Genomic DNA, 140,711 nt, shown 5'->3' on the forward strand with positions numbered 1-140,711 from the left:
TCAACAAAATACAGTCAAATGTCAGTCGTGCAAATCAAGGGAACCCGGATGCTATTGAAGGAGAACCCACGGGGAAAGCAAGCAATCACTAGTGGTCACGGAGGTACGGTTAGGAACTCAGAACTTGATCTGATTTCCTCCATTTTTGGAATAATGACGGCTGCATTTGAAAATTATGATACAAGCTTATTATAAGGACTTAAGAAAAAGAGAAAGGTATAAAGAAAATTAAAATATCAGCCCTAAAAAAAATAAAAAATAAATAAAATATCAGCCCTGATTGTACCACCAAGAGGAACCATTGTTTGATTTAGACGCTCAGGTAACTGAGTGTGGGGAGGGGCGGGGAGGAGGAGGGAGCACAGAGAATCCCTAGACTGTGTGCCCGCATGGCGCCCCACCTCTGTCTGGATGTTAGGTCCAGTCGGAAAAGGTGGGATCCCAGCATCCCAGGGTATGCAGCCTGCCGCTCAAGTCCTCTCATGCACTCAGTCTCAAACGCAGCAGAAGGGAAGGGGCCGGGGTGCCAGCCATTGTCCCGTTGAGACGGGACTGGTAAAAGGCTTTCCAGGTGGTGAATCCCTCGCTATCCGTGGCGACCCAGGGTCTGCTCGGACCCACAACTTTGTGGGACCCGGGGAGGTGGCTGGTGACTAGAGGGTTGGTGGTGAGGTTAGCTTGGGGTTCCGGGGGGAAGTGGGAGGTGGCAGCTACAGGCTGGACTCGGGCGGCGTGGCCTGGTGTCCTCACCGAGACATCCTGGAGCTCGGCTCTCAGAGCCCTGAAGGGGGCCGGGGGTGTCCCCACTGCGCATCCCCCCGTGACCTTGGGGGTCCCGGGTATCTCTCACTTCTGGGTCGCTGCTGATTTCCAGCAGAGGAAGGTGGCTGGGTGCCCAGGGCCAGCTGGGGCCTCATTCCTCCAGGTGGCCCTCGAGCCCTCATCTCCTCTTGGGGCCTGCTTGGTTCCGGAGGAGGAGGTCTTGGGCTCTGCTGGCTTCTCAGTCGGCTGGGAGCATCTGGTGGCCAGGGCAGCCACGGGCGCACTGGTCAGGAAGGGCAGGCACCCAGGTCCGCGCTCCCCCTAGCCTGCTGCGCTGGGTCCCAGGGCCGTGTGGTGCCAGAGCTTGCTTTTGGGTGAGAACAAGGCCACGGAGGAACCCGCGAAGGGAAGACAGACTTGCTGTACAGAGCTGGACCGGGAGGGTTCTGGGTGAGACGAGGCCTGTCTTCGGGTGTCTAACGGCTGCCTGCCTGGAGGTGCTGTGCTAAGTGGCTGGCACCCGGGACGAGGGCGAGTGGGGAGCCGGGTGGCCACCGCCCCTGGGAAGCATGATGGGGCCAGAAAGGCTTCCAGGGCAGGAAGCAGAGGAGGCGCGGCAGCTGGGGGGGCTCCCTGGCCTCTGGGCCGCGCGGTCCACGTGGACCCAGCAGCTGCAGGTGCCTGTGAGCGGGCGTGTGCGGGCGAGGGGGGCGCGTGGCACGTGCAGCCCACACAGCACGCCTCAAGGCTCCTGCAAAAGCGTCTCATTCCTGGTGACTTTAATGCGGCTGCAGTGACGCTACTACGCAGAGAGGAGCTGAAAGGAATCACACGATCGCAATAAATTTCACCCGTTTCTTTTTACTACCAGGAGATGTGAAGTGTGGCGCGTGTGCCAGGGTGTGCAGCTCACGGTGCAATGCAGTGGCTGGAGCTGCCGGGGGCCTGGGCTTGGCAGCTAAGAAGCGGGGGTGGGGGCTCGACTTCGCCGCCCCGAGAGCTCCCGTGGAGGGGGTGCCTCCGCAGGGTGCGCTCCCCATCCCCGGCGCTCAGGGACATTGGCGGTGGCTGAGGGACCTCGGGTGGACCCAGGCGTGCCTCCCGCCCCCCGCCTGGTGGAGCCCAGCAGGCCCCTGAGCTGCCCCTGGCCTCAGGCGGGAGCCCGGGCCAGGGCCGCCACCCTCCTGGTGTGTCGCCGGGAGGTCCCGGGCGCCCTGGGGCTCCGCCGGGCTCTGCGTGCGGGGTGCTGCAGCGCCTCCTTGGCCCTGGCGAGCGCTGCGTCAGCAGACACGGCCACGTCGGGCACGACGCCCACCCCCTCCCAGGAGCCGCCGTCCGCAGCCCCCACCGAGCGGGCCGTGGGGATGGTGATGTACAGGTGGGTGTCGTCCACGTGGTAGGTCTGCGGTGGCTGGCAGCCCCCGCTGGTCACCTCCCCGACGACCAGCGCCCGGCCCAGTCTCTTCATGATGTAGGTGAACTCCTCGGCGGCGCCAGCCGTCAGCGCACTCGTCAGAATGGCCATGCTCTTCTTGGAGCCATAGCGCTCACCTGCAAGACACAGGACAGGGCCCTTCAAGCCGGCTGGCAGTCCCCGGGGCCCCTGCGTCCCCGTGCTGCCCGGACCCGCGCAGAGGAAGGGCCTGCGACTCCGTCCTGTGGCCCCGCGTCCGCAGGCAGCTGCCCCTCCAAGCCCCTGGCCCACGGCCGTGAAGTGAGGACATGGATGCGAGCCCAGGGAGGGGACGTGCTTCCTCCACGGGGAATGAGAGTGCCTGCCCTGGCCGTGCACATTGCACAAATGCGGCACTAGCTGGAGCCGGGGCCACAGAGGTCACCAGAGGTGTTCTCGCCGTCGTGTCAAACAAGTGAAAAGAAACAGGAGATGAACTCTAATAAAGTTCTACGTAACTCAATATATCCAAAAAAAAGTCTATCTGAAAAATATAATCAATAAAATCTTTGAGATATTTTATATCTTTACTTTTCCGTGGAAAAGTCTTCAAAGTCTGGTGTGCACGTTCCACGTGTCACATCTCCGTTTGCAGGAGCCGCGTCTCAGCGCTCAGTGGCCACGCGTGGCTCGCAAGGTAGACCTCGCCGTCCTAGGGCCCCGTGGTCCACAGGCTTGGGTCTGTTTGTAACTCTGCGTTTTGAGTGTGTGTTTGAATTTACAATTCACCTGGTCCTGATTTTTATTTGCATTTTGCGATAGTTCTGAACGAATGTCTTGGAAGCTCCCCTCCAATCCTCACGCAGGAGGGACGCGCACAAGTGATTTTCTGGTCACATGCACCCCCCGCTGTTGGTCCCCTGGCCCTAGTCTCATGCAAGTGTGGGTTCCTTGGCTCATCAGGCAGGGCAAGGGCGTCGGAGAGAGCCCGTCGCCCACATCGGGCCGTGAGAGTGCGGGGTTGCACCTGCCCCTCTGGCCGCTGCCCTGGCCCACGGCACACGCCATCAGTGCCCAAACTTCCTTGCTGCGGGGACCTCAGGCAGGATGCGTGTTAGAAGCCCTGTGGGGTGTGCGATGGGCGGGGGTCCTTCTGGTTCCCCATTTGTCCCCTAGGCTGAGGGTTGCAGGGCGAGAATGGAGGGCACTTTGGTTTTAGACAAACCAGTGTTCAAATTCCGGCTCCTTCACGTATCCGTCGGGCGATGTTAGCTAAGATCCTCAACCTAATTAAGACTCCCTTTTCTCTAGAAAGTAAGCGTAACGGTAGCACTTTGCAGGGATTTGGGATCGTATGCAAAGTGCACAGCGTCGGACGGGCGCTTGATGTTCCACTTACCAGATTTTTCCCTGCACCCAAGCTATCATTCATTCCTCTCCCCGATATTCCAGAAGCTTCTAGAATAAGAACAGGAAAGGGGAAGGCTTCTGCACATACCTGCGAGCCGGGAGTGGGTCCAGAGCTCACTGACAGAGTCATTGGGCCGGCTGTAGATCTTGTCCAGCAGAACTGGGGGCCCTTCATCGAAGAAGTAGGAGCATAGGGCAGAGATGGAGGAGGTGGGGCCGCCGATGTTGAACCTGCGGGGAGAGAAGTGGGACCGCTGGGGGCAGGGGCTGATGGGGCGGCCCCACGTTCCCCCCGGGAGCCTGGAGCTTTGCCCGCAGTGCCCCGTCCTAATGCCCCGTTGCCCTCCCGCAGGTTCCCTTGTTGGCATTTCCCAGAGTTCAAGTCTCCTTGCGGTCATGTTTGTGTAGAAAATGTCGAGGGTCATACATGCCCCCCCTTTTTTTTAAGATTTTTATTTATTTATTCATGATAGACAGAGAGAGGGAGAGAGAGAGAGGCAGAGACACAGGCAGAGGGAGCAGCAGGCTCCATACAGGAGCAATGCGGGACTCGATCCCGTGACCCCGGGGTCACGCCCTGGGCCGAAGGCAGCGCTAACCGCTGAGCCACCCAGGCATCCCCAATACCTGCCCCTTCTGATCGCGGTTAATACATTATGCGATGCCCACTGTTATGCATTACACTGGGGGCTCTGACCGGCCCTGCGGTCCCGACACTGGCGATGGATTTCCCTCGCCTACAACCGTGGCTGCTGTCCTGCCCCCTGTCGCCTTCCCCAGCTGCATTCTCCATGATCCCACAAACCACTGGGCGTGTTCCCCAGGGCAACCCAGAGCCTCAGGCCTGGGGAACCACGTTGGGCAGGAGCAGAGGGCAGGGGACAGCCCCGCTCGGGGGACGCCGTGCCCGTCTCATCTGGGAACAAGAAGCGGGCTGGTGATATGTTAGGAGTGTCTTCTGGTTGGTGGCCCAGGGTGGCCCCGCAGGGTGTAAGGCCTGCGGCCTCAGCCTCTGAACCCTCAAACCTCAGGTTGGAAGGGTTTTTTAAGCAAAGCCCACCTGAAGGCTGGGCCACTTCCTCTTTTACCAGGACGGCCACACAGTCAACAGAAGGGCACTGAGCATGAGCATCGTCGGCACGTCCAGTAAAAGTGTTTGAAGGATAAAGCCTTCAGGGGTTCCTGCAGGAGCCCACAAACACGGGCCCTGGACACGCACATGGCCACGTGCACATGCGCGCACACGCACACGCAGAGCACCCCAAGGTCCCTCTTCAGGGAGAACAAGCCTCTGAGATCTGGGGCCCCTGGTCCCGACAAGAACCGTGGCTGAGCAACCTCGCTCCTGCAGCTGGCTTGGGGTTCCACCCCGTGCCCTGGCGCATGCCCCGGGAACATCACGGAGGCCTGGGCCTGGTCCCCGCGGGGCAGACGTGGTGGGGAACCTGCTTCCACTCCCTCTAGGAGGAAGCATCCCTCCAACAGTCATTTTGTGATACAAAGAATTCTCTTTGCAACAATTGTGGCTGATTTGGAGATTGTGCCTGGGACTCGGGCTTTGTGCTTCTCCTGACCCAGGCGGTCCCGGGCTGATTTTGTGTGACGTGAGGGGCACAACTGGATGTGGTGGCCTGGCTGTCCCAGCCACGGTGGGTCATCGGAATCACCCGGATGAGGCCTCAAGGGCACAGGTGACTAGGTGTCCCTCCTCCCCCGGCTCTGGGTTCAGTGGATGGTGTGGGGGCCCAGGCTCTGCTCTCGAGGTCTCCCCTTCCCCATCGCTCTCCTGGGTCCTCTGTCTAGGCAAGTCTGGGAGTCAATAAGTAGCCCAGTGATGGAGGTAACCCTGCGATCATCAGAGGAGCTTGGGAAGCCCCCCTGCAGGGACTCCCTCCTCCGGCGAAGCCAGACCCCAGGCCCAGACACCTCCGTCCCCCTGACTCTGACCTCATGTCGATAATCATGGCATCTGTGTGCACGATCTTCTTCCAAACGTGCTCCACCAGCAGCTCTGACACCTGGGTGAGCAGCTCGCAGTCCCCAAACATGTCGAACCTCAGGTAGCCGACGTTGTCCTCAAACACGTTAGTGTGAAAGGAGAACTTGATGAGGTCCTCGAAGACTTCAGGGGAGGGAATCTGCAAGAGCAGGGCAGGGGCTGCGGGGCTCCACTCAGCCCGGGCACAGGTTCACCCCGCGTCCTCTACCTGAGAGACACTGGGGAGTGAGGCCCGGCAGGGGCCCGGGTGGGCGGGCGGCTTCTGGGAGGTCACCTGGGATATGGCTCGAGGTTGGTAGGCTTCGGCTGGCTGGCCCCCGCAGAGGGTGCCCACACGCGAGGCCCAGGTGCAGCCTCCACTCTGACCCCCACCCCACCCCCGCCCCCGGCAGGTGCTTCCTGGTGTCTCTGTGTTCGTCCTCCTCTCCTCCCGGGGCAGCGGGGCCCCAGGGTCTTCCGCAGGGCTTCGGCCGTGAGCTGCTCACCTGCAGCCCCAAGCATCTCCGCAGGGCATCCCCTCAGTGAGGAGACCAGAGAGACCGGGTCCCTTCCCAGCGTCGCACAGCCGGGAAGTGGCGGCGCCAGAAGCCAAATCCGCAGGTGACTCCGGGGCGTGGGCCTGACCACACGGGGAAGGGACGAGGCCTGGCTCGGAAGCCGGGCCCTGTGAGCTTGGCACGGTGCTGGCACGAACAGGGCTCCGCGTCCCCGGGGCCTCCTCCTGGCTGCGCCAGACACGGGGGGACGCGGGCGGACCCGGGCTCTGCAGGCGGTGTGCGGGGAGCCCGGCCTCCAGGGCCTGCCACCCACACCCCGAGTCTCTCTGTGTCAGGGTCCACGTCCCCATGAGGCCAGCAGCTGCTCGGTCCCATCCGCGGGTGGCGGCTCTGGGTCCTTCCCCACGCATTAGGGCCCCACGGGCTCCGTGGGGGCAGCGGCCTCCGTAATGCAGCCGCCTGCCCGCTCCCCTCCTGCCCTAACCCTCTCCCTGCTCCCTCTCTCCCCTACTGGGGAGGCCACAGCTCCCCCAGCCCCCCAGCGTGAGATGCCTGCACCCAGACCCGCCCTGCCACTCCTGCTCCTGACCGGGCAGTGACCTGCTAGACGGCAGACTGCGCGCCAAGATGCCCTGGATGCTGCTTTTCGATGAAGCTTGGGGCTTGTAGCTGGTGGGGTGCTCAGGGCACCCTCAGCTTGTCTGGCCACTGGTCTGGGTGCTCTGGGTGGTCAACCTCCCAGCCACAAACCCCTCAACCTCGGTTTACCCTCTCAATGCCCCCCGAGGGCTCTGCTGCTTCAAACGCGTGGCCCTCAGCACATCACTCAGCTTCCCGCCCAGCTGGGCCTCGCTCAGACGGTGCCCACGGGGCCCCAGACACGGAGGGCCTGGAACTACCTGCGCTGCGGGGTTCTGGGGACTGCGCCCTCATGCCCCTGGGCATGTCCGAGTTGGGCTCCACGCCCGCGAGGCCACCCCTGGGGCGGGCGGGGGCTGGTGGGAACGCTAGCTGGGGTGGGAATGCAAGGCCGGGGTGACAGGATGACAGGAGGGAAAGATGCATCAGGGAGAACTGGGACCCTGCACAGGTCCGGCACCGTGCTCAGGGCCCTGCCCGCGTGGACGGGACCAGCCACCCCGGGACCGCGTGTCTCACCTGCATGGGCACGATCCCGGGGATGCGGTCCTTGGCATCCTCGGGGATGTGGGCCGTCTTCAGGTGCGGGTCTCCGGACAGCATCTGCAGGTCGGCCGCCAGCATCTCCGCCAGCGCGCCCTCGGAGGTCACCCGGGAATAGCGGCTCTGCAGGCGGCTCAGCTTAGCCGCCACCTTGGCCCCCAGCTCCGGGGAGGCGTAGTTGTCGGCCACCAGCTTGCCCGTGGTCTGTAGCACGGTGGGCACCTTGGCTCGCAGGGCCACTATGTCCCGGGCAGTGGACAGGGCCTCACTCATGGGCACGGCGATGTCGGGCTCCACCCCGGCCAGGTCCCAGGCCTCGCCCGTGCTGGCGCTCAGGGCCATCTGCGTGGGCATGGAGGCGTACAGGGGGCTGCTGCCCACCTGGTAGATGCCCACCGAGAGCGCGCCCCCGGCCGTGGGCTCCCCGATGACTGTGGCCCGCTGCAGGTCCTGCATGGTGTGGGCAAAAGCCTCGGCCGCCGACCCGCTGATGTGGCTCATGAGGATGTAGACGTCCTTGTGGGGGCCGTAGCGTCGACCCTGCCACCTGCGGCAGGGTCCACACTTCCGTGACCCTCGAGGTGGCCCGGTCGAAGACGGAGTAGAGGTGCTGGCGGGGCTCCGCCTCGAAGAAGTAGGAGCAGAGCAGCGGCACCGCCGTGGAGTAGCTCCCGGGGTTGAAGCGCAGGTCGACGACCAGTGCGGCCGTGTCCACTAGCCCCTGCCACACCAGCTGCACCAGCTGCGGCCCGATGGCCTTGACCGTCTCCAGCTCCGCCATGGCGTCGAAGCGCAGGTAGCCCAGCCGGCCGGGCAGCACCTCGGTTTTGAACAGGGCTTCGATGAGGTAGGACACCTCCTCCGGGGATGGCACGACGGGGGGCGGGGGGGGCGCCTCCTCGGCCACCATCTCCCCGGGGCTGTGGAACACGAGCAGGCGGTGGTCCCCCGACATCTCCTGCAGGTCGGCCGTGAGCTGCGAGGCCAGGGACTCCAGGTCCACCGCCGTGCGGTAGGCCCCCCGCGCCAGCTTGGCCCGCAGCAGGGCGCTGGTCTGTCCAACCACCTCGGGCCGCGCGTAGTGAGCCTCCACCAGGTGCCCTGTGCCCTCCACCAAGGCCTCCAGGCTGCGGTGGAACTCCAGCACTTCCTGGGCCCTGTCCAGGGCCTCCTCCGCCAGCACGATGGCGTCGGGCACCACACCGCCCCCCAGCCAGCACTCGCCGTGGTTGTCGATGAAGGTGAGCACGGGCACGGTGAGCACCAGGTCGCCCTCTGGCGTCTCCAGCAGTGGCACCGTGCGCGTGTGTAGCAGGCTGCCCGCCGTGATCTCGCCCACCAGCGTGGCCCAGCCCAGCGACTGCAGGAGGAAGGCCAGCTCCTCGGCGGCCGTGGCCGTGCGGTGGCTGGTGAGCAGATACACCCCGCGCTGGGTGGGGTAGCGCCGGCCCGGCAGCTCCACGCGGCTGAAGTGCTCCTGCGTGACGTTGGTGCGCCGGTCGTAGGTGGTGAAGAGGCGCACGGCGCCGCTGTCGGGGCCCTGGAAGTAGGAGAGGAGCAGGGGCACGGCCGAGGACGGCCCCCCGGGGTTCTGGCGCAGGTCCACGATGAGGTGCTCTGTGTCCTGCAGCGGCTCCCACACCTGGCGCGCCACATACGGGCTCAGCACCTCCAGCACTGGGGCGGCCGCGAAGCTGTCGAAGCGGAGGTAGCCCACATTGCCCGGCAGCACGGACGTTTGGAACATGGAGTCCACCAGGGCCCGGCGGCCAGCCTCGTCGTCCGGCACCGTGGGCACCGCCTCCGGCGGGTCGTCGTCCCCCGCCTCGGGCCCCAAAGGGCCCTCCCTGGGCCTCACGGCCCGCACCAGGAGCCTGGGGTCCTCAGACACGGTCTGCAGACCAGCATTGAGCTTGGTGACCAGGTCCTCCCTGGAGACCACGGCGGAGAAGTCCATACTGGCCAGGTGGTGCAGCAGGGCGGGCACGCGGTCCACCAGTGTGTAGTAAGCCTGCAGGGCCTCCTGCAGGCGCTGCACTATGCTGGGCAGGGCGCGGCGCAGGGTCAGGATGGCCAGGGCTTTCTCCAGGGCCTGCTCGGCTGGCGTCCCCACACAGGGCAGTACCCCGCTGCCCTCCCACGTCTCGCTGCCCCCTCCCAGGGGCCCCAGGGACCTGGACACGGGCACGGTGAGGAAGAAATCGGACTGGCCTATCCTCAGCTTCTGGAGGTCCAGGGCCCCCCCGACAGTCCGCTCGCCCACCACGATGGCCCGGCGCATCTGCTTGAGGATGTAAGTGACGTCCTCCGCCACGCCGCCCGTGTGGCCGCTGGTGAGGACCACCACGTCCTTGTCAGCGCTGTACCTTTCCCCCAGGACCTGGGGCAGGGTCCAGATCTCAGTGGTGGTGTTGGAGGGGCGGTCGTAGATGGTATCCACATGCAGAACCGTGTTCCCTGGGTGCAGGTAGGAGACGACGTAGGGGATGCCAGAAATGTGGCCGCCCGTGCAGTGCCGGAGGTCCAGCACCAGGGCAGAGGTGCCCATGAGCTTCCTCCAGACGCTGGCCACCAGGAAGCTGCCCAGCTTGTCCACCACCTCCTGGCCGGGGATGTCGTCCACGCGCAGGTAGCCCACGTTGCCCTCCAGCACCTCGTGGCGGATGCCCTTCTGCAGGCGGGCAAGCAGTTCCTCCCGGGTGAGGTTGGTGAGGGCCGGGACTTGCCGGGGAGCCTCGAGGGTGCTGGGCTCGTACGAGATGACCAGGCGAGGGTCGTTCAAGGAGTTCTGCACCCCAGTGGTCAGCACGTGGGCCAGAGTCTGGGGGTCCGAGACGGCTAGGATCTCACGGCTCTTGATGGCCTGCTCGATGGCATCCTGCATCCCCATCAGGTTCTCTGGGAAGCAGTAGTTGTCCAGGAGGACCTTGGCCATGTCCAGCACCAGGCCGGGCTGGAACAAGTGCGTGGGGCCAGCCAGGCTGCAGAGCAGCGTGCACAAGATCAGGGCCCATTCCCTCGTCATGGGGACCCACAAGGAGAGCTGGCTCCTGCACGGGTGCTCCCTTGACTGTGCGCAAGGCCACGGCGCTGCCCGTGTGGCCGCCTTCCTCCCTCGTCCTTCTCAGCGGGTGGACAGAAGGTCTGGGGCTAAACTCGGGAGTTGGGGTGCGGCTTGCAGCTCCAGTAAGCCTTTAATCCCGTCTAATTCAAGCGCGTCAGCCCCGGGGACCGGGGAGCAGGGGCCGCGGCGGTTTGACCCAGAAGGCGCGTGGATCTCACCGAGCTGTGCCACCTCGGTGCGCGGCCACCTGGAAAACTGCTGTGGACTCGGAGTTTCCGCCCCATGCCAGGCACTGGGCTCCGCGCTTCACAGGGTGACAGTGTACACCAGAGCCTTGCAGATAGAGCTGCTGACCTGCCGCAAATAGCGTTTTCCCCACCGTGCGGGGTGAGCCACATCCCTGGAAGGAGCTAGAACTCGCTGGGGGCCCGGCTCTGTGACCCTCGGCTCTGGGGCCTTAGGGACGTGTCCCACTATCGTGTGGATTGCTGGGAAGTTCTCCATGGTGGATGATCTCTGCCGAGTAGCTGGGGGAGGAGAGCTCAGGAGCTAGCAGGTGGGGGCGGGGGACAGGGGACGGAGGAGCAGCTGGGGGTTGGCAGGCTGCAGTCCGCTCAGGCAGTGCCGAGGCTGAGGGTGCGGGGCCACCCACTTCAGGGCTTGAGATTGCTTTCTGGGTGTTGCTGAATCCGGGGAACTGTTGTGCACCCTCTCCCCGCCCCCCGCCCCCAGCTTTCAAACAGCAGGAATACAATGTCTGGACCTCGGCGCCATATACGGTGAGTGGGAGGGATGCCCGCCTTCCCGACACCACGGGGTCAGGGCTTCCGGGTCCCCTGAGGTTGTCCCTGCCACCTAACCTAGGGTCCCTGCTCCTGGCTACGGAGGAGGCCCGTGGCCCATGGCTTACAGGGGAGCGGCTGCGGGCCCGGCACCCAGGCCGGCACAGGTGAACGGCTGGACTCTCAGGCTCCCTCCAGCTCCTGCTCCCTCGCGTGGAAGTGCGGTGGGTTCTGCTTGCCGTGGACTTGCGCAGAGCCCCAGAAAACCTGCCACGGAGCCCAGGGTCCAGGACCCCTGCGGGGGCGGGAGGTGTTCCCGGGGTCGGGGGCCGTCTGGGCAGCCGGGAGAACCACAATCCGCTCTCTGGGAATCATTATCTGGGGATGTTTACCAAGTGGTTTATGAAGGCCAAAGAGGTCAATTAGCTAAAACAAACATATTTTTAGCTCATTAGGATTTGTTTAATGCCCAAGTGACATATGGTCCCATCACTCCACTGTTTGCAGCCAATGAGGTGAGCCTGATTTATCACAGCAAGAAGGCCTCCTTAGTCCTCACTGGGAAGACCAGGCCTCTGCCCTGCCTTTCCTGGGGAGTCACACGTCGGATTTGCCGCCCTGGGCCTTCTCTGTCATGGCCTGGGCTCAGGCAAAGCCTCCCGACCAGGAAGGCCAGAGGATAAAGATGACCAGGAAAAAGTCCTTCTTTGGGGAAAGCGCTTCTCCTGGACTTGTCTTAAAATGTGGTGTCAGGATGGGCTGCCTGGAGCCATTGCTGGGCCCCGATTTGTGGGGTTGGTTGGCCCAGAGCCCCGAGGAGGACGTGGAAGACAGAATGGGGTCTGTCGTAAGTCACCCGGGGGGGGCAGACTCCATGCCTGCAAGGAGACGTGATGTGTCCTCCTGTGGGTGTGGCCAGAGGCCTGTGGGAGAAAATTCTGTCCCAGAGTTCTCCAAACTGTCCAGGAGCCAGGGATATTTTGGTCCCCACGTGAGGGGGAGCGTAAGCACTGGGCAGTGGCTAAGGAGAGCATGCCCCAGGTAGGTCCACAGTGCAAGCCGGGAGGGGAGGAGCTCTACCCCTTCCCATCCAGCCCCTGCTAGCTGGGGGCCGAGGGGGTCACAGAGCACTCCCTGTGATCTCCGGGTGGATTTTGGAGTTGGGATGAAGTCAGAGGCCCTGTGTTCCCACCATTGGCACAAACAGCTACGTGAGCAGATGTCAAGAGTGCAGGCTTGGGAGCCTCCCACCTCCCTGGTATCCTGCTGCTTCCTGGGTAGAGACCCGGATGAAGTAACATGACTGCTCTGTGCCTTGGCTTCCTCAGAAGGGAAATGGGAAAAGGGAAAGCGTCACAGTGTTGTTGCAACAGTGTTGGCAGGTGTAACGAAGAAGCTGACGACGGAGCAGGAGTTGGTGAAAGGCAGCCTGTGATCAGAACTCCCCTGTGGGGGTGGGGAGAGATCCCCCGGCAGGCAGGGTTGCCCTCGAGGCCCTGGTATAGGGAGCGCTGCTGAGGCCCCAAACCTTCCATGGGCTTCTCTGTGTCTGGAGAGTTTGTATACCCGAGGGAAGCCCCGGCCTGGTGTTCACTCCAGAGCACAACCTGCAGAGAACCAAGCATCAGATTAAAAGGGGGACCAAGCATGGAAGGTGTGCTACTGGAACGATCTGCGGAACATGCCTGGGGCCCGGGCAACCCAGGAAGGAGCCAGTCACCTGCTGCAATACAGACTCACTTTTTTGCTGTGGGCAGAGACCTTGTCTCTCTAGCCATCCATCCATCCATCATCCATCCATCCATCCATCCATCCACCATCCATCCATCTCTCCATCCATCCATCCATCCTCCATCCATCCACCATCCATCCATCCATCCATCCATCCATCTCTCCATCCATCCATCCATCCATCCATCCATTCACCATCCATCCATCCATCCATCCATCCACCATCCATCCATCTATCCATCCATCCATCCATCCATCCATCCACCATCTATATCCATCCATCCACCATCCATCCATCCATCCACCATCCATCCACCATCCATCCATCCATCCATCCACCATCTATATCCATCCATCCACCATCCATCCATCCTTCCATCATCCATCCGTCCATCCATCCATCCACCATCCATCCATCCATCCATCCACCATCTATCCATCCATCCATCCACCATCCTCCATCCGTCCATTGTTTAACGTCTGCCTCTCCCTCAATGTTCTTTATGGACATTTTCAAGCAGTACAGCAAATATCCACATCCTTAGATTCTAACATTGGCATTCATTACCTTTCCTTATCTCACCTCTCTCTCTCCTACTCTTGCTCTAAACCTCAAACCAATATATTTTTTGGATGCATTTCAAGACAAGCAGAATCCTGTCTTCATTTGATTTTAATCCTTTTTCTTAATAATAAGACTAAAACATACTCATTTTTATATCTTTTTCCAAAGCCATTCCAACCAGCCAATAATGTGCACTGTACATACATAATGTTTAATGTATAGCTGTCCTCACCTCTCTCTGTGTTCTTACATGAAAGCACATATGTAGGAGGTGCATTGTCTATACCCATCCGCCATCCATCCATCCATCCATCCATCCATCCATCATCTATCCATCCATCCATCCATCCACCCATCCATTCATCCATCCATCCATCTGTCCATCCATCCAGTGTCATCTATATACACATAGTGACCATACTGTGTATACATGGTAATTTGTCTTTTGTTTGACTTACTTAAACATACAGCAGAAACACCCTCAGTGTTGCAGCACATGAAGTTCATCCTTTTAATGGCTGCGTTGTAGTCCTTGATAATTTACTGATCTGTTCTCCTAGTGAGAAATATTTTAAATGGTTTCTGTTTTTGCCTCTATACACAATATTGTTATAAATGTTCTCAAACATGGGTTCTTAAGGACTAGTGCTTCTTGTTTCTGTCAATTCCCAAAACTGGGCTCACTGAATCAAAGAGTATGTGCACTTACTCACTTCTTTTCTTCATCATATTTTCAGTAACTTTTAAATTATCCAACAAATGTGTATTTTTTCTGTTTTCTTTTAAACAACTTAATTGATATATAACTGACATACACTGAACTGCTCATATTTGAAGTGTACAATATGGTGAGTTTTGACATGTGTATTCACCTATGGAACTACCATCTAGATCAAGATAATGTATATTACCCTCACCCTCAACATTTTCTCGTGCTTCTTTGTTACCCAGTCCCCTTTGTATCTTCATCTCCCAGCAAACACTGATTTGCCTTCTGTCACCAGCAGATTACTACTCATTTTTCAGAATTTTAAAAGGAATTACATGTGTTTTTTTTTCTCCTTATCTTCCCTTACTCAGCATAGTGACTTTGAAACTCATCTATGTTGTTGAGGGCACCATTATTTTATTTATTTCATTGCTGAGTAGTATTCCATGATATAGATATACCACAATCTGTTATCCACTCATGGATTGATGGACCTGCAGCTTGCTTCCGTATAGAACTGTTACAAATGCAGCTGCAGTCAGTGTTCTAAGTTTTAAGTATAAGTCTCTGCCTGGATACATGGTTTTATTTTCAGTAGGACAGAAATGCATGTTTAGCATTTTAACAAATAGCCAGTTTTCTGAAACCTAAACATATATCAGCAGCGTGTGAGATTTCCAATTCCTCTACATCAATGGCAACGATTGGTATGTAGGGTCAGACTTTTATTTTTATTTATTTATTTGTTTATTTATTTATTTATTTGCCCCATTTTTAAATTTGGTAATTTGTCAAAAAAATTAGATCATTTGTCCTTAATTATTAAGTTATAAGGGTTCTCTGTATGTTCTAGGTACAAGTCCCTTATCAAATACATGATTTACAAATACTCCCTCCTATTCTGTGGGTTATCTTTTCACTTTCTTGATGGCATCCTTTGAATTGTAAATTTTTAAAAAATTTTGGGGCACCTTGGTGGCTCTATTTTTTAAGCGTCCAACTCTTGGTTTCAGCTCAGGTCATGATCTCAGAATCTTGAGGTTGAGTCCCAGGTCGGGCTCTGCACTGGGCATGGAACCTACTTAAGATGTTCTGTCTCCTTCTCCCTCTGCCTCTTCCTGCCTCCCTGCTCAAATGAGCTCTCTCCCTCTTAATTTTTTTTTTTTTTTTAAATTTTGATGATGCCCAGTTTACCTAGTTTTTCTTTTGTTGTTCTTGCTTTTGGTGTCATACCTAAAATCCTTTGCCAAACCCAAGTCATGAAAACTTATCTCTTTATTTTTTCTTTAAGAGGTTTATAGTTTTACCTCCTATATTTAGGTCTTTGATCCATTCTGAGTTAATCTTTGTGTATGATGTGAGGTAGGGGTACAACGTCATTCTTTTGCTTGTAGAAATCCGGTAGTCCCAGTACTTTCTCCTTTGATCTTCAGAAGTGGACCCAAGGAACAAAATAGAGTTAGATAGGTAATAAAGATGATTTTTTTTAATAATTTCTTTTTATTATTAATTCATGAGAGACACAAAGAGAGAGATTGAGGCAGAGACATAGGCAGAGGGAGAAGCAGGCCCCATGCAGGGAGCCCGACGTGGGACTTGATCTCAGGACCCCGGGGTCACGGCCTGGGCCGAAGGCAGGCGCCAAACCACTGAGCCACCCAGGGATCCCCAAAGATGATTTATTTTTAAGAAATTGGCTGGCTTGCACAATTGTATGGGATCACAAGTCTGGAATTTGTAGTACCAGCCCCAGTAGGCTAGAAACTGAGGCAGCGTTTCTACGTTGCTGTCTTGAGGCAGAATTTCTTCTTCTTTGGGAAACCTCAGTCTTTCCTCGTCAGGCCTTCAACTCATTGCATGAGGCCTACCCACATTATAGAGGATAATCTGTTTTACCTAAAGTCAACTGACAATAGATATTAATCACATCCATAGATATCTTCACAGCAACATCTAGACTAGTGTTTGAGCAAACAGCTTGGCCCCAAGCTTTCTTGACATAAAAATTAACCACCACAGGTGATATTATTCCCATCTTATAGGTGAAGAAATTGGGTCCTGGAGAGGTCAGAGTTCTTCTCCAAGGGCACAGTAAGTAGCCAAGTGAAAACTGTACTGAAAACTAGCTCCAAAAAGGTGTTCAGTCCCCACATCTACACGAGGCCTTTCCTTTTGTTCTGAGAACACCCAAGGCTCAGAGGACACTTGAGTATTCTACAAGCAGGTTCCAGAAAAAATAGTTTCATTGACCACAAATATATGCTGCAAATGACTTGAATTTCTCTAAAATACAAATTCCGCATCCTATTGCCCCTGCATTTTTATCTCACTAGACGTGAAGTTAGACGCAGACTTTCTCGGCCCACTTTCCCCAGATGTCCCGAAGGGCTTGGGCTCGCTCGTCTCTGTGCCCTGCCGAGGCCTCCGAGGACCGCGCTTGGGTTAGAAGGGCCTTCTCTCTTTGGGGTTCCTGTGAGAGTTTGCTCCATCACCTTCTATCCTCAGCTTTCCCCCAGACGCGGCAATTCGGCGTTTGGCCCAGAACATGGGCGAGGCTAACTCGTGAGGATGGTCTGTGCTGGCCTTTGTGTGTGTGTGTGTACATGACTGTGCCTGTGGGTACACACGGATATGTGTGTACATCTGTGTGCTCACATTTGCGCCTGGATAATCCAGAGTATGGTCCACCCCTCCAAATCCTTCATCACATCTTTAGCCACTAAGGTGATAGTGCCCCTCTGTGTCCCCTAGGGCCACACTCAGAGTCTAGGGATTAGGTCATGGCCATGTTTTGGGGTCTGCACCCACCACAGGGCTGAGCCAGGCTTGAGATCCTATTAGATAAGGCCAACAGCCCTTACGCTCTGTGTCAAGGCATCTCACTGAAGTCCCGGGTCTGTCTCTCTAAAGGACCCTCTGCCTTCTATCCTCCATCGGCCCGGCTGCTGCTGTCTCCTTGGCGATACCACCTGCCTCCTCTAAATCCCACGTCTTTCTCTTTCTCCGTTTTATTTAAATCTCTCCCAACAAATGATACTTACTGTAAACAAAGAGAGAGGGAAAGACAAAAACAATCAGAGGCAGAACACGGGAAGTGAATGTAAAGCAGCTCACATTCGGCCTTAATGGCAGCGCGGTTTCTTAAGGACGAGCTCGTGGATGCCCGCCGGTGGAAGGTATTTCTGCAGGTCCGATGAGCACATTCATCATCTGAAGATGGGGTGCTCGATGGGGCTTCATGAAACTATCAGTGTTAGGGACGCGTACCCCTGGGTGCTCCGGCGGGCAGGGAGCTTTTAATGTGGGAACCGCCATGGGGGCCTGGGAGCTGGCTCCTCTGCTGTGTCTGCATTATCAGACCCGTGCAGCCACCACGCCGTGCACACTCATCCACGTCCGCGGAGGCCCGGGAATGCCCCGGACAGATGGCATCGGCCGGTGCCACTCCCTGGGCTTCGGGAGGGCGGGTGGCCCCAGAGCCCCACCCTCAGGGCCGCTGGACGGGTCTGGGCTTTGGCTGGTCGGCTGGGACCCGCACTTGCTGCCGCTCATCGCAGCCGTCCTGCTGCCCGCTGTCGTGGGCACGGATCTGCCAGGAGCTTCCAGGTGACGCTCTTCCTGCTGACACTGCTTCCGTTTCCAGGAGTGGAAGTCTCGATCGAATATAGGGCCTTGCCATGTCCTTTCAGTACCTCGTGACGGGAGCGAGCTGCGGCCCGAGGCGACCCTGCCAGCCCGTCGGTGCGTGACAGTTTCCCCTGGTGGCCCTGAGACGTGGCACTGCTCGGCCGTGGTGTCCTTCCAGGCCTCCTGTTCCGCGTGCCAGGCCCTGGGCGGCTGCCTGGCCGGAGCCTTGTCCAGCTGCGGAGCAGAGCCCGGCACCCACGCGGAGGGGCCTGCGGGCTCCAGGAGGCGCCCGGGTGGCCTCCGGACGTGGGCACGGCCCTGGGGCCCTGGGACAGCCACGGAGCTCACGAACTCACCGCCCAGCTCTGAGCTCCAGGGGACGCTGCACCTCCATGTCCTATCTTAACCCCCCCAAACCAACACGCTCAACCTCAGTTTATTCACTGTGTATGTGTCCTTTCTTCATTGTTCTCGTTTTTTTTTTAATCACAGAAGAAAAAAAAGACCTTTACAGATAAAGAAGGTTTTTTTTTTTATATTCCTCACCTTTCTGCTATTTGCTGTGTATCCTAGTCCTTTTATAAACTAGTGTGTCAGCGTGACCCTCGATGGGTTTTTATTGGAGTGACTCGCATCACTATGCTGCATATCTGACTCTGCCACTTGCTTTCTTCGCTCAGCCTTGTATTTTTGATTTCTAACCATACTGGTCATCAACTAGTTGGCCTTTTGATTGCTCTCATCGCTTCACCATACGCACGGACCCTCTTTTTGTTAACTATTCTCCACCGATGGATATTCGGTCTGTCGCAGGTCAGGTTCCTGGAGAACCAGAATGAGCCGGAATGGCTGAGGGAGGCACCCGGGGGCTGCACCCGTCAGGGAGGCGAGGATGTTGGACAGAAAGAGAAGTCCAATGTGGTACAGCTGTCACCAGGACCTCAGCCAACCTCAAGGCAGGCTCTGCAGAGGCGACGGCCCTTGAAGAGTCACCCCAAATTGGGGGTGCCTGGATGGCTCCGTCGGTTGAGTGGTTGAGTGTTCAACCCTTGATCTCAGGCGCAGGTCTTGATCGTATGATCATGAGCTTGAGCTGCACATGTGCAGCATGGAGCCTACTTTTAAAAAAAGAGTTACCCCAAATTGAAGCGCGGCACCAGGCCTTCATACCGTGCACAGTCACTGGATGGAGGATGCCCTGAGGAGGGAATATAACCTGGATGAGTCATTCCTTGCAGGCACTTCTTTCCACTCCTGGGACGATCCTGAAGGGGGCTCCAGGTGGCACCCGACACCCAGCCCAGGTCTCACCAGGGTGTCTCATGGTTGCCTTGTGCAGCACTTGCTCTGAGCCCTTACGTGTAGCTGTCTGTAGAATGGGTATGAAGGAGAGGAGTGTCCAGAGCTCTCCACTCTCTTGGATGCAGCTGAACTGTCCTCCAGGGTGACCGATACCACGGGCAGCCCCCCCTTACCCCCCACCATGCCCGTGGGCTCTATCTAGAGCCACATGGCTTCATGTCTGCAAATCTAACGAGTATAGGATGGAACCTCAGGTCGTTTCCATTTGCTTTTCTGTGATTACAAATGAGGCCAAGCGCAAACACCTGCAGGTGGTTGATCCTCTCTTTGACCCCCTACTTTGTCCCCGAGGAGAAGCCGGACTATACTGTCCTAGCGCTTCTTTTCCTCTCCTCCTGCCTTTTTTTCAGTTTGCCCGGAAGACGGGCCCCTCCTCCGAGATTTATTGCAGTTTCACAAGTTGCCAATGTATCGGAAAGTCCCGGCAATTTTGCTGATCTTTGGCTGAAGGCAGGCGCTAAACGCTGAGCCACCCGGGCTGCCCAATTTTGCTGATCTTTGGGTCAAAGGCATGTAGGTGTGTGTGTTCGTGCACGACTCTGTGATGTGTACACGTGTGTGGTGTGTTATGTGTGCTGTGTGTGTACGTGTGCGTGTATATTGGGCAGCCTTGGGGGCCATAGGGCAGGTGTGAGCCTGGTGCTGTCACTCCTGGTCGGGCCCTTCTTAAATTCAAATCTGACTGTGCGCCTGGGTGGTTAAGCACCTGACTGTGGCTCAGGTCATGATCCCGGGGTCCTGGGTCAAGCCCTACCTACGCTGGGCTCCCCCGCGGGGTCCTGCATGGAGCCCCCCGTCAGGGAGTCTGCTCGTCCCTCTCCCTCCATCCCTCCCCCTGCTGGCGCTCTCTGTCTCTCAAATAAATACATTAAATCTCTTAAAAAAAAAAAAAACTGAGTGGTTTAGAGCACAACCAGGGGCTAGCCCTCAGGCTGACCCGAGACAATGCAGTCCTTAGAGGCTTCCCCTCCACCCTCCAAACAGTCCTCCCGCCAGCTGTCTGCTGCTGCTCCCCTGACTTCTGGAGAAAGGGCTTGTCTTCTTCGCACCGTGAACCAGGCCCAGGAAGGAAGAGGAAGGGGGCTGACCACAGCTCATTCCATTATTGTCCCATTGTTCATTTTAGAGAGTTTCTTGTTTTTCACTATGAAAAGCAATGTTCATGGGCAGCCTGGTTGGCTCAGCGGTTTAGCACCGCCTTTGGCCCAGGGCGTGATCCTGGAGACCCGGGATTGAGTCCCCACATCGGACTCCCTGCATGGAGCCTGCTTCTCCCTCTGCCTGGGACTCTGCCTCTCTCTGTGTATATCTCTCATGAATAAATAAAATCTTAAAAAAAAAAAAAAGAAAAGAAAAGAAAAGAAAAGCAACGTTCAGCAAACATCAAGATTTCTCCGTATTTAATATATTTCTTCTGGCGGAGACTCAGAGCCAGTACTGCTACGTCAGCAGTAGGAGCATCTGTGGCAGAACTTTCTCGTTCGATCCGAACTCCTTCGATGGACAGCAGCAGCCGCCCTTCCCCGGAGCCCCAGAGTGCCAGGCGCGGGGCTGGACGCGCTTCCGCCCCCTCCCGGCTCCTGCTCCCTTTCCCGCCCTCTGCGCCCCTGCTTTCCCAATCCTGCCCTCTCTTGGTTCCCTTTGTCCTCACGGTGGAACCTAGTGCCTTTGCCAGGGGAAACCAACAGGCTTCCCAGCCCCTCCTGTGTTTTTAGCTCTGCCCAATCGTGTGCGGCAGCGCAGGCCCACACTGGCCTCGAGGGCTCTTCCTGCCTCCGAAGTGGGGAACGGAGAAGGGCAGTGAGTGCTCGCGTGCTGTGGGGTCCGGGTGGCAGCACAGTTGGTCAGCACAGGCCTGGCGGGGGGAGGGGGGCACTCGGGAGCACAGCCGCCTCTTGGGTTCCTCCTGGAGGTGACTTTCAGGGCTTCTTCTCAGGCGGGTACGTGTAGGCCTGGTACTTGCTAGGCCGGCCTTGGCTTCTAGTCTCGTTATGGGAGGTGTTTTCCTGGCCGCGAGTCAGGTGGCCGCCAGGACGGGCCCCAGAGAGGAGGCATCTCCAGCCCCGTGAGGAGACATAGAGCGTGTTCCAACTCATGCGTGACACCGAGGACCGATGTCAAAACCTGAGAGGACCAAGCATCACACGTGCGTCTGCGATGCCCATGTGCGGGGAGCTGGTGTACAAAGCCTGGAGTTTGCAAAACAGCCAAAAGTGGGGCTGGGAGAGGCACGATAGGTGGGCAGATCCTGAGGCCGGGACCCCGGCCGGCTCAGGGTCAGCAGGTCCGGGGGGCGAGGCAGGCCTGGCTCCCTTCGGGGGCGTCAGAGCGTCAGCAGGCTCACCAGGTGGAGGGGCTCTGGTCGAGGCCCCAGGCCAGTGGGTGAGGACCGAACCTAGGGAGGTGGTTTAAGATCAGTTTGACTGGTGCGGAGTCGTCAGCACGGACGTTGTCAAGGAGGAGAACCTGGTGCCTCTGATCTCCGGGATTTCGTTTAAAAAGGCGGCAGCGGCGCATCTGGCTACTGCAGACCTACCTGCCCTTGAGCCCCTGGCCCTCCGGCCGTGCTGTCCACACCGGCTACGGCACAGGGCCTGCACCCCGTACTCCTCCGCGTGCCCCAGGAGACCGCGTGCCACCCCACACGGCACCCAGCGCCGACCCTTCCTTGGCAGCAGGATCCCCGTGGCTTGTCCAGCTTCTAGGATTCTATCAAAACGGGGAAAGAGGCATGCCCGGGTCGCTGCGTCCCTGCAGCTTCTCTCTCCAGGGCCAGCTGTGTGCAGGGGGGTCTCGTGCTTGGGTCCCCCGCAGCAGGTTCGCGTGGGATCCGCGTGGGCCCCCGAGGCCGGGGTGGTGCCAGCCCTTCATGGGGGACGGCACATGGTCAGGGCGGGGTGGCCCGGGGTGGCCACTGCCCTGAGGCTACGGGGCTCTGTCCTTTTCATGTGAGTGGGCTCTGGGGTCACTGACGGGCTGGCCGCTGATGGAGGCTGCTCCCCACCGTCTGCAGGTTGGGGGTTTGTGCGGGAGGAATCCTGGCAGCCGTCCGGGGGAGGAGGGGGTCGCTAAAATGGCGATGACCATTGGGACTTGGGGGTTGCCTGGGGCAGGGGAGGAAGAGGAGGTGCTTGTGCCACAGCTGTGGCCCGTGGTCTGTCCGTGGGGTCCCGGGGGCCAGGGGGTTGCCCCCGGGCTTCTAGGACGTGAACCACCTGTCGCTCCCATCGCCCGCTCGGCTCTAACTGCCCTCCGCTCCGGGTCTTGGTGACCACGGCCCAGCACTGACGCAGACCGACAAGGGGGCCTCCTGCCGCTGCCCCGAGCACCCGGCGGGCAAGGATCCCACAGAGCAGGGCCGGTGGGGGGCACCACCCGAGAGCCCTGACCCTGTGAGGGCCTGTGTCCCTGCCGCGACCCTGACTCTTCATGAGGGAGGTTGTCCGGACGGAGAGTGTGGGGTTTGACCCCCGTGGCCGGGGTCAAACCCCAGCCCTCCCGTCTGAGCTCTGAGCCAAGGCCGAAGCCTCCAGAAGCCTCCACCTCCTCTTCATTTGCAAAAGTCAGGATAGAAATGTCTTTTATTCTGTGGCTGTCGTGTGAGCTCCGGAGTGCACGTCCCTGGGGACCCCCGCCTCTCCCCGGGGCTGGCCCTACGGTCCCCCCACTCCACCCCCTTGCTGTCGCTTCCTGCTGGGGGCTTCCTGCCCGGCATCTCTGAGCCCCTCTGTCCTCCCGCTCTGCGCCCGGGGGTGGGTGACATGAGGAGCAGGGGACAGTGCCTCCCTACGTGTGATGCTGACAACCCCCCACCCGCAAGCGCGGTAGTAGAAGCGGAGGGCTCAGTACCGCATCGGGGGATGAGCTCTGCTGGGGTGATCCCCCAGAAACATCCGTGGGGACATGGACGCCAAGCAGCACCTGGGGGGCGCTCCCGCAGATTCTTTTCCCAGCACGTGGTCCGGGCCCCGTTGCCCTGAACCTGGGCCCCGAGTGTGACCAGGCTGCAGGCTCGCAGGCCTCGTCCCCGGAGGACCTGGTGGCGTGGGCGGCTCACGAGCAGAGGCTGGCAGGTCCCCACGCCAAGCCCACAACAGCCACAGGACAGAAGCACGGTCGTGCTCCTCAGGGTGGGGAGGTCGGGGCCAGGCTGCGGCGGGGCGGGGGGAGGCTGAGGGGTGCCACCGGAGCCGGGCCTTCAGGGAAGGTGACTGGGCTGCGGTGGAGCGGGGCCTGAGGGCAGGCCGAGGACCGAGGGAGCCGGGCTGGGGCTGGAGCGGGGGCGGCTCTGGCTCCAACCTCTGGGCCCGCGGGCACCACGCAGGCCCTTCCATGGACATCTCCCGGGCCCCCCGCAACGGAGACGCTGCCCTCTGCATCCACCTGAGGCTCTGTCCTCAGGGAGGGGAGGGCCCAGGGGCAGGGGTGGCCTGGGCGCGGTGTCCGGGGGCCATGAGGCCTCTGATCAGGGGAGTCCACCGCGGACACACTCGACTTTATTTCCGAGTGAAGCTTTGATGCAGTCGCAGGATTGTGCCGCCGGGACTAATTCCTCATCCGGTCTCACCAGGAGTTAGTATTTTCTACAATTCGGTAGTTAATTGTATTTAAATTAATGAATTTGAATTCTGTTAAAGCTCTCCGTTGGTTCCATGTAAACTAACATAAATCTGTTTTTTTTTTTTTTTTTTTTTTTTAATATGCTAGGAGCTTCCACCCGCGGGGAAGGCCAGGTGGCGGGGCCTGCGACGGGCTCTGCTCCGGCCGCGGCCCTCAGGGCTCCCAGGAAACCCCGTCCTCCCCGAGGTCAGCGGGCCGAGTCGGGTCCTGGGGCCGGGGCCGGGGCCGGGGCCGGGGCCGTGCAGCTCAGGGAAGCCGGCGGGGGCGGCGGGGGCCGGGAAGGCCCGGCTGGGCGAGAGGACTAAAAGGGACATCGCAGCCACCAAGGCAAGAGCACATTTATTCCGACCAACTCCAATCCAGGCCCCGGGGCGTCGTGCTGGTGAGCTGCTTGGGCCGCGCACACCCGGGGACCCCGTGCTGGGCAGTGGCCCGCACTGCCAGCTGAATGCGCTGTCCCACGGCCCCGGTCCCGCCCCGTCCCCCGTCCCCCCTCCCCGCCCCCGGCCCCCCGGCCGCCGTGTGTACGCAGCCTCGGGCGCCTGTCGTGCACTCCATCCCTCCTGCAGCTGCTCTGGGGGATGGTTGCCCAGGGACTCGAGGCGCATCTGAGAAAGCCCCGGGCCCCCGGTGCAGCCCGGCGCCCGTCAGAACGTGCTGGACGCTCCAGCGGCCCGGCCAGCCTGGTGGGCACTGGCTGGGGCTCAGTGCAGCTCGGCCCCGCTGCCCGCCTCCAGCGTCTAATTTTCTTTAGCTGTGAGGTGACCTGATACCCTTTGATGGGGTACCTGAGAGGGTCCTGGGCCCCGGGGAATGACGGATCTGTGCAGACCGAGGGTTGGACCCCATCTCCATGGCCGGTGTGGCTTGAAATGCCTGTGTTTTGGTTGCTCGTGAGCCCCACCTCGCCGGGTTGCAGGGAGGCTCGAAACGAGGGGTGTAGAGCACGTGGCTCTCCGGGCCCGCACCCCCTGAGTTGTGGGAATGTGCCCCGTCCTTCCCGCCTCCTTTAAGCCCCACCAATCTCTGCACCTCATCTGTCCAGCCCCCTGCCTCGTTTCTGCTATTTTCTGCTAACCCTGGATTGCTTTCCTCTCGGCCTCTTTTTTCTTCTCCCCCCTTGCACCCCAATGATCCTTCCGGGCTCTCCTCCTCTCCCCCGCCGCTGCCCTGGCCCCGGCCACTGCTGTCCCATGCGAATGGACCCAGTGGTGGACGCCTGGGGTGGGCAGGCCATCACCTCCTGGACGTGGCCGCCCCCTTCCCTCCTTCAGGCTGGCATGCCCAGAGGGAAACGGGGCCCGTCCACCCTGTCCCCCCGCCCGAGGCCGGCACTACCTGCACCCACACTCTGCCACACTCATCCCTTCGTAGTGGTACTTGAGAGTGGGGACCCCCATGTCATCCTTGTAGAGGATGGAGATGGGGCTCAGTTTGGTGGGCACGCAGCAGGCCTTGCCCACCTTCATGGGGAATTTGAGATGCACCAGAGTCTGCACGATGGCGTGTTTTGTTGGGGTCATGTCGTCAGCCAAGGGGAAGAAGCAGCCGCCTTTACATTCGTAAGCGTCGTACTCCTTGGGTGCAATGATCCAGCTATCCCAGCCGATGTCCTCGAAGTTCACCCGCAGGGAGGTCTTCTGACAGTGGTTGTTGGCTCCGGCACTCCTCTTTCGTCTGGCTAACGAGGACCCTGTGGCCATGTGACCTTCCCCGCCCCCCTCGGCCTTGCGGTCACCCGCCCCTGCTGGACTGTTCTTGGACCACTTCGTGAGCACGCTGTCCTGTTCGTGGCTGATCATCTCCCTGAGCTCCAGCCTGGTCTCCTTGGTCCCATTGCTGCGGTCGTTGGAGAAGACAACAAAGAAGGGCAGGTTTTTGGAGCCCGGGGGGACACTGATATCCAGCTTGTCGCAGCCCTTCCTGTGACTCTCCACAGTCACTTCCAGTTTGTTTTTGCTCTTGGTGGAGTCTGCTCTGACCCACCGCTTCACAGCGCTGGACACCTCGAAGGTCTCCCAGCCCTCATCCGAGATGTCCTGGGACACGAGGAACGTCTTGGTGCCTGCGGAAGCATCCCAGGCATCTGCTCCATCCAGAACGTCATAAATAGCCATGTTGCCTCTCAGTTCACGAGAAGCGGCTCCGTGACCTTGGCAGGAGACGTAGAGTCGGAGCTCGGCCCTGGTGATCTGCTCATGCCTAGGAATGGAGACGTTGAAGAGCAAGATGTGCTTCTGGAAGGGGAAGTCCTCTGTGGCCATGATGGAGACAGCATCTGAAATGCAAGGGCACAGTCAAGGTCACCTTTCATGACACCAAAGCTGAGACTTGTGACTTGGGTCAAAGGGCATCCAGGATGCCACTGACCAACTCTATCAAATCTTTATTTGGTTTCACTTAGGCCCTTCGTGTAGAAGGATTTAAAAGACATTTAGGATCTTCCAGAAAACCAGAGGCAGGAGGTGCCTTGCATTGGAGTTGACAGGTCCGCCCTTCAGGGAGCACCTACTAGGTGCCCAGCATCGCACTAGGAGCTCTGCATTCTCTGTGTCACTTTGCTCTCCGCACGGGCCCTGGGACGGTCTAATTATTTCCCATTTTTACAGATGTGGAGACTGGCATTTGGGCTGTTTAACTGCCAAGCGCGCACATCCTGTTAAGCTCCTCACATTAAAAGAAAGTACCAAATAAGCAGCGCAGCAAAGCATACCGTCAGCCTCAGAGTGGGAATCGCAAGCGTGTGACGTGGGAGGAGCCGCCCTGGGCGGGGATGGCAAATTTCCAGCATTAACACAATGTTAAAAATCTCAGCAATTTAAACAGCAAAGAAATTATTCAGAACTCTAATTTCCAAGCAAAGTGAAACTGAATTTTTTTTTTAATTGGGGGAAAAAAATGAAAGAGATTCGCCTCACCTGCTTTGTCACGTTAGTCATCAATGGGGCGTACCCTGTAGCTACCCAAGTGTCTCAGTTTCCAACTTCTCCTAGCTGGCACGCAGCCACCAGCACATCTCTGTGATGCCACGGCTCGGTCACAGCGTGAGGGGAGCCTGCGTGCTGCTGTGAGATCCGGCAGCGTCTGGCAGACCAAGGTGCTAGTCTGGACTCTGTCCCTTCCCAGGCTCGTGACCTCGGAGAAGTGCTGAGTGGCTCTGAGCCTCAGTTGCCTCATCTGTGGAATGGGGCTCATCCTCCCCGCCTTCCAGGGTTGGTGGGAGGCTCCCCCACGGCGGCACATGGAACTTACTGACACTGCCCCTGGCTCACAGCTGACGCTCGGCCAGTGCTTCTGCATCCTCCTCAGACCCTCCTTCCCAACCTGCACGCCCCTGAGAGCGCATGGCCCCGCACCCGGTGTGCGTGTGCCCTGAGAGCGCATGGCCCCGCACCCGGTGTGCGTGTGCCGTTCTAGCTCCTGCAGAATGCATGGGAACAGCGAACGGGGCCCATAAGCAGGAGTGGTCTCCTGTGCCATGCTTGGAAAATTGCTGCGGGGCCATGACACACACAAAACATCACCCTCCCTGCCTGAGCCGCGTTTAGACCGTCTGCGAGGAAAGCGTAATTGGCCTCCACAGCGGCGTGGGCCGCGGGCTGAGCTGGGTTGAGCCAGGAAGCCTGTGCTGGAGACACGGTCAGTGCTGGGCAGGGGAGGGGATGTTCATGGACGTGGCTCCAAATGCTGGACCCCTGGACCATGGGATGGTGATGCGGTCCAGCCGGGGAGGTGCGCCTTCTCCCGAAAAACAGGCTACAGAGCTGGAGACTTGCTGGCAGCATCTGGGTGATCCGTAGACCATATTTTTTGAAATCAAGCTAATATTTTAAAAATCAGCAAGTTCACATCCAATCTAGAGTTTTCTCCTTCTTCTGGGGAATCAGAAAACTCAGGACTGCCGGGCTTGCACCACGACCATGACGGGGCATGTGCTCCGCAGGCACAGCAAGTCGGGGAGCTGTGGTGCTCGGCCAGACCTATTAGGGGTTTGCAGGTGTCAAGCCTGTGGGAGGGAGGCCCCTGTGCCCAGGCACTCAGAGAGGCAGTGGTGGCTGGGGCTGAGCTTTCTGGGCCCGCAGGGCCTGCATCACAAGGCAGCTGCCGAACCGCCTTCTGACCTGGGCAAGCTCCCCCTGTATCTGCCGCCTTGGCCGCGTCCTGTGAACTGAGTCCGTGTTTGCTACCTCCCGGCCCTCTTCGACGGGGTAGATCATTTTATGTGTAGAAGATGACGGGCTTGTCCTCTAAAATCTCTGTCTCGGAAAAAATGCTCAGACGTGTAGACGCTTTGTGATGGGAGAGAAACAGACCTTCTTCCAAGGTCCAAAAACACACCAATTGGTTGAAAGCTGGGTAAGCTGTCTGTGTTCAAGTGGGGAGGCGACCGCCCCAACCTCCTCCCCGGAGCCGCCCGGGGACAAAGCCCGGCCCGCAGCGCCAAGCTCACCCATGCATTGCATCTCACTGAGCTCCTTCAAAGGCCCCTTGCGAGCCCCCCGTGGGCCCTCCTGCCCCCAGAGCCCCGGTACCTTCCACGCTGAAGCTGCGCACCACGTTGGAGGCGGGCGCGGCCGCCTTGTCGCTGGCGTAGCGGTGGTACAGGTCGAGCATGTACTGCGGCGGCTCCGCGCGGGCCCGGGGCTGGGCCGGGACGCCGCTCAGGTTGAGGCCGCGCAGGAGGTCCCGCTGCACCGCCTGCGGCAGCGCCCTGAGGTCCCGCGGCCCCCCGGGCGCCCCCTGCGAGCCCGGCCGCCGGCGCCCCTCGAGCGGCCGCCCCCGCGCCCCGCAGCCAGCAGCCACAGGGCGCACAGGGCGCGCAGGGCCCCGCCGACCGCCCCGCCGCACATCCTGGGACGTGCTCGCCCTGCACAGGACACTGCGGGGCCGCGGCCGGGTGGCGGGCAGGGCGCGGGGGCGGGGGCGGGGCCGCCGGGCCTGCGGGGGGCGGGGGGGGGGCTCCCCAGCCTGAGCCCGGGTTCACCGCCCTGGCCCGTGGCCTCCTCCTCCCCGCGGCCTCCTCCTCCCCGCGGCCTCTGCCCCCGCCAGGCCTCCTCCCCCCAGGCCTCCTCCCGCCCCCTGCGGCTGCTCCAGGAGCCCGGGGGTGCACCGCCCCAGCCCGGGGCCTTCTCCCTCCCAGTCCTCCGCCCCCCGCGGCCTCCTCCCGCCCCCCGCGGCCTCCGGCCCCCCCCCCCGCGGCCTCCTCCCGCCCCCTGCGACTGCTCGGGTACCCCGGGGTGCACCGCCCCGGCCCGTGGCCTCCGCCCCCTGCGCCCCCCTCCCCGAGGCCTCCACCCCCCTTCCTGCGGCCTCCGCCCCCCACGGCCTCCACCCCCTGTGCCCTCCTTCCCGTGACCCCATGCAGCCTCCATCGCCCTCGCCGCGGCCTCCGTCCCCCTTCCCACGGCCACCAGCCCCTCCCCAGGGCCTCCTTCCCCTGCGGCCCCCTTCCCACGGCCACCAACCGCCTCTCCGTGGCCTCCGCGCCCCACACGGCCTCCGCCCCCCTTCCCGCGGCCTCCTCCCCCCTGCGTTCCCCACCCAGTGGTCCCCCATGGCCTCCGCCTCCCTCCCCGCAGCCTCTGCCCCCTGCGCCCCCCTTCCCGCAGCCTCCTCCCCCTCCCCGCGGCCTCCTCCCGCTGCGCCCCCCTCCCTGTGGCCCCCCCACGGCCTCCACCTCCTCCCCGTGGCCACCGACCCCCTCCCCGCGGCCCCCCGTCCCCGCGGCCTCCCCTCGCTCCTACCAGCCTCGACCTCCCGCCCTTATCTGAGGCCGACCCGCTAATGAAGGCTCTGTAAACATCTGAGAAGCCCACAGGGCCTGTAGGAAGGGCGCGGCCGCGGAGAATCTGAACTTCCCGGTGGGGTTATCGCCCCCTAATTAGGATCCTCTGTCCTTTCCTTGCCAGCTCAGCCCAGAACACTCGAGGCGGGTGCACATGCTCCTTGTGGCTGCGCAAATGAGGAATCCAGGAAACGGACAAGACCAAGAAGTCCTCCAAGTACAGAAACCACGCAAATCTTTAAGAAGGCCCCGGGCCTGGGGGGTGGGGTCCCCCAGGGTCAGTAGGAGGCCCTGGCCCTGGGGAGCACACGTGGGCTGGGTGTGTGGCTGCAGAGCTACCCGTGCTGCCCCTCAGCCAGGTGAGCCCTGAACTCGAGACCCCGGAGCAAGGCAACATCTAGTGAGGTAATGGAGGCTTTGGAGTCGCTGAGAAGAGGGTTCACACCCGGCTCCCTCGTCTGCAGCCCACAAGTGTCACCTCACCTTTTTGAGCCTCGAGTTTACGAGAGACGTGTGGAAAATCTAGGACAACCATGTGCTGAACATCATGGCAGTCGCTGCCAGCTGGGCCCAGCTGGTGGTTGCACGCTCCCCGTCTGCTCTTTAGGGACACCGTACCCTCCCTGACACCTGCTGCCCAGGCCCCAGGAGAGCTCTGGCCCTGGGCTGGGGCTGGGTGTCCCTGCTTGTGTCACTGGGAGGCTGCTGGGGCCACACTCCGCACCCCGAGGAAGTGTACAATCCGGGGAGAAGAAGGGGAACAGGGCAGCCCTGAGAGCGCACGTGCCCGGGTGCTGTCCCCCCGCCCCGGGAGGTGGACCAGCTGCAACCAGGAGGGCTCTGTGGGCCCCCAGGGTCTGAGTTATTGTGAGGGTATCATGCCCACACTGGTCTCTGTCCATTCCCATTATGTGTGGGTTTGAGGTTAAAAAACTGGGGATGGTCACAAATCTCTTGGAGGCTCTCAGGAGGGGTAGCCCCAAGTCAAGCAGCTTCGGGAAGCTGTAGGAGGGGCAGGCAGGCCAGCAGGTGGCAGCGGGGTCCCAGGGTGTGCCCAGCATCCCCCACCCTCTGCAGGGGCAGGGTGAAACCCAAGCTCCAGAGCTGCCGGCCTGGACGGAACTTGCTGTCCCCATCCCGTGGGGACACTGTTAAGGGAGGCTGGACGGGAAAGGGGGCAGCTTCGGAAGTGCCGCTCGCAGAGGGGGAGGAAGCATGCTGGGCGTTGAGCCAGCTTAGTGCAAGAGCTCGGGGCAGGGAAGGAGAAGGGTGCAAGGCCGGAGATGCCGCTGCCGCTGCTGCGCACAGGGAGGGCCTGGGGGGGCCAGGAGAAGCTGCAGGCGGAAACAGGCCGAGGGCCTCGCGAGGGTGGCCTGAATGTGGTCGGGGTGGAGGGGCTGCCTCCTGATGTGTTCTTAAGAGCCCCGTAGGTCTCTTTTCTAATTACAACAGTAGAGTACGGTGAGGGTAACTCGGGAAATGCAAAACATGTTGAAGAAGGAAGTAAAAATAGCCTCTGGTCTCAGGGCCCAGTGAGGCCCATGGTCCATATTCTGAAAGGCAGTGGGCTATGTACCAAGGTAACATAGCAAGGCTCATGCATATGGGCTCTATTTTACTTATTTTCCTAAGATGGTTCGTCAGAAGAGGAATGTCTAGGTCAGCGTATGCAAGCATCCTCAAAGCTCTTGGTACGCACGGCAAGTTGCTTTCCAGAAATGCTCTTTTAACATCCCCTCCCACGAGCAGGGCCCAAGCGCCAGTCCGAGCGGCGGTGCTCTCTAGTCTAGGAATTCGATGAACAAAGCATGTCAATTTGCTTTGCCTGCTGAGGGGACTGCAGCTGCTCGTGTTCCAAGGAGCCACCGCCCAGGATCGGGGCCTCTGCGCTCTGGAAGGTGCAGCTGCCTCCAACCCCCTCGTGGTCCGGGCTGTGCTCGGGACACACACCTGGGGCCCCGCGGGGTGCCCAGGGTGGGATGGGGGCCCGCAGACGCCGGGCTGCCGCACGATCGCTGGGCGCTGGCCTGAGCCTGGTGCGGAGGCGCTGAGCGGGTGCCTGTGCTGCCCGTGTCCATGTGGCGCCCGCGCTCTGCTCTCTGCTTCTGTAACCGGAGCAGCGCTGCCCTCCCGCCGCGGAGCTCGGCCTCCCCGGCTTCCCCTTGCCATGCCTTGCGCTCCTCCCTGCCAGCCTCTCGTTGGCCAGGCCCTCCCGCCTCAGTGTCTGCATAGACTCCCCTCTGGCGCCTCTGGGTTCTCGGATGCCTGGGTCTCCTGCCACCCAGGATGCGGGCCCTAGGGCCGTGTGGGCCGTTGGCTCGGGCGGCACGCCCTGCTGCCGTTGGACAAGCCTGGAGAGTGGGCCCTGTGTTCACAGTGGATCTGAGGCCCGGCTTCCCTGGGCAGGCCTCCTCGCTCATCTCTGTGCATGTCCCCCAGCTCCTCAGTGGCCTGGTATGTGAGACCAGGTGGCCCTGCCCAGGGGCTGCGGACCCAGCGCAGCCCCCGTCTGGCTCGAGGCCCCAGCTGGCGCTGCCGCGCTGCAGACACCATCATTGCGAGCACGCGCCACGGGGACGCAGTGGGATGCGCAGGAGCGGGCCTCGGAGCAAAGGGCACCCGCCGAGTGCTCAGCCAGCAGCAGCAGCCGGCCCGGGGTGTGCCCAGCCGGCAGCACGTTCGCTTGGAGCAGTGGTTCTTCGAGTGTGGCTCCTGGCCCTGCCGCAAAGCTCCCAAAAGCTGGTTATGGAGGCAGAGTCTTGGTCTGGGTCGGCGGCTCTAGAGGTGAGACCCAGCAGCCTGCACCAGCCCCATATCAGCTCCTGGCACACACCCCGGTCTGCACGTTGGACTCGATAAAAAAGGAAATCCGTAGGAGGCTTCCAGGAGGTGAGTACGTGTGTGCTGCCCACTGCGCTACTGGGCACGCGGTAGCTGCCACGTGACTGGGTGGACAGGCGCACACGGCGGCATTTAGAGCAGGGTCAGCCCTGAGAGGGAAGGAGAAGAGCTGCAAAGCTGCGGGGAGCAGCATTCTCTCTAGGAGTAGAAGAGAGCAAAGGAATAAAGCAAGTCTCAGGGGCATCAGTCGACCTGAAACCTGAAAATCATTTCAGGTTTCTGGCTTTTGCTAAAGGAAACCTCCTTGAAGGGCCGGCCCTGCCCTGCTGCCCTTCCCACCAGAGTGCAGCCCCTCGTGCACTTTGCACGGGCGAGAACCTGCACCACCTTCACACAGCCAGCCGAGCCCACTCTCCCACCCTGGGGGCGTTGGCTCCATCCCTCTCCCCCGGAGCCCCTCCTCACGCTCTCCCACTCCCACTCCCACTCCAGGCTTCTGCCGGCTCGTGCAGCCCGGCCCTGCATCCACCTGGCCACCGAAGAGGCGTTGGGTACAGGCTACAGCTCGCGTGGCATTTTATGAGCAACTTAGACCTACAAGGCACCTGTTGCAGTGCCTCAGGCCGGACCCTTGGGGGCACCTGGAGTCCGTCTCCCCACTTGTAGGATAAAGGCCATTTCAGAAGTTTCCCCAAGTTTCTAGCTCTCTGGAACTGTCCATATTTGTCACGAGTTATCTTTGAGGCCCTGCCCTTTCAGAGGATATAAATGTCCAGGAATAGGGCTCAGAGGCAGGCTGCCACCCTGCTCCCTCTGACACAGATGAAGCCTGGTGACCGCAGGGACCCACGCGCATCTAGGCTGCATGCTCGATCGAGCCTTTTGTGTCTGGGCTGATGTGACGCTGGTGTTTGGCTTTTAAGATGAAACAAAAATTGTTTCATACAAACGTTTCTTTCCAAACCTTGCTTCACTCCCAGGCCATCCAGTGCCACTGGGAAAATCCTAATAGGCTGGTGGTGGGGGTCGCTGAGCAGGAGGCTGGGGGCAGCACCAGCTGCACGGCCCTGGAGTCAGGCGGCCGCAGGCGTCAAAGCTGACGTTGCCCGTGGCCCTGGTGAGGCGCCGTGGCCGTGCTGCCCATCCCGAGCCTGCTCTTCTGTAGCAGCAATTGCACAGCTAAGTTGCAAGGTGGCTGTGAGGCTAATAAAGACGCCGTATCTAGGGGCGTCCGGGGCTCCGCGATGGAGAGTCTGCCTTCGCCCCCGGGGTCTTTGGTTGGGCTTAATCCTATGTATCTTAGTGTTCTTGGTGCTAATACACATGGGGTGGGACTGAGTCCTCAGTTTCTCTTCCTGCTGCCTCGTTACTGGTGCATAGAAATGCAAGAGATTTCTGCAAGTTTTCACTTTGTATCCTTTACTGAATTTATCAGTTTTTGATGGAGATTTTTGGGTTGAGGATGATATTCTGGGTTTCTCATCTAAGGTTTTTAATGTGAGGTACATTCCCTCTAAACTTAACCTGTTGAGGGTTTTCACCATGACTGGATGTTGTGTTTTATCAATGCTTTTACTGCATCTTGAAATGGTCACTTGGTGGGACGCCCGGGGGGGCTTAGTAGTTGAGCGTCTGCCTTCGGCCCAGGGCGTGACCCCGGGGTCCCGGGATCAAGTCCCGCGTGGGGCTCCCTGCATGGAGCCTGCTTCTCCCTCTGCCTGTGTCTCTGCCTCTCTCTCTCTGTCTCTCATGAATAAATAAATGAAATAATTAAAAAAAAAGATGCTGTGTCTAAACTGCATGACATTTCATAAAAGTGAGCATCACTGACACCAGCTCTTGGTGCACACTCCATGGTCATCACCAGCACGGGCGTGGACCCCGCACGGCTGGACGCGGGTTGGCTCCCAGGCTGCCCCCGTCCGTGTCAACCAGCAGTGAAGCCCCTCCGAAGACACAGGCTTGTGTGATGACCCCGATCTTCCAGAAATCGCACATTGGGGAAGGAACGAGATGGAACCCGCACAGGGCAACTGATTTCATCAAGAAATGGAAAGGGAGCCGTGGATGAGAAAAAAACGAGGGGGACAAGGTTAAAGGAAGAATGTGCACTGAGAGGAAGGGAACTGGGAGCCTTATCGAGTCGCCCTGGTTTTGCTCATTTTGCTGTTAACTCGTGTCGCATCCCGGCGCATGGAGGGCATGACGCGGCTGGCGGGCTCCGGCGCAGGCGGGGGGGGAGGCCAGCTTCATGCAGTGGCGGAGGCTGCAGGCCCTGCAGGCGGACACCCAGTGCCTGGGCCCAGCCTTGCCACCCGCTCGCCACCCGCCCATGCGCCCAGGCCCGCAGAGCGTGGGGGGAGACGCAGACCGCCCCCCCTGCAGCAAGCAGGCGGCCTACGGGAGACCGGGCCCCTCTGTCTGCCCACCTGGAGCAGCCTGGCGAGGAGCCGCTGGGCTGGGCTGACCCTGAGGCCTCACTAGACTCCGGGCCCCCCCAGAGCTGGGGTCTGGGGCGCTGGCGTCGTGGCCCCCACCTCTGCCGCCAGCCTTCCCGTGTCTGCTGGGAGCACCTGCCGTGCCCCGGCCCTGCTCGCCATCTCAGGAGCCGACTGAGCATGGCCGCGGGGCGGCTCTGCTCCTCCTGACCCCTCGGAGGTGGCTCTGGCTCCTCGGCCTCCTCCAGGGGAGGCCGGCGGCCGCAGCTCTCGGGGCCCAGCCGAGGACTCGATGCCTGCCCGAGCGGCCCGGCGTCTCCCGTCCAGGACCGTCAGCTCGGGGCAAGGGACCCGTGTCCGGGAGGCTCCTCCGGGGAGGGGCGGCCGGTGGGGAGCAGGAACCGCGCCTCAGGGGACACCCCGTCTGCGTCTCACTCAGGCCCTCGCTCCAAGCAGGACAGGAAGAGGCCTGTCTCCGGGCGCCGCGGCCGATCCCCCACGTGTCTGGCACTGCAGTAGCTCACAGCCCCCGCAAAGCTGAGGGTGTGAGGAAGCTCCGTGGGACAACTGAGCCTGCCCGGGGGCCTGTCCTGCCCGAGGAGCCCCGGCGGCACCCATGGGTGGCACCTGTGCACCCGTGGGCGGCACCTGTGGGGTGGCACCTGTGCGCCTGTGCAGCAGCAGCCGTGGGGTGGAGCGGGCGTGCAGGAAGCGGGAAGCCTTAGGAGTAGCTGGTTTCTGGAACTGAGGACGGACAGGCCAGGGGGCTCCGCTCCCCAAGCCTGCGGTGTCCTCCCGACTACCAGGTCATGTTTGTCGGGATCTGTGCATATTTGGGGATGGCTGACATTCAGTTTCTCAGGTACAGCTGTACCTTTAATTTATTAGCTTTCTATAAAAACACACAACGTACACAATCTACAGTATGGAAAGTATAATTTACAAAAATATAAAAATCTCGGTTACTTTTTAGTATTCCAACGTATCACTGCCTGTGTTATTTCAATAAACATGTTTGAACAACGCACCCCTAACCAGCCTGATGACCTCTGTGTGGAATGGTGTCCACGCCCTCCCCTTTGCTTTGAAATAAAATATATATTAAGAGAAAGCAACCAGAACCGGTCACACGTGCACCGTGAGTATGAAAGCTCTTGCCGCAGTTTGGAAGTTCGCGCCGCGCTTGGGCGCCAGGGTCCCCCATCCCTCGTGTGGCCCCGGGTGTTCTCCACTGATGCTTTACATGGGGGTTCTTTCCTGCGGAGAGAGCAGGAGCCTGCAGGTCTGGAACCTTCCTCCCCAGTCATGAGACGATGCTCATGGAAGCCAACACAGTGGCCACGTTGGGCTCTGGGGTCCTGCGAGCGGAGGCGTGGACGGCGGGTGGCCCCCAGGTGGGGCTGACCCCTGGGTTCCTTAGAGGGATTCCGAGTGGCAAGCAGGGGCTGAGTCATCAGCAACTGTCCCCCCAGAATGCGCCATGGGGGACAGACCTTGTGGGACCGGCAGGGGTGCCGGCGAGCTGCGCCCTGCATATGCAGCCGCCCCCTCCTGAGGCCCTCACCCTGGAGGCCTGGGCGCTGCCTGCCGGATGCAGAGGTTTCCTTCCACCCCCGGAGCGGCTGGTCCTACCGGCAGGCGCAGGTCTCCACGGACATGTTGGGGTACACCTTCAGAACCACGTCGCGGTTCTCATCCAGGAAGAGGACCCCGAGAGAGTTCATCTTGTCAGGGACGCAGCACGGCTCCGGGATGCCGGGGACGATGCCCACGGCCCTGACGATGCTCTGGATGGTGGCGTGGTTGGACGGGCGGACGACCTGCAGGCGGGAGGAGCACAGTTACCCGGCGCTCTGCCCTCACCCAGCCATGGGCCACCTGCGTGGGCTCGACGGGGCCTCAGGACAGGTGCTGACCCGGAAGGTGAGAGACCAGGGCGGGCACCGGGGCCTCTGAGCGCGGGTTGCACGCCAGCCGTCCTGCCCCTGGGCCTCGGGAGGGAAGTTGCGGCCCTACATGGCACTGGCCACTTGGGGGCACCTGCGCCTCGCTCATCCCCAGAGGGTGAGGCGGGTTGGCGGCTCTGCTGGGGCCACGGCTGCCCAATTTTCACAGCCGCCTCCTGCGCCTCCTGCATGAGTGTGTCCTCAGCCCTGGGTAAGGCCCAAAGGTGTGGGCCCCACACAGTGGGGGCCGAATGGACGTTCCCGAGGGCCTGCCTCGCCTCCCCACCCCATCTACCAGGCGTGGGGGTGGGATTACCTTAATTGTACGGGTGAAGAAGCAGAAGCTTCAAATGTCTGAGGAGCTGGACCAAGACCCCGAGTTAGGGAGCAGCCAAAGTCACAGGCCGTGCAGCCTTCCTTGCCTCCCCAGGCACCGTGTGCACCCGGGAGCTGGGTCCAGCCTCAAGCATGGAGAAGGCTCTTCTCTGGCACAGGGAGCGGGACAGGGCCCGGGGGCGCCCACTTCCACACGGTGTGCTGGAGGCCCCCATGGGGCGGGTAGGGGCACGGCAGGGGCCCGGGGCAGGGGCTGGTTCGTGGTGCAGGCCTCGGGGAAGGCATGGAGCTCAGCGGAAGGTAAGGTGGGTGCTGGCTCACCCCGGCTGCCTGAAGAGGCCCACTCCCTCTCTGCATGTGCAGGAAGAGCCCTTTAATTCCCAAACAGCTTCCTGCCCCGCTGGGAAATCCCAGACGACTGATTTATTTACATTCAAATTGGATTTATGCACAGATTTCCTTTCTCAAAGGGGAAGGAATGACCTGGAACTGACAGAGGAGCTAAGCCCCCCCTCCAAAGTGAGTGCTCTGTGGGGAGGGCCAACCCCAGCTGGCAGCCAGCCCGCCTGCCCCGCAGCCCAGAGAGGTGTGGATGGAGCCTTGACCCAGCCTGGGGGGGGGGAACCTGCCAACCCAGGGCCACGAGGGGACAACACTGCCACCCGCGGGGACCGTGCACACTCAGGCTCCGTGAGCGCTGGAGGCCCTGAGGAGCCCTGCCCTGTGTGCCAAGCAGGGGGTGGTGGGGGGCAAGGGGCCCACAGGAAGCCCCCGAAGTCAGGTCTGTGCTGCTCACGGCCCCCAGCGCCCTGAGGGCCAGGCCAGGAAGGGAAGGAGACCTTGGTGAGGAAGGGGCTTCAGAGGCCTGTGCTGCCTCAGGGGACGGGACGGCGTGTATGCAGCACACACCCAAGGGTGGACCCTCCCTGAGAAGACACGTTCTGATTTAAAGTTCGAACTCAGGGCGCCTGTGGGGCCAGCGGTGGAGCATCTGCCTTCAGCTCAGACCATGATCCCAGGGTCCCAGGATTGAGTCCCACATCGGGCTCCTCACAGGGAGCCTGCTTCTCCTCCCTCTGCCTGTGTCTCTCCCTCTCTCTCTGTGTCTCTCATGAATAAATAAATAAAATCTTAAAAAAGTAAATAAAACTGAAAACTCAACTAGGTCGGCCCTTCAGAAGCACAGTGAAGCCACGTCTGCCTGTGGGTTGTACCTGTAACAGCTGCCACCCGCATGTGCAACTGCCCCCCACCTGGAGGCAATGGCAGGGGCTGCCCCACGCACATGCACCTGTCCCCCACCTGGAGGTGATGGCAGGGGCTGCCCCCCACACGTGCACCTGCCCCCCACCTGGAGGTGACGGCAGGGGCTGCCCCACGTACGTGCACCTGCCCTCCCACCTGGAGGACGGCAGGCGTCCTCAGCCCCAGGGCCCAGCGGGCAGGAGGTCACAGAGCAGGGCCCTCGGGAGGCACCTACCTTGGGCATGGGGAACTCGCACTCCCCCGCGCAGTAGTAGGCATCGAAGGACTTGGGCAAGACGATCCATTCGTTCCAGCCGATGTCAGCGAAGTCCACCCTGAGGTACCTGCGGGAGCAGACCCTGGGCTCGGCCCACTGCCTCCGCCGGGCTTTCCGCATGGTCTGCTCGTCGAAGTCCAGCACCCGCGAGGCAGCCGGCGCGTCGGGGCCCTTCCTCCTGCGCTCCCGGCGCCCTGGCCGGGGCTTGAGTGCCCCGAGGGGGCCGCGCCACAGCTCGTGCCGGGGCCGCGGGGGCTGCCGCGCGGGGGGCACGCGCCCTGGCCTCTCGTGCAGCCCCGGCAGCTCGTTGTCCTGCAGCGGCCCAGGAGCCTGCGAGGCCCGGCGCACGCGTGGGTCGGCCGAGCCGTTGTCGGCGGCGCGGGGCTCCGGGTCGGCCGCCGGGAGGGGGTCGTACCTCTGCAGCGTCCCCGCCACGCTGTTGGGCTCCGCGATGGCCAGGTCGTCGGCGTAGACCAGCAGGTAGGGCAAGGGTGCGCTCGGCCCCGCCGCGCCCGGGGCGCCCCCCGCGGGGTCCAGCTGTGCCCACAGGAGCAGCTCGCCGGCCTGCCGCGCGGCCCGCACGATGGGCGAGATGTCCCGGGCCTGCCACAGGCCGCGCGGCGGGGGCGCCAGGGCCAGGGCCCCGCGGAGCAGCCCCTGCGCGGCCGTGTTCTGCGCGACGCTGCGGAAGAGCAGGTGGCGTCGGGTGGGCGGCCCGGGGGGTGGGAGGCGGCAGGACGCGCTCCTCGCCCGCTGCCTGCAGGGCTCCTCGCGCGCCCGGGGCCAGCAGGGCTCCATGTACAAGTGGAAGGTGGCCGAGAGGATCACCTCCGAGTCTTGCAGGGAAGTCAGGTTGAAGACGTACGCCTGCCTCTGGTCCACCGTGTCTGTGAGGGCGGGAGGGACACAGTGGGTTAGGGCCCTGGGTCAGACGGAGGGGGGGCCCAGTGGGAGGCCTCCAGGAGGCCCGCCAGGCTCGCCTCTCCTCCTGTGATCCTCCCTGGAGGCCGAGGGGGCGCCCTGACTTATCCCCAAGGAGCAGGTGAGGAACTGAGGTGGGTCGGGAGGCCAGGGAGGTGGGGATCCTGCATCCCATTGCAGGAAGGAAGGGGTAGGAGCTGCGGCCCAGGCCCTCCCTCCCTGCAGCTCAGGGACAGGCGCCAGCCTCAGGACACCTCCACTCAGGAGAGGAGGTGGAATCAGGTTTCGGGATTTGGAATGCTCCGATTCGGGGCAAGCCCTGGGCGGGCCTCCTGCTTGTGCCCAGCCCTCCCTCCCACCCACGTCAAACAGGCTCATTCTTCCAAATGTGGTGAACGGCGTGGGGCACCCCTGGCTCCCTGCGCTCCGAGTCCTTCCGGGGGGCACCCGGACCGGAGGGCACAACTGTCTGGGCATCTGCTTCTGGTTTTGCCCAAGGGCTGGGAAAGCTCATTTCACAAAGAGAGAGCGCCATCCGGGTTCCATGGGGCCACTCGACAGGTCTGCAAGGACCCGCTGGCTCTCCAGAGGCCAGGATCAGGGTAAGGCCGGGATCGGGGTAAGGTGGGATCAGGGTAAAGCCCAGGATCAGAGTAAGGCCGGGATCAGGGGTGAGGCCGGGATCAGGGGTGAGCCTGGGATCAGGGGTGAGCCGGGATCGGGGGTGAGGCCGGGATCGGGGTGAGGCTGGGAACCGTCTAACACCTGGTGCCTGGCTCAGAAGCGCTCGGGCCTCCCCCCCCGGGCCGTCCTCCTGCCGGCCTCTGCCAGGTGCTCCCCGGGGCCACCGGGCAGACATCCTCATCCCTCATCCGTGGCCTGGGAGGCAGCCCGAGCCAGGCAGCCGAGTCCTCGGGGGCTCGCACTGGAGGAGGCGTCCGCGGGGTGGCACAGGCTTCCAGGAGCCCGGGGAGGATGGGCGCGGGCTGCCCAAGCTGCGGGGGGATGGAGCCCGAGGCGCGCCACCGTGCACAGGCAAGGACCCTGGGCCCACGGGGTCTCAGACTCCCTGACACCTGCACCCACGGAACCGGCTGAGACTTGGTTGTCTTTTGTTGTTGTTGTTTTTCAACCAAAATACTCAATTTAGGGTCATTTCCTTCCCTTGGGAGGAAGGCGTAACGCGCGTACGTGCTACACGCTCCACCCGTGGGGCAGCGCGGGCCGGAGGGACATGTGCACGTGGCTCCACAGACTGCGGGCCTTGGTGCCTGGGGCTCAGATTCTGTACCTCTGCCGCCCTCCCCCGGAGATGCTCACTTGAGGGTCTGGCACAGGGAGGCCGAGGGATTTGGTTTTTAAGCAGCGTCGCAGACAGTTCTGCCCATCAGGCACGTTGGTATAGGTCTGGGGCACAAGCCCGCCAACAGTGCAGCCCCCCGTCCTCCAGGCTGCTCAGGCCCTGGGGAGCCAGACCCCAGGCTGCAGCCCGACCACGCTCAGCGGCCTCGGGTGCACAGTGGGGTCTTGTGTCACCGACTACAGGACTCGGTACAGGACACGCAGCATGCCAGGCATGGAGGAGGAGCCCCTCCCCCCACTCAAGCTACACGCATGCCCGATTCCACAGAGAGGAGCGCAGAGGCCATTCGTCTCTGGAGCGAGATGGAACTTCACAAGGGGGTTCAGACTTGCCTCAAGCCACCAGCTGGCCCGGGGCAGGGCCTGGGCGTGCACCCGTCTGACCCCATGGCCGTGCCCCCGTGTGCCCTGCTGGAAGGCCCCTGCCTCCTACGGGATAGCAGACGTAACAGAGGCCACGCGCTGTGAAGTAATCATTTGGGCGTTTTGGGGTTCTAACTCCGAGGAAGAAGAGACTAACTTTACCTAGATGAGCTCTTCTCTCCTGGGAGTTCTAGAAATCTGAGAATCCGAACTGGGTCCACTTTGTGGGCACTCAGCCTCCTTCCCGAAAGTGGTAGGGGGCTGTAGGGGGGCAGGAGAGGTCCCCTGGGCACCCTGCTGGCCTGGGGGAACAGGACTCAAGCCAAAGGGAGACTTGTCCCTTCACCACGGCCCTAGAATCAGCCATCAGGATGGCCAAAGTGAGAACGTGGGGCAGAAGATTCCGGCACCAAGGTAGGCTGGAGGAAGGGAGCCGTGGGCCCCGGGGGTGCTGCAGGAAAGGAGCTGAGGGCATGGGTATGAGGTGCTCATCGCGGGCCCCGGGGGAGACCCGGCCTGCATCACTTGCCAGCCGTGGAGCCAGAGGCAGATGGGAGCCTCTCTGTGCCTCAGTTTCCACATCTGTTAGTGGGGCAGGGTGTTTGTAGGCACCTCCTACAGTTGTGTGATCATCTCTGCCGGGCTCGCATGGTGCCTGGCACCCAACACTCGCTCAGAACATAGCAGCCGTGTGGTGTCACCAGCCTCCACCCACGCGCTTTCGCTTTCTTCTCCCCCAGCTCGTGCACTTTTCTGGGCATCGCCAAGAGTCCACGCGTCTTTGTGTCCTCTGGGCTCACGGCACCTGCCACCTAATGAGGGGCTCAGGAAATCCTCGGGGAACCAAATGCCCGTGACCTCTGGCACTGCTGGCAGACAGGTGCGTACTGTCGTGGTCATGGAGACCTGAAGACAGAAGCTCGGAAACATTCAGCCGCTTGCCCGACTTCACCCAGGTCGATGGGGGAGCTTAGATTTAAACACAGGTTGTTTGGGAGGCGGAGCAGGTCTCACCTTAAGCCCCAGGGTCAGGCTCAGAAGCTCGCTCTGTCTAGGCGTAATAGGGAACGTGACACCTCGAGGGGGCGGGGGCAGGGTGGCTAAAGCAAGAGCAACAGCATCTAATAAATCACCGACACCTGGGCCAGGCACTGTCCTAAGCACCTGGCATGTCTCAGTTCATCCCAAAGCCCCACAAGGAAGGGAGTGTTACTAGCTGCCTTCCAGACGTGAAAACAAACAAGCAACGGCAGGTGAGTCACGAACAGGTTTAGCCCCTGGTCACACTCAGCACTGGGACCTCAGCAGCCCGGCCCCGCGCTCGCATCTGAGCTAGGCTGCCTGGTGGCAGCAAGGAACGCAGCTCCAATGGCCCCAGAGCCCAGCCACTGAGGCTGCAGAGACCACTGTTGTGCCAGGGGATGGCCTGGGGCCCCCGGCCCAGAGCAAAGGCCCCCACATCAGAGCCTCGTCCACAGGTGAGGGGTGGGAAACCAGACGGCCCGGCCTACACCAAGCCAGGTGAGAAGCCACGTCCTCCCACGGAGCGTTCACCTGTCCGCCTTGTGCTCAGAAGCTCCTGTCCAGGGACCCGGAGCCTGGACCCACGCCTGGTCAAGTGGTTCCAAAGAATGTGCTGGATCGTCCGACAGTCCAGACTCCCCGGATCATCCGGATCTCGCAGAGAATCTTCTTCTCTACCGTCTGTGTCCTAAGTCCTGGGCTTAGCTCTGAGGGAGGTGGGGAGAGGATGCTGGCAGGGGAGCGGCGCTGGCTGGGCAGATGCGGGGTGCCAGTGAAAGCCTCCCCCTCCCCAGCCTTTGTTTTCATCTCTGTCAAGTGGGAGGGCTGGATGGGAGGTGCCGTCCTCCGTCCTTTCCAGGGTAACATCCTACAAGTCACTGGTACTTGCGTTGCCCTGCTCTGCGCAGACGGGAAGATAGGACTGAGCGCGTCCATGCCGGGGCTGCAGGCAGTGGGTGCGCAGCAGCACTGACCCTGCCGGCCCTGCTCTCCTCAGCGACAAGGCTCTGGGGACCAGGGTTAATGGCAAGGTCCAGGGCACACCTATATGGCCTTAAATGCCTTGCATTTCCATGGGAATAACCCGCACCAACACCTCATCTGGTTAGTGCTGGGCTCTGGGCAACCCTGCGGGAAAGGTGCCGCACACCTGCCCACCTGTCGATGAGTGCAGTCAAGTCCACGGGGCTTTAGTGACTTGCCCAAGGTCCTGATCATGCCGGATGATTCCTGAGTGGCTTAATTTAATAATGCTGCTCCAGAAGCGGACCCCGTGTGATAAATAAAAAGCACCAGGGAGGATGGACTTAGGTCCAGTTGGCGTGGAGCCCGGGAACGGTACCTAGTGGTCTGCTTGGTGGAGGAGGGACAGGCCCCCTGGGGCAGGTGTTCCCAGGACAGTCACACAGGCCAGCTTCCGGGTCTGGCTTTGAGGCTGCAGGTATAACCTGGCTCACCGGCCATCCGCGGGCGGCCGACCTGACCCAGCCTGTCTGTCGGGCCTGCTCCTCTCCACTGCAGGGGGTCCGTCCCTGGAGACCGACAGCGTTTCTCCCGCTGGACGGCCTTCTCCCCCACAAGTGCTGCTGTGGACCCCTCCCCACACTTTCTGGGATGGCGTCCTGTGACATGAGCGGTCTCCATGGCAACAGGGTTTTCCTGCCACCCTTACCACCAGGCCGCCCGTCCTCGCTGCTTGCCCAGGGCCTGAGCTGGCAGACAGCTGAGGCTACAGCCGGGTGCTCTGTCCCTGACCTCTGTCCAGCATCATCCAAGGTGTGACGACAGGGGGAAGGGTCTGTCCGGGTGGGGCGAGGGTGGTAGGGAAGTAGGATGCCTGTCTCTCCCCCGCCCAAGCTTCTGGACCCTTCCCCAAACCCCCGCGGACTGAACGTTTCATGTTAGTGTCTTTCCAGCCTCAGCTGCCTGTGCCCAAGACCAGGCACCCCAGGCCCTCTTGGGTTCACTGTCCAGCCTGGGAGCCCACTGGGGGCCCGGCCAGAGGTCGCGGCCCCTGACAGGCCCACCTGAGGGCGCCCACCGGAGCTCCCGCTCCGGCCTAACAGCCTAAGGACCGGTGGTTAGGGTCCTGAGCTCCTCCGGACAGGGGCCTCTCCCTAGGTCTGTGTGCAGCAGCCTCCCGCCTCAACCTTGGCCGCCCGGGGGCAGGAGCTCCTCAGCCCTCGGGCGCGCTGGGGGCTCAGCACGGTGGAGGAACGAATGAATGAGTGAAGGAGTGAGTGGGCCAGGCGTGGGGGGGGGGTAGGGTTGCGGGGCGTGTACTCACCCAGCCGGGCCCTGAAGCTGCGGACCGTGTTGCCCCCTCCGGGCCTCGCGCCCCTGCGGCCGTACTTGTCGTAGAGCCGGAGCATGTGCGCGGCCGCGGCGTCCCGGGCGCCCAGGCCCAGAGCCGAGGCCGCGTCCCCGAGGGCGCCCCGGGGGGTCCTGGCGGCCGCAGGGCGGGCGGCGGGAGCGGGCGGCGCGGGCTCCGGGGGGTCCCCGCCCGCGCCCCGGAGCAGCAGCAGCAGCAGCGGGAGCAGCAGGAGCAGTGGCCGCGGGGGCGGGGGCGGCCGTGTGCGCCCCGGGGTCTGGCTCGTCCGCGCGGGGCAGCGGCCCATGGTCGGCGGCGGGAGGGGCGCGGGGAGCGGAGCGCGGGGAGCGGGTGCGGGGAGCTCAGGGGGCGGGCGCGGGTGCAGGGAGCGGGGAGCCGGTGCAGGGAGCTCAGGGGGCGGGCGCGGGTGCAGGGAGCCGGGAGCAGAGCGCGGGTGCAGGGCGCGGGTGCAAGGGGGGTGGTGCGGGGAGCGGGGCTGGGAGCCCGGGGGGCGGGTGCGGGGAGTTCAGGGCGCAGAGCGAGGAGCCCAGGGCCTGGAGCGGGTACGGGGAGCGGAGCGCGGGTGCAGGGAGCGCAGGGCGCTGAGCGGGGAGCCCGGGGGGCGGGTGCGCGGAGCCGGGAGCTCAGGGCCTGGAGCGGGTGCAGGGAGCCCGGTGCGCGGAGCGGGTGCAGGGAGCCCAGGGCGCGGAGCGGGGAGCCCAGGGCCTGGAGCGGGTGCTGGGAGCCCGGGGCGTGGAGCCGGGAGCTCAGGGCGCGGAGCGGGGAGCCCAGGGCCTGGAGCGGGGAGCCCGGGGCGCGGAGTGGGGAGCTCAGGGCGCAGAGCAGGGAGCCCGGGGGGCGGGTGCGCGGAGCCGGGAGCCCGGTGCGCGGAGCGGGTGCAGGAAGCCCAGGGCGCGGAGCGGGGAGCCCAGGGCCTGGAGCGGGTGCAGGGAGCCCAGGGCGCGCGCCTCCGAGCCCCGCGGAGCCGAGCCGAGCCCGCGCCGACGCCCCAGCGGACTCCGCAGCCAAAGTTGGCGTCCGCGGCGGGCTCGGTGGTTCGGGGGCGGGGCGGGGGCGGCGGGGGCGGCGGGGCGGGGGCGGGGCGGGCGGCGGCGGCCTGGGCCCCGCTGTGCCCCCGGAGCGCGGGGCGGGTGACCCGGGGGGTGGGGGTGGGGGGCTGGGGGCCCTCGGAGCCGCAGGGTGCCCGCTCCCCGTGAGGACCCGAAGGGGATGCGCCCAGGCCCCTGCAAGGGGAACCGCCAACCCCGAGCCCCGCCACCCCTGGCCGCTGAGCAGGACCAGCATTAAGACTCGGAATTAGCGCCTTAACCGGCCCCGCACTTGGCCACGACGCCTCCAGTGGTGCAGGACGCGCTCGGGGGGCCCTGGGACCTGCAGCCGCTCGCCCTGGAGAACTGCGGCCTCAGCGACTTTGCAGAGGGTTTCCATGGCATCAGGATAGAGGAGCAAGGCGAGGGTGGGGGCCCCGGCCGCCCCCCCAGTGGCCTGGGGCAGAAGGGCCCAGGGCTTGCCTCTAGGGCACTGTCCTGTCCGCAGTGGGGGGGGGGGGTCGCCCAGCATGCATGGGGCAGACTTACAATTTCATTCTCAACAACCTGTGAGCCACACTTAGCATTTCCTAGCATGAGCAGTGCAGGCGACCAACCAAGGTGGTATCTGCACCGCGAATTAATCAAAAGGCAGGTCCACGGCTATGCCGCCAGGTCACTTCTCACCTTATGCGGAGAGCTGTGCTTTAATGTAACTGCCTTTCTTGGTACCATTGTGTATTTAAAAAAAAAAAAACCTTTGAAAAGGGGTCCCCGGGCTTCATCAGCCTGAGGAAGGGGTCCAAGGCCCACACCAAATATTTACAAATCCTTGTGAGGGAAGGAGAGGACCTCTTCAAGCCCATGTTTTCCCAGAACTATCTAGGATGCTGCCTAGGGTGTATTTCAAAGGACTGTTTGCAAACTTGTGAACACCCTGTTCCCTCTACTTGGGAACGTTGGGCCCCGTGAGCCAGAATAGTTACTTTTCTTGGAGGGCTCACAATGACATAATTGAAAAATTGCTGGAAAAAGCTTCCGTCGGTGTTGTCAAACGCGGCCTATTTGTAATTCTTCTTAAACCTCACAGCGACTATGGTACTAGAGGCTCTCCTATGGAAAGCCCCTGAACCTCAGGCCTGTAGCTTTTGGAGAACTACAGAGAAGCGTTTTATTTACTTTGATAATTGTCTCACGTGGCATCCAACTAGCTCCCGTTTGTTCTGCAGAAGAACTTCCTAAACTGCTTGCCTGGAGGTGAGATGATCACGTCACAGTCTTAGACTCAGTGGATCTGTCCTTAGAAATGATCCACACCGACTTTTACGGCTGCCTCCCCCACCCCCGCCGCCCCTCCTGCTCCATGTGCCCCTCACTTCCCCTCTTCCCTCCTCTCCCCTTCTCCCCCAGAATGCGTCTGACCTGTACCGGCTGGGGGTAACCTCTGCTCATGGGTAGTTTTGTCTCTGCTGGGGCCATACACAATCGAGGCCTGTGAAAAGGAGGGTTAGTCTGCAGGAGGCCGGGACAAGCTGGGCTATTCGGGATCTGTGTCCATTAAAGCCTTCTTGCTCTCCTTAACTCATTCCCCCTCCATTCAAGCCAGCCTTAGGGTCAGGCTTTAGCCAGCCCTAAAACCTGTAGGGTACAGATTCCCTGAATTGTTGGGAAAGAATTAAGGCATCAGCCAGGGACGGCTAATATTTCTTGCCTCATTTTATTGCTGAACAGCGGGACTGTAAAGTCTTGAACACTGGAGCACTATGGCCCCCTTTCATGTAGCCGAGATGATGGGATAAAAATGTGTTTGGTGAAGCAATTCAGATTACCACCGGGTCACATCCTCGCTGGCTCCCAGCACGGCCTGCAAACGGCATCGCCGAGACAAGAAACAATCGCTGTGCAATTCAGCTCATGCAGAACAGTGTTTCTAGCGTGGAAACGAGGCTAATTGTGGAGCTTGCCAATGAGAATGTTTTGTTTTTAATAGCTCAGGCTGCAGCTCAGAGTAAGAGTTGGGATGGCGGACTGTGGATTCAAGTCCCAAGAGCTAGGATTTCCGACCATTTCCTCCTAGAAGGATCGGGGCCCTGGGAGTCGCATACACTATTCTTATCAGGAGCACTGGGGTCTTGGGCTTGCCAGCTGGGATGAGACAGCCCCCTCCATGGAGGTGAGAGGTTGTTTGGGGGCCCTTTGTCCTCTGGGTCTCCCTGCCGTGCCCTCTGGTATCCTCATGCTCGGAAAACCCCGAGGAAGAAGTGCAGAAGCTCGGGAGGCAGGAAGCCCCACACTCGGACGGTGCCAGGAAGCAAGCTCGTTGGGTATTCTCCGAACCTCCCCCTCAAATAAACACCCCGTGAAAATGCTCCGAGCCACTGTTCCACGGTATCGTCCAATGAGCTGGGGCGAGAGTCCGCTTTTGCACGCACTAGGTCTGCCGCCCACCCCGTCACCTCTTCGGAGCCCTAGCAGCCCCTGCGTTTGCACGAGAAGCTGACCCCTAAGCCCTGCTTCCAGTCCAGTGCTGGGAAGTGAGAGAGTCGGTGGGACCCTTTGCAGTCCCCTGGGACTGGGTCTGTGTGCACGTTTTCACCACTACGTAGCTGTGCGGCCCTCGTCGAGCTGCTTGAGCTCCCTGGGCCTCAGTTTCTTCGACTCTAAAATGGGGACAGGAGAACGATGCTCCAAAGGGCATTAGTATGGGTTTAGCGTGAGGTGGTAGTAAGTCGCCCTGATCCTCGTTACTACTCTTTTGGCTTCCTGTGTGTTCCCAAGAGATCACAGCCTATATAAAGTGGACCCAGACTCGGGGAGATTTGGGTGGGAGGTTCCGGCCCACCTTGCTCTGCAGAGGAAATGCATTTCTCGGTGCACAGAGCCAAGAGCTAAGGAGAAAAGGAAAGGAAGGAGAATAGAGAATATTTCCACAGTTGAGAAGTCCTAGACCTCTACCGGTGGCGTCTCTGGATCCCTGTCCACAGACCGGGGGGATGACGGGCAGCCCTTCACCCAGACTTCCAAAACTCCTGGCCCTCAAGGACAAAAGAGCTGCGAGCGGGTCCCCGTTCCCATTTGGGGTATGAGCTGTGAAAAAGCAGCTGAAGGGTTTGCAGGGGCACTCAAGACAAGAATCCCCGGGGCCTCCCCAGGCTGCCGGGCCCGAGCGTAATAAATCTGCGAAATAACAAGCACAAAGGACTTTATAATCAATGACAGATTTTATTTTTGCTCTGGCAAAATCCATCCGCGGAGCTAACCTTTTATAGGGAAATAACTACCCACTTTGCGACTCCTCCTCGGCCCATATTCTCTTTCTCAAAGTCGGGGAAAGCTCCGAGCATCAAAGTCAGCCCCTCCGAGAGCTGTGGCAGGAGAAAGCTCGGCTTCCCTGGGCGGGAACCCAACCCTCCCGTGACTTCCTAGGGTGGCTCGGGCCATTCATTTCTGTTTTGCTAAAATACCCGTGACATGTGAATAAACCAGGATTACAGAACATTGTCTCGGTCAGTAATCTGAGCCGGCCTGGGCTCTGGTCTGATGAAATATGGTGCTCTCTGAGCAAACATGGGAATTGGTGCTCCTTCTCGTCAGGGCTGAACAGTGGGACTATTTAGAACTGATGCATGAATGCGGCCCTGTGGGGAGTGCTGGCCTGCGGGGCGCCCGGGGGAGGGGGCCGTGGTGCCTTGGCCAGAGCTAGGCTGTTAGGAGACTCCGCAGGGCACCAGCCGGAGACACTCGTGCCTTAGGAGCCTTTCAGGGCTGCCTGTTGCTTACAACCCCAAACTGGCCTTCTTAGAGCCTGTGCAGGAGGGACAGAGCCTTCCATCCTGTCCTGGCATCCAAGCCTGTGGCCCGGCCCGACTGCCCCTGCTCTGTCCCCCTGGACCTCTCCAATCTCTGTCCCCACCGGTTCTCTTGTGCTCCAGATTCAGAAGGACCCGCATTCTCCCAATACAACTGCCAGCCTCCTCTGGCAGCGATTCCCTGCAGTCACGTGGTGCCCCAGCACCCAGCACCCAGCACCCCCGCGCGACCAAGCGCTCATTCCCCAGCTGCCAGGGTGGCGGCCTGCTGCAGGCTCGTGGCTGAGAACGCCCCCAGGAGCCGCCTCACCCACGCTGTCCCCCCTCGGGACGGTCCCCATGCGGCCACTGGGCCCTGGAGGACTGAAGGCCTGAGCTAGCCCCAGAGCAGGACAGCTCTGAAGGCTCCTTGGCTCCAGGACTTGCCGTGGGCTCTTCCGGGGGCCCTATCACGGCTGCACCACGTTCATCTTCCCCGTCCGATGAATCCCGGTTTCCACGAGTACGTTCCCGTAAACGTCTGCATACACGTTGCCGTCGTGGGGTCTGCTTCCTGAGACCCGGGGCCTGTGATGGCTCGTGCAGGAGAGATGTGAAACCACGGGCTCGAAAGTGGCCTCCGGGGCTGAGTCGTCCACCGCCCCGTGGCCTGAGGACCACCCCCCCGACGGGGGTAGCTAGAGTCCAGATGGCCCTTGGCGTGCGGAGCGCTGAACCCTTGAGGGTCAATAGCTCAGATATTGAGGGTTCAGGGAAAGTTATCATCGTAAAGACAATGGAAATGGTTGGCTCCTGCTGCGTGAGGTGGATTCAGGAGAGATAGATCACGGACTGCCAGGGCGATCAATCGCTCATTTAAGCCAAAGTGTGCAAATCAGAGAGCCTTCCCGGCAGCACGTAAAGAACCCCTTGCAGCTGGTGCCGTTGAGGATCTGGCTCAGGACTTAAACATGAAGGTAGCAGACTCAAGTGATGGTTGGATTTTCAATCCCAGCAAGTCTGTCATGCCAAAGTCAGGGTCCTGGTTGGGAAGAAGTGGGACCCTGAGACTGGGACTGGGGCGTCTTGGTTGATGCACTGGAAACCCTTAAAACTCTACACCTGCTTGCATGCTCTGGGCCCACACTTGCTTGAGGAAGATGCAGATATAACAGGCGCCCCTTTTGCAACCTCCCCATACGTTGGCTGCTGGGTGAATACTGGGGTCAAGTCACCACGAAGCTCAGCCAGTGGAGGGCTGTGACCACCAATAGGTAAAGGTACTGTAGACTGCAGTGTTTTAGGACAGGGTCACCATGCAGCAGAAGAACATGCTTGGGACCGGGTCCTGGAGGGCGCTGCACCAAGAAGGGGGATGTAGGGTTGGATAGGGGAGTGCCTCTCAGTACAGAAGCACTGTCCCGTGCTGCAGGACTTACACCCGGCAAGGGCCCCGATAGATGGGCTCACATGCTCGCCGGTTGGCTCTTGGATGTGAAGGCCGTGCGCTCAATGACGTACCAGTGACGAATCGCCACGGTGAACGATGAGTCTGACAGGGCCTGGCCCAGCCCAGCTCACTGGGCCCACAGTCGCGTGCAGCAGCCGCCCACCCAAACCTCCAGCCACGGTTGCGCTGAGCATCCCTGGGGACTGCCACAATCTCCACGCTGGTTTCTTAGTCTGTGGGCAAAGGACCCGGTGGTGGGGACGGCAGGTGGAGGCTTGAGCTCATGCCCTCACTCCTGCTCTGGCCAGATTAAAAAAATCAAAATCAGTATCGTGCCCCAAAAGGAAGGGCAAAGGTCAGTATCAGCCGGGTGAACATGAAGGACGATGCTTCCCCAGACCGGTCCCCACAGGACCGCACAGAGGCGGACAAGGACACAAACCCCTTCCCGGGGCGGGGGGAGCTCCTCCACGGGGCCGCATCACAGGCTTCCCTTCCCTTCCCAGTCCCTCCTGGCTTCCGTGCTTCGGGGCCCGTGGGGACGGACGGGAGGCACCACCCTTCACAGACGGTCCTGTGCTGTCTCAGGGCACAGAGGCTGTGCTGGGTGCCCAGCTCCCGGGGCTCCCCGCCCAGCTCCGACAGCAGGCAGGGCTCACAGCGTGACATGGGCACGGTGGTCTCCACGGGGGAGCCCAGCAGAGGTGCCAGCTGAGCAGAGAAGGATCTAGAATGTGTAACAGGGGAGGAGGAGGAGGAGCACCAGGGGTCCTGAGCCCCGCTCACCTTCATACCCTTTGGACCTCCCTCTTTTGAGGTCTCCCGGGACCCGAGACCAAGCAAGATCCTGGGAGCGGTTCCCAGGGAGGGGGCCTGGCAGGGAGCAGGGCACAGGAGCTGCTGGGGCAGCTTCAGGGCCCCCAGGACCCCGAGTGCTATGGCCCCCACCCCCGGGGACCCACTGCCCACTTCACGCCCCGTTCCCCAGGGCCCCCGGCACCCCACGAGCCTGCTGCCCTGGAGGCCAGCTCGTCCTGGGCCCTGGGTAGCTTCACAGAACGCTGCCACCTCGGGTCACACTCGCGAAGTCGACTAACGGGGACACCTGGCCTCGGCTCTGCAGGAAGAGACGCCCCTTCTGCCCGTGAAACGCGTCTCGCCGGGTGGAGCGACCTGCCGCCTGTGTGGCTCCGCGGCTGGCCGGCTCGGGCCCCACGCCCTGTCCTACCCCTGACAAAAGCCAGCACCCGGCGGGGACTGCAGCCCAGGGCAGGTCACCAGGGGGCCCCGATGGCACCACATGTGGGCTTGCCCTTCATGACCTCACCCTTTGAGGCGCCCTAGGCTCTCGGGGTGGTGCACGCAATTCCTGTGGTTGGCTTCCCTATATGGCACAGCTAAAGGGATTTCTGTAGGGAGCCAGGGCCCTAAATCACTTGACGCTGAGATCACTGAGCGGAGGAGATCACCCCGAGTGGGGCTGCCTTAATCAGGCGAAAGCACTTTCCAAGAAGGCGAGGGCCTGGGGCGCCTGGGGCTCCTTGAGCCTCTGACTCTTGATCTTTGGCTCCGGGCATGATCTCAGGGTCCCCTCCGGCCTTACCCTTCCCACTCCCCTCCTCCTCGTGTCAGAGTTGACCCCGTGACTCTCCTGTTTATGAAGCCTTACTTGCTCCCCTCGCCCCTGGCGTAAGAGGCCCTGTCAGGCTAGTCCCCCCAACTCTCCTCCACGCCCTCTAGGCCCCCTGGTTTTCTTCTCACTCGTCCTATGCCCTCCACTCTCCCAAGCAAGACTTCCCTTGGCCTAACACGTCCCCGTATTCCAGACCTGCCTGTGCAATCCTCTCCCACCTTCGACGTCCAGGGTCAAGTTCCACGTCGCCCCCGAAGCCCTCCTGGGTCCACCCGAGCCTCTCAGGCCCCTTCTTGACCTTCAGAATGGGGCTCGCCCCATGAGCCTCCTGCACCTGGCCTGACTGCGTACCCTTGGGGCTCCTGGGGAGACAGCGGTGCTGAGAGCCTGTCCTATGGAGGTGCTCGGGGGGCAAAGACGGGTTTGCTGAGGGGCTGCGGGAGGGGAGGGGGGCCCAGAGGCCTGGGGTGATTTCCACAGTCATTCACAGCTCCTTGCCTCTCCTCTGGGCCCCTGAGTGGTAGGCAGGAAGGAGGAAGAGTAAGGGAGTGAGTTTATCAGCTCCGCGCATGTGGGTGGTTTCCTCTGGTTCTAGAACGGTTGCTCGTCCTGCTTCCTGGGGACTCACGGGAACCAGAGTCAAGCTAGCACAGCTGGGAAGGAGGGGTTGATGGCTCAGATAACCAGACAGCGCAGAACAGTGCGGCCAGGCTTTGGGAAAAAGCCCCAGACGCCCACGTTGCTAGCACCCCCCTCCCTCCCTCCCTCCCATCCTCCCATCCTCCCATTCTTCATTCCAATCCGATCTAAAATAAAAACAGCCTTAATGTTAACTGGTTATACAATTACTATTTGGCTATTGTAAAACAAAACAAAACAAAAAAAAGACGAGAATGCCGTGTAAGGTGACCCTGCTAACATTCTGGTTACCACCTGCACACAGGTAGGCACATTGTTCTCTCCGTAAGGCTCCAGGTGGTAAACATTTTAGGCTTTGTGGGCCACGTGATGTGCTGCCCCGAGAGCGTCACGGACAATATATAAATGAATGAGCAGGGCCATGTGCCAATAAAACTTTATTTGTATAAATAAATGATGGGCCGGATCTGGCCCGTGGGCTGTAGTTTGCCAGTGCCTGGCACGGACGTTTTCACATAGCCGCTCATTCTGTCCCTTCGGAATAGTGGGGGTGGGTGGGAGGGCCGCGGTCTCCTCCGCAGCTTGTGGCCGGTGAGGAAAGCCATGGCTCCGGAGCAGCCCCACTGGAGAATGGTGGTAGAGGACTCGGACTGGGCTCGTGGCCAACCTGGGAGCAATCTTGAGAGACCTGCAGGTGGAGTTACCTGGCCGCGACCGGGTGGTGGAGCCACGTCTTGCATGAAAGTATGGAAAATGCACTGGAGACGCGGAAGGTCATGGCCGACCCGTACCTCCTGCGTCCCGGACACCGGTCAGCCCGTGGGGGACCAGGCTTGGTTGTGGCTATGGCATGACTTAAAGAATCCAGATGTGTTTTACTGGCCGAGTCCCATTAGCTGTGTTTGCCTACGTAGGGGTTCGTCGGCTCCCCGGCTGCTCGCACCTTTGCAAGTGCATGTTGGGCTGGAGGATGTTTCTCCCAGTCGGTGCTCTCTCGTCCAGATGGACTCAGAACATCGGTCTCCTGAGACCTCCCTGATTTCTTCTCGACGTTTCCTCCTTGCCCTGTGGCCCTTCTTCTAGTCCCGCTTCCCGCCTTTGATTGGTCAGGTTCCAGGGTGTGAGCAAGCTCCTGCCCCGCCAGACCCCGCAATGGCCAGAGATGAGCTCTGTGACCCTCCTATTCCTGACCCGTATGGCGAGCCCCCAACCTCCAAGCCTGCCTGTGGAGCCAGCACAGCCCCTACGGTGAGGGCGTCTGTCCTGGCCCAGGCAGGCGGTGCTGTGGGTGGAGGCCTGTGCTGGAACCCCTCGCACGTTAGAGTCCCGGGGACACCTGCGCCCCGTTGACCCCCTGGCTGCCTGGGGTCCCCACACGCAGCTCACTTCTGGGGCCAGCCCACCTGAGTGCGGCCCCCGCTCCGGCCTGCCCGGTCCGGCTGACCGCTCTCCCTTCTTGGCTCCACTCACCCCCGGCCTCACTCACCCCCGGCCTCAGCATCGACCTCCTGTGCATGGCTTACCTCCTGGCCCCAGAAGCACCCCCCCATCTCGAGCTGGGGAACAGGGAACGGGAGTACTGGCCCTGCCCAGGCACTGGCTTCCATTTGCTCCTGAAAGGCCTGCACTGAGCCAGGTGGAGGTGGGGAAGGTACAGGGGTGGGGGTGGGGGGGGTCTTCTGTTTTTCTTTTTATTTAAAGTCAGTCAGGCCTGTGCTGCAGAGCAGCCTTAGTCTTGGAGGTAGCTTGCAGGAATTCATTTGCCGCATCCCTCCGGCAGGCAGAGGGCAGGGTCCTGGGTGCCTGGGGCTGGGGGGCTGCGGGGCCACAAGCCATCCAGCCAGGTTGCTCCAGCCCCCCAGGGCCCCAGGGCCTCAGGACAAGCAGGGGTCCCACCCCTGGGGTCTCAGGACAAGCAGGGGTCCGTCCCCCGGAGCCTCAGGACAAGCAGGGGTCCTGCCCCTGAGTCAGTGGGGAGTGACTGGAATTCTGGTGGCCTTGGCCTCACCCTACGACTGATGCCGGCAGCTCGCGGTTTTCTCCCCAACGTGGGGGCGATGGCACCGCAGCCAGGTCAGCTCTGGAGGCAGAGGCAGGGAGGCAGGATGGGACTGAAGGCCAGGCCTCCCAGTTCGGGTCTGGGTTGGGGTCTGGGTTGGGGTCTAGGTTTGGGTCTGGCCCTACCACACACTGCCTGCGTCGCCTGACCAGGTCCCTCCCTTTCAGAGGCCTCAGCTCCCAGTGGTGAGAAGGCGATGGTAACGCTGCCCCTTCCCCCAGCAGCAGGATGGTGGGCGCTCCCTCGAGGCTCCTTCCCTAGCAGAGGGGACTCGCACCCCAGACTCTCAGCACCACCAGGGACAGCTGTCCCGGCACCGTGATCCGTGCCCCACCCCCGAGTGGCTGCACTTGCGGTGTCCCTCCCAGTCATCTACCCCCTTACTCGGGGCAGAGGCGGGTCCCAGACCCACCATCTGAACTCTGGGGCCCTCGGGAGGTTTCAGGCAGCAGGTGGGCTTGTTTCTACGCGGGACCCATGGGTCTGAGATTGCGGAGCAGGAGGGAGGAATGGGTGTCCTTCCTTTATGTGTCTTTTTTTTTTTTTTAAGATTGTATTTATTTATTCATGAGAGACCCAGAGAGAGAGGCAGAGACACAGGCAGATGGAGCAGCAAGCTCCACGCAGGGAGCCTGATGCAGAACTCGATCCCGGGACCTCGGGGTCACGCCCTGGGCCCAAGGCAGGTTCTCAACAGCTGAGCCCCCCCAGGCGCCCCCTTTACTTGGAAGGAAGGAAGGAATAGGTGGTCCCCCGGCTGGCAGCCCATGACGGAGCTTACAGGGTGGGAGTGGGGCTCTCTGAGCTCCGCAGAGCCCAGTGGTTCTAGAAGGACTTCACCATCCACAGGTGACATAGGAGCTCCACGGCTGCTCCCTGGGTCGTCTTCCTGCTTGATCCCATTCACGGGGACGGTGGCCCTTGGCTCCCAGGGTGCCGACGGGAAGGTGCATCTTGGACCCGCCTTGCCCCAAGCTCCAGCGTCCCCCCGTGTGGGAAGCCAGGGTGCAGCATGAAGCTGCCTCCAGACTGTGGCTCCAGCGATCTGTGGCCTGCGGGGTGCGTCCCTCTGCCAAATCTCCAGCTGTCCTCATTGGAAATGAGGCCTTGGGGGGCGGGGAGGGGGGGGAATCAGCACAGGGTTTTATAGCTAATCACTGTGCTGATGGCTCCCAATCCCTTAAGAGACAGACGGACGCTCTTTGGGGACAGCGATATTATTCTTGCACAAGCCTGCGGGTCCGGAAACATACCCAAGGGAAGGACAAAAACATCCTCCTTTAGTGGGGACAACAGGGAGATAACAGCGGTGGTGAAGGAACCAAAGGAGCGAGCCAAGTCCTGCCGTGCACCAGTCACGGTGTCACTGCCCCAACACAGCGCTTGGGGGCTCTGGGATGTACCTGGCAGCGGGTCTCTCTGGCCTGGGCCACACCCGCGGGAAGAGAGAGGAGATGGTTCCCTCCGTGACCACCAGCACGAGGGGACTGACGTGGGGTTGGGGGTGAGCGCACCCCTCAGCCCACCACCTGGGTCCATCCAACAGGGGCTGTGTCCAGGGTCCCCCGGGTTGGTAGCCGGCCCCCCACCTGCAGCCACACGGGGGCTTAGCCTCCCCCCAAGGATGGTCGGGCTCCTCTGGGGCCTTGTGGAGACTCCTGACTGGGGGGCTGTGGGGGCTCTGGCCAACGGCCACACTGCGGGACTAGTACCTTTGTCCTCGGGAGACTTCCTGTGGTTTACGAGTCTTCAGGTTCCATCAAACCCCATCAGAGTGGAAGCTTCTGGATCGAGAAGCTTCTCTGTTACGGCTCATTGGGCAGAGGCCTGGCAGGGCGGCTCATTTGCTGTAAGCCTGGACTTTCTCTGCAAAACATCAACATAACTATCAGACACATCCACCCGTTGGAGGCACTTTGGAAAATACCAGAAAGAAAAAATAATAATTATCTTTCCTATTACAGAGTTCGATAGCATTCCACCCTCGACTTTTCCTGTTTGTGTTTTTGTCCTTTTATACGGCTACGATTATGCAATTGTACACGTTCATACCATTATGGCCTTTCTTTCTTTCTTTCTTTCTTTCTTTCTTTCTTTCTTTCTTTCTTTCTTTCTTTCTTTCTTCTTTCTTTCTCTTTCTTTCTTTCTCAAATGTTCCCTAAATATATATTTTTTTAAGATTTTATTTATTTATTCATGAGAATACACAGAGAGGAGAGAGAGAAGCAGAGACACAGGCAGAAGGAGAAGCAGGCTCCATGCAGGGAGCCTGATGTGGGACTCGATCCCGGGTCTCCAGGATCACACCCTGGGCTGAAGGCGGCACTAAACCGCTGAGCCACCGGGGCTGCCCTCCCTAAATATTTTAACTAGTGGCTGAGGACATGTTGGTTAACTAACCCATTTCCAGCTTTGGCTGTTATAAATAATAGTGCGGTGACCATCTTTGGGTATTTTAATTTTAATTTTTTAATTTTTTAATTTTTAATTTTTTTATTTTTTTTTGCGACCCCTCCCCCGGCCGGGCCCGCCGAGGCGGGGGTGGGGCCTGGGTATTTTAATTTTTAAACCCGGGATCCATTCTCTAGAGTCGGCTCCCAGGGTGGGCTGTGACGTCACAGCGTGAACACCTCTGGGTTCTTCGTCACCCGTGGGAAAGGTCAACCTTAGGATCCACCTGTGTGGACAGGTGGGATGAGGAGAGTCCTCTGTTCCTTAAACTCTTGTCCCTCTGTCCCGGGCTGCCCAAGCAGCCCGAGTCTGACCGGGAAGTGCTCCCCAAGCCCCTCCGCCCCTCTGCCTTTCCCCATTCCCTCCGTTCTCCCCCGTTGTCCACACCCCTGGGAAGCCGTGGTCTTCAGAAGCCTCGAAGGGCCTGGGCTGTGCTTGGGGAGTGTTGGACGACTGCTCCTGCCGTCCGGACGTGCTGTGGAAAGGCCTGGAGTGCCGACACACGTGACGGGCACTGCCTCCCCGTGTGGCCCCACAGTAACCGAGCGACTAACCCGGGTGCCTTCCTGTCTCTTCAACGTTCAAGCCAGGGGTCCCAGGTTCAAAGGCTTATGTCTGACTCATCTTTCCCATTCCCTGAAGGCAAGTGCAATTTGCAAACACGGAACACACATGTCCCCTCCCCAACAGAAGCCTGTCCCTCGGGCTGGCCTGGCCCAGGTCCAGGCAGGGCCAGCCACGGCCACACCCAGGCCGGCGCAATGGCTGGCCCCGCCTGGACAGTCCCCTTCCGATGGCCTCAGCCTCCCCATCCACACCAGGCCCTGCGTTTTCCACTCTTGGCTTTCATTTTCCTTTGTGTTTGGGCTCAGGAAGGAGGGGAGTCTGGTCTGGGAGCTTCCAGCGGCCTGAGGGGCACGGTCAGGACCCCGAGGTCACCGGGGCCTGGGAAGGGATGCGTAGAGCGAATTTTACAAAGGAAGATGCATTTTTCAGGAGAGAGGAAGTTTCCAAAGCAACTTCCTAACTCCGCAAATGCGCACGGGGAGGTGGCGCTGGGCCCAGCCCTTAGGATCCCAGAAGCAGGTGGTGGCTGGGCCCTCTGGGCACCACGGGGACAGCCCGGCTCCCTTCAGGAGTGTGTACGCTTCTGAGCCGGGCGTTGGGGGCCCTCACGGAATAGCGCAGAGCGTTCTGGGCTCACGGCAGCCACTCCGGTGTCTCCAGGGACAGAGCCTGTGGCTTCGCTGAGCCGCTTGCTGCACCGGGCGCTGGTCTGCCCCTTTCATGTACCTAGGAGTAAGGGAAGGCATAACGGACCAACACGTCCTCCCTCATGGAGGGGCATCACATGCGTCCCAGGGTCACCTGCTGGCCACCGGCCCAGCCAGAAGAACCAGCAGAGTGAGGCTAGAACTTTCTTCACTGCTGTGACTCCATCACTCATCGGCTCTTTTCAATGGACCTGCATTCCTTCCTGTTTCCACGAGGCTTGGTTCCTACCTGTCTACCCTCCTGGGGACAAGCTCCGCGTGGCAATTCCCTCTGAGAGTGTGGTGTGGACAGCTGAGGAGCTCTCAGATGAGCCGGCCCTTTCAGGAGCTGCTGGCACCCCCGCTCTGGGCACGCAGGCCTGCAGACACCATTGCTGTGTGGGGCCGTGGGGGACCATAGGGGGCTGCATGGGGCTGTGGGGGGCAGCGCAAGGCCGCATGGGGCCATGGGGGGCCTGTGGGGCCGCGTGGGCCTGTAGGGGGCCACGTGGGGCCGTGGGGGCCGTGTGGGGCTGCATGGGGCTGTCGGGGGGCCGTGTGAGGCCGCATGGGGCTGCATGGGGCCATGTGGGGCTGTGGGGCTGCATGGGGCGGTGGGGCTGAGTGAGGCCGTGGGGGGGCCTCTGGGGCCGTGTGGGGCTGTGGGGGACCGCGTGGGGGGCCATAGGGAGGCCTGTAGGGCCGTCAGGGGCCATGGGGCCGTGGGGGGCCACGTGGGGGGCCATGGGGGGCTTGTGGGGCTGTCGGGGGCCATGGAGCCATGGGGGGCCACATGGGGGGGCCATGGGGGACTTGTGGGGCTGTCAGGGGCCATAGGGCCGTGGGGAGTCATGGGGCCGCAGCCCAGCCCACTCTTAGACCCAGCTCACACTTCCAGCCCTTGCTGTGTGCGGCCTGGCAGCACAGCCCAGAGAAAACACGACAAGCTCCTCGACGTATCTCGGCTCATTTCATCTCGGTTGTGTTTTGCAGACTGGCTCTGGGCCCGAGCCTCGGCGTGGAGCTCCCAGAGCTGCGTGGGACCCGTGACCAGGGGGCGAGGGCCCTCACGGGGGGAGGACAGTGTCCCACAGCCCTGACTCCGTGATAGCTCACAGCAGCGGTGCCCAGGGGCACCATCCTCTACTTATCGGGGACAAATTCCAAGTTTTAAAGAAATACAAGCAGATTAAAGTCAAACCAAAACTTCCCCTCAAAACTCCAAGCCTTCACAGAGAACCCTGCCAAGGGCTTTCTCTGGGGTTGCCCGGGGCTCGCGCGTTGCTCGGAGCCCCCCCCTCCGCCCCCTGCAGCCCTGCGGCCCGACAGCCCGCTTTTCCATCCCACTAATGGGCTTTCTCCTGGGCGTCCTGCGTGCCGCCTCCCCGAGCCCCTGTAGCGTGGCATCCTTGCCTCCATCCCACACACGGGAAAGCGCTGTCGCGGATGGTGTCCTTGGCCCATGGACAAAGCCGTAGACCGGGTTTGCGCGGGAGCCCCCTCTGTTGCTCGAGGCCGTGGCTTCATCTGCAGCCCAGGCCACCCGGTGGAGGTAGACACCGAGCCACAGGCCACGCAGCGGGCAGCCTCACGCACGTTCCTCCCAGTCCTGGCAGGCGAAGGCCAAGCGTGAGCCGTGAGGCCTGCCTGATGCAGAAATGCCCCTGCAAACTGAAGACTTGCCTCAAGCCCCACTCTTCGCTGCCCTTTGCCTTTTTCCTGCTCCGTCCTTATGGCAAAGGGTGTCTCCCCAAACCAACGGGTACAGCTCGGACCCGGAGGCTCTCCGGTTTGGAGACGCACCGGCAGTGGACGGGAGCCCAGGCTTAACCGCTGGCCTTTAAGTGTAGTCGGGGGGTTCTCTCCCACGACTGCCTGTGAAGGCTGCAGATGGCCCATTGCTATTGCCCAGGGAAACCGGGGTTACCTGTGGACCCCATTCTGTGCACTTTTGTCTTTATGTCCTTTGTGAGCAGCGGAGAGCTTTAACTTTGGATCATCATCTGTGCCGTGTGCTTGGTGGCTTGGCCAGTGGGCTCCTGAGCCGGTGTCCAGAAGGACAGGCTCTCTTTGCCTGTGACAGGGGGAGCTTCTGGGGAGGGACGCCAAGGGAGCAGATATTTGAACAGCTTTCACTGGTTATGGAAACTGCTGGACCATTCGCGTATCCTTCAAAACCTCACTCAAACCTGCCAGACCCTGGCTGCTGTGGCAGGTCTTGGCTTTCGGCACCGCAGGATGGGGACATGATGAGGCCAGGGACACATATTCCTAAACAGGCCGTGTCAGCAAGGCCTTGGTCTACCAGCAGATGACAGCGGACAGGAGCCCCTAGGGCTGGGGTTGGAGGCACTGCCCGCCAAGGAGCCACCAGGACAGCTTCACTGAGGGGAACACACGCAGGACAGGAGCAGAGCGGAGTGGGTATCACCCCAGCTGGAGACGCCACCTCACACGACGGCCTCTTTCCTGAGTTTATCTCCCCTTTACTCGCAGATGAGAGCAAGAGGAAATACGATAGGCCGGTCATTTTGCATCTATCCCTCGTTATGAGTTGAATTGTGTCCCTCAAAAATTCATATATTGACGTCCTAACCCTTAGGAGCAAAGAATGTGACCTCATCCATCTGGAAATATCAGATGTAATTAGTTCAGAGGAAGCTTTGGGCCACTAATCCGATATGCTGTTCTCATAAGAGAGGAAGTCTGGAGACAGATACACACAGAGAGAGAGAACCCTAAAGGAAAATGAAACCGAGGAGTGGGGTTGTCTGCAAGCCGACACTGTCAAAGACGGAGAACAAACGCACCAAAAGCCACAGGATAGGTACGTCACACGTCATTCCTTCAGAAGGAGCCCAACCTGCTGCCTCCTTGATCTTGACGTTCTAGTCTCCTGAGGTCAAGCCAAGGGCCTCTGTCTGGCTCAGGCCTCCTCTGGGGAAGCCAAAGCAATGAGTTTCTGTTCGTTGAGCCCCCAGTTTGTGGCCCCGCAAGCTGAATACCTGTGCCATTTAGGGGGTACCCCAGTCCCGTGGAAAAGATGGTAACGCACCCACTTGGTAGAAGAGGAAAACAAGGCTCAGAGAAGTGACTTACCTGAAGATCCTCAGAGGTGGGATTTGAACCCACACCAGTGTCACACCCAAACCCACTGCATCCTATGACTCGAGGGTTATTTCCTCTCCGGCTTTGTGTGGGCGTCCCCGGGGAAGTCAGGGAAGAGCTAGACCATTGCCTCATAACACTGCCTTCTCCAGATTCTTCTGAGAGGCAAAGCTACCCACTGGGAACAGGAGCTGTCGGCCCCTTTTTAGGAAGCCAGCCCCTGCACAAGCCAGCTCCTCCGGCTGCCCGGACAAAATGTTCATCCCGTTCGGGCCTCCCCCAGATGGAGCTGTGCTCCTGTCTCAGGACGTGCCTGGGGTGGACGTCCCCTTCTCAGGACGTGCCTGGGGTGGACGTCCCCTTCCGACGGCAGCAGTGCCGCGACACGGGTGCACGGATGCCCCAATCGTGCGTGGTTCATGAGCTTCATCCACTCGGTCCTGTTACGGGCGTGCACGTCTTTTCATCTCTGCAAAATGGAATGGGAAGAGAGGCTAAAGCTCTGAAGAATTTTTATTGGCCCCGCCTGTCATTTACTTTGGCTTCGTAAATCAAGGAGACGTCAGGTTGCAAAATAAAGGCAGCCCCCCAGTGACGTTCCATCAGGATGTGCTGCGGGCGCCGCATATTGTGCTACGGGGTCAAGCACACATCTCAGCTGTCCGTGGTTCCGTCCACTACACGGGGGCCCTCTTTCCAGTTAGTTTCACTCCTCCGACGCACATTCGGGGCTGGGGTGGTTCTTAACGAGGTAACCATTACTCTTTTCAGGGTTTTCCCCATTAGCTTGACCTAGACTCAAAAGCAATTTTTCAAAAAAAAGCAATTTTTCTGAGGCCATAGGATAAAACCAGGCACCCCATCAGCAGCTTCCACCTTCCCCGGCATGAAGGCCTGGGACACAGCGGAAGGTCTGACCTGTGCCCGCCTAGCAGCAGGCAGGTTCCCCTTGACGCACGACAATGTTGACGCACTCCTGGTGATTCATCCCTAAGAGGATATTCCTGACGACTTCCGTTCCTTTCTGCTCACTCTCTCTCTCAGGTAGATAAAATCTTTTTTTTTTAAAGATGAATAAAAAAACACTGTATAATATTTTAAAACATGAAGGATAAAGAGAAAATCACGAGCACGGAGAGAGAAAACAGAAACACCTATAAATGACTAAAAATCCAACTGGCGTTTCATTAACAGAGATTGTTGGAAATCTCTGCAAAAAGTAAAACATGCTCATCTTATATTACTTGTTACGAAGGCGTAGGAGTAAAATATGATTATTGTTTCGACAAGAAATTGAGTCTTATTGTGTAGAGTATATACATACTGTATGGAATGTTTTGCAATTGCTTTTTCTTTTTTTTTTTCACTGAATAAACCAAGGAAAGTTCTAGATCAGTATATATTATTAACGCATTTGAATTCCTTCTGTGTTTTCCATATTTTGTCTAACCATGCCCCTCTTGGGGATATTTAGGTTGTCTACAGTTTTTGACTCTTGTCCATAATCCAGCTATTAACATCTCTGTGTTTTGTTCAAGCATTTCTATAGGATAAATACTTAGAATTAACATTTTTGAGTAGAGGAAATTCCCACTTCAAGTCCTGAGAGATGCCACTCACTTTCCAATCAAAGCCATACTTGGTTTTCCCCAATGCCCTGCAAGGGAGCCCGACTTCCCACCTGTTACACCTTCAATATTATGTGCCATTTATATTCTTTGCTAACCTGAAGGGCAAAAACCATATTTTGTTGTTTTAATCTGCAGTTATTTGGTTATTAAGGAAATTGAGCCTCTTACATGTTTATCAGCCTTCCCTCCTCTATGATGTGCACTTAACAACGTGTCCCTTCCTTTGTCTATTGGATTGTTTTAGATTTTTGTGCACTTTTTAGTCAGTCCTTTATTTTCAAAATAATATTTCTGTTTTCATATCTTGCTTACACAAGCCTGTCTTTGACTCAAGATTAGAAAACATTTGGTGCCAGTCCATGTTCTTGGTTGCGACCAAGAGAAACCAACTTTCTCTAACTTAAGCAGCAAAGACATTCACTAGAAGGATACCAGGCATCTTAGTGAAAGGATGGGGGGTTTGAAAACAAGTGTTGGGAAAAAGAAGTCAGATTAGAGGGAGGCCAGGGAACCAAGAACATGGCAAAATGGGACTGGGGGGGCAATGGGGTACTGTGGGGACCGTCTGGGGCCCTCGTGCCCTTGCTCCAGGAGGCCGGCCGCCAACGGGCTGTTCCTTGGTTCTGCTCCCATCGCCTGCACTTGGCCCAGGGCCTCGGTGCTGCCAGCCCCCGTTACCACTTTCCACCACCTCGCTCTCCGCCGCTCCTGCGCCGTCGCGCCCACTACTCCCAGCACCTGTCACCACCGCCTCCGCCGCTGCAAGGAGCCCCCAACTGCCCCGGATTCCGGGCCGCGCTGGTGTCCGATTCGGCGTTGGCGGCAGGAGTCCTCAGTTGTCCATTCACATGCGTCAGCCGCCAGGAGTCAGGGACAACAGTCCAACATTTGGGTTGACTGGGGGAGGATCGGTACCTTATTACGTCTTCCCACCCAGGAACATGGTGTGTGTGAAAATCTGTCGTGTTTCCAACAATCTCTGCTAATGAGACACCAGTTGGATTTTTAGTCATTTTTTAAAAAATATTTTATTTATTTATAGAGACACAGAGAGAGAGGCAGAGACCCAGGCAGAGGAAGAAACAGGCTCCATGCAGGGAGCCTGACGTGGGACTCGATCCCGAGTCTCCAGGATCACATCCCAGGCTAAAGGCGGCGCTAAACCGCTGAGCCACCCGGGCTGCCCGGATTTTTGGTCATTTACAGGTGTTTCTGTTTTCTCTCTCCGTGCTCGTGATTTTCTCTTTATCCTTCATGTTTTTAAAATGTTGTATGGCGTTTTTTTATTCATCTTTTTAAAAAAAAATTTTATCTATCTGAGAGAGTGAGCAAGAGAGAGAGCACACGAGCAAGAGCAGAGAGAGAGGCAGAGGGAGAAGCAGGCTCTCCGCTGAGCAGGGAGCCTGGCGGGGGCTCCACCCCAGGACCCGGGGTCATGACCTGAGCCCAAGGCAGACGCTCAACCACTGAGCCACCGGGCGCCCCTTTTTCCATTCACCCTAATAGGATATATGGCCATTCTAATATGGGGTTCCTTGTCCTGCTCGTCTGTTCTTCCAGTTTTCCTTGAGTTTATCCTTGGGTTCATCTGCTGATGACGGGATGGGGCACGCTGGCACACATTTAAAGCGCCCAAGAAGATGTCTTGTTTCCAGACCACGTTATGGCTGTACCGTCTTCCTGAATTTGTGAGGGTGCTAATGAGGATTTTTAAAAGTTTGTTTTGTTCACCGAAGTATCTGCATGGCCACCGAGCCTATTGTACCATCTGCCTGTCTGCCCTTATGGCCCTCGTGTTGCTGACTTGTGTCGTCTGCCTGTTTAAAGACTGGATGGTTCATCTGACGTAGGTGAGTGGCCCTTCGTCCGGGAGGCTTCTTCTCTGATTGAAGCGGCTGCTCCGGGGCCTGGGACCGGTGGCGGTCTCCCCCCCGCCCCACGAGCGGTAGAGTAGGTGTTCAGGCTAAGCCGTGGCTGCCATGTGAGTTCAGTCGCGTTGAGGTCAGGAAGCGGCGAGTGGCCCCTGGGCTCACCTACCCGCCCTCCGTCCGCTCCGGCTGACCGGCTGACCGGGGAGAGCCTGGCTGCGGAGGGGAGGCCCCATTTCTCCGGTGGGGGGCGGGGGGGAGCTGACAAATGGCTTCCTCTGAGTTCCCACTATCTGCTGGTGATTTTCCATTCCCGTCTCCAGCCTGAGCCAATAATAACATTTCACACTCGTCTGACACCTTTTCTCCTCTGAGCTCCCAGCGCTTTACAAGCACACGCTTACTATTATTGCCCTCTGAATTTCGATGGAAAAGCTGAGAGTCACAAGATCAAAGCTGCCAGAGCGGGGTGGGGGGTGGGGCGTAAGGGCTCCCAGAGAGAGCACCCCGGCCCTGGGGGAAGGGGGCCTGAGCCTTTAAGGGGGTCCTCGGAGCGGTGGCCCAGGGCAAGGCTTGCAGCAGCAGCTCCCTCCTCCTCCAGCTCGAAGCTGGTGCATTTGTCCTTTGCAAGTGATAGCAGAAGGGAACGGGGATTTGGAAGCCATTCGCTAGGAGGAAAGGTGGGCCGCTGCTTTGTGGGGGTTTCTGGGGATGACAAGACTCATGGAAGCCGCGGGGTGTCGGCGTGTGTCGTGCTGCCGTGTGGCCCAGATGCGGAGACTCTGTGGGGCAAGGCCTTGGAGACACCCTGAACTGCCCGGAGCGGGTTGGGGGCCTATCCTCAGCTCGCCGCGTGCACGTGTCAGCACACGGCCTCGCAGCGGACGTGCAGCCACCCCCCGCCCCCTAGACATCTGCGTTGGGAGAGCTGGCGCTCGTGCTGTCCCTCCCCAGGTACAAGCGCGGGGGCCAAGCCTTGCCCCCCGGGGCGTGCCTCGTCCAGCGGGGTCTGCGAGCTGCTCAGCACCCGGCCGTCTTCCTTTGGGCAAGCTTTCGTCCAGGCCTGCTCTCCCCTCTTCTGCAGGCGGCTTTGGGGGTCTAGCGACAAGGAACACCTGTAACCACGTGTTTTCAGCAGCCAAGCAAGGCCCCGTTGACTCAAGTGTCTGCTGAGCTGGAGCTGAGTCAGCAGTGAGCGGAGGGGGTGAGGCGTGCACTGCATCGGGGGCTGGAAACCCGCCCTCGTTGACCTGGGAACACATCAATGTCAGGAAGGATTCACGGAACCGAGAGGGTGGTGCTCACCTGGCCGGGGAGCACCTGAGAACCAGCCATCCCTACCCTACAGGTGGGAGGAAGCAGGCAGCTGGGGCATGCATGCCCATGTGTGCATGTGTGTGCATGCATGCATGTGCGTGTGCAGGCATGTGTGCACACACTGGCGAAGCACACAATGCTGAGCACGTCCAGGTAGGTCTCCCAGCCCCTCGCACAGGGAGAGTGGGGGTGAAGAGCCCGGCTGGGAGTGGAGCTGGGATTTGAACCCAGGCGTCCTTGGCCCTGACGCTCTTCCTGCCTAGTAACACTGCCGGCCCGAAGCGAAGCGCCGCGAGCGGCCCACAGCCCTCATTCAACTGGCCTGGAGTCTCTCTGGCTGGCAGGGCCCCCAGGCCAGCCTCTTTCCCAGGGGCTGGCGGCCCCGCGAGTCCCGGGCAGCCTGGACCCCCCCGCCCCCGCCCCTGCAGACACTGGAGCTCTGGGCCGGGGCCCAGGCCCAGCAGGGTAGCCCTTGTCCTGCCCGCCGTTTGCGATCTGCCCATTCACAGCCGCCGTGAGCAGGCCCCGGGCATCCTTCCCCGACCACCCAGTCGGCCCCGCTGCCTGGAAGCGGAGCCCGCCCGCCCAGGCCCCCGGCCCCTCCGCTCACGGGGCTGCTCCCGCCTCCGCCGGCCTCCTGCTCCGTGGCTGGCCCGGCCTGGCCGGCCCGGGGGATGCCGGAGCCCAGAAACAGCAGGGCCGGAGTGTCCCCCACGAGCCACAAAGGGAGAGTCACAAATCAAAGGGGTCTGAGAGGACAAAGCTGTCACAGCAGCCCCTCATGGAGCCGGATCTCCAAATAATGCCGGCCCCGGCTGCATGGGGGGGACACCTTGGTGGCCAGCTGGCTGCTCTGGGCCGGACAGGGAGGTACGGGCTCTGTGGGGTGGCTTCACGCTTCATGCCCTCGGGGGTGCCAGGGGGGGACTGGGGGCAGGAAATGACCACAGCGAGGCTAGTCTGCCTCTCCCTGAGGACACGGTGTGGCTCCTGGCCCCAGGACCAAGCAGGTGAGGCCGGCTCAGCGCTCGAGGTCGCCGTCCAAGCGGCCGTGGCCCTGGCCGCGGGCTCACCCCTTCCTGGGCATCCAGGGGAGTCGACGCGCTGGAATGTGTGAGCAGCTTGTCCGCTATGAGGCCTGTGCCAGCTTGCACACCTAGGGCTCGCACTCAGGGGTTCCGGGTCCCTCACTGCGCCCCCTTCCTCCCTCCCCTCAAGCCTGATGAGCAGGGATGGGGTACATGGGGCGTGCCTGTGTGCGCCATCATCCCCCCCTCCTCCTGATTTAAATATTTCCCCGACATCCCTCTTCCCTATCACCACATCGTCCTGAAATCTCGTTCCTTCCTTCCAGCACTTTTACTTCCTTTTACTTTTTACTTCGAAGCCACGGCTTGTGTGTCCATGAATATGAAATGACCCAGATGGCAAAACACATGGTTCTAATCGTGTTTTTGTTACTGACTCCTTTCTCCTTCTAGGCCTCATTTCCTCACTGCTGGGATGATGAGGTGATATCAGAGCCACGTTCTGATCTAAAATTTCAGGGGGGCCAGAGGATGGCCACTAGGGAACTGGACGTTCATTAGGAGAACATGTTTAATCTTGGGAAGGAGGCAACAAAGGTTAATGTAAGGGAGGGTAAGAACCCCCTCCTCGACGCGGGGCAGGGGGCCCGGACACAGGGGCCAGGACCTGCCTTGACCTTCCCCCGCAGATGGATGCCACCTGTCTCCGGCCCTGGAAGCAGCGAGCAGGTGGGGATGTGCATCACAAGGCCCCGTTCACACCTGGCCCTCTCCGCATCCACGTAGCTCCTGTCCACACAGCTGACAGGTGACACGTCGTGTCGCATGATGAACAAGGCATACGGTTCAGCAGTGCTCTGTGTGGCTCCGATGCTCTGCGACCATCTGCTTGCTCTAGCTTCGAAGGTCTTTCATTACCCCATAAAACACCCCATATTCGCTGGTAATGGCTCTCCACGTGCCCTCCTCCTGGCCCCTGGCAACGTCTGATCCGTTCTCCGTCCCTGCGGATCCCCTGCTCTGGATGGATCATAACAACGGAAATGCACGATATGTGACCTTCCGTATCTGGTTTCCTTCACTCGGCAAGTTGTCTACGGGGTTTACCCCCGTTGTACCGCGGATCAGTGCTTCGTTTCTTTTTTATGGCTGAGTACTATTCCAGGGTCTGCATAAACCATAATTTGTTCATTTTATCCGTTTATAGCGCGTAGGTGGTTTCCACCGTCCGGCTGTTGTGAATGACGGTGCTTCAAACCTTCATGTGCAAGGTTCTGTGTGGACACATGTTCCCTTTTGTCTTGAGGATGAGCCTGAGAGTGGAACTGCTGGGCCGTATGGTAATTCCCTCATTCCGCTCCTTGAGGCACTGCCAGAGAGTTCCCCAAAGCAGCTGCACCATGTAACACCCCCTCGGCCGCGATGGGTGTTCCAGCTCGCCACATCCTTGCCAACGCTTGTGATCATCTGACTTTTTGATTATAGTCAACCCAGTGGGTGTGAAGTGGGGTCTCATTGTGGCTCTGATTTGCATTTCCCTAATGACTAGCGACGTCAAATACCTTCCATGTATTATTGGCCACTCGCATATCCACCTCGGAAGAATGTCTACTCAGCTCCTTTGTCTGTTTTTAAATTGTTATTATTTATTTATTTATTTATTTATTTATTTATTTATTTATTTATTTTTAATACATTTATTTTTTATTGGTGTTCAATTTGCCAACTTACAGAATAACACCCAGTGGTCATCCCTTCAAGTGCCCCCCTCAGTGCCCATCACCCAGTCACCCCCACCCCCCTCCCTCCTCCCCTTCCACCACCCCTAGTTCGTTTCCCAGAGTTAGGAGTCTTCATGTTCTGTCTCCCTTTCTGATATTTCCCACACACTTCTTCTCCCTTCCCTTATATTCCCTTTCACTATTATTTATATTCCCCAAATGAATGAGACCATATAATGTTTGTCCTTCTCTGATTGACTTACTTCACTCAGCATAATACCCTCCAGTTCCATCCACGTCGAAGCAAATGGTGGGTATTTGTCATTTTTAAAATTATTTCATTGTACGAGTTCTTCGTATATTTCCATACTAGACCTTTTTCAGATAAATACTTTGTGAATATTTTCTTTCATAGGTTGTCCTTTCACATTCTTGATTTATGTCCCTTGATACAGAAAAGTTTTAAAATTTTAATGAAGTCCAATTAACCCAATTTTTTGGCTTATGCTTTTTTTTTAAGATTTTTATTTATTTATTAATGAGAGATACAGAGAGAGAGAGAAAGAGAGAGAGAGAGAGGCCGAGACACAGGTGGAGGGAGAAGCAGGCTCCATGCAGGGAGCCCAACGTGGGACTCGATCCCGGGTCTCCAGGATCACGCTCTGGGCTGCAGGCGGCGCTAAACCGCTGAGCCACCAGGGCTGCCCTTGGCTTATGCTTTTGATGCCATTTCAAAGAATCCTTTGCCAAATCTAAGAGTTTGGTGATTTTTCCCTATGTTATTTTCTAAGAATGTAAATAAGCTTTAGTTCTTAGAGTCAGCCCATTCATTGATTTTGAATTAGTTTTTGTGCATGGTTTAAGTCTGGGTCCAAATTCATCCTTTTGCATGTGGTTATCAGGATGTTCCACTCAAGTGGGTGTTTGAATGAGAAAGAGAGTTTGGGGCAGCCCCAGTGGCTCAGCGGTTTAGCGCCGCCTGTGGCCCAGGGAATGATCCTGGGGTCCTGAGTTCGAGTTCTGTGTCGGGCTGCCTGCAGGGAGCCTGCTTCTCCCTCTGCCTGTGTCTCTGCCTCTCTCTCTGTGTCTCTCATGAATAAATAAATAACATCTTTAAAAAAAAGAAAAAAGAAAGAGAGCTTGCAAACTAATTTCTCTACCAGAGTTCTTATGTATTTTTGTATTTGGGTAAACATAAATGTCCAAATAAAAGTACATGTAAGCCACCTCACAGTTTTGTACTTGTTTTTGAGAGTGTGTGCGTGCACACAGACTTCGGGGGGTAGGGCAGGGGAGGGGGAGGGAGAGAACCCCAAGCAGGCTGCACGCTCAGCACAGAGCACCACTCAGGGCTCAATCCCAAGACCCCGGGATCATGACCTCAGCCGACACCAAGGGTCAGATGCTTAAACCCACGGGGCCTCCACGCGCCCTGACACTTCACATTTTTTTCAAGTCCAAGCTGTCATGCAAATTAGACTAGACAAGGTACGTAACACCCCTGCAGCACAGTCAGTGGGATCTGATGGGGGCAGTTCTAGTTTAGGGGACAGAAATTATCAGCCTTTTAAGCAGGAAAAGAATGATGAGAATCGATCCTTTCAGGGGAGCTTCACCTGCCTGTGCTGTTTCTCCAAAGCTGCATCGTATCTCGTCTCACATTCACCGCGGGGGCGCTGGTGGCATCTTCCTTATTGCTGGGCTAGTGGGGTGACCGGGGCCGCCCCGAGATGGCCCTTGCCCTGGGAAGGCAGGGACCCCGCAGCATCCCCCAGAGACCGCAGTGCCTTGCGTCCAACTGCGGGGTGTCTCCCATTGACGGCGGCTGGTTCTCGAATCTCCCCACACCCACGCGGCTGGGCGGCAGCTGCAGAGCCGTCCTGGGAGCGAGTCCTCGGGGTCCACGTCCCAGGGGCAGGACGCTGGGGGGTCCGCACTGAGCTGAGGGGTTCCTGAGTCACTACCGAGGGAGCACCGTTGGGGTGATGGTCCCCCCGCCGGACTCCAGCTCCTCACTGGGCAGCGGTATGACTGCCCCTGCGCTTGCCCTTGGCTTATCACCCAGAACCAGAGGCTCTGCTCTCCCCATAGCGTCCTTCCTTCCCCTCAGGGAAGCTTCTCTGCTGCTCAGGCTGCACTCGCGGCCCTCAGGGCCAACCACTGCTCTGGCCTGGCCCCACCGGCCCCTCCCGTGCACCCCTGGTGCCCACGCCTTCTGGGGCTTCCCTCTCGGCGGCCGTCCTGCTCTTGCCATTCACTCTATTGATCCTTCCTTTCTGGTTTCTGCTCCACCCTACCTCCTTACACCCAGTTCCTCCCCCCACCCCATCCACCCATCTCCCATTGCTGTGTCCACTCTTTCTCCCTTTTCTGACCAAATTCCTTGTTTCCCAGCCTTGCACTCACACGCCTCCTCTGCTCGCGGCTTCCACCCCTGCTGGGGTGCCGGCCGCAGCCCTGCGAGGGGAGCGAGCACCCTGCTGAGTGCACCCCAGAGGACCCTCCGTCCGCTGCCTTTTCTGCCATTTTCACCGGATGCTCTGCTCCTGCCGGGTCTCTCTGCACTCCTGGTCGGCTGCTTCCCCATTTCCCTGGCACCTGCCCTTGGGGTCCCCTCCCTCCTGCACTCTCAGGCCTGGGTGGCTGTGGGTGCAGGTGCACGTCCCCCAGCACGCTGGGTGTCCCCCCCCAGGCCAGGCGGGGGGCTGCTGCCTCTGCCGGGAGCACCCTGAACACTTGGCCTCTGGGTCCGGAGAGGGGGGACCCTCTGGAGAGCAGAATTCTGGTGAGACCTTGGCACCGTGAGGCCAGTGCGGCAGCAGCATGGGCGCCGCCGGGCAGCCTGCCCGGTGCCAGGGTCCCAGCCTGGCCGGGGCCGAACCCACACGCGGGCCTTGACGGGGCCTGGCAGGTCCCCTCGCACAGCGGAGCGCGAGGGGCTGCGGGGCGGCCGAGGGCAAAGCCGAGGGGACTTCCAGAACTCGGTTTCTTCAGGTGCTGGGCTGGCCTCCCAGTCGAGGCCTGGTTTCCAAGAGGAGTTTGACGGAAGGAGCCCTGTATGTTTTTCTGACGGGGTGGAAGCTTGTGCTCCGAAAACAGAAGAGATTCTTGTTTGAACATAAATCTAGCCCAGCTTTGCGGGCTACCAAGGGGAATCAAATTAAAGGGGAAAACAGTAGCAGCACAGATGCCTGGCGGCGCTGGAGGCAGCGGGTCACAGGCTTGAAGGTTCCCATCCTTGGTTTGGGGCCCCGCCTGGGCCTGCTAGCGACCTGGGGGGCAGATGAGGAGGGATCTCCCCCAAGGCTCGGAGGCACCCCTAATCTCCAGGGAAGGACGGAGCCCCCCGTGCGGCCTCCTCCCCAGCCCTCCTCGCTCTGGCCTCAGGGCCGGCAGCCACCCCAGTGGGGCCGCAGAGCTCAGCACATGGCTCCACACGACCAGAGTCCACTCTGGCTCCTGAGCCGCCTCCCGGGGCCAAAAACAATGGTCCCTCCTGCTGCACATTAACAGGGTGGTTGGGGCTTGGTTGGCACCTGGCCCCGTCGCCAGCCCTGCCTCTGTCACCAGCACCCCTGGGCCCTGCACACAAGGCCCAGGCTGTTCGCAGGAAACCAGAGCCTCGCTGTGGGGCCAGCGCGCTCTGAGCCCATGCTCCGAGCAGGGATGACGGCGATGGAGAAGTGAGCTTGCGACAGCCCACGGCGACTTGAGCAGCCTGAAGGATGAGGCTCCTGCCAGCGCCATGGAAGGCGGGCTCTGGGCGCTAGAAGAGCCCCCCAGCACAGCCCCAAGGCCTCTTGGCCCTGTGCACACCGGTCCCTGGCAGGTGGCCTTTCCACCTTCCCGCTGGACGCCTGTCACTCGCCTTGAGTCCAGATCCCAGCTGCCCCTCAGCCCCCCTGTGCGCCCAGCACCTGGGCCCCGGGCTCCGGGACGGGCTCCGCGCTGCGTCCTGCCTGCAGTTACGGGGCCGCCGCGGGGGCTCTGAGGCCTACTGCCAGGCCCGCTTCAGGGAGGCCTCGCTCCTGCCCGCTGCCATTGGCGGGTGGCCGGGCTGCTTTCTCGCCTCGCTGCTCTGCTGGGCCAGGCGGTGCCCACAGGGCCCGCTCAGAGGCTCTGCTCCAGCTCCTGGGCCCGGCGGACACTGGGCCACATTGGCATCCCCTCCTGGCTGCTCCCCGCGCCATTCCGCGCACCGGCGGCAGCCAGACCTCTCCGGACCGAGCGCTCGCTTCAACGTGCTGTGCACTGAAGTGCCGTCCTGGGTCCAGAGGAGGCTGGGGACATGGCGACATGGCGTGTGATGGTCTAGCCGTCGGCCCCTCCCTGTGTGGCAGGAGCTAAGGCCCCTTCCCGGAGGACACAGACCCCCACGTCTGCCTGAGCTGGTGCCTTGCACAGGTGAGGTGCAGTCACCCCTCGCAGCCTGTGGAGTCCCACAGCACCTCTGGGATCCCCTTTTATAGGTGACACCACAGGCCACGAGACGAGGTGGTTCTCCAAAGGCCTCCCCGGGGCTGAGGACAGCGGCCAGGATTTGGACCCAGCACACACACAGACACATCTATACCGTGTGTCTAAGTCTCCGTGGTGAGTCACTCGGGCCAAAAGTCAATCCAAGCAGTGCCCCCCTAGATGAGACATGTCCACAGCATGTGGAGGGGCATCCGCAGGGCCACGGGCCCCGCGTGCAGGAAGCCATGCCCAGCTCCCCGTCCGGCCTGTTTCATTTGTCCTGGGCAGTTCCCAGGACCACAGCCTTACGCATGGAAACAGGGGGTAGAGGGAGCACCGCCACTCGGCGTGGAAAGCTGACCCACAGCACGCGGCGGGGGCATCGCCGGCAGAGAGGCTGAATCTGCGTGGGGCACCGGGTCCTCGCACAGACGCCCTCATGCACGTGTGCAAGGTCCTGCAGCCTGGAGCCTCCCTCAGACTCCTCCTCTGAAAATGGGGAGTGCTCCCCCCTCCCTAAGGAGGCTGGGGACACCGGCTCCCCCTGGAGCTGCAGTCCTACCAACTATTACGATGCTGAGACGCTGGGAAGAGCAGGAGGGCGGCGCTCCGGTCTGCAGAGTCACTGTTGGTCTGTAGAGCCACGATTTCCAAGCCTCTCAGTTGGGGCCTCATCAGTCCCACCCCCCCCCCCCCCCACCGCTGCAGTGCCAGGAGGATCCACGACGGTCCTGAGAGGCATGGCATGGCCCCACAACCCCGGTGGGGTGCCTGGGCCTCTGAGGGGCTGCTCAGCAGCCGCAGCCAGGCTGTGGGACCCCGGCCTGGCCTTGGCGTGTCCGCGACGGGGGGCCTGGGCAGGGCACTCCGGGCAGGAGCGGGAGGCGACAGACCCCGGAGGACACGGCCACCCTGCCCAGTCCCCGAGGCTGGCAAGGACAGCAAGGACGCAGACGTCTGAGCGTCGCCTGCTCCTGGCAACACTTCCTCGCGTCCCCATTGGCTCCCCTGGTTCTGGCCCCCTCCCTGTACCTGCTCCTTGCAGCCTCGGGCGCGGGTCACAGGGAGGACGTGGGTCGTCTGCTGCTTGCGCCCCCGGTGCCCCCACATCCTGGCCCAGCCCAAGGCGGCAGGGGCCTGCCTTCCAGGGAGGTGGACGTGCCGGGCCACCCAGGCTGTGGAGGCAGCGGCAGCAGCTCCACTGGCTTGTTGCAGGGTCGGGCGGCTGGGCTGGCCTCAATCGGGAGAGGCAGCGAGGGCCGCAGAACCTCACGGAGGGCTACAGGCCCCTGTGGGTGGTGACAGGAGCACTCACTGTCCTCCAGGTGCTAGGGGAGGAATTAGGGCCCAGCAATCCAGAATGTGGGCTTGGAGGAGTCAGGACCTGGATTCACACTCCAACCGCATAGCTGGACCTCCGAGCCCCGGCCCCCAGGGTCCAGCTGGAGGGGGGCATTTGTCTCCCAGGGCCACGTAGAGTATCCTGTGCCACACAACAGATGACCCTTCACTAAAATATCCGAGCCTCGTGTGTAAAGTCACGAGGAAGCCGTGGATTATTCCCGGTGGGCGGCAGACTCACCTCGGACCCTATGACGAAGCCCGAGGTATCACGATACCCATTTGACAGGTGGAGCAAGGAAAGGAAGAGGCGACTGTAGGCATCATTTGCCCCGAATCCCACAGTTAGCAAGAGGCAGGGCCAGCTTTGGAGCTCTGATTATTTAACCCAGAGTCTGGGCTGCTATTTGCTGCCTTTACGTGACCTCAAGAGGTTGTGGATCTACGGATTCGTACCCGGGAGGCTTGTAGGACCAAGTCTCTAGAGGGTGAGGCTTCGAGGGCGAGCTTGTTTCCCGTGGACATGGGACGCCACCATGGAGCGTTCGGGAGGAATGAGGAGGTGCAGCCTCAGTCCCTCCCCCGTGCCAGCTGCACCCTGTCCCGCAACGCCAGGTAACTTCTAACCAAGGTACGTACAATAACGTACCACAGAAATAACAAGGCAGGCCTAGGGAAATGGAAGTAGGGGCAGAGAAGCAAGACTCGCTAATCACACGCATTTATCAACCTACCTGGGAGGACTGACTCAGGAGCTCTAACTGGGCCTCGGGTTTCACTCTGAGCTCCGGCGCAGACGAGAACTTTCTTGGTTACGTAATCCTCAGGGTCACACAGAGCCCACCAGTTGCTCCAGAAACCCGAGGTTTCCACAGTAGAGCTTGGCGATGCTCTTCTTGTGTGCTGCTTACATAGGGCTTCTAGAACTTTCCAACCTCAAACACAGCGATAGGCCTCCTTGGCACCCCCAGAGACATTGCCTCCATGGACGCCGAGGCCTCCAACTGCTGCAGAGGGACAGGCCCGTCCCTGAAACACACCCAGACGGCCGCTCAGTTCTGTTGAAACTTTGTCACTGGATTGGGGACGTTATCCCGTGGGGAATACCCATCAGGAAGGCTGTTTGGCTTCCAGGCAATGTCTGCGTATGGATCCCATTTTCCAGAGACATTACAGCTCCGTGGACACCCACACAGAAGCAGGCAGGGGATCCTGACGCTGAACTTGGCTGCGAAGGGCTGGGAGGTGGGCTCTGGGGCACGAGGGGCCAATGGTTGGGACAGTGATGCTGCTGAAGAACCAGATCATATGTCCCCTTGCTGCAAACATTTTCTCAACAACTTGTACTTAGCTGTGTGCCAGAGGGTGGGTCCACTTAACCTTTCTCGGGGTGATGCCAAAAAAATATCCCTCTGAAATGCAAGTCTGTTTATTCGAGCCTCCAGAGAGTGTTCCAAGTTTAATGCCTGCCCGGCTCCTGTCCCCTGTCCTGCCCTGCCCCAGGGGGGCCTCCAGGATCCTGAGAGAGTGAGGGGCTGCCTGGGCTCTTTGCTTGAGGAATTTCTCCAACTTTCACTCTCAAATTACAAGTGTGAGCAGGGAGGGCAGGAAATAATTCCTGAGCACCCGCTGTGTTTTGGAGAGGTGACCAGCCATCCCAGTTTGCCGGGGATGGACCGGTGTCCTGGGACTCTGAAGCTGGGACCACCCAGGAGCCATCACTCCCCCAGCAACCCTGCCTGGCCCAAACCTGTCACTTCACATTGCTGAGAAGAAAGCAGGGCTCAAAGAGGCCAACTGAGCCACCTGTAGTCCCCAAGGTCATGTTCTTTTCACTAATGCATGTTGTCATTCTAGGGGGATGGGGAGACATTCAAATCCTACTAAGAAGATGGAGCTACCTTCCCTGGGAACTCCCAGCTTTCCTGGGCTGTTTTGTTTGCTGGTGGGGAGGATTTTCTCTTCCTTGACTCCCTGTTTCTGTGGAGAGGAAATCCCCCCAATGACACCCTGGGCCCACCCTTCTCCCGGGGCTCAGACTGTCCTCAGACTCCATGTTCTGTGCCACACGGGATTGGGGGAGAAGCGTCTAGGGGCAGGTCCATTTTACTACACAACTAAGGTCATTGTCTTCAATCTCCAGGAACAGAGGTGATGTTTGGGCAAACTTTGGTGTGACTCACATGCTTATTTCCCAATGGATGTGTAAGAGAAGGACCCCAACACTTAGGGTTGTGTTGTTTTTAATCTGTCCTGAGACCTCTGGGAAGATTCGTGTGTACAAACCTTTGCAGTGTGTCCCAGGGGTCCCATGGAGACCACAACCTCCTTCCTCAGAAGACGGGAGCCCAGTGCAGGAGCTGGTGCAGATCCTGTGAGAAGCCCAGGAAGATGACTTTGAGCCAGGGCATTGGGGCCAAATAGTCCTGCTGGTCCCAGAAATAGGAAGGTATTGAGGGCCTACAGGGTCACTCCAGAATGCAAGGACTTTAGCAACTTCCTCTGGAGAAATGCCACGCGCGGTGCAGGAGGGCTCTCTATCTTCCCCGCTCCCAGACAGCCTGCCCTCCGTCCCTGGCTGCAGCCAGAAAGAACTCTGCGTCCAGAAAGAACTCTGCGTTGTGGCCTTTCCTCCTCCTCCTTCCTCCTGGAGGATCCTGAAATCAAAGAGGACCGCCCACCGGCTTGCACTGATCCTGACTGGCAACCCAGGCTGCCCAGCTTTACATTTTCTATTTTCAGAGGGCTTAGGTTAATCTAAAAGTCCTGCTAGAGACCACCCACCTCCCTTAAACAAACAGCTCACCTTTCAGCCCAGAGCCAAGCTCGCTGCCTGGGGTGTTTGATAGGCCTGGGGGTAATTAGTCCTTAGGGCAGACATCAGAGCCAAAAAGCTGGGTCGGTGGAGTCACTTCTTCTGAAAGCCATTGCCTTGGCCACACTCCTGGCTCCTGGAGAGTGAAGGTCAAAGCTGAGGAGGCACGAGGAGGTGATAGTACCACTGACTCCTGGTTGGAGGATGATGTGCAGAACCAGACCACGGAGCCACACACGGGCATCCTCATTCTTCTCTGCTCCAAGATGCTCCTGGGGCAGGGGCTTGGGGGTGAACGTCAGCAGGAGCCCAGAGTTTGCTTACAAGTCTTCAGGAGCTTCTCTTGATTATCATCTAAAGAAGAAGTCACCACCTCAGGCTAGGGGTGGCATGTACTGTAGAAAGATACTTAAACTGTAGAAAGACACTTAAACTGAGAGAGACCCCGGGGGGCTTTCAGAAAAGTGGGGAGTGATGGCAAGGAACAGCAAGGACAAACCACAATAGGAAAATGATAAAGCAGTTCAGACTCTAGGGCTCGGGGGGAGGAACCAGGGAGCTCAGATGCCTACAGGTCTACAAAGAGCTGTTTCGATGAGATATTCCACATAAAGCTTGGTGGCTTCCACAACAATTTACTATCTCTTCGAGTTCTGCTCCGGGTTGGCTGGGCTCAGCTGGGTGGTTCTTCTTTGGGGTGTCTCATGCCTTGCAGTCAGAGGGTGGCTGTGCAGGAGTGTCTGAGGGCTCAGCTAGGCTGGACATCCAGGACGACTCGCTGACTTGGCCAGCTGTTGTCGTGGGCTGGGAGCTCAGCTGGGATTGTCACACCTACATGTGGCCTCTCCATGTGGCATCAAAGTGAGTAGCTAAGAGGGCATCCCCAAAGCAAGTGTTCCCAGTGGCCCAACTGGGAGCTACAAGGCATAGCTTCTGAAGCCCTTGAGTATTACCTCTGCTCAGGTGAGTCTGAGGCCAGCTGTAGACGTGGGGAGTAGCATGTGCCCACAGGGAGGTAAGGGCAAGATGGCAACAGCTGGAATCCATCGGCTCCTGGACCTCCAGGTAGGACATGGAAGGTGGGTATGAGGGGTTTCTCCAGGTCCTGTCTAGTGTTGCTGTTGGCCACAGAGATAATGGTGACGATACTTCACGTGTGCACTGTACAAAGCATTTCTCGCATCAGTGTGGTTTGCCAAAGAGTAGGCAAGAGGTTAGTAAGGAAGTCTTGGATCTACCCACGTTGAAGAAGCTCAAAGCCTACTCATCCTGGCAGGAGATGCCTTCACTGGGTTAAGGGTCCTCTTGCCCCAGCTTTTCCAGTGCTGTCAAGCCCGGTGGCTTCTTTCCATGCCTCCTGAGCAGCAGGGCCACTCCTCCGTTCTGACCTGGCTCTCTGGCTTCTGACTGAACGCCCGGCGAGCTGGCTTTACTTCCCTACAGCTCAGCTTTTCCATCCTTAGTGAGAAACTGGAGTTAGGACTGGAAAGCAAGGGAAGGAGTCAGAGAGAGCAAAGCCTCCCCGGGTGGTGCACAGTGGGCTCTGGGAATTGCCAAGGGACAGACGAGGCCGCCCTTTCCAGCTGGCCCCACTGGCCCCTTCCTGGCCATCGCTGAGTTGCTCCTTTCTATGCTGCTGGCCCAAAGGGAGCCCAGATCAAGGGCTAGCTGCCGGTCAGATGCCAGCCCAGGGCAAGCTCTGAATGTTCTGTTGCATGTGGAGCCTACAAACTGCACCAGTCTTTAGACAGTTGACGTGTGAAAAATAATAGTGCCAAGATGCACTTAAATCATTCAGGCATGTGTGTGTGTATGTGTGCGTGTGCGTGTTTAATGAGTTGGTTGATATTTTAAAACAGACTGATAGACTGTTTGTATTCATCATTCCTGCTCATGCCCCCACCCTGTTCCCTCCAGGTCTTAACCATCTGGGGTTGGCCTTGGCTAATTGTGCAGTAAACACAGGTGAGGGCCATCAGTGACACTGGCTGGCGGTCACTGAATGTGACAGCCAGTCTGGAAATCATGAGCCCAAATGCCCGCAGTATTGATGGCTGACTCCTCAATGTCACACACTACTAGTACTTTCTGGGACTCTGGCCTTGAAACTCCAGAGAACGTGATGCTCCCACCCATGAGGGACCACACCCGTGCCCATACCCATGATGGGCTGGGGGGCAGGAGGTGCTTCATCTGTGGAATACATTAGTGTGTCTTCCAAAAGGGCCAGGCATGGGGTAGACATTTTTACCTGCCACGGGATGAGGAGGAGAAAATGGACCGCATACAGAGAATGAATCTCTGAAATATGACTTTCCTCCCCAAAGACACAGCCCAGGAAATGCTACCCCCCAGTTGCCAGCATCAACGCCGAGGTGCAGCCTTGGCCCAGTGCCGGCAGCAATAAAATATAAAATTATACAAAGACCAGATCGACAGACGGGGAGAGCCAGGGCTGCGGTGTGTTCCAGACTGGCCTGGAGGATTCTGTCGGGCACCAATCCCTATAGCCTCCTTCCTTGCCCGCTGATGACCAGATTTCCTCAGTGACGTCTCCCTGTGCCTGGGACGGGCAGCAGCAGGGCACGTCCCAGCTCCGGAGTGAGGAATTAGAGACTCAGCCAGGTGGCAGATGGCAGGGTCCCAGCTGTTGCTCACGTCGTGGTGTGCGGCCAGGGAAGCTGCAGCCGGAAGCTGCAAGCCCAGAGGGTCTGTGAGCTCGTAGGCTCTCTCAGGTCAAGAGGTAAATGTGGGAAGTGCCGGTATCTGTGGTGCTCCACATCTGGGGAAGCTTTTAAAGCTACTGGGGGGCAGGGGTGACAGCTCCCCTTACCCTGATCCGTGGCAGTGGTCCGAGTGTCTGCAGAAAGAGGGTCCTCCCGTGGCTCCTTAGGCTGATGCTCCAGTCAACTATTTCCGTATAATAAACCACTCCAAAACTTAGAAAAAAACCATTTTGTCAGCTCTCTCATGATTCTGTGAGTTGACTAGGCTCAGCTGGATGGGTGTCTCTTTTATTCACGGATGTCACTGGGGCTGGAGTCAAATGAAGACTATCCTGAGCTGGATGTCCACGATGGCGCTTCCACCCTTGGGCCTGGTGCCGGGCTGGGATGGCTGGGACCCCTTGGAGTCAGCTGGGATCTTTCCCTGTACATGGCCCCTTCGTGGGGCTGGCACGGTGTCCTCATGTCACGGTGGCTTCATAGTTGGGCTTCTTCCATGTGCCAGGTTCCTCCCCACAGCATGCACTCCAAGAGACCAGGGCCAGAGCCTGGAGGCCGCTCATCACCGAGGGTGGGGACTCACACTGTCCCCTCTATTGTATTTCACTGCTTACATTGGGCTAGCCCAGATTCCACGAGGGAGTGGAACCGATGATGCTGTATTGAGAGGCCTGATTTACTGGGGTGTCTCTGGAGACCAGCTGTCACGGGTAGAAAGAGAGGGAGTAGGATATGGAATATTGGGAAATTTTTATTCCTTCTTACGGCCAATGAGGGTGTCACCTGATTTACTACCTCTGACTGACAGGTGGGACTTCTGGAATCCTGAAGGTTCTGGAACCATTGTCTCAGCAGACTCCTTGGTCCCTGGGTCAACCCCTTCTCTCTATATCCTGAAATGCTCCTCAGATAACTCTGTTCCTGTTTCCATGTGTCCTGCTACTCGTTTCCATAAAACTTCGTATTGATCCTTGGCTCTTCATCTTTTGTGGCATTTTCTCTTCAATTGCTTTCCTTGTCCCTTGCCTCTCATCTGCCTTCTCAATCCATGGAACATGTGGTTGCCAGGATATTTGTCATCAGATGCTGCTTTTAGCTTCACGTTCTCATCCATATATGGAATACAATTCATATAACCACAAAACTCACTCATTTTAAAGCTTACAATTTGGAGGTTCTTAGTATATTCACAAAGTTGTGTAACCATTACTCCTACCTAATTCCAGAATATTTTCATCACACCTCCCCCCAAATCCCATATCCATTGGTAGTTACTTTCCATTCTCCCATCCCCCTAGCCAAGGCCAATCACTAATGTACTTTCTGTCTCTGTGGACTTGCCTATTCTGTAAATTTCCTAGAAGTGGAATCAACACATGGCTTTCTGTGACCGGCTTCTTTCACTTTGCATGTTTCCAGGGTTCACCCATGTTGTAACATGTATCACTACATCATTCTCTTTTATGGTTGAATCATATTCCGTCGTATTGACAGACCACATGTTGTTTATCCATCCAGTCATTAACACATACTTGGGTTGCTTCCACTTTCTAGCTGTTATGAATAATACTGTTGTGATCATTCATATGCGAGTATTTGGGTCGACATATGTTTTCATTTCATTGAGTATATACATAGAAGTAGAATTTGCTGGCTCAGGTGGTGATTCTATGTTTAACTTTTTGAGTTTACTGCAAGTCTGTTTTCCAAGATGGCTGCACCTTTGTACATTCCCGCCAGCAAAGTAGGAGTCCAACTTCTCTACGGACTAACACTCGTTCTCTTTTGTCTTTTTGATTCTAGACATCTCAGAGGGTGTGAAGCACTGTCATACAGTGGGATTTATTGCATTTAAGAAAGGGAAACAAAAAGATATAAGTACAATCGGTCCAAATATGAACAGCTTTGGGATTATGAGGGCAGAGTTGCCGTCTAAATGCTCGACGGGGAGCAAACTGACCTGTAGGCATCATTGGGTCCAAAGGGTCTTTGATGGCTCAGGGCTGAGCGTGAGGGCTCAGAATCAGGTCCTTCCCATCCTTACAGCATGGACTCCCTTCGAGAAAGCCAGAGTCCCAATCCCTTTTCATAGAACCAACTGACCACCATTCTCATTGCTGTGGCGAGCACCTAGCCCACTCAGAGCTTGACATTTTGTAGAGGCAGGGGCCTCACCTATGCATTGGAGCCAAAAACTAAAAACCAAGGCAAGATGCTATGTGAACTGGCCGACGTGGTAGGACCAGCCAAGTCAGCGCACTGCCCTCGAGGCAAGCATCCTGGGTTCACCTGGGCTCCACTTGGGCTCTGCTGGCCCATCGCAAAGGTAAGCACGTGGGGCTGTTGACCTTTAAGCTCCCTCCCAGCGTCTGAAAGAAGGAAACCAATATTCCTTGCCTATGTTGGTTTTCTAGGACGGGCATAACAAAGTTCCACAAACTGGTGGTGGTGTTAGTTAAAACAACGGAAATTTGTCCTTTCACGGTTCTGGAGACCAGCAGTCCAAAACCAAAGCTCCCGCACGGCTGTGCTCTCTCGAAGCACGGCTGTGCTTCTGGTGGGTCCCAGCAGTCCTTGGTGTTGCCCAGCTTGCAACGGCCTGTGTAACTCCTATCTCTGCCTCCGTTGTCACAAGGTATGGTTTTCTTCTTTCTGTGTCTGCCCTTCGCTCCGTGTGTCTGTCTCTGTGTGCTTCTCCTCTTAGAGGGACACCGGTCGTGTGGGATTCAGGGCCCACCTTCCTCCAGTATAGCTTCGTCTTAACTCCTATTTTAATTACATTTGCTAAGACTCAACAAACTCCAATAAAGCTCACATTCACAGAGTCTAAGAGTTGGGACTTCAACATATCTTTTTAGAGGACACAGTTCAATCCACAGTACTGCCCATGGCCCAGTTTTTCTTACCATACTTTTTATGCTGCTTTGGGTCCATCACAAATGCTTTTTCCCCCCTATTCCTCCCACCCTCATCATAATTCCCTAGTTGGGTTCCTTCAGACTCCCACCATGGTGGTGCCTTTCTCAAAGCCCTAATGGCAAAAGCCATAGACTTGGCCGCTGTCTTACACCTGGCCCTAGGTTAGGCCTCTCCCTGAAGTTCAGCAACATGGACAATCTTTGGATAGTCTCTTATTATCCTCAACTTCAGAAAGCCTGCCATCCTTCCTTGCACTGACCCTGGCTTTTCATCAGGTGGAGAGATGTGGAGCTGCCTGTAGAAAGGTGTGCACCTGGTTCTGTGGTTTGCATGGGGGTATTCCCCAGCCGCCAGCAGCAGCAGTCTGCCTGAGACCTTGTTATTAATGTAGTTTCTCAACCCACCCCAACCCTACTGGACCAGATACTCGGAGGAGGGCTCAGCATTCTGTGTCCTAATAAGTCTTCCTGGCAATCTGAGTGCACACTACAGTTTGAGAGCCATTGGCACAGAGAAGCACGTTAGATTTCTTGGAGGAGAGAAGGTGCATCGCTGGATCAGCAGGGACGCAGGTAGCAACCGTCCCTTCCACTTAGCAACCGAAGTGGCATTACCCTTTTCTTAGAAGAGACAAAACGAGTCCTCTTTTTATTTTTTTTATTGTAAATAATACTCATTATAGACAATTTAGAAAACACAGGACATTTAAAAATAGTTCTTGTTAGTACCACAACTCTAACATTAAAAGAGTATTTCTTTCCCCCCCGCTTTTTTTTTATGCAACCTTTTATTCTTACGTAGTTGCTGCTGAGATTAACGGCTCTATTTTGCGTGTTTCACTTTTATATCCTTAGGGTCTTTGATCTCAGATTCCACTTTAATGGTCTCATAATCTTCCATGATGTGTGTGCCAATCTGGGGGCTTAAGGGCATGTGTCCGGGGCTGTAGGAGGAGCGTTCAGCTTCTGGTCACAGCTCTTATAACTCACACCTCCACGCAGAGACCCTGGAGCATGAAGCCTCTGTTAGGATAAGTGTTTCTTACATTCCCGCCAGTGGAAGCAAGGAGTGGAGCTGCACACATGGAGCTGACGCGGGTGCCACACTCCCGCCCCGGGCAAGGATGCCCCGGGCAAGGACACCCCGGCCTGCAGCACTGCTCACCCTCCGAGTATTTCTCAGAGGAGAGTGACCATCCCTGGAGAGGGCCCGGCTTTTTGTTTCGTTGGTAGCTAGTGAGGCCGCACCCTCCCTTCTTGCTCATTTGTGTCTTTTGCAAAAGCACATGGTTCAGTTTGTGCCTTAGCAGGTGCTCCACAGCCGGCCCACCTCTGCGGCGCCTCGGGGGCCCTCGCCAGTCTCGGGGTGGGGGGGGTCCCCACCCCTGCAGGATCTTAGGACGCTGACTTTGAGCTGCCCTTTTCAAGTGGCATCTCGGCTCTGGGTGGAGAACTGTGGCAGCGGCGGTAGGCCCCCCGGACCACTTCCATCTTCTCATGCAGGAGGTCTTTCTGGGCTTCAGGGCCCCCCACTGGCTTCTCTGGAGCACCCCCAACCCTGCCCCGGTTGCAGGCCTGTCCCGCCAGTCCACCCAGGAAGCCCGTCTGCCCTGAGCAGGCAGGAAGCCAAGGTGATCACATTATCAGTTAAAGGCCCCATCGAGCCCTGCCCTGAGGCCCGCACAGAGAAACGTTTTCTTGGGCAAACTTAATTATTGCATCAGGAGAAAAAACATGTTCTCATGTTAGTCTTGGGGAGGTAGCAAGAGTCAGTAAGGCTTCCTGTAATTTTCATTACCAGTAATGGCATTTTCCACCATCCCGAATTCACTGGGTTATTTTTATTCTTTTTACATTCCTTCTCTAAATGCAGCACGATCTATCAAGGGCAGGCTTGATAGCAGTTTCTATAAATTCAAGGAATTGTCAGAGATTTTGAAAAGTTACCGAATCCACACCTCAATCCTCTGGCAGCAGAGCCATGGCTAGGTCTTTTTTTTTTTTTTTTTTTAAGATTTTATTTATTTATTCACTAAAGACAGAGAGAGGCAGAGACCCAGGCCAAGGGAGAAGCAGTTTCCCTGATGCAGGACTCGATCCCAGGGCCCCGGGGTCACGCCCGGAGCCCAAGGCAGAGGATCAACCATGGAGCCCTGGAGGCATCCCCATGGCTACATCTTCATGGCTATAAACTTCACCATTGGGTCAAAATTTCCAGAGAAATGACTTCTGCTGTGTCCCGTAGAAAGAGCCATTCTACGGTCTAGACATCCGAGTCGGGGCCTCCCGAGGGCTGACTGCTGCCCTGTGGAAGAACAGCTGCAATGGAAGGCTGCCTTTCACACCGTCACAGGGCTCCCGATCCGGGTTGGATACGGAAATCACCTGGGAAGCTTAAGATCCTCCTGCCCATGTTGCCCAGATCACCTAAATCCACCCAGGATGGAGCCAGATGTGAAGCCAGAGCGGAGACCACAGCTCTGTCTCTACTGATTTGTCAAACGCCTTACCTGGAAAGGACACCAGGAAAAGAAAGGACTTCAAAGCTTCATCATCCCCACCCCGTCCAATATTAGAATTACCTGGAAGGATGAAGCAACCTGTCAATGTCCGGCCCATCCTCACAGGTTGTGACTGAATTGGCCCAAGGCTTGGCTACTTTTTGAGAAGTTCCAGGGTTTTCTGTCCAGGATTGAGGGTCACCCAGTTGGTCCTTTATGAGCCTTCTTTGGCCTCAGACTATCAGGAGAACCAGAGGCTGCTCTAAGAAACATCCACATGTGCGCCAGACCCACTTTGCAAGGGGCTTACAGATGCCTTGAGGTCCATCTAGAGACTCCAGGTGTTCATGGAAACTGATTTACTTCCACCAGCTCATTTAAGAAACAGAAAGCAAATACCTAAGAGATCCAGTGACTCGCCCAGGACCAGGACTCAGTGACAGCAGCACATCAGGAATCCTGAGTCAAGCTGTCATTCCATGCTGGTTACTCAGAAAGATGAGGTCTCGTGGCTTCATATGGTGGCTGAGATGTGGGCGCCAGAACGTACCCACAGCCTACTTCCTGTAACTTACGAATGGTCATTTATATGCAAAAAACGAGGTCTTTCTGGATGTGTTCAGGTTAAGGATCTTGAGTTGAAGAGATGATCCTGGATAATCCCCATGGGCTCTAAATTCAGACACAAGTGTCTGCTAGAGGGAGACAAGGAGAGGTTTTTACAGAGAGAGAGAAGATGACAAGAAGGCTGGGCAGAAAGATATCTGGAGATGCTGGCCTTGAAGATTGGAGTGGTGTGGCCACAAACCAAGGAGTGCCAGCAGCAAATATTCGCCTCGAGCTTCTAGAAGGTCTGGTGACACCTTGCTTTTGGACTTCTGGCTTCCCGAACTATGAGAGAATAAATATCTGTTGTGTTAGGCCACCAGGTATTGGGAAAGTGTTACAGCAGCCACGGGGAACTCATGTACTGAGAAAATGCAACTTTAGGATTCTGACGTGGAATTTGGAGTCTATGTCTAGATGACTAGTCCAAATTCTGACCCACATTTTCCTGGGGTACCGGCTCAGGCATGTAAGTCATAGTCCATGTGTGGAGGTCAGATCTTTCCACGGGGCCCTCCAGAGTCGAGTTCTGGCCCTCTTGTTGCTTGCCTCAGCCTTTGGGGAATCTACCTGCCTGGGCGCCACAGACACGTGGCCCCTGCAGGCTGAAGGGAATGGGAGTTGCCTCGTATTCCTTCTTCTAGCTGAGCTCAGGCCCAGTGACACCTTGCCCAGGTCCGGCTAGAAGAGGGAGTGCTTCGTGGGTCCTCCTCTACCCTCTACCCCCTTCACTATAGCCTCAGCCTCACCAGGACTCCCCTTCTGACCAAACACACATGTTGGATCTGCCCGTTAAGAACAATTGGAATTTCATCCTCCAGAGCACAGTTGAAACATCCTTTTTTCTGAAAGCTTCCTTGACCTCCCAGTCTAGGTCACTGGGTCAGTTGGGGTCCCAGCAGGAAACAGATGGTATATTTAAATGGGGTAATTTGATGAGGGTTCAATGAAGGGACTGACTGCAAGGTGTAGGCTGGGGTTAGGGGAGGCCTCCAGGGGTGGGGTGGTCCCCTGAGGCAATGGGGCTAAATTACTGGGTGGGGATCCCTATCTCTCTACCCACAGAAGCAAGGCAGGAGCGGTTCTCAGAACCCAGATGCCCTCTGCAGGCAGAGCCTTCTGTATGACCAGCCTGGGCCTGCAGCAGGCCCCCTTCCCACCTCCTTCCACCTTTTGGTCTCCCTGGGTGCACCCATGGGTGAACCCAGCATAGGCTACAGGTACTGCAGGGACTCAGGTCTGCACACCTCACCCGTGGGCCTTGTGTGTCTGTGTGACTGTGTGACGACTGCCTGTCTTACCTCAGCTGCATGGGAGCTCGTTGAGGAAGGGACTGTGCCCTTGTCCTGCTTGCTGTGGGGCCCTGGACGTCCCTGCCGCTCACCAGATATCTGCTGACTGACGGCGGTGCTGCACAGACAGGTGAGCGTTGGGCCAACCTGGAAGACATCCCCAAGGAATCCAGCAGGTTTTCGCAGCACCTTTCTTCCTCAGTCCTCTCTCATCTCTTCATATACCTCGGGAGGGCCTAGATGAGAAGGCCCCGGGGCAAGCTCTGCCTCAGGCCCAGCTCCCATCAGCACAGCGTGCTCACCCCCATGATGCTTCATGCTGATAGGCCATCCACATGTCTTGAGCTTTCCCCAAACATGTGGCCACTCTCCTGAGATATTTTGGTTCTTCCCCTGCTAATTCCTCTTATGTCCCCTGCTGTGGGCTGAATGTGTCCCCCCAGAATCTATATTTTGAAGTGCTGACCCCACTGTGATACTACTTGGAGTAGGGCCTTCAGGAGATGACTGGGTTTCGATGAGGTCACCAGGGTACAGTCCCTATCGTGGGAGTAGTTTTGACATAAGGAGACAAAGAGACCAGAGTCCCCCTCCCCCCAAGTCTCTCTCTACCACCTGAGGACTCTGCAAGAAGGAGGATGTTTGTGAGCCAGGACAAGAGCTCTCACCAGAACCCGGCCATGCCAGCACCCTCATTTCAGACTTCCCAGTCTCCACAACTGTGAGAAATAAATGTCTCTTGTTTAAGCCACCCGGCCTGTGGTATTTTGTTAAAGCAGCCTGAGCTAAGAGCCTCTGGCACCTGCTCTATGTCCCTGGCCTCCCTGGGCCTAGTGCCTGACTCTACTCAGGAAGTTTCTTTCCTGCCCCATGTGGTCACCTTCCTATGAGGGGTTGGTGTCCCTGCCTGGTGGTGACAGTGTCCCTGCCTGGAAAGGACACTGAGTGACCGGAGGAATGGCTCTGGCTTAGCAAATGTTCGCCTTGGAGTGAGAAGTCTGCAATGCAAGGGAAAGACCCTCCGTCCATGGGGGAAGCTGCAGGCCCTCAAAACCATTGCTTCCCGTGGAGGGGGGACAGGCCCACCAAGTGATACAAAAGAAGCAGCCTTGGCTCTAGCTCAGTGGGCTAGCCTGGAGCTGTGCGAGGGACGGGAGGGGAGTAGCCTCAGGGGGCTCGCACCTGACCCCCGACCCTGGGCAGAGAGCCAGGGGCCATGTGTCACCGTGAGGCAGGGGCAATCAGGGGAAAGCAAGGACGTGAGCTGGACCCCAGGAGGACCAGGCCCCTTCCCGGACTCAGCGAAGAAGCTGGCCGAAGCCCTGCGGAGAAGCCGTGTCTGCCGAGACCAACAGACAGGCTCCCCGCAGACTGGACTCGAAGGGACCTGGACTCGATGACCTGGAAGCCCTGGCTTCCCGTAGGTCCCTGACATTCTCCGTCGTCTCCAGCCTCCTCTGCTTTGACTCTCGCAAACAATAGCCTCAAAGTCTCCTAACCCGGTGTCCTCAACCCTGGCTACCCACAGAAGTAACCCAGGGACCTCTAAGAAAAGATGTTAATCCTGGGACCCCTCCCCCCGAGGCTGGGGTGGGACTGGGGGGTTTGCCGGTTTTCAAGCCTCATCTGGGGATTTAGGTGCGTAGCTGGGGTTGAGAACCACTAGTCCAAGGGATGTCTAAAGGGAGAAGTGAGCTCTCTCTGGGCATGTCCCAGTCTATTAGGTGAAAATGCTCTTCCAGATCTGTTCTTTCCACCTGGAAAGCAAGGTACCATCCCGTTCATCTTATGTTTGTGTTTTTCAAATCAATGGTCTTCTTTTCTTTTTTTTTTTTTTTTTTTTCAATGGTCTTCTGTAGAAGTGAGTGCTGGTAGCTCAGGGAGGAGCAAAGGCTGAGCACCGGCTTCCCTTCTCTTGAACCTCGGCCTGTGAAAGCAGGCGGGATGTCTGCAGGGTCACTCAGCTGGGCTTGGAGGGAGGCTCGGACGGCACCCGTGAGAGCTTTAGAAAAAAGTCGCCATGAGATATTAAATGTCATCACTTTAAAATTGCCATGATTGTGTACATACATAACTTGGAATACTTTTAAAGGCCACTTGAGAGATCATCTGAAGACGTGTGGACAGAGTATTAGGCCCAGACATGCCCATCGGGAACCACCGGCTTCTCCAGCAAGAAGGCGGAGGTTATACAGTGGAGCAGAAACTTGGACACGGGAAGGTTATGCCCAATGTCAAGCCAGAGAAGCAGAAGATCCAGACAGAAAATGGCAAAAGTGTCATCTCAACTGTGTAACAGGCAAGGGAACAGGCCACACTTTTCCAGTATCGAAGTCCTTCAAACATCAGCTCGCAGCGTCACACAAGAATTCCTACTTTTTTTTCCCTGTGCTTTTGTATTTCCTAGATTATACATCAGGCGCATATTATTTTCATACCAGAAAAGCGATTCTCCTTGAAGGTAAGATTTCTATATTTGACAAATAAGAAGGGTATATGGTTACATTTGGATTTTAGGCAAGCTTCAAACCCTCAGTACAAGTACATCCCAAATATTGCATGGGCCACATGTATACTAAAAAAAAAAAAAAAAAAAAAAAATATTTACTACTTACCAGTAATCAAATTTAACTAGGTATCCTTTACATTTATCTGGCAACACTACCTGAAGGAGAAGGTGAGAGGCCCAGGCTGAGTGGGGGGATTTCCAGCAAGGGCCCTGAGAGCTCCCAGGGCACCCTGCCCAGGGCGGTGGAGGGCAACTGTCCAGACAACGGTGGCCCTCTCTCCCACACGCTCCTCCAACTCCTGTGATCGAAACTTTCCTTGTTTCCTAGACTTTCCCTCTCTCTCCTCCATCTCCCCTCACCCCCCCCCCCCCCCCCCCCCCCGCCACCACCAACTCTGCAAGCTGCAAAGATGGCTTCTAGAATCTTCTAATTCTGTTAGAGTCCCTCACTTGCTCCAGGACCTCAGGCAAGTCACTAGAACTCCCTGTACTTCAGAGTTCTCACCTCCAAAGCAAGAACAATCCAGACTCAGGAGCTTGGCTCTCAGTGGAAAAAATCTTTCCCCCTGGGGTCATGGGATTCCCAGATGGGTTACAGTGGGTTACAGCGAATGCTTCTTCCAAAGAGTCTTTGCCCCCCCATCTAGGGCTTTAATTATTTATGAATGATCCTAATTAAAACACACACAACTGTGTTCATTATGTCATTGGATCTCTGGCTTGATTTCTTGCCAATCTTACCTTGGCAAGAAGGTAACCCTTGTCTAAAGGGAGCCAAGCTCAAGACCTTTAAGGAAAACCCCTACATACATCCAGGGGTACTTCTTTCTCAGTGAAATCCTTAGACTGAGACTTGTTGCAAGCAAATTGCTTCTCATCTTTCTTATTTCTCTTAGCCCCTTCAAGGTCATTCACCAAACCAAATCCTGAAACTTTCTGGGAAATCTAGAAAATTAAGTGAAACAAGAGCACCGTAGAAACCCAAGAATATATTAAATGGTCTGGCACAAATTAATGAAAACCTCTTTGCTTGTAAAAGAAAAGATTCAGTTCATTCAAACAAGGAAAGCTCTGTGGAGGAAGCATACATTTTCCATTTGAGACCAACACCTCCAAATGCCATGAGTAGTGAGAACCACGTGAACACATGCTGTCTACACATGTGGGGTGAGGGCCGAGTCCTCTCATGCATGGTGAGAGATGGAGGGTCATTTTTGCTTTCTGATCAAGGAAACAGGCACCAAGTGGTCCAGCGACTTGCCCAGAGTCACTCAGCGAGTAGCCGTGATTTTGGACTTTGGGACCTGCCCACCAACTCTGACCCCCCCTTTCCTTTACATAAATTTGCCTCCTGTGGTGGGGGGTGGAGGCCAGTGTCTCCCAAACCTAAAGAAGGAAGGTTACTTCAAAGTTTGGAACTGACCCCACGAAGCTGTGGTTGGCCATGGACATCTTCAGGGCCTGCCTTTGAGCTTACCCCCACCGCTGTGCAGGAGCCCCCGAAGACTTCTCATCATTTCATGGTCCTCCTTGGGCCCCCTCTCCATTTCATCAGATTACAATTTCTTTTTCTGCTTCCGGATAGGGAACAGTGGAAAGATCATGGATCCCAATCAACAAATAAACTGTCTTTGAATCCTCTTCACAGGCTACTGGCTTGGGGCAATTTATTCTACTTCCAGAACCTGATCTCCTCATCTGCAAAGTGGGTACATTAACCTGTCTCTCCCAGGGCTGCTGGAAAGTTTAATCAAACACTGATGATGCTGAGTGCTGCCTCCTGTTTCACTACAGCTGCTATCCCCACCTCCTCCCAACCCTAAAATATTCCAGATCAGTCAGCGTCCTGCATGCATGGGGGACAGAGTGTGTGGATGAAAGCTGGCCCAGCATCCCTCTCTGGGTACGACGTAATGTGCCTAGTCCTGAGAATCAGCCTTGAGTGCAACTGTGTCTAGGGTAGAACAATGTGCAAGGGCCTTTGGTCTCTCCCTTGGGTCGGCGGAGAGTCAGGAAGGGGAGAAGTGCCCTTCGTACAAGCAGAGATTAGGTCCAACAACCAAGCACCCGCTGCCTGGTGCTCAAATAACTATCGGGAAGTTCTTGGGAAAGTGAGATCCTGGCACCCTCAGGTGACAGACTCCCAGGGTCCAGGGAGGAGTGTACAGGAGCTTCAAACTGTTTCCAGCCCAAGCCAGAAGGAAGTGCCCATGCCAGGCATCCCAGCGCTGGCCGGGCTCCAAGGCCGTCCACAGCCCTCTGCCAAAGACTGAAGTCATGGCCACCTCCTCTTCCAAGGCCTGCTCTGTGGCTGTGCCAGGAGTTGGGCATTAGCTCCCTTTCACTTATTGGAGAGGATGAATTATGTTGGGGCCATGCTAGCCATCATTTAGGGATTATTTTTGGAGACAGAAAACCCTTTAGCAGCAGGCATTGGAGATTCACACAGTGACTATGAGAGTGAGACTCTTGGATGGTCCAAGCAGACCTGCCAAGAGGAGGCCGTCATCAGATGGCACCCTGGGGACCGCGTTCACAGACTCACCTTTGGAACATGCCACAGCGAGCGTGCCGTCACTCCAGCCAGCATGGAGCCTGCTCTGTTAGGACAGGACGCACCCTCATTTACGTTGGGGTGGTGCTCAGGGGTGGACTAATGGAAGGAAATGGGGCAGGATCCAGAAACACCTCCCTACCCCACTCATGTTATCTCATCGCACAAGGGACCCAGTGTCAGGAGACTGAGCACCTGACCCCGATGTTTCAGAAGTCCAGTTCTTTTTCCGTCCTTTGCTGCAAAGTGCTGTCTGGCCTCTGGACTCCTTTGGCTAGTTCCCACGTGCCTTGTGTTTTTCCATCTTCCTGATCACGGCCGTAGCTGCAGTCTTCAAACCTGCTCAGAGGCCACTGCCCACCTTGTCTCTACCCTGCTCTCATCGCATTGGGGTACTCTCATGGGAGGTGCTGAGGGCTTCTGAAGACCCCTAGGGAGGCTTCCTTGTAAACTGAAGAGGAGACCTTTAATCTTTTCGACCTCCAATGAGTTTTAACATTCGAAGGGCCTTAGTGACAACCTAAGCCAGTGACCGTCTAACTTTTTCAGCTGAACCCACAATGAGAATTACATTATTTGTCTGTATAAGTTTGCTAGGGCTTCTGTAACAAAATACCAGACTGTGAGCTTTAGCTACAGAAATTTATGTCTTACAGTTCTGGAGGCGAGTGTAAGAGATCACAGTGTCAACGGGTTTGGTTTCTCTGAGGCCTCTTTCTTTGGCTTCCAGATGGCTGCCTTCACCCATGTCCTCACACGGTCTTCCTTCTGTGTGCCCCTGGTGCCTTTCTGTGCTTCCAAATTTCCTCCTTTTACAAAGACACTAGTCAGGTTGGGTGAAGGCCCACCCTGATGGCTGCATTTGACTTACTCACCCCTTTTATCTCCAAAGTACAGTCGCATTCTGAAGCACTAGCTGTTGGGCTTCAACATCTGGATTTTGCGAGGACACAATTTAGTCCATAACGATGTCAAAATTCAGTACACCAAGGTAAGTTTTGTATGAAATGTGTTTTATAAGAAACCACACTTACACTTACTGTATGTGAAGCAATTTAATATTTGCTATCCTATTCTGTTTAAAAATAGGATTTTATTCTATTACAAAAATGCTACTTAAGACCCACCAAAATGATTCCACAACCCACTAATGGCTGCAACCCACAGTGTTTGACAAACAAGTGACCACTTGTTGGTCAAGGCCAAACACTGTAAGGATTTATTTCAACACTCATCTAAGGAGATATGCAAACACTGATCAGAGCCAAAGCCCTTATCTTAATGACAAGGGAGCTGAGATCCTGAGTGGTTTTGAGCAGGCCTGGCCAGGGAATGTTGGTTATGTTTATGGCCCCGGGCTGGGAACCTAGGGATTTGGGCTTCATCCAGAAAGGAGAATGACAAGGCAAAGTCAGGATAGAAATTGATTGAGAATACGTCTGAGACAAGGGTCAAAAAAATAAACCAAATCAAGGGTCAAAATGAACCAGATCCGCTCTCATTCAAAAAGCGAATGAATGGCAGAGAGGATACCACCCAATCCCAACACACACCTGGTGCCCAAAGGGGACAGAGCCTGGACAGATGCCAGGATAAAAAGATAAGTCGGGGATACGTGGCACGAGAGCATCCTAAAGAAAGTCAAACTCACCTATCGTGGGGACTGGCTAAGGCAGAGAGATAATTCAATCACTTGCTTATATAGACATTGTTTTTTGATAGAATGTACAGTTATTCCTTTGGAACAGGGTAAAAATTCTTTAGCATGGCATTTGAGATGCAAGACCTTTTGATGTCTTCCTCCAATTTAAATATTTAGAGCGTTCTCACTTGCCATTTGCAGTCCCCACCACTACTACCACATGCATAGGCATATGTGCCTAACATGATTGTAATAATACCAGGTGGATGGTTCTCTGCGGTTGTTTATAACAAAAAATGATTGCAAGCAATATCCTACATAAAAGAGTATAAACTACTTTTTAAATAATAATTGCAAAAACAAATCATACCTTTAAAAAGATGCAAAAAGAATAACTGTGCAGTTGAAACAAGAAAAATAAAATCTACCCCTCAGCTTCAGAAACAGACTCTTACAGATGCATTAGAACCCCCGTGTGCCCCTCCCCAGACACACTTCACCTACTTCCTCCCAGCAATGTTCATCCTGAATATTGTCTGAACCATATTTCACTCTTTATGTATAGTTTCCAGGATAACATCTTTTTAAAAATTCCATCTTAAAAAAAATAAAAATTCCATCTTATAATTGCATATTGCTGGTGTTTATACATGCAGCTGACTCTTGTGCATGGATTTATTTAATCCAACAAGCACAGTAACTTCTTTTATTAACTTTAAATTTTTAAAATTTAATATTATTAAATTTAAAATTTTTGAGTTTTGCAGATAGACAGTCTTATAAATAGACATCTTATAAATAAAGACAGCTGTGATAGCTGCTTTCTAGTACCTTCAACTTTTATTTCTTTTTCTCTTATTGAAGCGGATAAGGCCTTTGCTAGATCACTGAATAGCAGGCATTCTTGTCATTTTTTCTGACCTTAAAAAGAATGCCTTAAACACCTTGATATATAATTTGTTGTAGGTTTTGTTAGGTGCTCATTAGCAGGTCAAGAATTCTTGTTCCTCTCCTTCGTTGTTTCTTACAAGTTTCGTTTCGTTTTGTCTTGTTTGTAAATCGCGAATGGATGTCAAATTGTATGAAAGAGATGTCTGCTTCTATAAACATGAGTATTTGATTTTTCCTCTTCATGGCTTTTCATGTGTGACCTTGAGTCTTTCGTCTGCTGATACGGCGAATTACATTAACTGTTGGAAAACTGAACCAATTTTGCATTCCTGGGATCATCTCAAAGTGGTCGTGATGTGCAACTCTTTACCCATTTTGCTTTAAACTATTTTACATTCTTTATAGCATTCTGTTTAGAATTTTCCATTTCTATTTATAAAGGAAATGAGCTGTAGCTTTATGCTCTTCCCGTTTCTTGTCAGTCTTAGTATCAAATATCAGGGGGCCTCACAAAATAAGCTCGTACGTGCTTTCACCTTTTCAATTCTCTGGAATGAGGTACAATGATCTGATCTTTGATGGTCGGTAGAAGACAACCCAAGGCCGTTTGGGTCTATTGTTTCCTTGGTGGAGAAATTCTGGTATCTAGTAAGGTTTCCCATTTTCACCTTGAAGAATTTTTTAATAACTTGTATTTTTGTAGATATATATTATTTCCTCATTTTTGCCATGAAAGTACTTACAACATTTCTTTTCATTTAATTTCTGCAATATTTAGTTCTTTCCCAATCCCAATTTTAATGTACTTTACCTCTTTATCTTGATTAATATTGCCCAGAGTACTTCATTGACATTTTCAAATAATTTATTTAAATTTTGCCTATCCTCTTTATATTTGTTTTCATGTCATTAATTTCTGTCCTTGTATTTGTTTTCTTCTGTCTATATTCTTTGCTGTTATGTATCTAATTTCATATTTTGGATGCTTAATTTTATGCTTTCTCTGCTGTAAATATTTTTATCATATTCATTTATGAATATTTTCTCACTTTTATTTTTATTTTCTTCCCATGAATATTTAGAAATGTGTCTTTATATAATTTAAAAAATATTTTACCTTATATGTATTGCTACTTATTTCTAACTTATGTTGTGGTCAGAGCATACGGTCCGTATGATAGAAGTTTTTTGAGGATAGCTTTATGATCATATGAGGTTAGATTTTATAAATGTTTCCTATGTGAGAAAAGTGTGTATTTTCCATTTGTAAGGTGTGATAGCTATTCCTTGTTTCAAATACTTGGAGATGCCGTATTAAAATATTCCTTTAATAAGATAGGTCTATCAGTTTTTCCTTGTTCTGGCAATTCTTATTTTATATACATATTTGCAGCTTCTATTAGTAGTACTTAAGTTTAGAATTTTCCTCTCAGTTTCTTCTTTCCCTAATTCGTTTTATCTTATCCTATCTTTTTAAAAATATTTTATTTATTTATTGACACAGAGAGAGCTTGATAGAGAGAGAGAGAGAGAGTACAAGCAAGGGGAGTAGCAGGCAGAGGCAGAGGGAGAAGCAGGCTCCCTAGTCCCCCTGATGTGGGACTCTATGCCAGGGCCCCGGGATCACGACCTGAACCAAAGGCAGACGCTCAACCACTGAGCCACCCAGGAGTCCCTGATCTCTGATATTTCTAAATCATTCTGTAGATTCTAACTTCTGTGATAGCTCAGCACTACATTTGACAAGATGTTTCTTATACCTATTTTTTATCTGTTTCCGTGAGGAGATTCATTCAAGGGATCGAAATGACCACACCCTGCTCTAGCAGGGACTAAGATTGTGAAACCCCCAGAGAGGCTTCTGGGTCCCTAAATATCTCCAGGCTGGGATCAGGCTGAGAAAGCTATTCAGCTGCGAAAATAGCCATTTCTTATAGAAAAGGGAGGACCTCAGAACGTGGGTTCCAGAGCTTGGAAGAACAGTGAATTAAAAGTCACTTCCAAGGAAAAGAGCCAGTCCTTCATCAGGAAATGATCCTGCAACCCAGACAGGCCGCAGGAGCCCAGCTGGATGTTCATCTCTGTGACGTGCCTCTGCTTCATCCTCTTCTGGGTGGAAGGGTCTATCAAGTTATCCTGCTTTGTCTCATCCTTGTGTCTTGGGGTGGGGATGGGAGCAACCAACTTGTCTTTTTAGTTTGCAGGTCACTGGGCTTGATTTGACAATAAGTCCCTGGCTTTTGAAAGGCCTGATTCTGTAATGAGAGGAGACTTTTGGGGGTAGGAATGAGGACATTTTGCCAGAGGCCCTTGCTCTGGGCTTGGGAATGTCCCTGACTGCAGACTGGTTCCATTCCCTGGAACAGCTGAAGGTTGTTCTCGGGGGCTCCTGGAGCTGCTCCCAGTTTGTTTCACATCAAAGAACAATGATTGCTGGAAAGAGATGTCCTTCCTGGGTTTCCTTTTCTTAACATTAAATACAATGAACAATGAACAAAGTGTTAAATATAATTAAATATAAATATCCATAGTATTATATCATTTTTAATAGCTGAACAAAATATTTTTGAGTGGTTACCAGAGTCAGATTGTCTATTTAATTTAAAATATCCATGTCCCTCTTCATATAGACCATAAACATCTATGCCCCCTTCACATAAATAAATGTCTGTGCCCATCTGCACATAAACAGTTATTAGAGGTGTTCATAAATCCATAAATATGGATTAAAATGAAAGTCACATGGATGGAACTGGAGGGTATTATGCTGAGTGAAATAAGTCAATCGGAGAAGGACAAACATTATATGGTCTCATTCATTTGGGGAATATAAATAATAGTGAAAGGGAATAGAAGGGAAAGGAGAAGAAATGGGCGGGAAATATCAGAAAAGGGGACAGAACATGAAGACCCCTAACTCTGGGAAACAAACCAGGGGTGGTGGAAGGGGAGGGGGACAGGTGGGGGTGGGGGTGGGGGTGAATGGGTGACGGGCACTGAGGGGGGCACTTGACAGGATGAGCACTGGGTGTTGTTCTGTATGTTGGCAAATTGAACACCAATAAGAAATAAATTTATTATTAAAAAAATAAAAATAATAAATAAAATGAAAGTGTGGGTTCGGAGGGTTGAAATAATAAGATGAATCATGGACTGTCCATTGCAAGGTCCCATACATTTAGGAGCTCAGAGGTGTTTTTGAGGTTCCAAGCAGCCCATAAGAAGAGGAAAACATAATCATGTAACATGATTTACAGTATCCTCAGTATAATCCATGACAACTGCCCAGGAGATGTATTTCAGTTTAAGCTGCCAAGACTTGGGACTCCTGCCCCTGTGGCCTCACATTGAGCACTCACTGTTCAGGGCAGGGGACAGGTCCTTTACCAATGTCCTCACAGGGCCAGCAAATAGGAATTTTCCTGGTTGTCTTCAGTTTGCTTCATCTGGTCCTGGGCTGTAAACCCAAACTGAGTGGCTTAAATAACAGAAATGCATCGTTCCGCAGTCCTGGAGGCCAACAGTCCAAGATCGTTGTACAGGAAAAGTTGCTTCCAGGTCTCCTTCCTTGGCTTGCAAGCGGCCATCTTCATGTTCATGTACACATGACTCTTTGCCCATATACATATCTGTCTCTAAATATCCCCTCTTTCTAAGGACACCAGTCACATTGGATTAGGGCCCATTCTATTGACTTTACCTTAACTTGATGACCTCTGTAAAGTCCCTACCCAAATAACATATATTTAATAATATAAATAAATAACAACAACAACATATACATTTTGGGGGACACAATTCAACCCATAGCACCATTGTATCTCCAGTTCCTAACAGTGGCAGGCACAAAAGCAACCTAAAAGAATATTTGGAGACTTAATGAATGAAGATATAAATTGAGACCTTATCAATAGACAGAGTGTGTTCAAGGCCCAAGACTTCTATGTTATAGCAGTAATTCTAGGCTGGAAAATCTAAAATAGGTCTTACCTAATGCTCATGTTAGTCATAAAAGCTTTAGTAAAGCTTAGCAAAGGATGTCTCACTTTAAGTTATGTGACTTCCTGTTGAACACTCCAAGATAAACCAGTTATAAAAAGTACCTCTAACTAAATGAATGAGTTGAACCTACTCAGGGTCATTATCCAAACACACTTAAATGTGAGAGGAAACCTTCCAAAAGTGATGACTTGAGCTTCCAATGGCTGATCTTGATCTGACACTAATGAGATGTCTGGTTAGCTCTCTGACCTCCTGGCTTCCAAAAGAGCATGCCCCTTCCAAGAGACTCAGTTGGACCATTAATTCTGGGAGGTGGATGCTAGGGAGGCATTCTTCATTTCCTTCCTTGTCCCCCAAAATGGTTGTGGGTTTTTTTGGTTGTTTTTTGGTATTTTTTTTCTGATCAAAATGGTAATGTATTGTGAAGCAGATGTCTAACAATTCTGAAAGTTAAAAAGAAAAAAATGTATTACAATTAAGGTATATGTAATGCCAAACACCATCGATATACATATATACATTTTGTATGTGATATTTATATTCACCCAAATGAGATCAGGTAAGACACACTGTTTTATCACTTGAATTTTGAATTTAATAAAGCACGGCCATGATCCCACCCAGAGCTACTGAACATGCTGGAGCTGAAGGATACCGCTGTAGGATGTGGCTCACCCCAGTGCTCCAGATCTTTGCTGAAGGACATACCTCTTTTCTAATTTTTTGCTACTATAAATACCATTTAATAAAATTCCAGATGTACATATTTGTATAACTACTGGGTTGTATCTCAATGTGAAACAACTAGAAGTAGAACTGCCTTGTCAAAATGAGTGCATTTTATCCTAAAGATTTTTTTTTAAGTATCCTTTGGAAATCCTGGGCCCATCCTTGCTCTCACTGATAGAGCATAAAATTGTGTTTACTCACATCGTAGATCACATTGCATGTTATTCTTTTAAAATGTTCTCAGTTTGGGACGCCTGGGTGGCTCAGCAGTTTAACACTGCCTTCAGCCCAGGGTGAGATCCCGGATTCCCCGGATCGAGTCCCATATCGGGCTCCCTGCAGGGAGCCTGCTTCTCCTCTGCCTGTGTTTCTGCCTCTCTCTCTCTGTGTCTTTCATGAATAAAGAAATAAAATCTTTAAAAATAAATAAATAAAATGTTCTCAGTTTGATGGACAGATCTGATACCTCATTGCTATAATAATTTAAATTTTTTGATAACAGGGTCTGTTGATCACTTGCATTTTTTTCTTGAGTTTCTTTCCGATTCATTTATTATTAAACATCTTGAAGTTGTTTTTAGTTTTCTGTTATTATTAGTAGTATTAGAGAGAGCACTTTGAGTATGTAAGTTTTCCTGTTTGGGCATTATTTCTTTCAGACACAATTCTGCACATGAAATTTCTGGGTTAAAGGAAATGACTTGTCATTTTCTTGTGGTTTTTAATGACAAGTGACTTTCAAACGGATTAATAAGTTTGTTTTAGACTATTTAAATCAGCTTTATTACCACCTGTTTGATTTTAGACATGAAGGTGCAAAAAAAAAAATCCGATAACGGTTTATTTCTGTTCTGACTTTTTTGTTTCCTTACAAAATGTATATTTTTGTGTTCTCCATTGACCCATTTTCCATTTTGAAATTTTAATTTTCCAATTTGGGATATATATATATATATATATATATATATATATATATAATTTCCTTTTGCTTTATATTCTGAAAGATTTCTCCCCCTTTATTTTCAAGAATGCCTAATGAACTTGTTATGTTGACAAATATTTCTGTAATCTCTCAGAAGTCTTTACTGTTTATTATTCTCCTTTCATGATACCCTCTTCTTGCTTTAGGTATATGTTATTTTTTCAATTTTTGTTGCTTCTTAACAAGTTTTTTCATTTTAACTTTATTTATATGTACTTAAAATTTTATATTATTTTGATTTCAGAAGAAGCAGGTTGATATAGCAATGCTATTACTTGATGCTAGCTTGTCCATGTCTTGCATGTCTGGTGGGTCCTGAACTATCTGCAGGTTCCATATTAGGCAGATAGTTTCTGAAAGCATGGTGGAAGAGAGAAATTGGTGGATCAGTGCCCACTTTATAGTTCCCATGATCCCGTTTCTACTTTCTTTTGCTATTGTAACATCTGTTTTCAGAGAAGCCAAGATTACTGTATTAGTTAGGGTCTGCATTTTGCCACAAATAACAAAACCCCCTCAAGACCAGCATAAGCATATTTCAGTTTTGTTTTTTCCCTCATGTGCCAGACCCTGATTCAGTGGCTTGGGACTGACAGGACCATGGTGTCTGAAATCTTGTGGCCTTTCGTAATTGGAAACAGACAATGTTATTTTCTGAGAGGGAGGAAGAAGACGAGACAAGGAAGAAGATGCAGCACAGAGCAGAAGCAAAACTTGCCAGAAAGCCCCTGCGGACATCAGCTTTCATCTCATTGGCCTTTGAAAACATGCTTTTCCCAGCATCCCAATAGCTAGAGGTGATCATGTGACATCACAACTATCGCAGATGCTGTCAGCTTCTTGTCTATTGTCCATTCTTAGCTTCTTTCTTACTAATAATCCTTGGATTGTTCCTTAGTCTAGTTTTGTGGGGGTTTTTTTCAGGTGGACTTTTGGGGCATTTAGGGGAGGCCCATGAATTACCTTATTTTAAACCCCCCTAGACTTGAGCACACAGACTGTTCACAGTTCTTGGAATTTGGTTGGCTGCCAGTCAAGAACTTAGTAAAACATAAATACTACTTCTTCAATACTTACCATATGCCAAGCATTTTCCCAAATGCTTAACGTATATTAACACATTTTATCCCACCACTGCCTTGTGAGATAGATACTATTATGATACTCACTTAACTGATGAGGAAATTAAAGCGTACGGTGGTTAAGCAACTTGCCCAAAGCCACACAGCCAGAGAGAGAAGCAGGGAACTGGGATTTGAAGGCAGGCAGCCTGCATCTGAGCTTGCCCTCTACTGAACTGGATCAGTAAGCCACAAGTGACTTTCATCATCGAATCTTAATTATATGATGAGAAGGGATAATAATAAAAAAAAAAAAAACACGCAACTATTTGAGGCCTAACACTTTAAAAGGAAAGATGACAGATGTTTGAAGCAAGGGAGTTAAGGAAATCTTTGTGCTGAAGACTGTAAATGCCTCATTTCTCATCAGTGTAGATGAGGTTAAAAATGTAACCATCTTCTTCCTCATTCATTCTGTGTTTGTGGAAACTTCACAGTGATCAAAGCTGTCTTGGGGCAAAGTGTGAGCCCTCCTGTAAACGGAGCTTCTGTGAGGAGTGCTGTCTTTCCTCACCAGCCCGGGGCTGTCGACATGGTGCCTGGGGAGTGTTGTTTGATTCTTCTTTGAAGAGATATGTTCATTGTGCAATCACCATAGCATGGCCTGGTGAGAAGACAAAAGCTCAAAAAGCTCAGGACCCAGTTTCAAACTCACTGAAACCTGTGAGATCTCGGTGTCTACATCTACAAAATAAGGATAGTTTGGATTCTCTGAAAAGAACTAGTTTAGGGACTCCTAGGTGGCTCAGCGGTTGAGCATCTGACTTCGGTTCGGGGTCTGATCCCGGGATCCGGGATCGGGTCCTGCATTGGGCTCCCAGCAAGGAGCCTGCTTCTCCATCTGCCTGTGTCTCTCTCACTGTATCTCTCATGAATAAAATAAAATCTTAAAAAAAAAAAAAAAAGAACTAGTTTGTAAAATCAGCAGATTCTGTGTAGAATCAGATTTGCTTTGTTTGCAGACACAATGGTGCTGGCTTTTCTCACAAAGGAGATGTCTTTGGTCTTTGCAGGGAACCAAGGTGGCAACTCTAAAAGACTATAATTTCATTTCAGATCTGGGGGACTCTTCTGGGCTCTCTCCACACTTAGCAATTCAAATGATTTCCTTCTTTTGGCCTCTCTATCTCAACACCCATCTGTTGCAGATGATGGAAGAGTCAGAAGGTCAAGCATCTGTAGTTAATTGCTTTGGGCCAGAGTGACACATCATTTTAATTCACATTTCTTTGGTAAGAACTAATGGTATGGTCATCATCACTTCAATAAATAGGACTTATACTCCTCTGCAAAAGTGAAAGTAGAGGAGAACTAGGTATTTATGAACATTAGCTGTATTGACCATATAGATCAAGCTCTCTTCATTAGATTAAGAACTCATCTGAAAAAAAAAAAGATCTCGTCTGGCTAATTGCTAAGCGTCTATCTATCTTTGGGTTAACCAGATTCAGGATTATGGAGTGTTGGCAAGGAACAAACTTGAAGGCCACTAGTCCTATTCATCCTAAGTCAGGATCCTTGGGATCAATCCTAATGACCATCAAATGAATTCTCCCCATCTCATGAACTGGAAAATTATATGCTGAGACAACTCATTGGAAGTTTCTTCATTGCTCTGCCTTTTTTTCTGGTACTACCAATCCCCAGGATTAGTTTTCTATCTTTACAAGGAGCTGGTTCTGTCTACAAACCCCCCACGACCCTTCAAATGCCTGAGGTCATCAACATATCTCCCTCCAATCTGGGTACATAGTTTCATTTTCCTCAACCACCCTTACATGACCTCCAATCTTACACTGTCCTGATCACCACTCTGTGTATCACCTGCTTTTCATGTGAAGCTCAGAAGCAAGCACCATTTCCCTATAGTCTGACCACTGCCAAATAAAGGTTATTACTGCTCCTTTCTGGTCTCTACATGATTCTAGAAATATCACCTAAGATAACATCAGTTTTCTCAACAGCCATGTCACACTCTGGGCTTATATTCCATTTGGACTTACTTGGAATCAAGGCTTAAGACTTACTCCTTTTCCCAGGATTCTGTAATGGTGTATAGACAAAAACAGATGAAAACAAAAGTGAACAATCTTTATTAGTGGTTGGGCATGCATCCCAAAATTGACAAAAGGCAGGCGTCTTTGACTGAAACTGGAATAGAGAATTCATTTTGATTTGCCAAGGCTAAAGGTGACCTCAGTCCTCTCAATCCTATACTGAAGACAACTGGGAAATAGTGTAAGGCTGACTTAACTCATTCATTTGAGGGTGAAGAAGCTAGAACTCACATGGGTGTATACACACACACACACACACACACACACACACACAAGCAAGATGCCCAAGTGTGGTTACAGGAAACAAGTCCTGGGCCCTGACCATCTATGAGGTGAGAAAGAAGAGAGATTTTTGGATCTTCTTTTGGCCATGGAGCAGGCTTTTAAAAAAAAAAAAATGGGTAAAAGATGGGCGGCCCCGATGGCTTAGCAGTTTAGTGCCGCCTTCAGCTCAGGGCGTGATCCTGGAGACCCGGATCGAGTCCCACGTCAGGCTCCCCACATGGAGCCTGCTTCTCCCTCTGCCTGTGTCTCTGCCTCTCTCTCTCTCTCTCTCTCTCTCTCTGTTTCTAATAAATAAATAAATTTTAAAAAATGTGTAGAAGTGACCTTGTCTAATAAAGGCTCTCCGTTAATACACTTGATTTCATCTTGACTTCAGACCATTCCTCTATTTAATAAAATCATTTTGGATCATGATTTGATGATTAACCAGAGTAACTACCTCCCTGAACTTTGCATTATTTGCTTCTGTGTTATCCAAGTTATTTAGCAGGAAAGGGACAGTTATAGAGAAATAAGACACACATCTTAATGTTTCTAGCTAGGTTAATACTCCTTGAGTGTCATTTTAGCCATGGATTCCATGGCACGTAATGCAAGGGGGAAAATAGTCTTTGCATATGTTCTGATAAAAGTTAATCAATAGAAAAGTCCACCCTGAGAGGAAATAAAGTTGGTTTGTCATGATTTGTTCTTAGTGAGCTACGTTGGCTCACCTTCTTTCCCAGGTGCATCACTTTCTTTTATTTAATGGCTTCACTTAGAAACTTCCTAAGAAGTGGTGTCCTATCTTTCAGAACCTATTATTTTCTTTATCGTGAGCACCATTTATCCACCCACATCTTCACTTAGCTTTAATAAACTTTAAACTTTAAGGGGGTTCTTGTGCAAGGAGAAGTGTACTTACACTTTTAGATCTTAGATTTAATAAAAAAGATTATTAATCTTAGGATTTTAACAATAATATGTTATTGTAACAAACAATATGTTATATATTTTAACAATCAACATTTTCTCTAACTGTACTTTTCTAAAATAATCTTTCATAATTACAAAAGTGATTAAAATATGAAACATTTCCTAATATGTATACATGTATTTAACCAAACTTTCCAAATATTTAACTAAAAGTACAGGTCCAATATATAAGATTCTCTTCAATGTCTTAAATGCTTTGTGGTAGAGGCTTATAGTAGTCGCCCATATCTGAGTCCTCTCTTTTCCTGCGTGCAAGGGAGGATTCCCTGGCCTCTGCAGTATGGCATGAAATTTTGGCTGATTCTGGCTAATGAAATGAGAACAGAAATTAAATGTGGCTCTTTTGGGCCAAAAATACTAACTTGCCAAAAGAAGACCCCTCAATATCCGTTTGCCCAATCTCAATGTATTAGTTATCTATTACAACATAACAAATCACCCCCAACATTTAGTGGCTTAATACAGCAAACATTTATTACCTTGGAGTTTCTGTGGGTCAGGAATTCAGAAATAGCTTAGCCAGATGATTCAGGCTCAGGGCCTCTCCTGAAGTGATGGCCAAGGTGGCTGACAGGACTGCAGTCACCTGAAGGTTCGACCTAGGCTGAAGGATCTGCTCCTAGAGTGATTCACTTATGTGATTGTTGGCATGAGACCTCAATTTCCTGATGACCGTTGGAAGAAGGCCTTAGTTTCTAGCCTTTTGGGCCTTTCTATAGGACCACTTGAAGGTCCTCACCACATGGTAACTGGCTTTCTTCAGAATGAGCAATCCAAGAAAGAATAAGGAGGAAGTCACAATGCCTTTTATGATCTAGTCTCAGAAACTGCATGTAATTACCCCTGCAACATCATATTCATTAAAAGCCAGTTACCCAGTGCATTCCACACTTACAAGAGGGAAATTAGTGTCCACTTTTTGAAGGGAAAGTATAAAAGAATTTGTGGTCACATTTTGAAAGCACCACACTCAGTGATGGAAGAGGCTGCATGTTGCAGATGATGTAACTACATGCTGTGGAGCTCTCTTTTAGCCTGGCTCCCTGAGTGACTTGGTGGAGCAGAGGGCCCTTTGCTGAACTAAGACTAATATGAAGCATGAGAAAGAGTAAATCATTGGGATTTTGAGATTATTTTGCGTAACCTGGGCTATCCCGACTAGTAGTCATTTTAAGACATAAACGTTAACAAAGAGATAGTAATTCATCTGTAAAAGTGGTGGCACAATTTCGAATTCCCTACATTGACATAGTGTTTATCTTTACTTGTAATATTCCAAAAGTTTCATCTTTCACACTCACATGGGACTTCAGTAATTCTATCAGATACTAGTAAGTTTAGCAGACCCCAAAGTAAGTGCACACATACCATTTCAGAATAGGAGAGGTCACAGATTCTGATCTAGGACAAGTTTGTCTAGTCCAGAGTGACCCAAACAAAATTACTGCCTGAGTTCATCTGGATAATGAAGTTCTTTTTGTTATGTCCGGACTTTAAAGCCACTGTTTTTTCAAAATCTAAATTCAAAGATTTCGTTTTTTGAAACTTGGTGTCCTTCCCAGAAATGATGTATTTCTAAAAGTTTCTTATGGTTAGCAAAACCTAACCTATTGTCCTGTCATTATGATAAATTGGCCGACTCTATTAATATTAACTGGAAACTTATGTATGCCTTATCAATATTGCATTATAATTAGTAGGGTCATCTTGAGGTTCCATGTACTGGGAGTTGAGAGATGGAGTATGTGCAATGTTCAGCTAATTAATCATTTAAGCGTACTCTGTGGGATTCTCTGTTTCATTAATTTCTGCATAAGACCACAAAAGCAATCAATTTCTTAATTTTTCTTCCACCTGCTTATTCAGTGACACAGTACCCATGGTTGAGGGATTATTTCAGTTTATTTATAGCTCCCTGTTTATTCTTATTAATGGAAATGGTGAGAAATAGAACTCTCTACTTTGCAAATAGATGTATGCCTCATAGAATAAATAAATACAATACACTCTCCTACTTATTAAAAGTAATACAATTAAACATATCTTCATACATGCATTCTTCTTTTGCACACACTATATTAACTGTCTTCTTTTGAATACTATTATGATTTCATGGTCCTCCACAAAATCAATTAGTTTCAGGCAATCTTCATGATTATTTTCTTCTTCTTAATCAGCTTGGTTGATGGGCTTTCTTCAAACTGCTCTTTGGTCCATTTTATAGCAAACTTACTGTCACTTTTTGAAAGCAACCTTATTTATTGGCATTAAAAACATCTTGCCTACTTATTAATACTTTTCTTACTCCTGGATTTGAGAATAAGAGTCCTGACTCCTTTTGGTGGTACATAGTATTGAAGACCCAAGTCTGAATCCCGGGGCACACGGGAGCTATGGCAGGCTCTGCAGCTACTCTCCTGGATTCCTTCTCGCCTTCCTCCTTATGAGAACTCTGGTTGCCTCCAGGCGGCAGTGTGCTCAGTAGATATATTGACCATCACAGACGCTTGCAGCTGAGGATGGCCCGGCCTGGCCTGGTTTGGGCCACTGTCATCTGCTGCTTGGATGATTATGGTAGACATAATCCTTGCTCCCAACCTCAATTTTTCTCATAATTTACAGATTAATACTCTCACAATGCGATCTGGGTCACATCACTCTTCTGCCAAGACTGTCCGATGGCCTCCATCCAACAAAGTAAAAGCAACCCCTATAGAGTGGCCTCCAAAGGCTCTCACCATCTCGCCTACCTTCTTGCCCATCATTTTCCTTCTTGCTCACTTGTATCCAGAACAACTGTTTTGTTTTTGTTTTTTGTTTTTTTTTAAACTGCTGGTCTTTGACAGCTAAGCACATCCAGGCCACAGGAATTTCATATTTGCCATCCCTCTGAAGGGAAATGCTCTTCTCATTGTTTCTGTAGCTGCCCACCCTCTCTAAAAAGGACCTCTCCCTTCTTCATCCTTTGCTTAGCCTAAGCCTGCTCTGTTTTCCTTTATAGAACATATCACCATTGTTCATTTTTGCTCTCCCAAGGTAAATGTTAAGCCTCGAGATGATGAGGACATTCCCTGCCCTATCCCCAACTCTGAGGACAAATAATAACCCAATGCAGTGCATGTCTTCCATAAAAATTTGTGGAGTGAATGAATACATTAAGTGGATGAATAAAGATATGTCTCTCGGGGTAGTGGTGTTTCAGGCATGCACTGCATACTAAGTAGCACACGGAGCAATGCTCTCACGCTGTAATCCAGGTCGTCGTGCTGCCAAGGCTCTGCAATGGCCTCCATTTCTACTAAGTAAGAGTGACATCCATCCAGAGGCCTCCCAAGCCATGAGTGATCTGAATAGTAAAAGCATCCCTTAAACATAAAAAGCAATTGAATTCTACTTCTAAGTTCCCCCAAGTATCCACTTCACTGTTCTTCAGCAAAACAGCATCATAGAGGGAAAACCTTCCCAAGTCCTGTGGGATTCACACCCCTGAGGCACAGCTGTTCCATATTGACTAAGCTTGGTGCCCCCTGCCCCACTCCAGGCCTCACGTCCCTTCCTCACAGCACCCTGTGCCTTGCCTTGTGCATCTCTTGGAGTACGCCACCCCTGTATGGTGGTCTTGTGAGCTCTGGTGCCCCCCAGAAGGACAACCAGTATGGAGAATGACCCACAGGCTGTGCTAGTCCTTCTGTGTTCCGGCCTTGGACTCCTTCTGTAGAGGTCCAGGGAACTCAGCATGACCCGTGGGCACAAGTAAGAATGATGTCAGCTTGATGGTTCTTTCTCTCATTTTGTCCCACAACTAACCGGAAGGGGCTGTTATTCTAGTTCAGTATTAGAAAGAGCTGCCCGACAAAGAGTCTTAATGGAATAGATTTTCAGAGACAGTGAATTCCCTCTCTCAGCAAGTATCCAAGCACAGGCTGAAGGCCCAGCTGAAGCATTGCTTTGGAAGGTCTACCAAGAGCAGGCCCATGGATGCTCCATCAGCTTCCCACGCTGCACACCAGTCCCATCTCTGAACTCTCTCCTGCACTCCACTGGCTAAGTTAAAGGGCAGCACCGTCCCTTGAGAAAACCCAGAAAAGCCAAGGGCCTGCCTAATGACACGAGCTCTCCCATAAGCCGGAGACCCTCTCATGTGTTCGCAGCCTCATCTGCAGACAGCCGCGGAGGGAAGGAGAGCCGCGTACCCCGATCACATTACATCAGCGGCACAGGATGCATTAGGGGTTAGGCTGCTCTCCAAACCAATAAAATGAGTTTGATCTTTCCATCGTTTCTCAAGAATGCCTCCCTCCCCGTGGCTTATTCTAGAGGATTGATATTTAAAAGTTATTTTTGGCATTTGTCGATATACATTCCTTCCAGATGTTACCCAAAGGTCCCAGGCCAGTTTAAATGACATGGGAGGCTCGAGCAAGTCGTGCGACTTTGAATAGAGTCTAAATTGGCGGCAAAGCTACACCGTGTCTTGAACAAGGTTTTATTTGCTGAAAGCAGCAAAGGCAGTTTTAGCTTGTCCTCAACTCTCTACTGGCCAAAAATATTATTTACATTTAAAGAAAAATAATCAACTGCTTTTTTTGGTGCTCACACTAATTTTCCCTCTGTTTAGACTGGGGTCAGTGTGGCTCTGTTTTTAGCTGGCCTCGACATCCCCAGCCTTGTGGCCTCCTCTCTCATTAAAGAGTTAGGACCAGTGGCATTTTCAATTTCTTTAAACGTGTTCAATAAACAAGCAAAATGTCAACGTGCAGCATTCTGTTTATTCTGAGATATTCTCTGTTCCTCCCTTCATATTATATGCCTTTAAGGAAATTATCTCCACCTCCCCGCCCCCGCCACCAGCTTTCCAATCTGACATTCATTCCAACTGGATGGGATGGAGATCCCGAGTTGAAAAACAGTGTCTCTTTTAGCTTGTCCAAATTCCTACAGAAATGAACAAAGTGGAACCTGGGAGTTCTTGGCTGGAAGGGATTTGTTGATGGAGATTAGGACCTAATGTTCTTCTTTCGGTTTTCAAACTTGAGATCAAGAAACAGTCTAATTCTGGAAACTACCCCGTAGAAAAGATGGAAGAAATAATTTCTTTGTCACAGGGTCTGGGATGTCATATTTTAAATATGCGCAGGGATATGTGCTGGCAAAGGAATTTCATTTTAACATATTTTTGGAGCCATAAATGAGCTCAGCTACATAAATCGACTGGTGCCTGCCTTCTTTCTTGTGCTGAAAACCTGATTTTGGAGATGGGGGGTGGGAGGTGGGGGTTCGTTCTCCAGAGGGAAAGAGAAGAAACCTTCAGTTGAGTGTACACATTTGAATTTCTCTCCTGTGCACTTTGTGACAGATCGGGCTCCTGGAGACAGGTGCGACGATCTCTGCTGCCCCGAATGGCCTCTGCACTGTGACTTCGTCACCCTCCTCTGGAGTAAGGTGGACTTCTGAAACAAATAGAAAAGGAAACCAGAAGGCAGTGCAGCATCCTCGCTTTCCACTGGGACGCGGGCGCTGGGAGACCCCAGCCGCGTGTCCTGAGTCCGCCCAGCCTGCAGCTGCCCTTGTGCGGGGAGCCCAGGGCTCATGGGGAGGCCGCTTGAGGGCCGAGTGGGGCCATCGGTGCCTCCTGCCTCCTGCCGTCAGGTCACCCCCACATGGCCGAGGCTTCCCAGTAGAGGTTGGTGACCCCCCAAGGAGTGGAAAGCCTTTGTGCTGCCTGGGGACCGACTCCCAGACCCGCAGCATCCACGGGCGTGATCCAGTGATTGTCCTCGGCTGCCGTGTCTGTGACAGTTTGTTACCCAGCAAAGACACCCAGAGTGCCTGCTTCATCCGGCCCCGCAGCAAGCCCTGAACACCCGGGACCGGTCCCCGGGGGTGGGGGGGGCACGGACACCGTGGCCGTGGAGACCATGATAAGGACCAGACACGTGGACAGGTGTGGAGGGGCAGCCCTGCAGGTGGAACCCGCCAGAAGCCAGGGGAGTTCGGGGCTTGGGGCGAGGGCGCTGGGGGAGCAGCCGGCACCAACCTGACGCGGGGAACCCCAGGAGGCCTTGAAGGCCGAGAGGTTGCGCGGCTTGTGAGCAGGACTTGGTGGGCAGCAGCACGCGGAGGGGGTGGGGGAGGCGCGGGCTGCTACTGGCCCTGAGTCAGGGAAGCCTCGGGCTGGGCCCAGAACTGGCCTTTCCCCGGTTGGCGCCCAGCGTACACGGGGACAGGGAGCTCACGGGAGGCAAGTGGTGGCCTTGGGCTCCCAGGGGTAGGGTAGTAGGCGGGTGATGCTCAGCGGGGGCGGGGGGGGTGTAGAAGGGCAAGAGCAGAGAGACGTGCCCTGCTCTGCCCCACGGAGCCTGTGCCAGGGGAGCACAGCCCACGCTGCAGCCCGTTTTCTGATCTGCTGGGAGCGTGACATGCCAGCAACTCCTGGGCAGGCCCCTGGGTGCACCACATGGTCCTCAGCTGTCACTTCCCGAGGACCTCGGGGGGGGCCTCCCTGACACTCCGGCCCTGGGCGCCCACGGGTCCACCTCCCGCAGCCCAGTGGAGCCTGGAGCAGCCTCTCCGACGGCGGCCTCGGCTCCTCCACTTCGACCTCCGGGCGCCCAGGCCTGACGCTCGTCCTGCGAAGGGCTGACCCCTGTGTCCGCGTGAGAAACCCAGCCGAGCCGTGGGTTTCCATTTGCAGAGGGATGGCGAGCAAGCCCACGTCCCGGGGCACTGTCAGGCGGGGGGCGGGGATCCTGGGCCCACCCGACCCTCAGGGCCCGCGCTGCCTCAGTGGCTCGTGCTGGAGGCCGAGGCCGGCAGGAGACGGGGTCGGGGACAGGGACGCAGTGCGGGCAGTGAGCAGGGCCTGCTCCCATCGTGTGGCCGCGGGGACTCGTCCCAGGCCTGTCACCTGCACCCCGCAGCTGGCCTGCCAGGTGGAGGCGGGCGCCGGACTTGGAAGCCACGTCCACCTCGGGCTGGGCACCTGCCTGCGGCCCGGGGCCTCGGGACCGGCAGCCTTGTCCCTCCCTGGGACTCCTGTGACAGCCCCTGGGGAGACCCCCCTCCAGGCCTCTCTCCCTCCAGCACCTGCCAGGCCACGCGTCACTTCGCAGGCTGAGACTGAGGCCCCTTAACACCCGGGGCCAGCGGGAAGGCCAGTGTGGGGGCCGTTGTTGAAAGGGCGTGGAGCTGCGCTTGGGATGCCGGGAGGGATCTGGGGATGAGCGGACGCGGCTGCCGTTGACCCGGGCAGCTACAAGTGGTGAAAATGGTAAGGCTTGCCGTGTCCTTCCCCCGCACGCCTCCCCTAAGAGAGCAGGCCCCGCCGGCGGCACCTGGTGCTCGCGACCTTTGCAGTCAGGCCCCCCCGGACCCGCATCGCCGTCACCCGCCCCTCTGTCCGTCTGTCTGTCAGTCCTGCCGGGCTCACCCACACCCCATTACACCAGGAGCTCCATTGCCTCGGGCTTCCTTACACACACGTACACCCCACACTACTTCTGCTTCTTTTTATTGTTCAGGTTGTTCCTCTGCCTGGAATTCTCTGGAAGCCCCCCTTTCCTAACTTCTGGAGGACTCGCCCTGTCCTCAGCCGGCCGTGGGGTGCTCCCCACCCTGGACTCTGACGCGTCTGGGCCCACCCTGCTGAGGACGCTGAGGACCAGGTCTTGTCTCTCCACTGGGGGGAAGCATCCCTCTTCCCCCCTGTGACTCCAGCTCCTGGTGGCAGGTGCAGCCCACGTCCCGCAGGCCACCCAGGAGGCTTCGTGAGGGGCCGTGGGCAAGGCGGGTCTTGGGCTATGACCTAGAGTGTCGCCTGGAAGCAGAGGTCTCCGAGGGTCCCCTTCCAGCTCTGGCAATGAGGCCGCCCCCTCTGGGCAGGACGTCGCACAGGCCGTGGGCAGAGCTCTGAGCCAGGCGTGGACCAGGCTGGGGGGGGACGGGGATGGAAGGGGTGGTGAGGTGCACCCTCCCCAGGCCGGTCCCAGCCGGAGCCACCTCCTACAGGGAGCCCGGAGAGCCGAAGCTGCGCCCACTGCCTTGCCAGGTAGCCTGCCCGGCCCCCACCCAGCCTCCTTCCGCGAACCTCCGTGGAGACAGCACGGGGCCTGAGGGCGTGAGTCGTGGAGCCAGGCCTCACAGCAGGGACACAGGCTCCAGCTCCATCAAGCAAGTTGCTTGACCTCTCTGTGCCTCAGTCTCAACCACAGAGTGCAGATAATAGTCATCACAGCTGCGCCCCGGGAACCCCGCAGGAACCTGCATGTGGCCCCTCCCGGTGTCCTGACTGCTGAGCTCCTGGCACGCCGCGCACAGCTGCCGGACGGTTCAGATTACCACTCTGTGGGTGAGGGACCAGAGAAGCCATGTGACCTGCCAGCCTGGGACAAAGCCAGGTCACCCTTGCCTCGGGGTCCCTCAGCTGACTTCTCAGGGCCTGACGCCTAGCACCGGCGGGCAGCCTGCCTGCTCCGGGCACGGCGGTGGGGGGGGCGGCTGCAGGGCTGGGGGCTGGGTGGGCCTGGGGGGCTGCAGAGCTGAGTGGTGCCTGGGGAGAGGTCTGGGGGGCTGCAGGATGGAGGACGGGCCAGGGGTGGGCCTGGGGGGCTGCAGGTTGGGGGCTGGGTGGGCCTGGGGAGCTGCAGGGACAAGGGGTGGGCCCTGCGAGCGCCCTCCCCTCCCCGGGCCGCTGGCTGGCCGAGCAGCGCTGGGGGAGGCGAGCCCACTGAGAGCCAGAAGATAAACATATTAACTGAACTTTCCATCTGTCATTTCAGAGAGTCATTTACTGCCTAGCTGTGGTTGGAAAAATTAAGTCCTTGTAATTTAGAGTCAACATTTCTCGCGGAATCACGTTAGACGAGTTGGCGGGGTTCGCAGCCTCTCCGCAGAGCCGCCTGCAATCAAAACAAGCTTGGGGCAGCGAGCTGTTGGCGTCCCTAACCCTGCCGAGGCCTGGGCTGCACCCTGGCTACAGGGCGGGCCTGGGGGGACGGCGCCAGGACCCCTCAGGCCTGCAAGGGTGGAGCTCGGCCCCTTCCCCCGCCCCCTCTGCCTCGTGCAAAACAAGGCTTGCCCACGCCTGGTGGCCTGGGGCTGCCGGAAGCAAATGCAGTGGACCGCGGGCTCCCATGGTAGGGATTTACTGTCCGAGGGTTCTGGAGCTAGAGGTTCAAGGCCAAGACAGGGCGGTTTCCCCCAAGGTGTCTCCCCCTGGCTTGTAGATGGCCACCTTCTCCCTGTGTCTTGGCCTGGTCTCCCCTCCGTGTGCATCTGTGTCCTAATCTCCTCTTCTTGCGTAGACACCAGTCAGGTTGGATTAGGCCCACCCCACCCGAATGACCTCATTTTAGGGTAATCGCCTCTTTAAAGGCCCTATCTCCAAATGTAACCTCATTCTGAGATAGGAAGGGTTAGTGAGGGCTTCAACGTAGGGATTTGGTGTGGAGGGTTGACATCTTGTGACCATAACATCCTGTAACATCCCAGATCGGTTCATTTTCACCCTGCCCAGGACCGATGGGGGCTGTGGTTCCGCTTTGCAGAGGATGCGGAAAGGCAGGCAGCGGCCCCAGCTCCCACGGCCGGCAGGACACATGCTGGGCCAGGGGGTAGAATTTCACCCGTGGGTTTTGCATCACAGCACAGCCGTGTCCACCCCGCGGCCCCAGGCTGGCATGAGCCAGGAGCCACGCGGACTCCGCAGACCCCACAAAGCTGCCGCGCAGAATGCCAGGGAGGCTGGCTTCAGCTTAGCGCAGAGCCCCGGCAGCGAGGGAGGTGAAGGCTCTGGGCATCTTGCCCTGGGGACAGGGAGGCTGAGGCCCCCACTGGAGGGGGACGGTGATGTCTACTCCTGCTGGAGCCACAGATCTCTCAGCTCGGCGGCCTTCCCCAGAGATCCCCTGCTCCATCTGGTTTCACGAGGTAGGCCTCTGGGGTCTGCTAGGTGCCGGCTCCTTTAGTTTTTAAAAGATGCTAAAACACAGCAGGCTGCCCCAGAATCAGGGAGGCTCAGCCCTAGACCTCAAGCAGCACAGTGGTTATTTTAGGACCAGTCCAATCTCCTCCATTTGAGATGGGGAAACTGAGGCTTTAAGTACAGCCCTGACTCATCGGACCTCAGCTGTGGCTCAGGCTCTGTCTTTGGCACAGCCATGTGGCCTGCTGCTCACGGGGCCACCTTTGCCTCTGCAATCTGGCAAAGGCTGTCGTGACTGTGTGGGTGAGACAGGAGGGGAAGAGGAGGGGCATCCTCTCAAGTCTCCCTGGACGCTGCTTCCCATTCCCTGAGCAAAGCTAAGCAGACCACAGGCACGGATCTGCAGTGGGGTGACTGGGAACAAAAGGTGAGGGGAGCACCCTGGCAATGTGTGAAGATCTAGAAAGCTACCTTCTTGAAGGGACCTCACTCCGTCCGGCCGCCACCTTCTGTGGAACTGGAACCTGCGGGACACCTGGGTGGCTCAGCGGTGCAGCATCTGCTTTTGGCTCAGGCCGTGACGGTCCCGGAATCGAGTCTTGCATCGGGCCCCCAGCATGGAGCCTGCTTCTCCCTCTCCCTGTGTCTCTGCCTCTCTCTGTATGTCTCTCATGAATAAATAAATAAAATCTGAAAACAAAACAAAACAAAACAAAACTAGAAACTGAGCCTCAGACTTGCCCAGACCAATAGCTAGCCAGAAGTCAGAACTGGAACCTAAGACCCCCAGCTCCAACCAGCGCAGTCCCTGGGACTCAAAGTCACCTTTCAGGTTCCCACAGGGGTTCCCAGAGGCCAGGGAAGAGGGCCAGCCAACATCCCTGAGCAACGGCCCATGGAAACTTCTGGATAGAGATCAGAGAGTCTGTTTTCAAAGAGCAGGGTGTGGAGGAAGTTCTCTGACACCCTCTTGTCATCAACTGGCCCCACATATGTCTGCTGTCGCTTCCCCACCCCCTCGGCCCCCCTGACCGGTGAGAAGAAAACTTTAGTGTGGGAGCCGCTGGGGTCCGAGGGCGGGTGGCCCTCCATGCGGGGTGGTCCTGCTCTGTGGGCCTTCGCTGCCCCAGGGCTGCCCTGGTCCCCTTGTGCTTCCTCAGGAAACTGCACGGAGAAGGAAGGGGTGCTCAGGGACATCTTCCCTCTGACCGTGGGCCTGGCACGTGATGAACCCTCCTGGCAAATGCGGCTCTTCCTGTCCTGGTGGCTCCCTCCCACCCCCTGAGGCAGCCCCCACTGTAGGAGTGAGGATGGCCTCCACGGTCCTGTCCCTGCCCTCCCGCCTTCTAGAATTCATATTATAATTTCATTGAATATGGGCAGGACCGTGAACGTGATGCCATATGGCTCCAGTGTGTAGGTCACGTTATATGGCAGGACGGACTGTACAGGTAGGATTAAGGTCCCTAATAGGCTGCCTTTGATGTAATAAGAACGGAGATCATCCCAGGCGGGCCTGACCGCACCAGGTGAGCCTTAGGAAGGAAGACAGGCAGCAGCAGGCCTCTCCCCGGCCCGCGAGACCGTGGGGGGGCCGACGGCGAGGATCAGGCAATCGCTAGGGGCGGTGAGTGGCCTCTGAGCCCCCAGACAAGATGCAGATGGCCGACACCCCGATTTCAGCCTGGTGAGACCCTGGGCCAAGGAACCCCACAAACCTGTGCCCGGACCCTTGACCCCAGGAAGCTGGGAGACATCTGTGCTGTTTTAAGCCCCTAAGCTGGGGTAAGTAGGCAGCAGTCCAAACCCGGGGTTCCCTCTCACGGGCTTCTACCGAGAAATCTCTCCGCGCCTATGAAGTAAGGCTGAGCTAAGGCCGGCACCTCAGTGCTGCCTCAGTATACCCCAGCTTACGCACCCTTACGTCTACAGCATACAGTTATGGTTATGGGATGGAGGTGGGAGTAATGAGAGAGGCGGGAGGGGGAGAGAGAGGAGAGAGAGAGACTCCCGCAGCTTTCCCAGGCATTGTGCTTTTGCTACAGCACGCATCGTCATCTTGCTTCTTTTTCACTTATTCATTTATTTTTGTCCTCAGTAACCAAAATATGGAAGGAGCCCAGATGTCCGTCGACAGGTGAATGGATAAAGAAGATGTGGTCTATCCACACAATGGAATATTAATCATCCAAAAGAACGAAATTTTGCCATTTTTGCAACGATGCGGATGGAACTAGAGGGTGTGATGCTAAGTGAAATAAGGCAGTCGGAGAAAGACAAACACCATATAATTTCACTTATTTGTGGAATTTAAGAACAAAAGAGATGAACATGGTGGAGGAAGGGAAGGAAAAATAAAATAAGATAAAGACAAAGAGAGAGGCAAACCGTAGGAGACTCAACTCTAGGAAGCAAACTGAGGGTCTCTGGAGGGGAGGGGAGTGGGGGGACGGGGTCACTGGGGGATGGGCCTGAAGGGCGGCACGTGATGTCATGAGCACTGGGTGTTACATGCACCTGATGAATCATTGACATCTACCCCTGAAACTAATAATACATATATGTTAATTAATTGGATTTAAATTAAAAAAGAAAGAAAAAATTTCATTTATTTTTAAACCTTATTTGCTAATAGTGCCAAGAATGAAGCAAAACTCAGCGAATTGATCTTCACAACCTCTGATTAGAACTTTTTGTCTGGAACATGGAGCTTCCCTGCAGGGTTATTCTGGAGAGAGAGCCCATGTGGCCGTGGACCCTATGCAGCCCCATGCTGGTCGCGGGCTCAGGCTGTGGAGGTAGAAAAGGCTGCACACTCTGTAAACTGCCCAAGGATGAACAGTCTTATAGATGGTAAATATCTCCATTCTGCAGTTGAAAACCAAAAGGAAGGGGATCCCGGGGTGGCTCAGCGGTTTGACGCCTGTCTTTGGCCCAGGGCGTGACCCTGGGGTCCCGGGATCGAGTCCTGAATCGGGCTCCCTGCAGGGAGCCTGCTTCTCCCTCTTCCTGTGTCTCTGCCTCTCTCTCTCTCTATGTCTATCATAAATAAATAAATCTTAAAAAAAAAAAAGAAAAAGAAAAAGAAAGAAAACCAAAAGGAGAGGGGAGGGAAATCATTTCCTATGGTTTCTGGAACGAGGTGTCTGATGTTGCCTTTCTCAGGTGATGGTCAAAGCAGTGAGGGTGACACTAGACCATCAGCACCGAGATTTCCTGGTGACTCTTGGGTTCCTAGGAGGCCCTGGTGGAGGCCCAGGTGCTGCACAGAGGCAGCAGACCCTCTTCTCCATGCCAGCACAGGGGAGGCTGACCTTCCAGGGGGAGACAGGGCCACCTGACTAGTTCTACGCTCCACGGTGTGGGTGGAAAAGCTGCGTGTTGGCTCAAGGATGGAGCATTTAGTCGTGCAGAGCAGCTGGCAGTTCCTAGCCCTCTCCACGGCCCTCCAGGCGGTAGAGGCCGTCAGCCTGCATTCCAGGCGAGGACAGTGAGGAGCAGAGTCCCTTGTCACCTCGCTGCGGACGTGTGACTTGAATGAAGAATCAAGCTGTGTCGTTGGAAGCCATGAGGTGCAATGGCTGGTTGTCACTGAAGCAAGGCTTCCCTCATACTGACTGATGGAGCCAGTCAGGGCCGTGTGGCACAGCCATTCCCCCCTGCCACCCACGTGATGACCGGGCACAATGACCTGAACCATGCAGCAGTGCCGCCTTGAGGAGGTTACCTGGGGTTAGAGCGTCCTGGACAGCTAGATGCTTTGGTTAATAGAAGAATATCAAAATGTATTAGAATTCTGAAGGGATTTCATTTTTTCTTGCATGCAGATGTAAACATTGTGGAAGAATTCTGTTTCCCAGTTCTTCACTCATTTTAAACGTTTCTTTCCGTTGTTACAGATTTGTAAGCATCGTTTTTAATGACCGGATAAATATTTCACAGTGGATGATGAAAGAACTGACTTAATCATCACCCCCTGGGCTGGGACATTTCGATTGTTTGCAGTTTTACACCAGCGTAAGTACCACTGCAATAAACATCTTTGTGCATAAAGCTTGTTTTCTGTTTAATATTATTTACTTTGGCTGAGTTCCCAGAAATGAAATACCTGGGCATAAATGTCATGAAACCTTACCTTTTTTAAACACTCATTTTTAAAGTAAAGCATTCATCCACCCTGATGCCACAGGCTGGCCAGTCCAGTGAAAGTAGCACGCTCTTTCCTTAACGAGGAAAATGGAGTCAGGCCTTGGCCATCACCCTGTCTGTGGGTTAACTCTCCGGGACCACAGTGGTATGAGCCAAGCCCCACAAGGCCAAGCCAGCCTGGGGGTTCTGACCAAGGATCGAGGCCCCAAACTTCAGCTCAGCTCTGGCTGCGGCCTGAGCTGTGACATTTGTGAGGGTCCCACCACCATCCCCTCCAAACACCCATTGCATCCGCCAGCCCCTAGGGCCTACCATAGCCCTCGTCTTCCGCCCTATGGACCCCATGCCCTCTGCATTCCCAGAGCCAACATCCCCTTTCTAGACTCCAGGAAATGGGTCCCAGTCATTGCTTGTCTGTCCCAAGAGTAATGCCTGCCTCTCTCTGGGGTCTTATGGGCTGGAGTATGGGAGGGATCCTCTCCGTACTCATGCAAAACACCTTACTTGAGCTATATGGCAGGATCCCTGGGGTCTAGCTTGTTCTTGCCACCTTTCTGTAACCCATGGACCTAGCTTATATCCCTGGGGGCCTGAGAGACGTATGGGTGGCTTCTCCCGTTAGGTACCAAACCTAACCCATGCCCCAGGCAAGCCTTTCTCTTCTTAGGGGTGAAAAGACGCCCTCCTTGACCAAACCAAGCTGTAGTTGAGTTCCTGTGAGCCTCCATCTGGACTTGGTCTCATCCTCAGGCTGCTCAGTTAGAGCAAAGAATCTTGCTCAATCAGTTTATCAAGAATTCCTGCGCCCCCACCCCCACCCCAATGTCCAGCCAAGTTCTTCTTAGCAGTTTTCTATCCTCTCCCTCACCCTGCCTGATGGCTATAAACTCCCACTTATACCCTGTTTGCCTTTGCGGTTGAGTTCGCGTCTGCCCCTTATGGCAGTAATCTTGAGTGAGGTCCTCCTGCCCTATTTAACAAGTATCAGAATAATTTGTCTTTGATGAGGAACATTCCTGGCCATCAAGAACACCCTCACGAGAAGTGAATGGGCATCAGGGAGGCTTCAGCCTTGTGGGAGGGCTGCCAGCCTCACCCTCCAGGTGTGTCCTGCCCACACAGGGCACCAGCACTGGCCACCTTGCCATGCCCTCCACCCTGGCGATGCTACCCTGGCCCAGTCACATACACACACACGCCCGGGGTTCAGGAGATGGCCAGAGCTCTTCTGGGCCATGGGACCTTCGGCATCTCTCTGGACATCTCTGCTGTGGAATTTCTGTGCCATATTCCTCCAACCATTGGAGAAGTGAGAAACCCTCCTCAAGGGCTATTCTGAGTGTCTTCCCGGAAGAACCAAGAAACCCACACCACACTATGGGGCATCCCTGCCTCGCCTCCACCCCACGGCATGTCCTTTGAGGTCAGTTCATTCATTCACTTGCCCCACATTTATTGAATCGCTCCTGTATCATCTTGTCTTAAGTCATCCGTGGGGATTTGGTATCTTCGGAGGGTTTTCTCCCGCTTCATGTTTTGTCCTATTGCATTTATTCAGCAAGGACTTTTGATCAGCTGAGTATTCGTGAAGTCCTGGCCCGCCACTGCGAGGCTGCCCTCTGGTAGCTCCCGGCCTCAGAGGGAAGTCTGCACGGAGCACACGGACAGGGGCAATGTCTGTCTGGCCTCATCGCCCAAGGTCGCTCTGGTCCCCAGGCAGAAAGTGAAACCATTAGATGGGTGCTCCTTTGTGTCTCTACGATGCCCGACATTTAGAGTTGAGATAATTTGTAAAGTGTGACTAACAACAAATCTTAGTATGTTTCCCACTTCCTTCCTCACCTCCCATCTTCTTTCTCCTTCCCCTTCTTTTCTTCCTTCCTGGAAGTTTCTTTAGGTCTTTTGACTCTGGCTACTTCCTCTCCATTATAACCCGAAAGGAAGATGGGGTTCCAGATGCCCCAGCAGCAATTAAAATGACACAGCCATTATCCAGAGTCTCCCGGGGGGGAAAGCCTGACCTTGGGGGCTGGTCCCCCATGGAGCCTCTGCCTTGTCCTGTGAGGAAACACCCACCTCGCTGCCTTTCCTTGTGGCCCTAGAGCCCAGAGATGCTGTGCCTCTGACCGTCGGCACCAGTTTCTGCCTTAACAGCCAACACCAATGTCTAATCTTCTATTATTAACTCAGTACGTTCTTTAAACTGATTCACGTATATTGCCGAAATAAATAAAATTCAGAAAGAAACTTTATACCATAAGTGTAAATATTAATATTGACACTTGCCATAAATAGAAGAAAAGTGTATTAGAAAGACAATGAAAATAAAATAAGTTTATTAAATTCTGGGAAGATACTAGATCGCCAAGTTTTTCAGACGGAAACTGTTCTATCTTTATTACAAAGGGAAAATTAGTATGTGTCAGAGCCGTGTTGCAGACAGACTTTTATGGATCCAAAGAGAACTGGAAAGAGAGTAACATTCACATTACAAAATTCACTGTCACTTTATTCATGCATTTATTAGATATTTATTGGGTGCCTGAGTGGATGGTCCTTGGGACTAAGGACATAGCATTAAATATAAGATAAAGTTTTTTTCTCCGTGGAGCTCATAACCTAGCAGGGAAGACAGACAAGGAACAAGTAAATAGATGAAAAACATCTCATTGTAAGAGGAAAATAAAGCAAAGAAACAGAACAGAGGCGGTTGTGGAAATCTGAGGTGGGGTGTGTTTTGTGGCAGGGGAGGTGTCATAGGTCAAAGTTCTGTTCGGGGCACGTCGCGTTCTGGACGCATATTTCCAAAGAGGTGCCCAGACAATGATTTGAACGATGCTGACATGAGGAGGTTGGGACGGAAATGCTCCACGGAGGAAGGTTACCTGCCTCGATGGCGTCTGCAGCCACAGGCCCGAATGGGATTTCCCAGGGGGCGAGCATCACTAGGTGCCAGAGCCCTTGCTGCCTCCCTGTTACGGAGTCAGGAAGCGGGGAGGCCCAGCAGGGTGACAGAGGGAGGCGGCCCACTGCGGCCTTAGGCTCCACGGAGCCCTGCGGGACCACAGGCAACGTTGTGGGCGTCAACACTAGTGGGCACCCACCACGGCGTGTCAAAGGTCAGGGGTGGGGAGCCAGGAAAGGTGCTGGTGCCCTGGGACTCATGGATGGAGCTGCATCTGGAACATCCCATGAACCACCTGAGCCCAAGCTGCGGAGAACACAGCCTAAACGCTTGCTCTGGGAAACTCCAGCCCCACGGAGCCGCTCTCCTCCAGCCCTGAGACGGCGGCCCCCGGAGGCCGGCCCTTCCCCGAAGGGCCCCCATGTCGACTGGGCCTGGGGAGCGGGCGCCGGGCTGCGGGCCCCCCCTCCTTCCAGAGCCCCACCGAGGCCCCTCCTGCGGGCACAGACCTTTATTGATCTTGACTCACGCCATCCAAGGAAAGCTTGGCCGCAGATCTTTCTGGTCCAGTCACAAGGACGTGGGGTTGGGCAACAGAGAAGGAAACGGGATTTTAAAAAATCTGTCCTTAAGAAAATGAGTCTTTGTAAGCGCGTTGCTGCGAGCCCGGGCGCGGGCTCCTCGTCACGGCGGCCGGCGGCACCGCCAGGCCAAGCGCCAGGCCCACAGGGGCCGCAGTGACACAGAGAAGCCCTCGCCTTCCTGTGCTTCTCTGTCTTCCTGATAGAGCAGTTGGGCTGCTCCAGGACCAGACGGGAGTCTTCTCCGGCCTCCTCCCACGGCCTGCCCGCGCCCTGGGATCTGGGCCACGGTGCTAGGAAAGCCTGCACTAACCTGCACGGAGACCTCGGGGCAGTTCGAATTGTGATGTCGTGGGAAGGAAAAGGCAGAAACGGTTACTGAGAACTCGGTCGCCGGGTCTGCAGGCCGTGTCTCCTTCGTGTTCACTGACACCCCGTTCCGCGGACGGGAAAGTCGGGCTTAGGAATGAAGCGACTTACCAAAGACAATGGTGTGACCACGAGTGTGCACCCTCTCATAAATGGTTTCTTTTTTCTTTTCTAATATTTTAAGTATTTATTTGCAAGAAAGAGCGCACGAGCAGGGGCAGGGGCAGAAGCAGAGGAAGAGGAGAAGCGGGCTCCCTGCTGAGCAGGGGGCCCGACTTGGGGCTCAATCCCAGGACCCTGGGATCATGACCTGACCTGGTCAAGACACTTAACTGACTGAGACACCCGGGTGCACCTCATAAATGGTTTCTTCTGGTGGTTTCTTACCCGTCCAACTTATTGGCAGCCAGCAGAGATTTCCACACCTCACTAGGAGACTTTGCATAGTGATGTGAGGTGTGGGCACAGAGGTCATACCCTGGCTGTCTGGCTCACACCGGGGGTGCGGTTCCTGCTGGTAGCAGTGGGGCTGTTTGCATCAGGGAAGGTGAGTGCCCTCAGTCTGCATGCAGGCCCCAGGTCCCTTCCCACCATGCCTTCCCCCCACGGGCTGCCCCTCACTCCTGCACCTGTAAGCCCACCTGGCCCGTGGGCTCTGGCTTTGTAGCCCTTTGGAGAGCTCTACCCATCCCATATCCTTTCTCTCATGAGATGCTTAGGACAGTCCTGGGTCTTCAGGACCATAAGCCCCCTTTCTCTAGATAAAGAAGCAGAGGCCCAGAGAGGTTCAGTCACTTGTCCCAGGACGCAGAGACAAGACGCAAACCTAGGCCTCAAGGCCTTAGATGGCTCCGCATGGCCCTGCTCTGTGAGCTGGGGAGACCTCTGCCTTTACTCCTTTGAAACACATGGCAGAGAAGAGCCCTTGAGACCTCAGCCAGCCAGCTCACAGGGCCACAGAGCTCTACTCGCCCACCGATGGCAGCCCCACCGCCATCTCCATGTATTATTGTTTATTAAGCACTTGGCATATATTCTCCCAATCACCCTGAAGAGATTGATGTTGCTGTACCCATTTTACAGAGGAAGAAGCCGAGGTGAAAGTGTTTGCCCAAGGTGGCATGGCTGGTAGGTGGCAGGTGCAGGATGCACATGCAGATCTGTCTGGCTTCAAGACCCCCAGGTGAGTACTGCACCCTGTCCTGCAGGCCCCACGGCCTGGGCAGAGGCGACAGCAGTTCCCAGCACGTGCATTTGGCTTGCTGATGCACGTGCTGCCTTCTGTGTGTAAACACTGGGTGTCAGCTGCACCACCAAGGAGGGGACCTGGCCAGAGCCGGAGCAGCACGTTCCATGCTCTTCCTGCAACGTTCTGCTGGAAAGATGTGCATTTGATCTCCCTCCTCCTTTCCTTCCCCAGTTCATGGCTCTCCCTCCAGAAGGACCGCATTTCCTTCCGTTCTTCTTCCTGACACTAACTGATTTGGGAGTCAGAATTCCAAGCCCCAGTCATGTTCCTCTGCACTGAACCAAAACAGCTATGGACGTGACGTGTTGACGGTATGGGGACTGCTCCAGGCTCTCAGCTCTGGAGACCATTGTGTCGCTCTTCCTGATGCCTCGAAACCAGAAGGCAAGGTTGCCAGTCCTCTGCCACGGCCTCCAGAGATCACCCACGGTGGGTGAGAGCCCCTTGGAAGTGTCAGATTTTGCCTTAAGGTGGTGAAGGCCCGAGGGGAGCTGCAGTGAGTGAGCATGAAATGCGCACAGGCTGAAAGTGTACCGGCCTCAGCCCCTCCAAGCACAGCTCTGCGTCTGCGTAGGATGAGGGCGTTTTCTCTGAGCTGGGCTTCTGCTCCAGCCTTATGGCTTCAGCGTTACAGACCCAGCGTGAACCTTCTGAGACGCCAACTCATTTACTCTTGGCAAGGCTCGGCTTCCTCTCTCCACAGAAATGAAAGCGTGGAAGGCTTGTAAAGCAGACCCCAACAGCATCGTGCGTATCTACGTACTCTTCACATCCAGCATTTGGACAAGCTGCACGGAGATGGATCAGAAACACATGGAGTGGCTTTTCTTTAAAGTGTGCCATGGGCCTCCGGAACGAAGGGGAAAGAGCTTGGCATGGTCCACTGGGGAGTCACAGATTTCTGAGCACTTGAAGCATCAGGGAATGCTCCCCAGGCAGGAGATCCTTTGGCCGACTTCCCCTGGCTCTCATTTTCCCCCCAGTGGGACCTGTTAAGGGGGAAAGGAAATGAGGGATGGGAGAAGTCACAAGCAGGTAGGGAGAAGGTCCTCAGGGAGGTGGGCTGTGAGCCTGGGGATTAAAAATCCGTGTGGATGATCCGAGGGGTTTGGGACGAAGCTCCAGGGTTTCTCGAAATCCGTGTCTGTAAACAGGTTCTGTTGCCTTCTTCCTCAGTGATCCAGGCAGCTTTCCTTCTAAGCTGGCTGCGGGTCTTGCAAATGAGTGTGCACATCATTTGGAAACTATTCACATCCCGGAGTGGCCAGAGCACGGAGGGTGATTGGAACCATGCGGCCGGTTTCCGTGCGGCCTAACACACAGGTCGTGCTGTCAGGGGCTATTACTCGGCTGATGTTTGAAAGCCTGATCTGTTACTTTCCACCTGTTTACTTTTAAAACAAAGCCCCATTGACTAAGTGAATTCTATTTTGAAGACCTCAAATGAGACTTGGAGATCGAGTCGGCTTTCGACATCCAGCCAAGACCAGATCCCATAAGTTCAAAGTTGAGGCCATCTGGGCTAGAGCAGGCCAGAGGGATCGCACAGTGTGTAGAAAGCACGGTGAGGACGAGCTCTGACTCTGAGGCCCTCGCCGACCCACCGCAGCCCCGACGGCCCGCACCGAGGCCCCTGCTCAAGCCACAGTCACCTGAGCTGGTCCGTCCACACGTCAGAGCCCGGCTCCAGGCGCTGGGTCCCCTCAGGATGGGCTGGTGCTGGGGGCGGCGGGGGGTGGCGTGCAGGCCTGGGCAGAGCAGGGTCGCAGCACCGGACTGGCCTGGGAGTCGAGCTTGGCCGAGTCTTGCAACGTCGGGAGAACCGGTGGCTCCCGTACCCCACACTGCTCTCTGCGGGGTGCAGCGCCCCAGGAGAGGCTCCGCTCTGCTGCCCTCGATCCTGGGTCGGAGGCCTGGGGGACTCCCCTCCCTGAGCCCGTGGGTCGAGCATCGGAGCTCTTTCTCTGTGTCCCCCGGCTGGACCCTCGCCGCCCGCAGGCTGCGCCCGCTGTCCTGACATTGCCTTGAGCTCCCTTGTTGGGCCTACGGTAGGGAGGGAGCATAGGGACCCCGGGTCTGGGACTGAGGACCAGAAGGCTGTGGGCCATCCCATCCACTCTCTGTTGGCTCTGCACCATTGACTGGAGCCAGGCGGGGCCCCCAGAGGACAGGGGTGACCCGGCCACGCTGTGTGGTGTGTCCTAGTGACCCGTGTTTGCATCTCTGCCTCCCCGCGGGGTGTGGCCGCTCTTAAACATGTGGGTTCCCGTCCTTTCTATTTTATAATAAACACGTAGCCCTTCAGTAATTAGGATTAAATGTCTAACAAAGGGACAACGGAAGACACAAGACCAGACCAGACGGGAAGAACAGATGCACCGCATGGCAGTGGAGTGAAGGGCCGAAGTGCTGGGGTCGGGAGAGGCCTAGGGAAGGAGGGTGAGGGGGGCTGCTCAGGCCACCTGCACACCCGCAGACACAGGACCGTGGGTCCCCGACTGCGGGGAGGCCCCGGGAGGGGAGGCCAGCAACCGGGAGGACGAAAGGAAGCCGGGGCAGCTGCGCTTTGGTCGGAGGGGAGTCGGAGAAGGTATCTCAGCGAGGGCCAGACCCAGGGGCCGCGTTCGCGTATCAGAGCCTCTTTAGGGGGTGTGGAAACAGGCTGGGTCGGGAGATGGCTTCGTCGGGGTTCATGTCTACCCCGCTGCCCGAGGCCCCCAGTGAAGCCCGCCTGGCCCGCGGGCGGTGTCTGCGTGAGGGGCAGCTGCGCGGTGGCCCCATGTACCTGCTGCCCCGGCTCACAGCCCCCCCCCGCCCCCGGGGATGGCCCGGGGGCCCTCAGCGGGCCATCTATCTTCATCACACTGGGCATTGTCTTCCAGAGGGCGGCAGGCCTTGGAGGGCTGTTTGATCCAGGCGCTGTGACCCCGGGGTATCTAGGAATAAAGGCTAATTGACCGTAGGAAAATCAAACAGATACCGTCCTGGTGCTGGGGCTGCGCCCGTCACACGCCACCTCGGCCTGGACAATGACACTGCGTGGGCCTCGTGACCCCTCCATCCCGTGGAGCTACCGGGCGGACGGTCGCCTCTTCCGGGGCCTTGTCGCAGCAGAGCAGTGGGACGAGGGATGGAGAGACGCGGAGGGCCTGGGCACAGGCTCTCCCGGCCGTGAGGCCCCTTCCTGCTGGTCCCGCCCAGGTGGCCACTCGGTCCCATCACTCGGGAGATTTTGTCATCAGAATAAAAACTGCACAGCTAGAAGGTGCTCGAAGGCAGGGCCACAGCTGCGTATTTGGCAGCACCCTATGTGTATAGAAATTGAGCCCTGGGGGCTCCTGGGGGGCTCAGTCAGTTGAGCATCTGACCCTCGATTTCGGCTCAGATCATGATCTCGGTGGTGGGATGGAGCCCTCCATTGGGCTCCGTCCTCAGTGCGGAGTCTGCTTGTCTCTTTGCTCCTTCCTCCCCTATGCCCATCCCCACTTTAAAATAATTTTCTTTATAAAAAAGAACAAATTGGCAAGGTGCTTTCTCCTACATCATGTAGTGACTTTCCACTGGGCTGGGACCAATGATTCAGAGGTGAAGACTCAGATCCCAAGTAGCACAAGGTCACTGTCAGGGTGTGTGCGTGTGTGCGTGTGTGTGCAAGCACGCAGGGGACACTTCACAGTCAGGGAAACTGAGACATCAGCTGCTTAAGACTAAACAGTTAAAGCAGAGATTTGAATCCAGGCAATGGACTTGGGCCCTTGCGAGCGCCATCACTAGGATGGGTCAGATCTTGAAGGACACGAACACCCGGCCTCGTCGAGTTGTCACCAGCCACTGCCGTGGCAGCTGGGCAGCGCCCAGTGTGTGTCCATGCTGCGGCATCACAACCGCGCCGCTCTTACCCCTGGGACAGGGAGGGGACCATCCAAGGTCCCAGGGCTCTACCGGCAGTGTGTCTTGAGGAGGGTGTGTGTGACCCTTGGGGAAGCCCTGCCTTCACACGTTCCACCTGGCTTCCCAAGAGGCTTTCCTTGTGGAGGGGTGCCACTAGCTTGATTTTCAAAGCGCACACCTGACGAGGTCACGTCCCACCCGCAGCTCGCAGGCCCCCCGGTGAAGGTGAGTCGTGTCAGGACCTTGTGTGACTTTCACTCCACTGCTGTCCCTTCAGCACGTGCTCTCTGACAGCTGCCGTCCCCAGCAGCAGGGAAGGAGCAGTGAATAGAACTAAACCAACCAAGGGAAGGGTTTGGGGTTAGAGCCAACTCCAAGGGAAGCACAGAAAAGACACCACAGTAACTGGTCCCTGTGTGTGTGACTTGTCAGGTGCCGTACCAAGAACTTCCTGTCCTCTCCAGGGGCAGAGGGTCCCTACCTGCCTACCCACCACGGGTCGAAACAGCAATTCTCATGCAGGGCTTGAGACAACACTGATTTCGGGGGCCCTGCCTGGACGTTGATGCTGGTTGGGGGTACACAGGGAGAAGTACTGCTTCAGAGCACACTCTCAGGAGAGTAGCATCAGAGGGGCCTGGGGGCCCCAGGCAGAGCTGCCTTGGAAGGAGAAAGAGGAAACAAAAAGATGCACAGACTGCCGGTGCACAAGAACACCCGGGTCAGGTGTGACCTCCATCCTGGGAAATGCAGCCTTCAGCCCTCCAGCTGTGCCTGAGTATTTCCAGGGAAAGGGTCGCTGAACAGCCATGAATGGAGTTTGTATTTTGCAGGATCTCCGATGAGAAGGGGGCCACAGAGTGTCCTTGGTGCGAAGGGCAAGGAAGGAGCAAGGAGTGACTTGTCTGTGGGCTGCCCCCTTTGGCACGAGTAGCACTGCACACCCGACACACATCGTCTCCTTAGCCCTCCTCACGGCCTTGACATTGGTGCTGTGCTCCCCATGTTCCAGATGGGGGAAGGAAGGCTTGGAGAAGTTAGATGACTTGCCCTGCTCACACAGTAGTGAATGGGAGAGCCTGGCTCAGGACTGACCGCCATGGCCTTAGGGCCACACAACGCTAGGCCACCATGGGGAACTAATAGAAACCAGAAGTGGCCACTGTTCTCTTTCAAATGGACAGAAGTTGGGTGCCCTATAGCTTTTTTTGTGGAAAAGGATTGGGAACAGGCTGTTATGCTCCAAAACAGGCTCTTTGTATGCCCAGTGAGGTGAGAGAGTCCCGGGTCACTGTGGACACTTGCAGGATATTTTTCTGCTCTTTCCCACAAACAATGGCCAGGTCCCTGTACACGTGGCTCCTGAGGCACTGCTGCTAGAGACAGATTGGGTCCCCCTCATTCTTAGGTTGAATATCCAAGTCTTCATGTGACTGCATTTGGAGATAGGGCCTTTGAGGAGGTGAGAGAGGTTACATGAGATCATAAGGGAGGGAACCCTAATCAGAATTGGTGTCTGCGTAAAACAGGAAGAAATAGCAGATCTCTCTCCCTTCCCCCTCCCTCCTCCCTCTCTTCCTCATTCTCTACCACGAGAGCCATCTGCAAGCCAGGGAGAGTCCTCACCAGAACCCAACCATGCCGGCGCACTCATCCCGGACTTTCCGACCTCTAGAACTGTGAGAAAATACATTTCTATTGCTCAAAGCACTCAGGCTATGGTGTTTGTTGTGGTAGCCTGAGCAGACGGGCACAGGGGCGGTTCACCTGGACGTTGGTCCTTCAGCTTGAGGAGCGGACTAGAAATTGAGGCCATTAAAAGGTTTCAGAATAGCGGGATGGGCTCTGCTCCTGAAACTCCTACTCACCTGTGTTAGCTCTAGCCATGGTCCCGTGTTGTGGGAGAAAGGGAATCCTGTCCTTAAAAGGACTTTACTCCCTGAAAATTTGATTAACAGCCACTTTATCCAAATGTTGTTCTGTTTCTTAGTTGACACACTGCAGGTCAGTGCTTTCCGAGCCAATGTTTTCCAGATGTAACCACGGGACTTTACACACAGCCTAATGTGCAACTGCTTGTCACTCAGGGACAGCATAATCATGGTGCCTCATTGGTGGATTTCACTGACCTTTAATGACCTTTAATTTATTGATGTAACTTGGTTATGGACAAAGTCACATAAGGTCAACAAAGAATTTTGCTTTCGAACCATGGGCCAAGCTTGCAAGACTTGCACCATGAAAGAGGAATCATCTCTTGGCAGAAACTTAATTTTTTCAGCAGTTATTCTAGTTTAAAATAGTTGACTCTCTACTATTTATCTATTATCTATCTATCTATCTATCTATCTATCTATCTATCTATCTATCATCTTCTATCTATGATATTCCCCAAATTGCTAAAGAAAAGATGATAAAGAACACAGAGGGAAAATGTTCACAACAACAGTGAGAATAGGAAGAGTATATACCAGACAACTAAAAAGGGTTGTGCCTGGCTCTGTCATCATCCTAATTTGATCACAAAGAAGAAGAAACAACTGAAGGTCATCTGATTCTTGAGGGAAATCATTAACAAATGTAGGTATGTTGCCAGCAAAACTCCTATGTCCGGCCTCTCCTTACCCTCACTTCCTGTGGCATTTGGCGCCGCCTGTTCCCAGCCTGCAGAGGGAGTGGGATGCTCAGTCTTTTACCACTGGAGGTTTGGGATGCTGCTCAGCCACTTAGCATTTAATGCTCCACTTTTTTTTTTTTTTTACAGTATTTGTTGGTATTAACTGTTCTCTCGTCTCTTAAAAAGTGTACTTTAAGAAATCACGTTATTGTCATTTCAGAGGGGTTTGGTAAGGGAGCAGACACAAGTGAATATGCATAATTGGAAGCACATTTTCTTATTCCTCTTATGAAAAAACATTACACGAGGATGTGCTACAGAATAATGAAAAGGGACCTAATGAAGACGAGAACATGTATTGCTTTCAGGAAAATGAAGCTATAAATCAGTACTCAGTGCTGGGAAATCTAAGGATGGCAGCTATGTGGCAGGGCTAGAAAGAAACTGCTTAAACCAAAAGGCCCCAAGAAGAATATTTTCAAGAAAAAAGTGGATTTCACAACAGAGAATAGGCTTTTGGGGCCAGACCATTTTAGTGCTAAAGTGAAGGCAAAGTATTTTTTTTTCATGTAACAAGAAAAATATATGTAATAGACACTCCAGGAAAGGTATTAGAAAACCATATGAAGAGCAACAAAATGTTGCATGATTTGGGGCAAATTATAGACTGTAAGAAAAGAGAATCTCTTTGACACGGAAAAATTTCATTTGGGAAACACTGGTTTAGTGATACAAGCTTGTATTCCTTCCCTATAGTCCTAATCACCTACTGGAATGTTGCACAGCAATAATATAAATGTGGTTTATTTCTATTTTTAGAATTAATCTCGAAGGCAAAGCACCAGAGACTAATCACTAGCTTTCATAGATTCTAAGACACATTTTTTTCCTGCATTTTAGCCTCCCTGAAGTTGGGATGTCTATAATGGGCAATCATTAGCAGCATTTATGTATTTATTTACTTTTACTTACTGGAGCATAAAACAATGGTGTTTCCTAGAATTCATGACATGTTCGAGTCGATAAAGCATGATCTATCGACAGAGGAAAAATAAGGAAAAATAGAAGGTTTGAAAGAAGAATAGAAGTGGCAGTGGCTGTGATGGAGAAGGGAGGTGAAGCGCAGGGAAAGGAATGGTTTTGAATCCTTCTACTTGCAAGGTGGAATCACGCAAGGTGTTCTGTAAATAGAGATCAAGAAATAGCTTTGAGCATATTCTAAAATCATAAGGATAAGCTTGGAGAACTGAAGAACTGACTTACTTGTATACAGGGATGAAGTGTAGGTGGAATAAAATGTGATGTAAGTAATTTAGATTTACTTTTTTTTTTAATGAGGAGGTGCTGTTGAGAGGTGGCAGGTCAAGAAGAGCTCTGGACATATTATTAGAGCTATGGGGGTCACTACCAGGAAAAGCAGAATCGGACATTTTTGAAAAGTGATTACTCTTGGAGAACAGGATCAGGAGGGAAGGTGGGGAAAGATTTATTCTATACTTGGAGCATCATTTGGCTCTTTTACCACTAAGTATCTCGCTGGTATAAACTCAAAGCATTAGAAAAAGATATCCTGTCACTGAAAAATAACAGCCGAACTTGTTTGTTAATTACTTTATAGTATCTTGGGGGGTGGTGGGCACATAATTGCCCGATACAGAGAATGCCAGGAATACAAGCACACGCATTCTCCTCCGTGTACGTGACAGATGCGGTGTCTCACGTGGTCCAAACAGCTAGGTATTATAGCCATGCGTTGCTTGAAAGTAGAACCTACTGCTCAAAATTTCCAGGTATTGTTTTTGTAGACAACCCTCTCTACCTAGGTGGCTTATAAACAAATATCTCTTTAAATAAATCATTTATTTCCCTAAAGATCTGTTTACTACCCTGGAATGGAGCACCGTTTGAACCCATTTTGGAGTGCTAGAATTTATGGAGATTATTTGATTGGGGTGGCTCACTGATTTCGCCGGCTCTGAACATTCTTAAGACTAAGACTATTGTGACCATTTGATAAAGTGTGATGTTAGGGCCTCAGTCCCTCGTTAAAGTCTGTATTTTCTAGTAGATTCAAAATAATTTTCCACGCAGGATTATGGAACACACAGACCCATGCACACACACTCCTGACTCATTGCTGGGCATCACCATTTTCCCAGGAGGAGGCCAACACTTCCTGTACTCAACTTCTTGCCAAAACTTATGGGGTCTGCATTTAATCAGCAACCGAGAGCCGCTGCCCATCCTGTAGCTATTGGAGAGGACAGTCTTCAATTTGTCGACATGTGAGAGGGATCATTTCTTGAATGGTCATTCCTCCCAGTGCTGTGAAATCTACATCTCTATCAACTGGCTTAGCGACGAGTCGGGCACAATCACTTTTACTGAATTGCTTTGCTACGTGATGCCACTTAGCCAGCCTGAGAGTTGCCCTATGTAAGCACTGATAAAATTTTCTTCGGACATCAATCATTATTCCACACTACATTCTCTTCAAAAACACTAAAAGGCTTAATTCCTATCCTGTCTCGGTACCAGGAACTGTTGAGATTCGGGTGGGACTTATTCTGCTCCACTGAGTGACCCCCATGAACTGTGGAACACACCAGGTCTCATTCTCATATTGGTGGCAAGAATTCTTAGAGATCAAACTGTTCTTCACCCTTACTGAGTGAAATATCATTATGGTACATGGTTTTCAGCCTTATTCCTGGATTCATGGTTCTTTCCTTTGCGTCTCTTTCCTCTTTTATTTTTATACCATTTTAATCTATCTTTTGTATCCTTATAAGTCACTCTACACTTCTTACAACAAAAGGGATACATGAATAACTAAAATAACCCCCACTCCAAATCCATAAGGTATTCCTTATGTTCCCATTTCACAGATAAGAATACTGATGACTGGAGACTGAGTCAGCCAAGAAGGTCTAATTTTAAAGTCCATTGGTCTCCATGCCCTTTCCTGTCAGACATGCCATTTCCCAGGGACTTGAGGAAATTATTAACACAGTGAACACACTGTAGGGGATATTTGTTTATGAGACACTAAAGCCAAGTGACAAGCCTAGTAAGTGCTATGTGTGACCCAGGTCCAGCCATGCTTGTTAGTGAGGCCGTCACCTGGGCCAGGCCTTGTGTGCCCAGCGCTGCCCGTCCTGCTGAGGCCCGAAGAGGAGCCCCACACCCTGCACTAGGCACGGGGGCGTGGACTTCCGTCAGGCAACGGGACCCTGCTGGCCCTTCAGGCTCTCGGTAGGTCCTTCCTCCAGCCCCTCCCTGCTCTCCTCTGCTCAGCCCTGGGCATCCGTGTTCTCACGTGGAGCTCCCTGTGACTCGGCCAGGCACAGGCCCGCCTGTACACCGATGGGGGGCAAGGGGAGCCGACTCAGGACGCTGCACCTTGCCTTGCACAAATTCGTCTCCCCATGACCCTCATAGGCGACATGAGGACAGAGCACCAGGACCCGCTCAGCTCCACGGGCCCACATGGACATTTGCTCACGGTCAGTATTCCCCACGCCTTTCCTCTCTGTGCCTTGGAACTAGAGTTCTGAGGCCTTACAGCAGGAGTCAGCACAGGTGCTCTGCTTACTTCTCTCTTAGCCCAGCGCCTGGAGCGTAGTAGGTGCTCAGTGAACACCAGTTCCTTCCTGTTGTTCAGTCCTGATTTGGCCCAAGCAGCTCTTGCTCCTCAGTCTTCCCTGTGTGGATTTTGGGAGCTGTGTTGGCTCCTCCTCCCTCTCCTGGCTTTTGCTCTCACACTGGACCTGATAAAAGCTCCAACATGATTTATCAAACACCTCTCTCCTCCAAGCCCGAGACTCTTGGGGATTTTGAAAGGAAACAGGCTCCATGTGCTTCTAATCAGGCTCATCACGTTGTTCTGCTGGAGCTGGGGGATGTGCAGAACACCCTGGAACTAGTTCATGGCTCCGCTTAAAGATGTTTTTCTTAGAAGCAGGAAGTTACGTCCTGCCAAGAAGAAATGAAAATAAAGCCCCCAAGAGTTCACTCGGGGTTCGCTGGGAGCTGTGCAGAGCTGTTGCTGCGAGCTGGGCCCCGCCTGGGAGGAAGTTGAGGTGGAGGGTGCAGGCAGAGTAGACCCTGGCAGGGCACCGTGGGGGCCAAGCGGAGACTCGTGGCCTCCCCGTGGCCCGGGAGCTCCAAGGCAGCCCCTTCCTTTTCTCCTGGGTCACCTGCCCGTTCAGCCTTGGTGGCTGCCCCAGCGGTTCCTCTGCATTTCCAGAGAGGCCCAGGGCCACGTGGGAAGGGCTCAGGCAAACTCGGAGTCCAGATCCTGGCTCTCACCTGGTGAACGTGGATCCTCGGACAAATTCCTTCACTCCTTGGGTGACAGATTCACACTAAGAGCTCCGGGGCTGCTCTCTGCTGCCCACACATCCTTATGTGCTCACCACCGGTCCTGGCCCTCCAGCCAGCTGCAGATGAGGCTACTTGGTCAAAGTCATTTGCTGGATGAATGAACCTGAGCAAACACACATCCCAGGAATGGGAGAGGAGCCCTGCAGGCCTTCCTGGGGAGGGGAGGCAGGGACTCCTTCCCTAGGCTGCAGGCAGCAGTGGTGCGGTGCTCCTGGGGTGGGCCGCACAGACCCCGGGCCAGAGCACGGGCCTCCCTTTTCTGGGAATGGCCAGGGGAGCGATTGCTCTTTCTCTTCTTGGCAGACTCATAGAATTTATTTCTACCTTTCTACATTCATTCAGTAAATGCTGAGAGCCTTCCGTTTGCTGAATGAAAAAAAAAAAAAAAAAAAAAAAAAACCTAAGGATTTGGCATAAAGCCCAAACCAGTTCTGTCATTTACTGACTTTGAAATCTTTGAAAACCTATGTAAAAGTCTCAATTCTCTCAACCGTAGAACGGGGGTAAACATCTCTACCTTTTGGGGGTCCTTATGTAGATTAAGCAGCACCTGATGTCCACTGCTCCCCAGGAAAACCTCCTGGCTGCTGGATCCATGTAGCTTTCTACACAGATGCCTCCCATCATGGCCCCGATGATTCGTGTTTGCACATTTGTCATCTATGCATGTTTCTGAGCCCCCGGAGGACATTTTATTCCTCCATCTGCCCCAGACTCTAGAAGAATTCCTGTTCAGTCAAGGGCGGGTGGAATGAATAGGAAACTATCCTTATTTAAATAGGATAAACGTGATTATTTTATTTCCTGTCTTGTCCTGAGGAGAGTAACTGGGCTGCCAAGATGGACATGCCAGACCTGTGTGACAATGATGGGACAAAGGGACTATGGAAACCCTGGCCCTGGGAAGAGGCTCCAGGACTTGGAACTGGGGTGGGAGAGAACTATAGACTTCAGCTTTGCCAAAGAAAGAGTTTTCAACAATTGGAACTATTTGACTCTAGAATTAGCTATCTCAGGAGATGGTGAGGTTCCCAACCCAGAGCATTTTTACAGAAAGCCCTGATGGCTATGTTTTAGAAATATCTTCTGGGTGAGCCATGAGTCATTGAAGATTGGATTGCATTCCAAAGTGTGGTGCACACATGATCAGTGGTATTGGAACTGATTTTACAAAGTACACAGACCAACGTTTTAAAACAAATTCTGTATTTTCAGTTAAATTGTATATATTTTTGTGGTTATTCTTTGCATATGGCAAGTGGGATACCTGTTTTTCATTTATGGAGTAACAAAGTTTCATTTTACAATAAATATACTAAATATAGTACCACTTATGAATAATCAAAAAATGAAATACTTTGGTGCACATCTAGGAAAATATGTACAGGGCTTGAATCCTGAAAACTAGAAAACATTGATGTAGGAAATAAATGAATAACTAAACAGAGAGACATATCATGGATTAGGGATTCAACATAGTAATTATGTCAGTTAACCCCGAGTTGAAATACAGTTTACTGCCATTTTACCAAATCCTTGGGAAGATTTTTTTTTGTAGATACAGCAAAATTATTCTAGAATGTATATAGAAAGACAAAGGAACTTGAATAGCTGAAACAATTTTTAAAAGGAATAATAAAGTGGGAAGGATCAGTCTATCTAATTTTAAGACTTAATACATACCTACAGTGGTCAAGGTTGTGTGGTGTCAGTAGAGAGACAGACACATACATAGATCAATGGAATGGGATAAAGAACTAAGAAATAGATCCGTGCCCATTCCTGTGTGATTTTTTGACAAAGGGCAAAGCTATTCAACAAAGGATAGCCTTTCAAACAAATGGTGGTGGAGAAATTAGACACTCATAAGCAAATAATAATAATAATAATAAACAAGTGTAAAACATTGAAACCACAAAACTTAAAAAAAAAAAAAATCATAAGAAAATCTCCAGGAGCTAGGGCTAGACAAAGAGTTCTTAGACTTGGCACAAAAAACATTAACCATAAATTTAAAAATTGATAAATTAGATTTCACAAATATAAAAATATTTGTCCCACAAATGACCCTGTTAAGAGGATTTAAAGATAAGCTGAAAGAAAATACTTGCCAACTGCAGATCCAACAGAGGACTAGTATCTAGAATATACAAAGAACTCTCGAAACTGAGAAATAAAAGATCAAACAACCCAATTAGTAAATGGACAAAAGACATGAAGAGACATTTCACTGAGGAGGATATACAGATACAAACTAGCACATGAAAAAATGTTCTACACCATTAGCCTTTAGGAAATACACATTAAAATCATGATGCTATATCACTACATACCTATCGGAATGTCTAAAATTAAAAAAAAAAAAGCTGATAAGCATATGGAGAAACTGGGTCACTGATACCTGGCTGATGGGCATAGAGAATAATGCGGCCACTCTGCAGAGGTACGCGTCAGTTTCTTCCAAAACTAAACATGTACCTGCCACACGATCCAGTCGCTACTGTCCTGGGCGCTTGTTGCAGGAAATTAAAACTTACCTTTACACAAAAACCTGTACATAGATATCTGCAGCAACTTTATTCTTAATAGTAAAAACTGGAAACAATCCAGCTGTCCTTTAGCAATGATGGTTTGGTGATGGAATATCAAGGAATACCTCTAACTTTTGCTCATAACACGTATCAGTCTGCATGAATCTTCAGAGAGTAATGATGAATCAAGAAAGCCAATTTTAAAAGATGGCATACCAAACAATTCTCTTTGTGTGACACTCCAAATTATGACCGAATTACAGATTAAGCGGTGGTCAAGGATCAAGGTGAGGATGAGGCAGGCAGGGAATAGGTATGGTGATGAGGAGGCAACATGAGGGACCCTCATGGTGACGGAAATACTCTGTCTTGGCTGCATCAGTGTCAATATTCTGCTGTGATTTTGTTCAGTTTTTCAAGATGTTACCATTGGGGGAAACTGAAGGATATAGAGATCACTCACAGGCACACGTGATCTGCAATTATCTCAAATTAAAATATATATATATTAAAAACTAGTAAATATACTAAAGTTAAAATGAGTCAATTAAAAAAAATAAGTGAAATATTGATGACAAGTGGTGCATAGATACAGCAAAACTTTCTAAGGCATCACTTGTGTGACTGAGCATGAGAAGCACCCCTCGAGAGGGTGATGTGGGGCATCCGAAGTCAGAAATCCTGGCTTCTGTCCTGCCATCAACACTGAATAGATCACAATGCTGGGCAAGCCATCGAAATCCTCTAAGGTGGGAGTGAGATTTAAGATAGATCTCACCGATTGACTTATTTCATTCAGCATAATACCCTCCAGTTCTATCCACGTTGAAGCAAATGGTGGGTATTTGTCATTTCTAATGGCTGAGGAATATTCCTATGGATATTGGCTATGGATGTGTGTATACATAGACCACAGCTTCTTTATCCATCATCTTTCGATGGACACCGAGGCTCCTTCCACAGTTTGGCTATTGTGGACATTGCTGCTGTAAACATCGGGGTGCAGGTGTCCCGGCGTAACATTATATGGTCTCATATATTTGGGGAATATAAAAAATAGTGAAAGGGAATAAAGGGGAAAGGAGAAAAAATGAGTGGGAAATATCAGAAAGGGAGACAGAACATGAGAGACTCCTAACTCTGGGAAACGATCTAGGGGTGGTGGAAGGGGAGGAGGGCTGGGGGGGTGGGGGTGACTGGGTGGTGGGCACTGAGGTGGGTGCTTGACAGGATGAGCACTGGGTGTTATGCTATATGTTGGCAAATTGAATACCAATAAAAAATAAATTTATAAAAAACATGTAAAAAGCCCCCAAAGTAAATAAATAAATAAAAATTTAAAAAAAGATAGATTTCAGACTAAGCTGTATCTTAACATAGGAATGAAGATCATCTCATATGCCTGCTTCATGGTATTGTGAGACTCGACTGAGAAACAGTCACTAATAATATCAAAGTCCTGTCTTATTGTAAGAGTCTATGATTTGTGTTAAATTAGAGAGGTAGGTCCTATCAACACTATTTTAGCTACTACCGAAGGTGCTGCATGCAGTCCGGGTGGGTGTGATACCCTTCCTTCCTTCCTTCCTTCCTTCCTTCCTTCCTTCCTTCCTTCCTTCCTTCCTTCCTTCCTTTCTTCCTTCCTCCCTCCCTCCCTTCCCACCCTCTTCCTTCCTTCAGCAAATGTGTATTCAGGGCTTTCTATGTATCCGCTTCATGCTGGAGGCATGAGCTACAAAGCCAAATGAGCATATTCCATGTATTCTAGTGGGGGGACCAGATAAACCCCAAATTACTACATGGGGTGGTAATTTCTATTCTACCAAAGCCCAAAGGAGGTTCCTAATTCATCCTGGTGGGTTAGAAAAGGTTCTTTGGAGAATGGGATGTTAAAGTGTATTTTAAAGGTGAGGAAGAAGGAGGAAGTGGAGGAAGAGTGGGGAGGGGAAGAGGAGTGGGCTCCATGGTTCTCATTATCCAGAAGTTCTCACACTTAGTCACGTGGCAGGAGAGGTTCAAGAGCAGCAAGAGGGGAAGCCCTATTGGGCAAGCAAATCTCTGCGTAGGTCACATCTGTGACTCTCCCATTGCCCCGAGCAGGTCCCAAGGCCAGCGGGGCTTCCAGGGCAGTTAGTGTAAGCTCTGTGGCCACACTGGAGCC

General features: G+C 54.9%; 3 protein-coding genes and 1 long non-coding RNA gene across 4 annotated transcripts; all 4 read right to left on the bottom strand.

Moving 5' to 3' along the window:
- Window positions 1–1,912: 1,912 nt before the first annotated feature.
- Window positions 1,913–10,268, bottom strand: RBP3 (retinol binding protein 3). The gene is given in 5 exon segments (XM_038535447.1): window positions 1,913–2,313; window positions 3,654–3,796; window positions 5,513–5,703; window positions 7,220–7,783; window positions 7,785–10,268. Coding segments are annotated over 5 exon segments (3,783 nt in total).
- A 13,951-nt stretch (window positions 10,269–24,219) lies between these two features.
- On the bottom strand, window positions 24,220–28,553 carry GDF2 (growth differentiation factor 2). Its single transcript, XM_038535448.1, has 3 exons — window positions 28,516–28,553; window positions 28,236–28,414; window positions 24,220–25,981 (listed from the first exon to the last, which is right to left on the bottom strand). The coding sequence occupies exons 1-3, from the start codon at window positions 28,551–28,553 to the stop codon at window positions 25,038–25,040; spliced, it is 1,161 nt and encodes a 386-aa protein (XP_038391376.1). The 3' UTR covers window positions 24,220–25,037.
- Window positions 28,554–35,616: 7,063 nt separating this feature from the next.
- GDF10 (growth differentiation factor 10) lies at window positions 35,617–44,858 on the bottom strand. Its single transcript, XM_038535449.1, has 3 exons — window positions 44,528–44,858; window positions 38,530–39,458; window positions 35,617–36,587 (listed from the first exon to the last, which is right to left on the bottom strand). The coding sequence occupies exons 1-3, from the start codon at window positions 44,856–44,858 to the stop codon at window positions 36,396–36,398; spliced, it is 1,452 nt and encodes a 483-aa protein (XP_038391377.1). The 3' UTR covers window positions 35,617–36,395.
- Window positions 44,859–55,824: 10,966 nt separating this feature from the next.
- Window positions 55,825–76,744, bottom strand: LOC111095521. Its single transcript, XR_005358091.1, has 4 exons — window positions 76,080–76,744; window positions 61,973–62,450; window positions 56,882–57,035; window positions 55,825–56,275 (listed from the first exon to the last, which is right to left on the bottom strand). It is a non-coding gene; the product is annotated as an uncharacterized LOC111095521 (long non-coding RNA).
- Window positions 76,745–140,711: the final 63,967 nt, after the last annotated feature.

Source organism: Canis lupus, chromosome 4 (genome assembly GCF_011100685.1).
Source record: "Canis lupus familiaris isolate Mischka breed German Shepherd chromosome 4, alternate assembly UU_Cfam_GSD_1.0, whole genome shotgun sequence".
NCBI classification, from domain to species: domain Eukaryota; kingdom Metazoa; phylum Chordata; class Mammalia; order Carnivora; family Canidae; genus Canis; species Canis lupus.

Bases quoted from the DNA above. Each gene is read 5' to 3' on its own strand.
- GDF2 (XM_038535448.1), bottom strand. From the start codon at position 28,553: ATGTGCGGCGGGGCGGTCGGCGGGGCCCTGCGCGCCCT. The intron at 28,415-28,515 runs GTGCGCCCTGTG...GCGGGACCTCAG, and splicing joins GGCGGGGCCCTGCGCGCCCT to GGCGCTGCCGCAGGCGGTGC. The intron at 25,982-28,235 runs GTACCGGGGCTC...CTTGCATTTCAG, and splicing joins GCGCAGCTTCAGCGTGGAAG to ATGCTGTCTCCATCATGGCC.
- GDF10 (XM_038535449.1), bottom strand. From the start codon at position 44,858: ATGGGCCGCTGCCCCGCGCGGACGAGCCAGACCCCGGGGCGCACACGG. The intron at 39,459-44,527 runs GTGAGTACACGC...CCGCCCTCACAG, and splicing joins CAGCTTCAGGGCCCGGCTGG to ACACGGTGGACCAGAGGCAG. The intron at 36,588-38,529 runs GTAGGTGCCTCC...TCCCGCCTGCAG, and splicing joins GCGAGTTCCCCATGCCCAAG to GTCGTCCGCCCGTCCAACCA.